This window comes from Podarcis melisellensis, assembly GCF_964234715.1.
Source record: "Podarcis melisellensis genome assembly, chromosome: 14".
NCBI classification, from domain to species: Eukaryota; Metazoa; Chordata; class Lepidosauria; order Squamata; family Lacertidae; genus Podarcis; species Podarcis melisellensis.
This window is the reverse complement of record NC_138546.1, coordinates 22,782,606-22,900,362: the sequence shown is the minus strand read 5'-3', so window position 1 is coordinate 22,900,362 and position 117,757 is coordinate 22,782,606. Positions and strand designations below refer to the sequence as shown.

The window sequence follows — 117,757 nt, the reverse complement described above, 5'->3', positions numbered from 1 at the left end:
ACCTGCTCCAGTCAAGGACTCGCACACCTCCTTCCCGAGCTAATGAGCCCCACCTGGGCAGTGGGTCCTTCCTGCCTAAGCCTCCCTGAGCACACCTCCCACTGCTCCATACACCTCAAAGCCCACCTTGGTAATGGGAGACGGGCCTCTGGCTCCGATGACGAGTCCTGCTCTTCTGGTCCCTGCACTCTGACCCCCATTCCTGCGCCACCCTCTGCCACTCCATGTGTGCTTTCCACAACCCCAACCTCTCCTTTTCCATCCGTGGCTTGCCCCAGTGGGTCCCAGTCCTCCTCCCCATTGTCCTACCAGTTCATGACACCTTGAGGCCAAGGTGGCTGACCCGGAGAAGATGGGAGGTTGGTGGTAGGCAAGGCCTTCAGGGACACAACAGCAGCACTCCACCTTTAGAGTAACAGCTCCACCACCACAGCAGAAAAGGTGGATCTCAAGAAAGGAGGGTGTCACTCCAAGGAAGAGGGAAATTATCCATTAGAAGGGACTCTTTCCATAGGCAACCAACACTGGGCGACTTCATTAACCCACAAATACAATGGCCATATTTGTGTTCCAGTCACAACTAAGAGGGAACATTTCTAAAAACCCTAAATGAGTGTGCCTTAGAATCACTACCAGCATATTTGCCCTTCACACTAAGGTCCCAGGATTGCAACAACTAAAACACAATGTTAAAAACCGTTTAAAACACCCTAGAATCACATAAATTAGGTGGGCCTTAAAAACACATCTCAGATGTCAAAGGCCAGGGTAAAGCTTTCACCAAAAGCTGCATCACTTACTTTTGTAGGGAGATTCCTAAACTTTCGGACTGCCACAGATGTCTTCAGCTGAGCCATGACGCACAAGCTTCTGAGTGCAGTGGAACGACCAAGATCCTCTGCCGATCTTAATAACACCTGAAGGTCTGTAGGGAAGGAGGCAATCTTTCAAAACAGCTGCTCATGGAACCAGAAAGGCAGCAACCCTGGACTTGCTTTTAAGTGGTGCCTAGGTGCAAGATGTAAGTGTTGTTGAACTCACTGAGAACAGTCAGCACAGTACTATCCAGTTCAGCATATATGTAACTAGGCAATGGCCAAGAAAATACAACACAGTCACATTTTACTTCAAAGGAGAAAACTTGCAAAAAATGAGGGGACTGGTAAAAAGGAACTTTCAAGACAAAGTCAAAAGGGTTAAGCCTCTCCAAATTATTGGGGGAGGGGTTATAAAACCAAGATATTAGAAACATGACTAGAATGCACACCGCAGACCAGGGAAGTTACCATGAAGGCCAAGAGAACACCAACGTGATTAACAACCGAAGTCAAAGAAGCTATTAGATGAGGTAAGAAAAGGCTTCCTTCAGAAAATGGAAGTCTTGTCCAAATAAGAACTAAAAGGAACACAAACTTCAGCAGAAAAAATGCAAACAGACAATAAGAGATACAGAAACAAAGAAATTGAGCACGTTGCTAAAAACACAAGGACCACCAACAAAAAATTATTTAAATACATTAGCAGCAGCAGACCAGCAAAGGAGGCATGTAGATTTTGAACCACAAGGGAGGGTGTGCTAAAAGAAGAAAGGGAAGCTGCAGAGAAGCTAAACGAATTCTTCACATTTGTCGTCATGGTGGAAGATGTAGAGCAGTCCCCCTGTGCTGGAACAAAGTTTCACTTGAGCTTCACAGGAGGAATGAATAGTGGTGACTAGTAAGGTGGAATTCTAGGCCTTACAAATCTGGTCTGAATAGCAACCCCTGAAGAGTTCTTAGAGAATTCTGATGTAAAATTGCTGATCTTCTACAAAAATATGCAACTCGTCCCCAAGATCAGTTTCCATACAAAGACTGTAAAGTGGCCAGTGTATCACCAATTATTAAAAAAAAAATAGCTTAACATTTCTTACAGGGGAAGTGGTGGAGAGCATTATTAAAGACAGAATTACAAAGCATACAGAAAAACAAGCCTTGCTGAAGCAGAACCAGCATGGCTTCTGCAAGAGTAAGCCCTGTTTCACTAACATCTTAAGAGTCCTTTGAGAGTGTCAGGAAGCATATAGATAGAGGTGATCCAACATTTAATCACACTGGAAGGAGAACGTTACAAATGGTGCAAGATGTCAACTGGAAATCTGGTTGTCAAAGAAACACTTTATTTCATTAAGTGTGTTGTAAGACGTTTGCCAAACAAGATGGATACAAAGGAAAGTGACATCCAGTCATCTTTACGTGACCCCCCCCCCTTTTAAAATCCCAGTCAAGGAAGGCTTGACCTTCTGTACCATTTGCTATTTCCAAGGAAGACTAGCTACAAATCAAACCCTCACATCATTGCTGGCCCTTGGGTTTAGTCCTGTGAAAGCCCGCCTGCAGTCCTGAAGGGAGCGCCAGCGACCACAGGAGGATGGCAGCAAAAGTCAGCAGAACATCCCACAGGGCAAACTCCCATGCTTCTTCTACTGCAGCACCGCCGCAACTCAAGTGGCGCCCAGGTCAGACTTCCTCAACCTGGCATCTTCCAGGTGTCGCTGGACTGTAACATCAGCCCGACCGCAGTGGCCATGCCAACTGTACTCCCAGTCACATCTAGAGGGCACCTGGATAGGGAAGGCTGGTCTTCCTCTAAGCAATGACCAGAAAGCCTTGGAGATGTTTTGGACTACAACTCACAGCACACTTTGGCTGGGGGGGCTAGAGGGAGTTGCAATCCAAAACAACTGGAGGGCGCCAGTTTGGCAAAGGCCGACACAGCCCACGGCCTCAATGGCAATAAAAGCTCGTCCCAGCAAAGGAAAGGAAGAGGTTAAATTTCTTCCAGCAAGGGACAATTTAAAAAGGAAAAGCCAGGGATCTCCTTTTTCAAGGCCAACGTGCTCCTCTTCCCTCCCCAACTATGCAGCGAATAGATTTGAGCGAAACCAGCCCAAAGTGTCTCTTGACTCTGGGCATGGCCAAATTGTTTGTGCACAAGCTCAGTGTTTGGCATCTTGACCTGCTGCAAAGAACAGCTGTTCAGGAAAGACCACTCGCCAGCAGCAAAATCCACACCGCCATTATCCTCTGGGAAAAGAAAAACGAAGTCACTAACCCCCCAGGCCTCCTCACCATGAGCTGGAGGCAAAAACGCATGCACACTGGGGCCTGGGACTCATCCAGCCAGGAACATTCATGGCGTTGCTGGGGAGTTCATGTCAGGCTACTGAGACACCTTTTCTTTCATCCCTTCAACGAGCGTCTTGTGTGTCTTAGATCTGCCTCCATTCACTCATAGCAACGCATCCTCAAAATGTTAATTTAAAAAACGCACGACAGCAATGGCAATCCAAAACACCTCCACGTTCCTCTCTGGAGAATGGCAGCCTGACAGGACTGTGGACCAGCAGCTTTCAAAGGGAGCATGAGCCACCAGAGCGGCAGTGGTGTGTCCTGGATCGGGGAAACCCGTCTCCAAGTGTCGCCAACGTGGAATCTCCTCTCCGCAGCAGCTGGATGGGTGGGGGAAACAAGAAGGCTTTGCCCACCGGACAAGTTGATGCAGGACACATTCCGACGCTACACAAACTCCGTGAAGTCGTCCACCGAGGAGATGAGGCGCTTCCTCTGTCCCGTTTCGTAGGTGGGAGCCGGGTCCTGAGGAAGGTGGGCAGACGCTTTGGCTGGGGCGGGAGGGTGCATGCTGGGGAAACCAGAAGCCTGGTACTGAGTCTCTTCTCTGATCTGAAAGAAGGGAAAGTAGAGAACGTATTTCAAGTCCTTCAAAAAAACCCAACCCTTTTATTTCCAGTGCTTTCAGAAGTCTTTACAGGGCCTAAGACCATCGTACATACGGGACTGCCTCTCCTGGTATGCCCCACGGAGGACCTTAAGGTCCATAAATAGCAACACCCTAGAGGTCCCAGGCACTAAGGAAGTTAGATTAGCCTCAACCAGAGCCAGGGCTTTTTCAACACTGGCTCCGGCCTGGTGGAACGCTCTGTCTCACGAGACCAGGGCCCTGCAGGATCTGATTTCTTTCCGCAGGGCTGTAAGACAGAGTTGTTCCGCCTGGCCTTTGGCTTGGAGTCAATTTGATTCCCCCCCCCTTTCTTTTTTCCTTTTTCCTCCTGTGATGAGGCTGCATTTTAATGTTTTAATGTTGTATTTTAATCTTGTTTTTAAGTTGTATTCATTCAACTTGTTTTTATTATTGGTTGTTAGCCGCCCTGAGCCCGGCCTTGGCTGGGGAGGGTGGGGTATAAATAAAATTTATTATTATTATTATTATTATTATTATTATTATTATTATTATTATTATTGGGATGCGGGTGGCGCTGTGGGTAAAACCTCAGTGCCTAGGACTTGCCGATCGTATGGTCGGCGGTTCGAATCCCCGCGGCGGGGTGAGCTCCCGTTGTTTGGTCCCAGTCCTGCCCACCTAGCAGTTTGAAAGCACTCTTAAGTGCAAGTAGATAAATAGGTACCGCTTTATAGCGGGAAGGTAAATGGTGTTTCCGTGTGCTGCGCTGGTGCTGGCTCGCCAGAGCAGCTTTGTCACGCTGGCCACGTGACCCAGAAGTGTCTTCAGATGGCGCCTGCTCACGGCCTCTAGAGTGAGATGAGCACGCAACCCTAGAGTCGGACACGACTGGCCCGTACGGGCAGGGGTACCTTTACCTTTACCTATTATTATTATTACAAAGAGACCAGCTGGTATTTTCCAAACAACTCCTAGGAAAGCTCAGTTGACAGAGCATGAGAGTCTTAATCTCAGGGTCAGGGGTTTGAGCCCCACGTTGGGCAAAAAGTTTCCTGCATTGCAGGGGGTTAGACTAGATGACCCCTGGGTCCCTTCCAACTCTACAATTCTGTTATTATTGCCCCTGTATTGGGGATGGGGTGTGTGTGTGTTAAAGTTAGAGGGGAAAGAGTCACATGCCACAAGAAAAAGAAACTCGAGGGAAAACACCAAGAGAGAGCAAAGGCAGTGTTACCCTGTGCCGGAGCCTCTTGATGTGCCGCAGGCGGGCAATCCACTTAGACGGGTACGTGTCTGTGGGGTTGGAGCGGCTGTGATGGACCTGAGAAGCCATCTAAGGGAAACAGTGGGAAGCAAAGAGGAGGGTCAACTCAGGCAGGCTGGTTTAAGACGCCATCCAAGTGCAGCAGTCAGTTGTCAACTTGGCGCCCCCTCCAAGCCACTTTGGAAAGTGGCTCCCATCAGCCAGCAAGGCTGGAGAGACAGGACCTTTGCCAACCAGATTCCCTCCAGGCCTTTTGGACTCTCATCAGCCCCGGCTTCCTGCGACTGTGCTGGCTCTGGTCAAGGGGATCTGTAGCCCAAAGCAGCTGGAGGGCAGCAGGATGCCAAAGGCTGAGTTGCCAAGTTCAAATGAAAGATGATCTGTTACCAGCTCCCACAAGAGCACTCACGTTGGCGTGCAGAGCCATCTGGCGGGCGACAAAAGCCAAGTTTTTATCGGAAACGATCTTCATCACACTGGTGTCGATAAGCCCTTCCATATCTACAGACCAGAGAGAGAAAGAGAGGGAGACTGCAGCATCCTCAGTCCATAACTGTACAAATTGTATGAATATCATTTGTTTGTGTAGCCGAAGCCATTGCAGGAAACAAAATACATAAAACAGAATAAAATACACCACACAGTTGAAATAATTATTAAAACCAGGCATTCTGTCAGGTAAGAGATTGCGTCATCATTTCCACAAACTTGTCTCTTTACACCTTTCTCTCCCTACACCTCTGAAAAAGTGGCTTTTAGATGTCCAGGCATAAAAGCCAAAAAATTAAAATTAACATTAAGAATTTTATTTCTGAAATTGTACATCCTGTTTCCTCCCCTGCGCATCCAAGACATAAGCTAAAATCCTTCCCGAGGCTCTGAGATTGCCAGGCCAGTGGAAATCTCTGGAGGTAACACCCTTCACGAACTCTGGTGGTAAAAAGAAGAGAGGGGCCTGGGCCTACCTTTCCTGCACTGCAGAGTGAGCAGGTTACAGTTGTAATCCAGAGGCTTGATGATGACGTGCACAAAGTTGAATTGGCCCTGGAGAGGGAAGAACATTAGGGTGTATGGCGGGGAGAGAGCCAGCGAGGTCCAGGGGCAATGCCCAGGCCTAAGACGTCTCTTACAGGCATGGGAACTCTCTCTTCCCTTGCAGCCACCTTAGTAAGGGTGGGACAAAGCAAGCCTGTCTTGAGTTCCATCAGGCTGAAAGGTTTGGGCCTTAACAGCTTTCATTCCCCTAATCAGCCCAAGTCAGTTTACTGTGAAAAACTCATTACAGAATACACTTTGCTATTCCTGGAGGAAAACCCTACAGCCTGCAGGCAGAGTTTAGTTTCCAGGTTGAGGGATACTGAGGTTCTCAGATGTTCCCAGGTAAGACTGAGATGTGTAGCGACTGGCAGTTGGGAACGGAAAGGAAGGAGTTTACAAAGTAGGAAGAGTCTGGCCGTCTCGTCTGGTGCCAAACAATGGAGCAGTTTCCTCAGACACAAGCCAAGCTCGAGGCTCATGGACGTGAGGGCAAAGGGAAATGCTTGGGGCACACCTGGATCCTCTCAGTTTGGGAACAGGAGACATGGCATATACCACAGAGCTGTGATTCTTGCAGGAAAACCTTGCTCCTATCCCCCACATGATCTCCGGGCGGAAAAATCCATCCCAGAACCAAACTGGCCATCTGTTAGGCCCAAGCCACTCAGCAGAGGCACATTTCCTTACCTTGATGGTTCCCAGCTTGAAGTCTTCCCCTGAATTGTTGTAAATGATGGACACAAAGTCGTTCCCCAGATGACGTTTCTTGTCGCAGCGGTACTTGTCCAGGTCTTTGGTGGGCATCAAAGTCGCAATGTGGAAAATGGCTAAGGAGGGAGGGAGGAAGGAAGGCTACATGCAGTTCAGAGTCTCAAGCCACATGAGGAGGAAACGTTTCATATGCTAGAACAGCCTTCCCCGACCTGGTGACCTCCAGATGTTTTGGATGAGAACTCCCACCAGACCCAGCCAGGGCAGAAGGGAGCACAGCTGTCCTGATGGGAGCTGTAATCCCAAAACACCCAGTTGAAGGTCTGTTTAGTGTATGAGCAGCAATGCTGAAAGTTTTTTTTTTTTAAAAAAAGGGGGGAAGCCTCAATGGGGCTTACACAGGAGACCTGGGGGGGGGGGGGAGTGTTGCCCCCTGGGGCAAACACATCAACTGCCCTCTCTGCTGCCCTTAAAGGCACCCTCAGGCCCGCTATTCTTCATAGTGGGAGGCATTCAACTTACACACTGCACAAACTAGGTTTCAAATTGCATTGGGCCAATTCTGAGAGAGCCCTCCGCAAAGTGGGAAGCGCTATCCCTGAAAGAATAAGGGCACAAAGGCTACCCAGCCTCAACACACAGACACTCCCTCATTCAGGCCTACCTTGCATGATGTCATCGTGCCAGCAGTAGGTAAACAGCCCGTCCTCCCCGCACACATCCAAGCCACCAAGGTAAATCTTGTCTGGCTGGCAGTCTTTTAGCTCAATGAGCGTTCCCAAGCCGGTCAGGAACTCTGTGTACCTGTAGGAGCCGTGCTCGTTGGAAAGGATGGCGAGCTCGTTATTGCTCTGGGGTGGAGACAAAACCACGAGAGCAGCTGTGTGGACAACAGGCTCAAGGGCTCCACATTACTTTACCTAGAGAAAAACCTGGGGCCTTTTTAGGATGTGGAAGGGCCGTAGCTCAGTGGTAGAGCATCTGCTTTGCATGCAGGAGGCTGGCCCAGGTTGAATCCCCCAATGGCAACTCTAGTTAGGGCTGGGAAACACCCCGACAAAGGCAATGCTGAGCTAGGCAGACCAAGGGTCTGACTCCATGTAAGGAAGCTTCTTTTGTCCCTCTACAAAATGGATCCTCGACACAAGAGCTACCCACGCTGGAAGAGTGGCAGGCGAAAGTGATTGACTACATGGGATTGGCAGAAATGACCGGCAGAATCCGCGACCAAGAGAAAGAGACTGTGGAGGAGGACTGGAAGAAATTTAAAGCATATCTTAAGAATTGCTACAAATTTGAGGAGTGTTAAAGTGTTAAGGGAGAGGAAGATGTATAATTACAGCTATACTTATCTTCTTTTTTCTTTTTTGATTTAAAGTGAAATTGAAATGAGAATAAGTTAAATTTTGATTGATTAAAAGGGTTGCTGAAAAACTGGAAAACTAGGATGCAAAAAGGGGAAGGTATGGGGAAGTCTGAGAAAAGAGGCTTATGAAAATGAGGTTAAGAAAGCAAAATTTATGTTTTGTTTGTGTCTATTGTTGTGTGTTTTGTTTGGTGTGGTTTTGATGTAAAAATTGGAAAATTAATAAAAATTATTATTAAAAAAAAAATACAAAATGGATCCTCTGCGAGGCCATTTTACCATGTGGTTCTGGCGGTTCTCTCACTGCAAGAAGTGAGGTTACAGGGAACCAGGCAGAGGGCCTTCTTGGTAGTGGCGCCCTGTGGAACGCCCTCCTATCAGATGTCAAGGAAATAAACAACTATCCGACTTTTAGAAGACATATTTACAGTATTTTTAATCCATCCTTCAGCAAATAGCCTCAGGGCAAAAGATACTAACATGATTAAAGCAGAATACAATAAAACAAAAAATCACATATGCATAAGAATGATTAAAATAACCAACGCCAAATAATTTAATGAAGTGGGCAAGGGGAACATTTCAAACCAAGGGGCTTATAATAATGCTCACCTCCCTCCCAAAGATTTGGGCAAAGTGATGCATCTTCACCTCCTAACAATCTCAGTGCCTGATGCACCTTAGAGGGGAGGCCATTCCAGAGATGAGGGGGCCGCCACCGAGGAGACCCTTTTGCACCCAGGGTCCCCCAAACTTCGCAGGCAGCAGAAGGGAACAGTTTCCTGAAGGGAACAGCTTATCCCTGAGCACCTTCTGCCCAAAAAATTCCAGGAAGCTGATGCACACGGCCCTTACCTGCCCTTCCCCCACATATAGTACTGCAATCTTGTGGGTATCGTAGGGGGGGATCTGATCCAGCAGCTGAACTGATCTCTCAAACGTCTAAGAATAAAAAAAAATGAGGAAAGCTTTAGAACGGCAAGCATGGTCAAAGCCACTTTGGCATCTTTTATGAAAAGGGAGGAGGGGCTGGCCAGGTATGGGGGTTAGCAAAGGGGTTAGAGGGTACATGGGGCTGGCAAACAGAGCAAGCAGGGGCAGCAGCCCCTACTATTTATAATATTTTAAATGACATGCTCAAACCTACCTCATTCGGCAACAGGAGGGGCTTGTTGGATTCATCACCAAAGAAAGGAGAGTGATACAACTGCAGGAACACAAAGCTAAGGAGAAAACATTAAAATAGATTTAATTCCATTATCTCTAAAGGTTTTGGTCAATCTTAGCATGTAGAACTCTCCACCTCTACAAACAGCAATAGCCAAGTATACAGGTGAGCCCCTCCAAAAGCAACTGGACAAATTCAGACACGATGTGGTGGGATCAGGTGAAAAGGCCCATCAATGCCAGCCTTCTGCTTCAGACACTAGCCAGCCAAACGCTCCCAGGACACTGAGAAGCAGGTTGCTTAATACCTTGCAGTCACTCTCCTCTCTCTGTCCCCGGCTCAGCTTTGACCCGGGAATGGAGTTGTGGCTGGTGGTGTTGGGCACAAGGAAGCTGCTAGTCTCTGCAGCGCTCTTGTGCACTGGAGCCAGGCTCTGAAGAGGGAACCCATCATGGGGATGCCAGGTCACGCCCCCTTAGAAAAACATGCCTGGGGTCATGGCCCCTTAAGCCCCACCTCCCCAACACACTACGCCCCTGAGGGTAGGGGGCACTATGTGTCCAAGGAGGGTGGAAGCCCAAAAATGTTTGAGACCCACTGATCTGGACACCGAACCTGTCTTTGATGTGGTCAGAAAGAAAAATGAAAGAACACTCCCTTGTCGGATGCAGCCTCTTCACATGCACAATTCACTCACCTTGGGTTGATTCCTGGCACTTTCTCCGCATTGGAAGCTGTTGCGCGGCCCTTGAAGGGGTCCCTCTCAATCCTCTTGCCCCTCCTTGAGGGTGCTGAATCAGAGATCGTGTACCCTCGGGGGCGGTGGCCCGTTGGGGAGCGCGGAGAAGATACAGGGGCACTGCATCCCACCCTGGGTGCCCCAAGGGGGTGGTCATCTTCCCCTCTGCCCAGCCAGCTCCCGGCTGCCTCTCCTTCCAAGTGTCCTGACTGAGACTTGGACTTCCCGTCACTGCTCAGCTTCCCCGGCGGATCTTCGCTGCCGGTGTCCTTGAGGACTTCCTGGAGGGTCTGAAGCTCCGGAGAGGAACTGGACTTGCTGAGGGGCTGGGAAGGCTGGAAAGAGAGTGCCTCAAACTCACGGCTGTCTTCCAAGTTCCGGGCTCTTTCGATGGGGATGCCCATGGGGGCCAAATCATCTGGTTTCAGAATTTTCTCTTCTTGACTGGATGTCGACGAGGACTACAAAGCCAGGGGTGGAGGAAGGGGAGAAGGAAGGAGAAGAGGTGGTCACTGAAAGATAACTTGAGAGAAGATGACCCTTGACAGCAACCCATCTGGCCAAGCAGGCACTGGGAAGCTAGACCTTTTCTGCAGGATTCAAGTTACAAGAAAGGAGATTCCAGCTAAACATCAGGAAGTGTTCTGACAGCAAGAGCTGTTTGAAATTGGAATGGTCTCCCTCAAGAGGTTGTGGACTCTCCTTCTTTGGAGGTTTTCAAGCAGAGGTTGGATGGCCACCTGCCATGGATGCTTCGGCTGAGATTCCTGCATGTCATGGGGTTGGACCAGATGACCCCATGAAGTATGTGGAGAAGAATGCACCCTGGGTAGGGGAGAGAGGGGATGACCACCCTCAACCCTGTTTCCATTTCCCAAGCAGCCCAGTAAAAAAAGGAAGACGGAGGGAGGTTTGGCAACTGAAGGCCACCAGCTGCCAAGCTCTAATACAGAAATACCTTGGGCCCTCCAGGTATTGCTGAACTACAACTCCCATCATCCTTGGACACTGGCTGATGGGGCTGATGGGAGTTTAGCAACACAGAAGGGCCCAAGGTTCCCCATACCTGCTCGAATCACAGGATTGCAACCAACATGCTGTTCTGCTCATGGAAGGGCTGTGGGCTCAGTGGCAGAGCAACTGCATTGCCTGCAGGTTCAAGCGTCAGTGGCATTTCTAGGGAGAGCTGCAAGGACCTAGTCTGAAACCTTGAAGAGCTGCTGCCAGTCAGTGTAGACAATACCAAGCTAGATGGACCAATGGTCTGACTCGGTATAAGGCATCTTCCTATGTTACTGTGCAAAAGCCTTCCCCTCTGGAGCATTGGGGGCGAGGGAATGGGAGAGAGGAGAAGAGGAAGTCCTGCTGTGCAAACGGAATTCCACTTGTACAACAATGGATACAACCCCAAAGTCTCTCAGCTATAAGCTGCTGCTGATAATGATCATGAAGAGAAGCATCAAAATTTCCCTGAAAGCTCGACTGCAGCCTTAGCCAAAGCCTCTTCATGCTTTGGGCTACAGCCCATCAGTCCAAGCCAGCCCATACATGTGTTTTAAAGTTCTGTCAACATGTGTGTGTATATTCTTTTATGTAAACCACATAGATTTTTCTGTGAATTTGGTCCAATAAACAAGGAAATGAACACCGCTTGGAGGAGACCTTGTTGGGTCAAGAATGTTGCATATGAATCTGAAACTCTTAAGCTCAGGGTCCTCAGTTCAAGCCCCACATTAGGCAAAAAGGTTTTTGCATTGTAGCGGGTTGGACTAGATGACCACCAGGATCCCTTCCAACTCTGTGATTCAGGGAAACTACACTCCTCTTTGACAATAACAGCTAAACCTACACCCCATGCATGTGTGCACACTCACTCACAAAAGGCATACTTATCTGAAGAAAGTTCAAGAATGTCTCATTATGTTCTCCTTGACAGGTTTAACTCAAGATCAAGCAAGGGAGCTTACTGACCCGACTATACGTCCCGGGGCATTTGACCACCTTCTCCTCGCTTAGGCCTTGCTCCGGACACACAGCTTCAAAGTCTTCAATCTCTTGAGATTCCAGGCGAGACTCTGCATCTTTTAAATCCGTCTCCGGTGGGCTTCCTTCTTCCAGAACCACGGCAGATTCTGACAAGAAATAAATAGAGGCCAATTGCACATGCAGAGGTTGTTTCCCCCCGCACACACACCCAAAAAACAAACTTAAAAAATACATAGTTTTCGGCACACAAATGAAATTAACAAAACCAGCAAGGAAAGACAAGACCACCACTGCAGCAGCTTGGGGGGGGATATTGATTGCAGCTTGCAAGATAAAAAAAAGTTATTTCAAAGCAGAAATACAAGAGTTAGCTGTAAACACACACAAACACACACACCCCTCAAACAAACGTGCTGATCTGCTAAACTGTCCAAGCCAGAAGACCCCTGCCCAGTTTCCTCTAATGCTTCAGAGTGAAATGGCTGCCGTTTTTTAACCAATGTTTTTAAGATTCGTTCAAAGCGAGGTTCATTCAAAGTGAGAGGCTCCTGCCTGATTCTGTGGACATTTTAACAGCATCTCTTCAAACACAGCAATCAATGGTGACCTGCAGCAATGCCACATCAGAATTTTACTTGAGTGGTTGTTGTTTTTTTAAGCGAGGGTTGGATAATGTTCTGTACATTGAACGAAAACAGCATTGATTAGCTTTGTGCTTCTTCTGTTCACCGTAGAACCAAAAGGATCTCTAGACTGCAGCTTTTGCTAACCTGGTACCCTCCAGATGTACTGGTTAGAATGTTGAGTGACTGGAGACATCAAGGTTCGAATCCCCACTCAGCCATGAAGCTCCCTGGGTGACCTTGGGCCAGTCATCATCTCTTAGCCTAACCTACCTCACAGGGTTGTTGTGAGAATGAAATGGGGTAGAGGAGAACCATGTACACCACTTTGAGATCCTTGGAAGATAAAGATAATATATAAATGTAACTGTTGTTGCTGCTGCTGCTGCTTCAGGCTACAGCTCCCATCAGCCCCAGTGAGCTTGGCTATCCTGGCTGGGGCTGTTAGGCGTTAATAATCCCAAAACATCTGAGGAGCACAAGACTGGCAAAGGCTAAAGTCTAGATTGCAGCCTTCGCGTGAGTGGGCAACAGAAAGACAGACCCCCTGAAAGATTTCTTAACCTCCTTGCCTTAATTCAGATAGAATTTTGACTGATAGATTTATTATCTGTGGCTGGGTTGCAGGGTCAACACACAAAAGAGTTAGGAGGTGGAAATGGAAGACTCAAAACTGAACAAAAGGCAGGGGTAGAGAAACATTGGCAGTTTCAGTTTTTCCTGTTTCTAAGCTGCACCCGAATTGCAACTTTACTTCTTTCTGTGTTCTATAGCAGAGATAGCCAATGTGGTCCACTCCAGATGTTAGAATGCAACAAATAAAATAAAATAATAATAATAATAATAATAATAATAATAATAATAATAATAATAATAATATTTCCTGCCCTTCACCAGCAGGTCCCGGCGTGGGTCACAACAATTTAAAATCTGAAACAGTTAAAACAGAACACAACCACAGGAATAGGATGGGCCCTGTAAACAAACATTTCAGGTGCCAAAGGCCAGGATAAAGGTATAATAACCCCCAGCTGTTGGTGACGTTGGCTGAGGCTGGTAGGAGTTGGACGTCCAACACCATTTGGTGGGCAACCACATTGGGCAGCCCTGCCCTACAGTTTGGTGGCCTGCCTATAAAGAGCTTCCCCACCCACCCCAAAACCAAGGCATTATGGAGCTTTCATGGACCAACCGAGGCCAGGTCTGGCTTGGACTTGTTTATGCCCACTGGAATTTCCATCCCTGGAGTGCAATGAGATCAGGGACAGACATAAAACATGGAAGGAGTGGATGGAAGCACGAGGAAAGGCAGCCTCTATGAATCACAGTGCTTGTTTCTTTTTATGTCAATACTTGCTCCCCCTCCCTCCTCCTTCTTGCTTTTCTTTTTATTATTATTATTATTTTTTAAAAACCTCCTTTAAAGATATGCAAGTATACCTGCCCAGGAAATGCTCCTGTGCAACTTTTCTTGAGAACTGGTCAGGTACATGGAAGAGAAAGAGGCCACTGTGAAGGGAAAACCAAGGGAGGAATGACATCAAAAAGGAAGGAGAGGAAGAGAGAGAGGAAGAGACTCTATGGAGAAAATAAATAAATAAAATTAAAGCACCGAGTTTTAACACATAATCAGAAAGTGAGTCAGCTTCAACAAAATACATGGGAGAAAATAACATGGTAGGGAAGTGTGAGAGCACTTAGAAGAGGTGTAGCCAAGGCTGAGCCTTTGGGGGCTGAGGACCCCTGCAACATAGCTTGGGATGATGGGGATGATTTTAATTTATTACCCGGCCATTTTAGACCAGAATACTCATCAGCCATGGTGGCTGGGAATGATGGGAGTTATAGTCCCAAACATCTGGTGGGCACCATATTGCCAAAGGCTGTGTTACAGGGAGAGTTTCCTCCTCCTACCCCTGCCCCAAACGAGGGTGGAGCCATCCAACATGGTGCAATGCAGCAGATGGTCCTCCTTCGCAATTCTCAATGAAAAGAGCAAGAACTTCAAAAGGGCTTGCAGAGAACTTGACAGTGGACTTTGCCCTGCATTGTTATTTTTATTCATACAAATATTTATATACCGCTAATTCATAAAACAAAAACCAGAGCAACGTACAGCAAATGTACATAAAACCGTGTGTTTGTTAAAATAAGAAATCAGCTAACTATTGTGGAAAGATGTATTCTTAACTGCCCAAATAAGGCCTGGCAAAATGGGGAAGTTTTCAGCAGGTGTTTAAAGGCTGGAACAGTCTCCACAGGCACAATACTGGGCCAATGGCACGAAAGGTTCAGTTCCTTGTCAAATGAGCTTCACCAGCTTGGGAAATGGCCAGTGATGCTCCTGCAATGATCTCAGTGATTGAGCTGGGGTGGAAGGGATCAGGAGGTCCCTGAGGATCCCTGGAACCAAGTTGTCCTGGGCTTCTTAATTCAGTCAATGAGAGAAGGGAGGGAGAAACATCCAGATACCCACACTGAATACTGGACAATGGAATGGTTAAGAAGAGGCGGCTTATGCAAGTAGGTATGGTTCAGGAAGTCAGGAAAAGGAGATATGAGATTAGTCACTTATCCCCCAAACCCTCCCTTTACCTACATTAAACACAACCCAAAGAGGTGGGGAAACTGAGCACTTCCATCACTACAGCAGTTCAGCCTTAAAGCACCAGGAAAAAGAAAAGCTCCCAGCTCCCAGGTTCTTGCATCTTAAAATTTCCTGGCAAATGAGCATCTGAACACTACTACTTTTTTTTTTTTACACCGCACTTTAGATGCTGTCAATTACACTTGAATTTAAACTGGTCTGTGACCGAAATAATAAATTCACCTGAATTTAGAGTTGTCTCCAACTAAGTCCTACTCAGAGTAGACCCCCTGAAATGAATTTACCAACAGGAGTCATGGCCATTGATTTCAATGTTTAATACCAGGAGGCATGCATGTTCTCTGTTCTTGAGATCTGTCCTGCACAGGTGTAAAATTTGGGAGAGAAGTTTTCCCCAACCTGATGCCTTCCAGGTTGGCCAAGAGTGTGTGGTACAGTGCACAATATTTAGAATCTGGGCATTAACTATATTTCCATCTAAAAACAGAAACAAACCCACCAGCAGCCTCATTTACTGTCATCGGGGCTATTCAGATTAGCTAGAAAGTGAGTGGGTAGCAACAGGTTAAATCTCAGAAACGGGGGGGGGGGGCTGGAAGGTGAGTAGGCGGGACACTGTTCGTGTGGGCGGGGCTGCAGCAGAGCTGTGCGCAATGCTGCAATTCCAAAGGAGAATGGAAAAGATGCAGGATATGTAGCTGACTGCAGGATAAAAAGAAACAAGATTCTAGTCCCTGTGGTTGTGTAAATATGTGCTTGTGGGGGCAATGGCTGAAGTCAGAGCAACTGCAGGAAACATTCCCAGTTTTATCAGGGCTCTTGCACAGATCTGTGCCTTTCTCCCCATGATGAGCAGAAACAAAATTATGCACAAAAAAAGATCACAGAAAAAATTATGCAAAAAGAAAAAGAAAACCATGCATACTCATTTGCATAATTTAGCCAGGTTACAGAATCTGAGCTACTTTGACAGAGAACATTGGTGTTTGAAATAAACACAGACCTGAGCAGTAAGGGAATTCTCCAACCCCCCTTTTTGCTGCAGACCATTGTTTCAGAACAAGGGAGCTTTAACAGAGAAGTCCTCCACCCAGTCTGCCCTGACAACTTCTGGAAGGAGACCTAGACTCATGAGTGAAACATGCATTGATCAAAACACTCTTTGGCTAAGGCTGCCTCAGCAGAAGCACAGATTCTGCTGTGTTTAGTGAAATGAGCAGTGTGCTTCTTTCTATGACTGAATTATACACACATAAGTAAAATGGATTATTCAGAGTTGTATCCAACTGTTAATTCAGAACAGACCCATTGAAATTTACAAATCTTTAGTCTAGGTTTGCCATATTTCAAGAAGTAAAAATCCAGACACAAAAGGCTTTTTTAGGGAAAGTTGCTGAGCTTTTTTTGGGGGGTGGGGATCCAGGAAAATCCAGATGTATGGCAAGCCGACTTTAGTCATGCCGATGAATTTCAATAGGTCTAATCCACATAGGGATAACATTGGATACAACCCTAAGTATTTATGTTCCTGTTCTGCATTTCTTCAGCAAGACCACATTCACAGCATGCATTAAAAGAAATGTAATACCACTTTTTTAAAAGTCATTCCCTCAAAGAATCCTCTGGCTTCCGTCACGGTGTTCCTTTGTGCCAGAAGCGGTTTAGTCATGCTGGCCACAAGACTCGGAAAGCTGTGGACAAACACCGTCTCCCATGGCCTGAAAGCGAGATGACTGCCGCACCCCATAATTGCCTTTGACTGGACTTAACCATCCAGGGGGTCCTTTACCTTAGTCCCGAACCTGGAACAATCCAACTGTTTTGGACTACACTTCCCATCAGCCCCTGCTAGCCCCACACATGGCCTGCTGTAACAGTGGCTGGGCTTCAGGCTAGATTAAAGACTTCCTTTTAGGAAGGTGAATTGCGTGCACCTCCTGTTCTCCTAAAGCAGAGTAGCTCTGCCATGAAGCACTTTGGCTGGGAATGACTAGCTATCATCTCATCCTCGCACCCTCTCTCCTGGGCCAGCCACTGAGCTGCCTCACCTGTGTTTGAGCGCTGCAGAAAGTACGGCTTGGCAGTCCCCGTTGGCAAGGTGGAGGAAGGGACCGAGAGGGACTTGTACAGGGTGGGGTCGCGGTGCTCCTTGAAGCGCTCGGCCGCCATGAGAGCATTGGAGAGCTCCTGCAGGGGCATGCTGTTGATATCCGAGGAAAACGGGCTCAGGGAGTTCTCCAGGCTCATCAGCCAGCTCGTGTTACCTGGAGTGGTGGGAAGATGAAGATGCAGAACAAAGCAGAACATGCCACTGAGAAGCCATCCTTTGCACAGCTTTGCCTGGAGATGGGGGAATCTTCTCCATAAAAAATAAAGTAAAATCCCATCCCCGTTAAATGACCCCAGTCTTGTTTCCCTCTTTCGTAAATGTCCCGCAGGGGATTCAGGGTCTCATTCCAGGTTGAACACATCTCAAACATCCAGCACTGGCCTCCTAGGTGAATGGAGAGCTCTGCCTAGAAGACACTGGGGCTCTGCACCGGATTCAAATACAGTGGTACCTCGGGTTAAGTACTTAATTCGTTCCGGAGGTCCGTTCTTAATCTGAAACTGTTCTTAACCTGAAGCACCACTTTAGCTAATGGGGCCGCCTGCTGCTGCTGCACCGCCGGAGCACGATTTCTGTTCTCATCCTGAAGCTAAGTTCTTAACCTGAAGTACTATTTCTGGGTTAGTGGAGTCTGTAACCTGAAGCGTATGTAACCTGAAATGTATGTAACATGAGGTACCACTGTAATGCCTAGACCCAAACTGGGCTGACCCAGGCTTTGCCCCAATGAGGCCAAGAGAGCTCCGGATCGCCTGGGGGTGAGGGGAGGCAGGCAGCATCTGCCGGATCTGCTTCACCCAGCCTGCAGGAAAGGTGCTGGTGATTCCAGCAGGATTGACCTTTCCACTGATCAACACGTTCCCTTCCCAACAGCATGTTGAAAACCTTAATTAAATGCTAGGGCTGACTGCCCCCACCCCAAATCAATTCAGGCCCCTGGTCCAGGTTGGTCCTAGACTGTCCAGAGTCAGATGAGGGCTGATTCAGAGTCCCAGACTGGATTGAGGGTGCCATGCACAGCCCTAAAAGAATCACATAAAAACACAAGAAGCTGCCTTTTGCCAGGTCAGCCTGTGGGCCCCTCCTGCTCTGTGCTGTGGCTTTTCTGTCACTTGCTTCTGATCAGGGAATCTGGGGATGAAACCTGGAGCCGTTTGCATGCTTGGCACGTACTCTACCACTGAACGTCAGCCCCAGCCCCTCGTGCCACACTTCCCTGCAGCTACATATAGAGCAGGGGGGAAACAGATAGCAATGGGCAAGTTGCTTTTCACAGGACTTTGTGCACCATAACTGAGCTTCATGTTGGGGAATACCTGGTAACTTTTCACAGAATGCTGGAGGTCCCCTACACCAGAGCCACGAGGGATGATAAGAAGTGCTCTCTCCAAGTGCTAATTGCTTTTTAGCATTACAACAAAACACTTTGCACCAGGCTGATGGAACATCATTGCTTGTCCATGTGACAACATAAACAAGGGGCTGCAACTAGGACACATTCCTGAAAAACTCCTATAATAACACACAGTGTTACATCATTCCTATGATTCTAGGATAAGGCACTGATTAAGCCGCGGGTGGTGCTGTGGGTTAAACCACAGAGCCTAGGACTTGCTAATCAGAAGGTCGCGGTTTGAATCCCCGTGATGGAGTGAGCTCCCGTTGCTCAGTCCCTGCTCCTGCCAACCTAGCAGTTCGAAAGCACGTCAAAGTGCAAGTAGATAAATAGGTACTGCTCCGGCGGGAAGGTAAACTGTGTTTCCGTGCGCTGCTCTGGTTTGCCAGAAGCGGCTTAGTCATGCTGGCCACATGACCCGGAAACTGTACACCGGCTCCCTTGGGAAATGAAGCAAGATGAGCGCCACCACCCCAGAGTCGGTCACGACTGGACCTAATGGCCATGGGTCCCTTTACCTAAGCCCTTTATACTCAGCAACATGGAAACATGTGCACCAACACATGCCATTTTACATATTTGTGAAGGCATACATTTCACCTGGCCTACCTGTCGGTCTCCGCACCAGTATCTCTGCCCAGCCTTGTGTTAGCAGGGGGACGTACGAAGCCAAGTTGGCCTTTTCCTTCTGTAGAGGCCCAGGAACAGCCTTTTCCGCTCGAGCAGCAGTAGGAGCAGGAGAGCTCTGAAATCCTTGGGGCATCGGGGTGGCTGGGAAATGGGAAGTGGAGGTGTCTAATGCCCCAACCCGCAAGGCATGGCCACCTGGATGGCAAAAGGGCATTCAGAAGAAGCAGAGAGGTTAGGAGGATTTTGCAGAGGGGCTGCATATTGGTTCAAAGATGATATAAAAAACATAGGCAGCTATTGAGAAGAAACAGAGTTGAACTGTGTGTGCTTAGGAATATAAGAAGTGCCTGCTGGATGAGGCCAGTGGCCCATCTAGTGCAGCCTCCTGTACTCACAGTGCCCAAACAAAAGCCTACAAGGGAGATATGAACACAAGAGTGCCCTCCCCTCCTGGGGCTTCCAGTGACTGTTAATCCCACTCTAGGACTGTATTGATGTAGTATTGATCTAGCAGTGCAAAGATCCTCTGCCTGGGGGATCCTCTCATATCCAAAGCTATTATTATCAGGGCAAGCAATCACCAGTGTGAATCAGAAGGCAGAGACAGACCCTAAAGTAGTTCAGGTGATGTATTTTATTGGGAGGGAGGAATCTTCTGCACACCTGTGAATTCTCCTTAACACATACAGGCAGCTGTATGGAGATTGTGGTGGGCTCCACTGAGGTCAGAATGCGTCTCCTGCTGGTAGAGGCTAAACTAAGAGGCACCTCTCCCAAACCAGTTTCTATTGACTAAGCGCTGAGAACCTAAGAAGAGCCGGCTGAGTCACGCCCACGGCCTAGCATCGCGTTCTCACAGTGGCCAACCAGATTCCCGTGGGAAACCTGCAAGCAGGATTCAAGCACAAGAAAAAGACATCAAGCCCCTGGTCCATTAGGCCCCGAGTAACCAGGCCAAGCCTGGGCCACTGTCTAACAAACAAGGAGAAAAGGAATTCACAGAGAAGCCCCAGAAACTGGAAACAAGTAGGTAAGACTAAGAAGTTGCTTATAAGGACAGAACTCCAGTTATTCTAGGAGGGAGAACTGCTGGACTGAACAGTCACAATAAGCCAAGCTTTGCTAACCGGGTGCCCTTCAGATGTTTGGGACTACAACTCCCATCAGCCCCTCCCCCAGTCAGCACCATTTTAGAATGCAACTCCTACCACCATTTTAGAAAACAACTCCTACCAGCTCCAGCCTGCAAGTGCTAGATAATCAGCTGAAGGCTATGGATGCATTTACCAGGGATCAGCAGGTCAATATTCCATGGCACCTTTTTCTATATTGCTGCACACCGCTCTGGCATACAGTGTGTGAATTGGGGGCATATGCATATCCTTCAGAGCACCATCAATTTAGCTTCTACAATCAGGAAGCCAACCAGCTGCCACTGAAATACTGGCGCATTATCCCTCTAGGAATCACAAGTGAGGAAAATGTATCTGCTGCTTGCTGGCTTCCCACTGGTGCATTTGGCTGGCCACTGTGAGAACAGGTTGCTGGGATAGATGGGCCCCTTTGGACCTGATTCAACAGGCTGCTCCTCTTATGTTCTCAAACCCCATTTGTCTCAGAAGTATCTACTCTGCAGTAGCTAGGCCTGATCCTGAACAAACAATATAAGCAAGCCTTATGGCTCTAAACACCTGAATCTTCCATACAGAGAAATCAGGGGAGGCTCCTTACCGGACATCGACCTAACACGGTTGCGGGTTCGAACCACTTGCGGGCCAGCCTGGGACTCAAGCTTGGCTGGAGCTTCTTTGGTCTGCCTCACTTGCAAGGTGTGGTCTGAGCTAGGAATCCAAAGCAGGAATGTCGTCAGTCCACAAAGGAATTAATTTGTCTCCGCTGGTAGATCTTGTGGGGAGGGGCCATGGTTCAGTGGCAGAACACCTGCTCTGCAAGCAGAAGGCCCAGTAGGCGTACCACCATCTCCAGTTAAGGGGGCCAGGAGACTGGGAAAGGCCAAGACCCTCCAGCGCTGCTATCAACTGGGGTAGATGGGGAAGGGCCACAGCACAAAGGGATGAGCACCTGCCTTCCATGCAGAAGGTCCCAAGCTCCAGCCCCTGTATCTCCAGGTAGGGCTGAGAATGCCTCCTGCCTGAAACCCTGGAGAGCCCCTGCCAATCAGTGTAGACAGTACTGAGCTAGATGGACCAATGGTCTGACTTAGTAAAAGGCAGCTTACTCTCTTCCTGTGTAAAACAGCAAGGGAGCATCCTCTTGTGGCAGAAGGCGGAGAAGGGTGAGCAAGTGGCCTCCCAGCCCCAGACAGATTTTGAGGCCAGGTTCTTTGCGCAAAAGGGCCCTTTCCTCCCATTTCTACATCCACCCCTAGTCAATATTAAAAACTCTGTGACAGCACCCCACAATAGTTATTTGTCCCTTCTTCCCTACCCTCAACCCCTGGAGTTTTAAGAGTGCCCAGCGTCATTTCCCCAGTCTCCTTTGCTTATTATTATTATTTTTAAAAGGGGGGGTGAAAGGTGCATCAGGACTTACCTTGCCTCTGTGCTGTTCTGTGTCTCTGACAAGTCAAGGCCCAGGAGAGACCTGGTTCCCGTCCCGACGCTTGTTGTGATTGTCACCAGCTTGTTGCCCACCAGCCACGTCTTGGTCCTCCCTCCAGCGAGGAGAAACTCTCCCACCGGAGACCTGGAAGCATCGGGAAGACATGGGCAATGAATTAAAGCAGCTGCTACAACTCCCATCATCCCCAGCCAATATAGCCATACTCCCATCAGCTCCAGCATCATATGGCGGTGCTGGCTGGGGCTCCTGGGAGCTGTAGTCCAACAAAACATCTGACGGGCATCAGGCTGAAATGAAGGAACTGAAGAGCCGCCTTGATGAATCTGGCCAAAGGTCCATCAGGTAAAAGCATTCTCTGCCCACAAAACAGGACATTCCCCACCACCAGAGAGACATTCCTTCTGATCATGGGGACTCCACATAGCTATCATGGCAAATAAGACAAATTCACTGGTTCCCACATCCAGTCCTTTTAAGGCCATCTAAGCCAGGGTTAGCCAACTTGGTGCCCTCTAGATGGAATACAAATCCCATCAGTCCTGACCACTGGCCACACTGGCTGGGGCCTATTGGGAGATAGCCCAAAGCAGCACCAGGATGCGGAAAGGTGACGAAGATCCAGTTCATACTTCATTATAAGGGGCATAATATTTCACAATAAGGAAAGGGCGTATCACATTTTGAGAAGCAAATAATGAGCCAAAGCAGTTGGCATATAAAACCAACAATAGCCATCCCTGAAAGAGGGCTGGGGACTCAGGCTTCGAGTAAGAACTGAAACCTTTTGGGCACAGCTGTGAAGTTTGAGAAGACGTATCGAGCCATCATGTCGAGACAGGTCTCCGTCAGCTCCAAGTGGAGATTTTTCAGGCTGTCGTCCGCTTGAGCCATAGAGTTCTCGTCAGCAGATCCCAGGCTGGAACTGGTGATGGAGGTCTGCAGCCGGCTGGAAAAAGGTGGGTTGGATGTTTGCCAAAGCACAATGGACAAGGAAAACCAGTTGTCTCACAATCTCTACAGCATGCAGCAAGCTGGGAAGCAGGGGGGTGGGACACACATATACAAGCTTAGCAGTTTTTTATGGATATCAAACTTTGGAATGTGGCTCCACGAAGGAGTGACCTGAAATATGGGATCATGAGAGCCTATGTGTCTTCTTAAAATCTAGGAGGGAAAGTAACTAAAGAGGGGCTATTTCATCTGCTTGGAGTAGGCTTGCCTGACCCCTCAATTGCTGGGGGGGGGGGTTTGTAGCTGTATGGTGTCTGTGGCAACAGGACCTACTAGCAGGTCACATCAGGCTAGGTAGTCACAGACTTGCATTCCATTTCGAAGCAGCCCTCCAAGAGACACAGTTGCTGACTATGGGGGCTTAAGAGCTCATTAAGGCTGTGATTCTAATCCTGCAAATTTTGGACTAAGCCCTGCTTCATTCAGTAGGACTTACTTCTGAGTAGACATGGTTAGGACTGTGCCAGGTCATTACTGTTATAAACTGGCATTCCTTTTTATACTTTCTATGAATCTAAGCATGGGATTGCAGGAGGACTAAAGAAATCAGAAGCCCCCAAAGTGAAGGGTAACCTGAAAAACAAGGAGCCCCTTGTGGCACCTCAAAGACTAAAAAATACAGTGGTGCCCCGCAAGACGAACGCCTCGCAAGACGAAAAACCCGCTAGACGAAAGGGTTTTCCGTTTTGGAGGCGCTTCGCAAAACGAATTCCCCTATGGGGTTGCTTCGCAAGACGAAAAAAATCTTGCATCCCCCCGCGGGGTTTTTTCCGCCTTTTTTGCCCTTTTCTTAAGCCGCTAAGCCGCTTATCAGCTGTTCCGCTGATAAGCCGCTTAACAGCTGATCGCTGGAAGCCGCTTGACAGCTGTAGCGCTAATCCGCTAAGCTGTCAATGGGCTTGCTTCGCAAGACGAAAAAAACCGCTATACGAAGAGCCTCACGGAACAGATTAATTTCGTCTTGTGAGGCACCACTGTATATGATGGCAAAAGACTTCATGGACTCAAGGTCACGTCATTAAGACACGGCATTCTGTGGCTTGAGTCCATGAAAGCTATTATAGCATAATAAATTTGTCCATCTTTAAAAGGTGTCACAAGACACTTTTGTCATTTTTGCTACAGGAGACAAAACCAAGGGCTATCCCTCTAAAATTTTAAGCAACACATTGTGTTGTACAAAATAACGGGACAGCACAGAACAGATCTGACCACCAGCTTATCAAAACTTTATACCAAGTGGTCTCTTGTGCCACATGGTAAAGTTACCTTCTATTCCATCCCACGGCTAAATAGTCTTGTGACAGCTGCCCTATAAAATGCAGCACTTTTAATTAATTTTTTTTAATTCAAGAAGTTGCCTTTGGAACAACCACCATTTGGGGGGAAAGGTCAAGCCCAGCCAAAACCAGCTGTCCCCTCTCACATCTTTATCAATGGGAGTCTCACAACTAAACCAACATTTGCAGCAGCGTTAAATTGTGTGTCCTTTTCAACCTTAAAACAGGCAAACAGAAGAAAGCACTTGCAGAGCAAACCTTGTTGGGTAGGGCTCAGTTCTAAGGAAATCATGCAAGAACCCCAGCATGCAAATCCCCTCTGTTCCATCTGCCACCCTCCCCATCATAGCAAATAATGTGGCCGCGAGCCCAGGTGGCTCTCCAAGAATCACTACCTGTGGGCTGCATGATCAGAGACACTGATGCTGCGGGACCGGAAGGCATCGACACCAGAGGGTTCTTTCAGCTCTTTCACGGGAGGAGAATTATTCAAGCTTTGCCTGGCATTTTTGGCTATCTTAAAGCTACTAGGGGTGAAGAACAGGCAGCGGCACCACCACCAAGACCCCATGTAAAGGAGGTGTGATTTTGCACAGGAGGAAAATCAGTGGAAGGATGGAGGTTGGAAGGCCACAAAAGTCCCGGAAGGTGATGTAAAAATAAAAACAAAAAAAACAGGATGCCAAAAAAAGGAGGGAGGGGGGAATTAAACACAATAAGCAAAACTCAAAAAGCATAAACAAACATTTCAAAAATGAAAAAAGACAACAGAAAGACAGCCAACATCTCCCCCATTCTACCCCAGATTGATAAATGTTACAAAATAAAAGTGGCAATTGGAATACTATGGAGCCCTGAGCAAAAATAATAAAAGTGCGCCTGTACAGTGGGTAGGGAATGTGCAATATTCCCTACCCACCCAATATTAGAGGCACAGTTCACAAAACCCAAACCCAATTAAATGACAAGACAGAAGACTATGGAATCATCAGCCCCAACATCAAAGTCTAAAGCAGATTCCTGGGGTGAGGGCAGCATAAAGCGCAAGTGGCAACAGCTTCTGTTATTTTTCCTTCTGTGGAGTGTCTCCAGCAAAACAAAATGTACCTATAGAGTGAGCAAGTTCCCTCAGGGCAATGCCTGGCTACATTTATGCTGCTGCATCTCACTGCAAAATTATCACTAAGGTTTGAGGGTGAAACCGCTGCCTGAATGACTCAAAAAAATAGATAATATAGGGAGGGTGTATCTCCTGCTCAAAGAACACCCAGGGCATATGTTTGCGTACCCAGAAAATGGAAAGGAGCTCCAAGAGGTTCCTGGTTTTACAGAGCAGCACACACACCTGGGGTTTCTTGTGGGTTTTCTGACCAGGAAGCAAATCACACACAAACCATTTGCATCCAACCAAAGGTGCCTTTTAGGGTTGACTGACACTCCTGCTACTTTTTAACTACAACTCGTGGCTACTGCCACTCTGAGAATAATGGCAGTGGGTGTTTTGAAAGCACCTCTTGCAGAACAACTTTTCTACTCAACAGTATCCCAACTTAGTAAAATCAAAAATGCCGAGGCAAGGAAGTGGCGATGGGAGCCACAACTCAAAAGGAAAATGATGGACACAAAAAGGCTGGCTAGAGAAGTGGAGAGTCTTGTTTGTAACTCCGAGGTCAAGAATTTCATCAGCCGTGCTTTAATTTGCAGGCACAAAACAATTCCCAGGGCAGAAGTGAAATGAAAGGTAGGCCATGCGCCTTTGGAACTTCATGGGCCTAGTTGGAAAACTCTCTGCCTAAGAAGCTTGAGGGTATCATTGTTGAGGTGGTGAAGGGGGCAGACACGTTTCATGGGCAGGCAGAGATCTGAACGTGGGTCACCCAGACTCAAAAGGCACTTCGAGCACCACATTGTTTTCCATGTGGCCCCTCCAGACTTCCTTTTTATTGTGCCTTCATGATGGTTTGTGCTCACAATGGTATCAGGGCTGTTGTGCACAATCCCACTTACATAGAACTTTGCATCTGTGGAAGGTTTTGGGGGACATCCTGCTCTGAAACGCTGCAGAACAACTACCGGTAATAAACGGGAAGGACGTTTGGACGGACCCAGCACTAATGCAGTAATGTTGTATCCATGACATGAAGACCAAAAAGACACCACCAGTCTGGACTAATGATGCAGTCAGGTCAGGAGACTGCAATGGCAATTGCTATGGAATACACCAGTACCACTAGCAAGTTCTGAACACAAGAACATCAGAAAAGCCCTGCTGAATTGGCCCAAAGGTGGCCCTTCTAGTCCAGCAACCAGTTCTCACAGCAGCCAGCTAGATGCTCCAACGAGAAGCCAATAAGCAGGACATGACTGCAGTTGGTTGTGATTCCCAACCAGTGACATTCAGGGTCAAACCAACTCTGAATCCCTAACCCAAAGACTGCTGCATGGACAATGAATGCAGGGCTAGGATTGCTTTTCCCAGATGCAAAGTCAGCCAAAGCAGAAACGCTACCCGCAGTTTTTTCAAAAGCCCACTGAAAGCAGCTTCGATGCTTTCAATTGACCATAGTTCTCTCTGAGCAAATCATAATGCTTTTGCAGAGTTTTTCCTCTCTCTTCAGATTGGGGGTGAAGAAGCTTCTAGTCTGGTGCTGAAAAGCTTACAAAATGTTCCAGTGTAACCACCAGCTAAATAGGGTGCAACCTGATCATTACAGCAGGGGTAGGGAATGCCCAGCTACTGTTGAACGACAAGACCCATCATCCCTGACACTTGGCTATGCTGGCAGAGGGTGATGGGAGTTGGAGTCCAATGACAGTCGGAGGGCTAGAGGTCTTCCAGCCCTGCGTTGCAGGATGAGAGGAGGCAAAATACTTCAAACTGGACAGAGCAGTGAGTCGAGGTGGGAAAGCTTTCAGCTGCAAGGGCATGGTCCATCATCAGAACAAAACCAGGTAGCTTCATTGGCATAAAACCTGACCCATCAGAAAAGTTGTAGCAGCCCCCAGAAGGCAACAAATTGGTGTTTTTAACAAAGAGCACTTCAAAGTGCTGTAAAAAGAAGTGGACCTTCGGGGAACAACCTACCTCTTCGGTCTCTCATTCAAGCTGGTGCTACGAGCCCGGAAGCTGTCTTTCTCTGGTGTGTCATCAAAGGAGAGGAGGACATTTGATCGCAAACCCTGTCATAAAGAGAATACGAAGAAGAGTTGAAAGTTGCTATTATTATTATATTTACATTCATATCCTGCCTTTTCCCCAGAGAAGGACTCAAGACAGCTTACACAAAAAATACAAAATACAGTGGTACCTCGGGTTACCAACACTTCGGGTTACCAACACTTCGGGTTACAAACTCTGCTAACCCAAAAGTAGTTGCTCCGGGTTGCAAATTTTGCCACAGGATGAGAATGGAAATCGCTCACCAGCGGTGCACCAGCAGCGGGAGGCCCTATGAGCGAAAGTGCGCCTCAGGTTAAGAATGGTTTAGGGTTAAGAACGGACCTCCAGAACGAATTAAGTTCGTAACCCGAGGTACCACTGTACAAAAAGCTAAAAACATATAAAAGAAAAACCGTTTAAAAAAATTCAACTGTAATGGAGTTAAAACAATATAAAATACAAATCTATTAGAATACAGGTAATAAAAGCAATGAAAACAGCACAATTAAAAACAGTTTCCTTAAAAACCAGCCAGTTCTTGAATGCCTGTCAGAATTCGACAGTCTTCCCCTGCCAGCGGAAGGACAAGGAGAAAGCCAGTCTGGCTTCTCTAGGAAGAGAGTTCCAAAATCCAGGAGCAACTACCAAGAAGGCCCTCTCCCTTTCCCCCACCAAACTGGGCCTGTGAGGATGGCAGGACTGAGATCTTTGAGTCCAGGAATGGAGAAGCTGTGGTCCTCTGGATGTTGCTGGACTCCAACTCCCATCATCCCTGATCACTGGTCATGCTGGGGCTGCTGGGGGATGGGAGTCCAGCAACATCCAGAAGGCAGCAGGTTCCCTTTCCCTGGCTCAGTCTCTGTCCCCAAGCAAATTCCTTCAAGCTTTAATCCTTGTTTGCCTTCTGCTAAGATGTTTGGTTGGAGCTATACAATGACCCAGTTCACACATAATGCTAAACCAAACTGTGCGAAAGCACAAGCTCAAGAGTTCCTGGAGAAGGAGGAGGAAACTGCACTCCCCTGCTTCCAGGTCCTCCTGCTAATATACTGCTATGAGTCAAGCCATGGTTTGGCTGAGTACACCACCCAAACCTGAACCTGTAGTTTGCTTCCCCCAGACAAACCACAAACTGTAAAGCTCAAGAACAAAATTTAGTGTGGATCAGCCCACTGGGAATCTACGCCACATTGAAAAACCACCCCAAAAACATAGTCCCGTGGTGGAACAGGGCAAGAAGTTTCCCCCTCTGTTTTGTGGACTGCTCTGGAGGTGGAGCTCACCACAGAGCAGCAGTGTCCATCATGGTCCCATCCTGTTCCCTGACTCCTGTCTGGCATGTCAGCTCTTCCCCTGTGCTTCTCAGGCACAGCAACCAGCTTACCTTGGTAATAAAGGGGACAAAGTCTTTCCGAAAGGGAAGGCGGCACTTGATAAACCACATGGCTATGACATGATGCGCCAGGCATACAATGTACTGGTTAAACCTGGAAGGCATTCAAGGGGAATGATAATGTTATGGCAAGATGCAATGCTTAAATGCTTAAAATAGTATATACGTGAATTACTGTGCAAAACGCCATCAGCATCAAACTGTGATATTACTTATACTAGTTGGAAAAAAGGTTAAGGGGAATGTTTCTATTTAACAACAGGCTTTGTAAAGAGAAAGGCTGACAAACACACGCCATTTGTTGTGCAGACTGGAGAAACAGAGAGGACAACAGTTACGACAGATGACAGCCTTGGTTATGGCTTATAGCAGCCTTTCCCAACCTGGTGGCCTCCAGTTGTTTTGGGACTACAACTCCCATCAGCCTCAGCCAGCACATCCCACCAAACACCCCCCACCAAAACAACCACCACAACCCACCCACAACTTACTTGGAGGGGTTTGTGTAGGGCAAGGAGATGGCAAAGACGCTGGCGTACTGTTCAGCTGCAAAATTCCTGTAGAGGGCAGGCAGACGGGCCAATGCTGGGATTGGGAAAAGAGAAAACAGTAAAAGAGTCTGGCCACAGATGGGATGGCTAGCAGAAACCCACTTCACACAGGGAGCCACCTTGTTTACAGGGGGGCTGGTTTGGCATACCCAAACTGTTCCGTCACAGGTACAGGTTTCTCCAGTGTGAATCACAGAGGTCACCACCATGTGCTTATGATCTGGCTGCCTCTCTGGAGCATGGGTGGAAACACCATCCTAGGGGCCAAATGCGGCCCTCCCTACACAGCCCTTGTGACTCTCCCTGGAGCTTAGCTGTGCTGCTCTGCATCCCTCTTCAGATGCTTTGGCCTGGCTGGAATATGTCATTGGACTGTAATAAAGCCTCTTGCCCAGATGGAGGAGCAGTAGCTAGAGCATAACCTGCTGGAATATGTCATTGGACTGTAATAAAGCCTCTTGCCCAGATGGAGGAGCAGTAGCTAGAGCATAACCTGCTGCACAAAAGATCAGTCGCACCTGTTGCTCTGCCTACACACCCCAGACATCTGGACCCCAGGAGGTTGCAGAGGAAAGAATGTGGCCATTGGGCTAAAAGAGCCCCTCGCCCCTGCTCCAGATCCAAAGAACACAATTAGCTCCACGTGCCACAGGGGGCTTCTGACTTGGCTTCCCCAAATCACCCACCATCCCTCTCACACTACATAGAAAGACATATACAGGATTTGGAAGGCTTTCTAAATCAGTTTTATGCTGTGGCACACCTGGGGGGTGGGGTGGGAAGCTGCTGCTGTTCAAAAAGTCCCAGAATGAAACTTTGCGAATAAGAAGCTAAGAAGAGCCTTCTGGATCAGGCCAGTGGTTCATCTAGTCCAGCATCCTGTTCTCATAGTGGCCAACCAGATGCCTGTGAGAAACCCGCAAACAGGACCTGAGCACAAGAGCCCTCTCCCCTCCTGTGGCTTCCAGCAACAGGTATTCAGAAGTATTGCTCCCTCTGACAGTGGAGGCTGAGCAGACCTGTTATGGCTAGTAGCCATGGATAGCCTTCTCATCCTCCACAGACTTGTCCAATCATCTTTTACAGCCATCCAATCTACCTACAGATTTTCAAAAATTGCACAGAGGGAAAGCAAAGGTCCCTTCCTCTCCTGAGCTGTAATCCACACGCTGAAAAGCGAGAATGGAATATGCATACACTTACTTGAAAGGAATTCTAGGAGAGGGATGGCCATGTTGGCCGTAGCTGAAATATGTGTCAGCTTGACTATCAGGACAGGCAGGGCCTTGATGATGATATCTGGCATCTCAACGCTGCAGATGGAGAGAGCCACGACACACTGGTTGGCGCAGCGAGAGATCAAGCCATGCTCCAGGCAATACACCAACTCCCGCTGGTGAAGGCAAAGACACAAACAGAACATTACCAAGCACTCAGTTCAGATGCGTTTACAGGCACTTCGGTGCAGGGCTCTCTGGGTGTCCCTTTTAATTTAACAAAATTCACACATGACTATATGAACAAAATTCATAGCTTGATTGTAATAAAATCTCCAAGTGGTTTGTCCCCGCCCCACCCCCCAAAAAACCAACACCTACATTAAAATGATTGTAAAAGCCAGTTAAAAGATATATAAGCAGTAAACTAAAAAGAGATTATCACACTCGTTAACATTCTACATTGCTTGGATAGGTCTGCCTAAGCAAATATGTTTCAAGCAATAAGCAAGGACCACAGTGAAGGCACCTGCCTGGTGTCAACAGACAGGGAGTTCCAGAGTGCAGACACTGCCACACCAAAAGATTGATGACTTACAGGTCTTTTGTTTCTTGTTTAATAGCTAAATGCAAGTCAAGGAAAGCCAAGCTCAAGTTAAGCCATATTTATTTATTTGGCAGCAGTGTCATTCTCCTGGCTCACCCACTGAACACGTCCCACTCAGTTCCTGTGCATGCAATAATACCTGCTTGCTTTTGTCCAGGTGATTATGGTAAAAGATCAAAGTAGTCAGCACTGGAACCACAGCCAAATGCAAATCGTTACGGGAGAAAGTTTCCGGGGTGCCCCGCAGGCGCTCGGTCATCTTTTTGTCTGTAAGCTGGCGGCACACACAAAAAGTCACTGCTACAGAATCCAAAGGGAGGCACCCACAGGTTACCCACTCCTGTTCATTGTTGCAACCCACCCGAGGGCCTTACAGTGAGTGGTAGGCAAGATATTCAGCAAACGACAACAGGCTTCTCCACTGGAGAGCTCTCCCATGACACTAACACATGCCACAATTGTAGGGCAACCATCAAAAGCTCCCTAATGCGGACCTTTGTTGCCCCAATTGGATGCTCAGATGGTGTCATAAAAAGGCACATTCTCACCATAGAGCAGAGGGCAGAAGACAGCTGGTCAATGTTGCAAGGGGATGTTAAGTAAAGCACTTTGTACTGCAGAGACTCCGGTAACTTGTTCAGAACCAGCTTCAGCACCTTCCAGTCTGTCTCCTACAAACAAAAAAAAGGAAAGAGACACTCAGGGGAGCAGGGCAGTTCAAGGGTGGCATGGAAAGAACTGCAGCCCGGCTGCAAATCACATTCTTTGGGCAGATAGAATGCCAGGCTCCATCTCCAGGAAGCAGAGCTGCAACCATGCGGCTACATTAAGCAGCCTTTGCCAGAGCGGTGCTCCCAATATCTTGACCTAAAACTCCCATCAGCCCCAGCCAGCCCAGACACATGACCTTGGGGTTGACTCGAGCATGGGCATGCTGGCTGGGGCTGATGGGAGTTGTAGGCCTAAACACTGGGAGGGAACCTGGCTGGTATAAAGTCAGCATTCATATACCCATTCCTGATTGGCAACCAGACCCTTCCAGCAGGACCTATATTTTCAGTTCTCACTAAAAATGACTAGGTTTTATATGCAATGCTCCATATGCATTTCAGCATGATGTGCAATGTCTTTCGTAAGGTGCTACTCTCAAAATAAAATAGCATGCCAGTGATGGGCAGGGCCAAAGAAGGCAGAGCCATGGATGGGTTATGGAGAGTCCCAAGGGCCAGAAAAAGAGCTGGAGAGCCACATCCAGTTCTCCATCCCTGATCTGCAGCTTGGGATCCAATTACCAGGTTTTGATTCATCACTCACTTGCTTCAAGCACTGGAGGAGGACTCCAAAGAAAACGGAGTAAGGTAAGTGGCCCATACGAATGCCCGTGCTCTGGGGAGGCACGCTGGGGCTTCCCGAGGGAGGGGAGTGGGTGCCGGCAGGTTTCTTCTCTGGTTCCCTGAGACATAAGAAGGAGAAAAAATCAGCCTGCTGCCAGACCGTAGCATCTTGAAGTACAACCTTACAAGAATCCATGTTCTAAGTGGCTTTATTTATCTTTAAAATGTTTACATTCTACTTGTCCGTGCAAAGTGGATTAACAATGATAAAAACTCATTACAACACACACACACACACCATTACTACCAAAACCCTTTAAAAGAATGGAAACCCATTCAAATCTTCCAATCACATAATCTACTATCCTTAATCCAGTAAACGGGAGAAAGCTTACTCATGCGAAGGCCAACTGAAACAAATAGGTCTTTAAAGGCCTTTCAAAACCCCTGAAGTGTCACTGCCCAGTACAGACCTACTGGGATTTCCAAAGGCACAAGGACCACCACTGCAGAGCTAGAGGCTGGGCCCACCAATTGAATTGAGATTTCAATTTCTGGGCAGCATGGTACAAGGGAGCCTCAGGTTAGAACATAGCAGAACTATTTTTGGGAAACAGTGGCTACAATCAGACAAAACCTACAAAAAATCGCAGAGGCAGTAGGGGCTGAATTTCATGAGCCCTTCTTTGGTAGCCAGGCCCAGTCGGTGGAGAGAGTCAGCTCGAAGTGAGAGCAAGAAGTCAAATACCTAAAAATAAGCAAGAGAAAAATTAGCCTAGCATTCCCCCACATGCTCCAAGGCAGGTTCAGAGATCTTCTCAATCCAATCCAAGCAGTCCTGCAATGTTTCTAAAAGATGGTTGCACTTCAAGCAGCAGGGAGTTCCACGAGAGCAGAAGAGCAACGGAGACATCAGCTCTGCAAGCCAAGGTAGTGAACTGGTAGTGCACGGGGCCTAACCACGGGGCCAAGCAAGCCATTTGCCACGACTCACCAGACGCAATTTACCACCAGCAGGAGTGGTGAAATCCGTAGCGGCAGTGAGACTTGCAAGGCTCTGTATGATATGCCGCTCCTCCCCTTTGCCCCTGCCAGCATGTCAGAGCATTCAAGAAAGAGGAAGGAGCACTTTGGACTGAACCATCCTCTCTGCCAAACCCAGCACAGCAATGGTAGGAAAAAATCAACTGAGCAGAATGTGCAGGGTATAGGAATTGCGTATTCCTCCCTTCCTGGGAGGAACTGCCCATCTCTGGGTGTCCTCCTCCATCAGACAGGAAAAAAATGTATTTATTGATAGGACATAAAGGAGAGAGTGTTATCCAAGACCTTTACAGGTAGGGGCTGCGGGGTATGATTATGTGACAGTTGGGGCAAAGCACACTCTGTTAAACACTGAGCATGGAATTAAGTTCTCAGAATAATTGAAAAAGGGAGGGGGGAGGAATTCAGCCCTTGCTTGAAAACCGCGTGGGTATTGCCTGCTCAAATCTTAGAAGCCAAAGGGAGGGAGGAAGTACAGTTGGTGAAGTGGGCTGGGGGAGATCTCTGTGCCCTGCATCACACCCATTGCTGCATCTCAGGACTTAACAAAATCAGAACAAACTTCTGGAAAGTTAGCAGCAATATCCCCTTGCCAGCACCATTTGGAGCCAGTTCTCTCCTCCTTGTCATCTTCTCTGCAAGTCCTGCAAGTTTGGAAGTGGGGCTGAGAGGCGCACACATTCCTCACCTGCAGCCGGATGCTGCTGGCGACTGGGAGGCTGTATCTGTGTTTATAGTGGAGCTGAATGTGGAGGATCAACATCTCATAGACGCGGGTGGCGTGGCTGGGGGGGAAACTGTAGAGTTTTGTCTGAAAGGAGGAAAGCAAGAATGTTGTCAAGAGGAAAGCCAGAATTTATTTATTTCTAAACTAAAAAGCCCAAGAGGAAACCACCCCGGGGCTCAACAACCTGGTCACTTACCTGGAAAATGACCAGAAGGCCCAGGACTGCTGTCTTCACATCTTCTAAAGAAGCAGAGTAAGACAGCAAGTCTCTTTCCTCTAGTTCAGTGGGAGGCAGCAGGGAATGGGAAGCAACCTTTTCAGGGAGAGAGAGCACACACAAGCTTTGCAGAGGGCCAAGGCCCACAATTACATAAGAATTGCAAAAAAAAGTGCTAGGATGGCAAGAATAAATACCCCTGGCAACAGCAGAGCTACATAAAGTATACAAAGCAACAACACCCACATTCATCCCATACATTTAAAGCACTACAATGCCACTTTCATGGCTTCCTGCAAAGGATCCTGGGAACTGTAGTTTGTTAATGGTGCTGAGAGCTGTTAGCAGACCTCTCTTCCTCTCCCGGAGCAACAATCCTCAAGTGGTTTAGCAATCAATCCATATTCACTGGGAACGATTGGGAATTGCAGCTCGTGGGGGTCTATGAGTAACTCTCAGCACTCTTAACAAACTACAGCTCCCAGAATTCTTTGGGGGAAGTCAGGACTGTTGGGAGAAGTCAGGAAGTCAGCATCATAGAGCTTTAAATGTTGTGAATGAGGCCTGAATCTCTCTAGAAGAAGCAAAATGGTATCTTTGCCTGGAACAACAGGCTGTTTTGGAGGTTTTCCATGCTTGTGAACCCAAAAGGAGTTTCATATGTGAGTTTTTAGATCTGATAATTTTATAGCTGTTATGTCTCATCCACGAAAATGGAGAGATTCCATTTTCATCAGACTTCACATGAATATGCTAACATGTGCTGCAGCATAGCCAAGCTTGGTTAGGTGGCTAGCTATGTCCATAACACCCAGTGACATGCCATCTGGTTCTTCATTTTCAGAGATTTCAGTGGAGTTGCTACTTCAGGAAATCTTAATACTTTAATATTTGTAGGTTTCATAACCAAGCCATTGTCCTGATGACTACGGAACACAGAAGAAACAAATAATTTGTTGACTGAAGGTTTCTACCCTGATCCAAAACAGAGCACCTGATGATGCCTATGCAAAATTAAACGGCAAAGCTCTTTAGATCATTACCCGAAATTGACACAGGGCCATCCCCCCTGCAAAAACACACTCAGCTTTGCAAAACCAAACAGGATATTCAAACCAGCAAAGCTCCTCAAGTTCATAGTGCAAACCCCTCCCCAAAGCAAAATTTCTTCCCTTGTTTTTGACACTTCCTGAGAGCAGGCACAGCTCCTGCTGCCAAAGCCCAGAGCTGAGCTGACAGCTGCCTCACCTTCTCTATGATATCCAACAAGCTGTTGAAGTGGTGGGAGGTGCAGCCTTCTGCCAGGTCCACCAGCAGCTGGGTGGCCAGTTTGCGGACTTGGTGGTCTTTGTCTTCTTGGATGTGGGCCAGCTGGGAGAGGACCACCAGGTTAATCAACTCCTCCTGCAACAGGACAAGACTTTTGTGAGCTGGCTAAGACAGAGTGGTCTAATGAGGCTGGTAAAAGAAAGAGGTAGAACATTGCTTTTGACAGCTGTGCTAATACTGTATCAGTAATTTTTCACTGTAGGTTTTTACTGTTTCTATAAACGTATGGTGAATACATTTTATGAAAAACCAGGACAGAAATATTTTAGATGCACTAGAATGAAGATAAAATTGAGAAGGTGCAAGCCAGGAAGCTGGGGGAAGGTCCAGACAGCTCTTTAATTGAGGGTGTCATAAAGTCAAATGAAGGAATGAATTTTATTTAATCCAAAACACAGTTCAACAACATGTAAGAAATAAGGAAATGAAAATATAAGGGAATGAAACATACAAAAAAATGTAAAAATTTAGGTCCTTGTATTCATGATCCATGGAAAGTATAATAATTATTGGTATTGGAGGGTAGTAACGTGTCATTTTTAAGGTTGGTTTTAGTTATTAGGATGTTGTCCTAGTGTGAGGAGGTATGATATTCTCATTTGAAGCTGAAGAGCTACCAAGAATTTTAAATAGTGGCATATTTCACCCGATGAATTTGAACATAGTTGTCATCATGTGCATACATAATATATATTTTTGTGGTTTAAAACTCATTTTTTTGTCGTCTGCTGCCATTTTTTCCCCTATCTTGATAGAAGTTCAAGGAAGTGACCTCCTGCCAGACTTAAACATGTGTCTGACATCACCCAAAGAACATTTCTCAGAGTGAAAATGAAAACTCACCTCATAAATCTGCCTATTGACGCTCAAGACGAAAGAGAGAACATGCAGAACTTTGATGCGAATAGCACTCCGTGTCTCATTCCTGAGGAGGAAAAAGGGACAATGGTATTTTCAAAAAGGAGGAGGAGCCCAAATCATCTGGGTTGTGACCAACATCCAGAGGATGGAAAGTCAGAGATATGAGGAGAGGAGCCACAGGTAAGAGCTGCAGGGTCCCTACCTGAAGAACCTCTCCATCAGCCCCTGCAGCTTCTGGATCCAGCTGTCCTTTGCGGGGTGGATGGACTGAGCTCGGTAGGTGATCAGGTTCAGAACAGAAGATTCCTTTTAAGCAAAAGGAAAGGCAGGCCAGTACTTAAAAAAAATCCAAGTTCAACAAAGTAATATTGTAAACTGAGAATTACTCATATATAAAGGGTGATCTGTAAACACTGTTTATTGAATGGTAGCGGAAGTCCCATGCTCAGTGGCAGAGCATCTGCCTTGCATGAAGGAGGTCCTTGGAGGTCCAAGGAGGGCTGAGAATTGCCCTTGTCTAAAACCAGAGTGGCCCTGCTCACCTGCCCCCCAAAAATCCCCCCGAAGGGCAAACCAGTTCTGGATCCACCCCTCCCCATCCCTTGCATAAGATAAGATTTTAGTTCCCTGTGCCCCTCCGCTGAGTGCTCTTTAAGGAAGTCCTAAGGAAACAACAGGAAATTTCTCAAACATTGCCATGCCTTACAGGTCTCTGACTTGCACATTTCTCCACAAGCTCAAAGTAATGTTTCTTAGAGCCATGGAAGTCATTCTGGTCACATAGCTCCTCCACCGTGGTCAGCAAGTCATGGACAATGGATTTCAGCTCCGGGCTCTCCAAGGTCTGAAAGGAAGAAAACACAACTTGATTAGCCTTTGAGAATCTCAGTGCAGTCACTTGCAGGCTAAATCAAGACAAAATAACTTTTATCACACTACATGTGCATCAATTAGGTTACCAATGCTGGAATATCTGTGTTATCAATGACTGTTTCTTGCCAATGGTTCCCTGTCCCACTACAAGTATTAATACAATCATCTCAGCCATGTCACCAATTGGCAACAATAAAAAGGGTGCCTATGTAACATGGATTTAAGCTCTAATTATCACATTCCATTATAATTCAACTTCCACCTTACAATTTTCTTCCCCATATATCTGCCAACTAAGATTTCACTTCATATACGTGATGAAGTGGGCTGAGTCCACAAAAGCTTAAAGTAAAGGTAAAGGTACCCCTGCCCGTACGGGCCAGTCTTGCCAGACTCTGGGGTTGTGCGCCCATCTCACTCAAGAGGCCAGGGGCCAGCGCTGTCCGAAGACACTTCCGGGTCACGTGGCCAGCGTGACATCCCTGCTCTGGCGAGCCAGAGCTGCACACGGAAACGCCGTTTACCTTCCCGCTAGAAAGCGGTCCCTATTTATCTATTTGCACCCGAGGGTCCTTTCGAGCTGCTAGGTTGGCAGGCGCTGGGACCGAACAACGGGAGCGCATCCCGCCGCGGGGATTCGAACCGCCGACCTTTCGATCGGCAAGCCCTAGGTGCTGAGGCTTTAACCCACAGCGCCACCCGCGTCCCGCTCAAAAGCTTACTCCACAAAAGCTTACTCCATTTTAAAAACTGTGATGTCTTTAAGGTGCCACGAGACTCTGAATGTTTTAACTCGGAAGGAAGTGTCAGAGTCTCCTATGCCTCTATCCTTTATTGATGCTTGGAAAGACACAGAACAGGCAGGTGCAGGCTAGAAATTAAAGAAAGTGAAACCCTTCTCTAATCCTACTCCAATAACTCTGCCATTTTGCACCCCTCCCCCCAGAACACATCCAAAATAGCCTCTTTAAATTCTATTCCATGGTGTTAGAACAACGGACATTGATTCTGCGAGACCTTATGGCTGCAGAGCCTGCTATTGAAAGGCTGGAAAAATAAGCACTCAACCTAGTCAGATGAGCGGCATATAAATATCATTATCATCATCATCACCATCATCTGCTATTCAGCAGTCTGAAGATCTTACTGCCCTTTCTGTGCTTGAAAGTATAGCTTATCATCTTTGCTCTCATTTGGATTCCATTTGAACATAGGGACTTTCTATATTAATATGCTTAAGTCAGAATATTTGTATTCATAATGCCAGCTGGCGGTGGTTCTCTTTTTCTGTCACGTTTGCAAAAACAGTATTAAAAATAAAACAAAAGGGGCTTCCCATTTACCTGCAGCTGCTCGAGTAGCCGCTCGATGATATTCAGGAGGATGTCCCAAGTGACTGCCTGGAGGTCCTTCCCATATTTTTTGATCAGCCTTGTGATGGAAAGGACTATTTCATAAGACACAATGGTATTCGGACTCGTCATGGCCTGGAAGGGGGAGAGAAAGCCCCAAGTAAGGAACTGACATACCGGGACCACCTGAGTGACAGAGTGCACATTTGCTGGTTCCACTGGGTTAGGACACTTCAAGAAGGAAGCGCCCAGAAAAGTATGTTAGGTGCCATACAACGGGAGTGGTCAGAAGGGAGATCAAGGTTTCCTGGAAGACCTCCCAAGTGATTCATAGAGCAGAAACTGTTTCCAACTCCCAACAATTATAACAGCAGCGACAACAAAAAGTATTTCCCCCCCTTCTAGTCTGCTGAAATCGGGAAAGTTTGGGTTCCCAGGCTGTGCTCAGAGCACAGTCCCACACTTTGCAATTCTATGCCTGCCTTCCTAAACCATGATTTTGCACCTGGTTTTAGGTGATGCTTATAGTGAAAAGATAGATTCCACTAGCCTGAAGGCTATGCAACCCTGCCATCCAAAACTAATAATGTGTGTGGGAAAACTGCCAGAGAGACTTCAGGTGCACAAGGAAGATCAGAAAGTGCAGGCTGCTACTCAGGAGTAGAGAAAGGAACTTCTGACCCCTGGCAAACTCACTATAAAGACAATTTGCAGCCAAAAACAAAAAGGCTGTAGGTGGTGCAACTGAACCACGGTGAACGGAAGTGTGGTCACAGATGAAACAGCAGGCTGTGACTGCAGGTATCTTTGGCTTTTTCCAACACCCCCCCCCCCCCCGTCCTTGCTGCTTGTGAAGCTTTGTTACAGCAAGAGAAACAGCAATCTTTTCAACCGTTATGGAGAGGGGCTTCAGCTCAATTGCCCACAGGTTCCCTCTGAATTCGCGTTCCCCAAAATTTGTTTATTGCAGTTTATCCTTTCTCTGAGGAGCATTGTACAGGGATCCTCTCACAACAACCCTATGAGGTAGGTTAGTCTAAGCCAGGGTAGGCAACCTAAGGCCCATGGGCCACAAGCATCCCACAGGGGTTGTTTAACTGGCCCATGAGCTGTCCCCGAACCAAGCCACCCGCTCAGCGAGTCCCCGCGCGCTGTGCTAAACTGGCACAGCACGGAATGGGGACTCACTTCCACAGCACCGGAAATCGCGTCTGCACAGATGCAGACACTGGAAATCACGAGCGCACACACTTATGCACGCACACAATCTGGCCCACAGAGAGATCTCCGCTGGAGTGAACCGGTAAACCTTGCCGGCCCCTGGTCTAAGAGGCAGTAATAAGCCCAAGATCACCCAGCAAACTTCACACCTGAGCCAGGATTTTAATCTAAGCCTCCACCATCTATCACCCGCATGACCCTGGTTCGAAGGGCTCAGAATTACCTTCAGAAAGGAGGGCAGTACTGAAGTTGGCGAATTCCTGAGTGACTGCAGCCTGTGCGCTCCCCACAAAGCCATGCCCACGAAAAACACAGCCCCTCTCAGCAGTGCGGCATCTACCATGTAGGTCCTGCAAACATGGGAATTTTGACCACGATTAGTGGGTCTCAGACTTGGGCTTCAGGATCTTCCTTAAATCAGTACCAGTGAGAAAGGGGGAGGGAGGGGCCAGAGCCATCTTTCATTTTTTTTGCTCCTATCAGCACAAGTCCACTCCTCCCAACCTCCTTGCGGTGCACACCTGGCCCTATGGGGTCAGTGTCATCTGGATTTCTAAAACTTCCGACAGTGATGACGATATACAGGCAACTCCCCATTTACGAGCATTCAAGTCACACATGGCCGTGCGTCGCTGCAAACCTGCAAGTGGCATGAAATGAAGCAAAAACGGCCCTAAAAGAGAGAAGAAACAGCAAAAAGGGTGCAAAAACAGTGTCTAGCAATCCCACGAGCCTTTGCAAGTGCAAACTCAGGAGGCCTATGGAGAGTTTGAGCAAGGAGGTTTGAAGGGAGTGATTGTGGCGTTTGCAGACTTTTTCAATTGTGTTCCAAATATACACAATTTCACTTAAACGTGTGGTGCCTCAGATCATAACCCCTGTGTAAATGGGGAGTTGCCGGTAGTAGGTCTTGGGGGGGGGGGATATCAAGAGCTCATGCTCTTCTCTCTGTCTGGATAGCTGCTAAGACAGCCCTATCCAAGCCTTCCTCAGTGAACCGCCACTGAGCATTGGTCTCACAAAGCAGTCCATGCAAAGGTTGCAAGTCCAGCTGCCTGCCCTAGGATGTCAAGAGTGGGGTTAACCCCTGTACCCCTACAATCTTTTGGGCAGCGTTAAAGCAGTTCTCTTGTACCAGCGTGGCACCCAACTTTGCGCTTGCTCCCGGCCCCAGGGAAAGCAGAGGTTTCAGCAGGTGGCACAGAAGTACCTGTCCTCCATGATCCGGCACATGTTGTAAATGGCACTGTGCCCCAAGTGAGTTCCTAACAGATTGCGCATGAGCTGAAGGACAAACAGAAGCATGTTGTTAAACGAAAGCAAATCCCTCGAAATTCTGCACACGCACATACATGCATGAACACACACACACAAACGGACAAAAAGAAAAAAGAAATGCACAAAATTTATGCACTGAAAAATTATAGAAAGTGCAAAGTCTGGTACAAAACCCTGCAGTAGCAATAAGGAACCTATACAAGATTTGCACAATTCTAGTTGCAAGATAATGAATCATCAAGTTTAACAGTTTGGAAAAGATAATGCAAGAATGATCTTGGTGCAAAATGCCACCTTTGGTTTTTCAGCACAGTGAATGCATGCAGAAGCCTTGGGGGTAGCTGGACCTCCTGGGGTGGACTAGATATCCCTTGGTGTACCTTCCAACTATGCAATTCGGTGATCCTATGTTTCTATAACTCAACAGTAGGCAGAAGTTTCTGATGCTAAGAACCGTTGATACAGTGGAGCAGACTACCTGAGAAGGTGGTGGACTCTCCTTCACTGGAGGTTTTTAAGAAAGGTCTGATACCATCTGCCAAGCATTCTTTAGCTGGGATTTCTGCATAACGGGGGGTTGGGCTAGATGACCCCTGGGGGTACCTTCCAGTTCTACAGTTCTATGAATCTATTTAGCCTAAATAGTTAAATAGCTTCCTACATCCAGCCTTTTCTCCCCCAGGACCACCGAACTGCCTTCTACCCAGAGAACTGGCAATATAACAGACCTTCCAGCAAGGCTCACAGAGTTCCTTCACGTTGATCGTCCGGCACAAGGTGATTATGAAGACTGGGAGGGTTTCCGAAGGCAAGCAGTTGTAGCATACCACAGCGTCAAGGACCTGCAGGGAAACCTGGGAAGGGGGAAAAGGAATGTGATTGCCTTGGAACACTATCATTAATCTTATTTATTTCAGGTACTTTTAAAACACTTAATTTTCAGGATTTCCATACGAAATACATGAAGTGCTTTTAAAAAAAGAAATACAAAGAAGAAGAACGATTATAATTCATTTTTTAAATACACTTATATATCACATTTTTTTCTCTGATGAGCTTTAAGTAGTGTACATGGTCCTCCTAAAGGTAAAAGTAAAGGGACCCCTGACCATTAAGTCCAGTCACGAACGACTCTGGGGTTGTGGCGCTCATCTCCCTTTACTGGCCGACAGACAGCTACCAGGTCATGTGGCCAGCATGACTAAGCCATTTCTGGCGAACCAGAGCAGCACATGGAAACACTGTTTACCTTCCCGCCAGAGCGGTACCTATTTATCTACTTGCACTGGTATGCTTTTGAACTGCTAGGTTGGCAGAAGCTGGGACAGAGCAACAGGAGCTCATTCTGTAGCACAGGTTCAAACTGCCAATCTTCCAATTAGCAAGCCCAAAACGCTCAGTGGTTTAGACCACAGTGTCACCCGCGTCTCTAATCTCCACAACAACAGGCTAGGCTGTGGTAGGTGAGAGGCAGTGACTGAGCTCAAGGTCAGTCAGTGAGCTTCCTGGCAGAACGGGGATTTGAACCCTGGTCTCTCAGGTCCTAGTCCAACACCCTAACCACTTTATCACGCTGGCTCTCAAACAGACAGAAACAAACAAACAAACAAACAAACAAACCGAGAACTACCTTTACATGCCTGCTGAACCAGGAAAATCTTAGTCATGCATCTGAATTCAACAGCAAGGGGACCTCTCTAATTTCAGTAGGAAGAGAGTTCCACATCCGAGATTTTACAGTCCAGCTTCAACTCTGTCCCAAACCACAACCCCACTGCTATTAATGAAGAGAAGGGGAATACTGTTTCCACTTGAGACAACAAACGACAAATTAACAGAAAAAGTTGGTTCCAAGGAGGGATTGTTGAGAGAGAAAGGTTTGACATCCCAGAGGACTCTGGAGGGAATTCCAGTCATGGGAACCGGAAGGGAGAATGGGTAAAAGTGTTTTAAGAAAGCACCACCAACACCACAAATATCGCTCTCCTATTTATAATGGCACTTTGTCCTAACACCCATAGTATTACACATAACTACTGACCTCAATGTCAACTGCGGAAGATGTCTGAATGCACAAGAGACAAATCATGCTGTAGGAAAGAAAAACATAAAAATAAAAATCTAGCCCTCCAGGGCAAAATTTCTAAATCTACAAACTCAACCCTACCAGGAAGCCCACCCCATCCCAGAGATACAAGAGCTGGTTGCCCTGACCGAATTCTCCTTTATCATCATGCACTTATGATTAGACACATAGGAAGCTGCCTTCTACCTAGTCAGACCATTGGTCCATCTAGCTCAGTACCATCAGCACTGATTGGCAGCAGCAATCCAAGGTTTCAGGCAGGGGTCTTTCCCAGCCCTACCTAGAGATGAAAATATGGAGTCCACATGGAGGTCAGACTGCCAATTTAACCCTCAAACGGGGTTTCTTAGAACCAACAGAAGGTTTAAAGATTAGCCTTACTTGACCATGTCAGCGATATATTCATCCAAGTAGCAGCTATTGAACTTGACTAGGTTGACCAGCACCAGCAGGAACTCTGAATCCAAACCAATATCCATCCACTGAAGGACAAATTCAGCTGAAGGAGAAGAAAAGAGGAATGCAGCCTGGAAACAAAATCACTACAAATTAACTTGTTTTCAACTTGCTGTAACACCTCCTGTTTTCTGAACCCCAGAAGGTGTTTCACAGCCGTGACAGGTGTACCTCTCGTGCTTCTGCCTGACCCATCCAGATATTCACCAGACATGTCTTATTGCAGGGATATCAGAACCGCATTGCTGGACCAGGTCAAAGGTCCTTCTGGGTTAGCATTCTGCTTCCACTAATGAGCAGCCAAGTACTCCTGGGAAGTCCTCAAGCACGAAGGAAATACCACCAGCCCACCCACAGAGGAGACATATGCTGCTGTATTTATTTCATTGACCTTTAAACCTGCCTCTGTGTCAAACTATGTGTGTATGATTCAGATCTGGGATTCATTATTGGGGGGTTAACTTACAGGAACAAAGGAAGCTGCCTTATACCAAGTCGAGCCATTGGTTCCTTTTATTCAGTCTTGTCCTTCTAGCTCAGTCTTGCTGACACTGACTGGCAGCAGCTCTCCAGGGTTGCAGACAGGGGACACTCCTAGCCCTACGTAGAAGTTCAGTTCAGTGACTGAACCGGGAACCTTCTACATGCAAAGCATATTAACTAATAATATTTTTTGTATAGAACAAGTAAACTGAATGTTCCATTATTATGAAGCTAAGACACATTGCAGGTTTTGGTCACTCTCCTCTCTGAGCAAGAATTTGCCACGATTAAATTAGTGGCTAAAAAGGGGACATACCCAAATTTTCTTCCAAATACGTTACGCATTTTCCGTTATCCGTAAGAGCCTTGAACACTTCAAGCCGTTCGTGCATGTCTTCATTAGAAGGATAATCTTTAATCACTTTGAAAAAGTGAGCTCGGAGGATACCAAGCCCCTCGCCCTAAAAGATGAGAGGAGTGGCTTCTTGACAAATTGTGGCTACTGGAATTTGGAAATCATGTTTTCTGCTAGTCCATAGTCCCATTCACAGTGTCTAGTTTCTGCATGCCTCAGGTGCACTCTGTGTCTTACCTGCCCTTGAATAATTGCCTTCAGGAGGTGGAGCACAGCATGCCTGGCTTCAGCTGGTCGGTCGGGCTGCAGCATATCATCAACCACTTTCCAGATGGCTTCCACTGCATGCTGAGGGCACAGAAAACTCCAGGTTACCCCCCACATTCACACCTCACTGTCCATTGTGGGGAAGGGGCATTTTGGTGTAACTTCCTTATACATTCATCAGTTTTCTGCCCATGTACTCACATCTTCAAACTTTCTAGTTTTTGCTACCTCACAGATTTGACCGATTGCTCTTATCCGATTGTTCAAGCCAGATTCTATGCTCAGTTCCTGAAAGGAAAAGAAGGCAGCTTTAAACCATCACAGGTTGCTTGCAGCCCAATTAGCCTCACAGCTAAAATGCTGTTCTGAGCCCCACAAGCAAGGGCAGGGTAAAAATGTGATTAATATCTAAACTAATTTGTTTTTGATTTAAGATGTATATGAGCTTTCTCTATGGCAACATTGAACTCAAATAAAACAATTCCTCTGCTTTTGTGATCTCTTCTTGTGTGGGGTCATGGCCAATGATCAGCATATTGTCACCATACGAAGAGACTGCCAGAACTCTCAGCAGCAAGCAAACAGATGGCACTAATCGTAATTCACAGGTAGATAAATGCAGTGTCATCAAAAAGTGGAAATGGAAGAGTTTTGTCTGTCAGCGACCAGCCATCAGGTCCTCTTTCAAGTGAGGAGGCTGAAGATTCTTGAACCAGAAGGGGAAGGGCACAGAGGGCCAACCCCAGGAGCACTGCTACTGGATAAGCCAGTAGAACCAGCATCCCTCCAGACTGAGGATACGGCACTGCTATCCTCTGACATGAAGGACTCCATTGCAGATGACCCAATAAGGGCAGAGGCAGTAAGAGGCTATTGGAAAAGGCTGGAGTGCTTTAGATAAAATATCACTTTCTAGCATGGGTGAAGCTAACACTTTGGATGTAGCCTCCACCTTGGGCTCAGCCTCCATTTGAGCTTTTTGTTAGCATTGCCTCAACTGGTCAAGCACCCAGCCTCTGTACTCGTGTATCCTTGGGCTTACCACACCATAGAATAGGACACTGCCTCTCTCCCTCCTGTGTTTAACCTGCTTAGGTAGCCTTTGCCCTCTTTTAATTTCCAGATGCTGATGTATATCAGGCATCCAGTATATTCGTGTGTTACCTTGAGTATTTCTGCTGTGATAACAAATTCCGTTTGCTTTCCTTCCGATGACTTGGAATTAGATTTGGAATTCCCAAGTCCTAAGAGATTCTTGAACTTCTCCTTTAGGCCAGGATCTTTGCTTTGTGGCTTTGCCATTGTTAACTAAGAAAGAATCAAGGAACCTGTGCAAGTAGAAGACAGAGGATGGCACCATCAGCAGAACATAGTCAACAGCCCCACATTTCTTCATATAGTTAGTGCAACACAGATGCTCCATAGATACACAGTGTGCTCCACACAAGCAGAGGTTCCCCCTTCCACTCCTTAAAGAAAGTGCCATGTGTGAATCCAATAGAATGCATAAGCAGCTCCAAGGGCTCAATGGGTGGAGTAGTTCCACATGCTCATCAAAGCACCTGCCAAGCACTGGATCGGAGCCTCATATGACACAGACTGCAAAGCCAGAGTACATTATCCATTTATATTATGAGCATATCATATCTGGAGTGGTAGAGCATTTGCTTTGCACACAGAAATTCCCAGGTTCAATCCTTGGCTTTTCTAGGTAGAGCTGGTAATGTCCCCTCCCAGAAATCCTGCAAAGCCATTGCCAGTCAGTATTCACAGCTAGATGGACCAAGGGCCTGACTCAGTATAAGGCAACTTCCTATGTACCCCCAAAGAGTGAGTGTGGCACAGCAGTTAAAAGTGTTGTACTTTGGAGCCTCTGGTTCAATTCTATCCTCAAGCACTGAAACTCACTGGGTGACTTTCAACCAGTCATTCTGTCTCTCAGCCTAACCTACCTCACAAGGGCAGGGGGTGTATGCTGCCTTAGGCTCTTTGGAGGAAAGACAATATATAAATTTAATAAGACATGGTAAAGCAGGTATAGTCACTATAAATAAATCAAATGCCCCTGTCACAATAAATCTGTTAGTCTTTGGGGGCAGGATGGAGGCTATGCAAACCAACGTCATAGAATCACAGAACTGTAAAGCTAGAAGGGGCCCAAAGGGTCATCTAGCTCAACCCCCAGCAATGCAGGAATCACAGCTAAATAATCAGATGGTCATCCAACTTCTGTGTAAAAACCTCCAGTGAAGGAGAGTCCACCACCTCCCAAGATCATCTGTTCCGTTGTCAAACAACTCTCTCTTCTTTTAATAGATGGGGTGTTAGGAGAGGGACAGTACCTCTGGTGGAGGACACAACATGCTTTTTCTGAGGTAGTTTGTCCACCTTTGGTCCCCAACCTGCACTCAGCTCTCACCTGTGGCTCCTAGAAGCTGTCAGCATGCAACAGTGGCCACACCCCGGGAATGGCTTTGACTGGCCAGTTAAAGCAGGTGAGGGTAGCCCATGGGTCTCAAACCCTCAATGAGTTAGGGACTTTCCCTGCATGCAAAGACAGGCTCCGGTGGATTGAGACAAGACCAACTGTGGGCCCAACGGTCAAGAATGTGGTTTCTTCACATGCTGTAGTGACAGAAGTGAGGGGCAGATGGGGCTCATCAACCTGGGAAGGTAGCCCAATTAGGAGAAAGAAAACTCTGATTCTAAACCTCCACTGCCTTGTGGTATAACTTTGGGAGAAGAAAAAGCTAAGGAGTAAACCCTACATAAAACCAGAGTGGAGTCCCTAAGACAGTTAGAGGGCACCTTGTACACCTCCTCCCGGCAACTCCTTGCAGCCAAGCTAGTGCCAAACATATTGCTCAGCTTTCCTTTGGACCACATCAGCAAGAAAGAGAGGGTCTTGCCATCTGGGCAGCCCAGGACTTCCATACACACTGCCCAGACTTGGTCACTGCCCAGGGGAGGTCACTTCAGTGCTGCTAATGCAGCGGTTTGACTTCACCTCTGGAGGTGCACTCCGTTGTCTCTCAAGACAGATGACAACTACTACTACTATTACAGATGTTATTAAAACAGCTCTTATTTCATTTATTGTAGTTATCTTGAGTATTTTTCCACTATGTTACTCCCAACATAAAAGTGCTTTACAATTCTTGTCCTCACCACAACCCCCTGAGGCAGGTTATACAGCTGCATCCACTTCACCAGAACACCTTGGCTGTTCCAAATATCTCAGTGCCACTATAAGACTCTTAACAGAAGACTAGAAGAAGGGCCACCATTCTGAAAGTTGTTCCCATGCACAACAAATTCTGCAGAACTCAGTGTCACAATGGGATAATGCACTGCTTGCTAGCAGCACACGTTCCCCTCTCTAAAACTGGCCTGCAAGTGAAGAGATTGCAAAACACATGCATAGCCATTTGCTCCTAGCATGGAGGTAAGACAAACCCAGGACATCACTTGCAATCTTGGTGACACCACCACCACCTCTGTCTTTGCAGAAGCTAATTCATTATTTGTCTCCATAAAAAAACACCCTCATGCCACAGCTGCTGTTACACGTTTAACACCATTTCTGTTATGCCTTTTCCAATCAATGCAGCTGTACATAGGTCTAAGCCGCACCCCAAAACCTTTATCGTCATAACAACCCGATGAGGTAGTTTAGGCTGTCCCCACAGACAACAAACTTTGCAACCATCCAGGCATTACATGTTTACATATTTATTGACATCCTAGCTTTCCCCCAAGGAGCAAAAGGCAGGACGTGCACACAGTCTCTATTCCTCCCTCCCCCTCAAAAAAATTATACCCTCACAACCACCCTGTGAGGTAGGCCAGGTGAGGAGAAAGTCAGTGAGGGGAGGGCAAGAAGCTTGCTGCTCCCTCCTTCCCAACCCCCAGTTCGCTCCAGAGCCCCCAGCACCTTGTTATCCCCATGGCACCCCTTGCTCCCAGTGAGGCTACTCACCTCCTATGCTCCTAGCCCCCCACATAAACACACACACTCGAAACCCACCCCCCGTCCCACTCGCCGCCGCCGCCGCCGCCTCCTCCTCCTCAGCCCATAGACCCCGCCCCCTTCCACCGGAAACGCGGGTCCACTTCCGGCTTGGTGTGAGAGACAGAGACGGTGAATGCGCCGGCCGTCGCCGCGGGGCATTGTGGGGCTTGTAGTTCCGGGCTGCAGGCGGAGGCATGTGCGCGAGTCGCGGGGTCTGCACCCGGCTGCAACTGAGCAAAAGGAGAGGTCAGGCTCGGCAAGGCGGTGAGGGAGGCTTCTTGGCTCTGGGGGCAAGAGCCAGGGGGCTTGGGCTGAACCCCCTATATTGAGTCAGAGGATTGGTCTACCTAGCCTAGTTTTGCCTTCAGGAATTGTCAGCAATGGCTCTAGTCTAGGGCTTCAAACCAGGAGTTTTCACCCCGACCCCCGTCCTATCTGCAGATGCCGCTGGGGATTGATGCTGCGACCTTGTGCATGCAAAGCACAAGTGTCTCTCTTTTCCAGGGACGTCCCTGATTTAGAGAAGCCGCCCCGGTTTCTGATTTGATCCTGGAATGTACCACTTTTCCTTAGGATGGGAGAAATGTTGGAGGATATGGAGTTATCCGACCCCCGAGCCGTCTGAAGGCAATCCTGTATAGGGAAGGGGTTTTTTTAATGTTTAATGTTTTATTGTGTTTTCATATATGTTGGGAGCTGCCCAGAGTGGCTAGGGCAACCCAGTAAGATGTGTGGGGTATAAATAGTAAAATTATCGTTATGAAATTGGACGTCTCTATTTTCATCGGAGAGATGTTGGAGGATATGAAAGCAGGTGCTCTGCCACTGAGCTGCATCCATTTGTGGTTCCAGATAAGGGGTTTTTCTTCCAGCCACACTTGCAGGTGCCATTGAGGATTGAATTTAGGGCCTTTTGTGCTCAAAGCAGATGCTCTACCAAAAGTGGGAAGGCTTTGTGCATGCAGTTGGTATAGCATGAGACACTTAATCTCTGGGTCGAGGGTTTGAGCCACTGTGAGCTATTGGGAAAAGATGCAATCCATCAGAACCAGCACCTTGAACTTAGCCTGGTAGCTAATTAGTATCCAATACCAATTTAAAGTTCACTGCAGTTCAGTATTCTCTCCCTCTCTTTTTTTGCAGGGGGGGAAGGGGGTGTTCCTACCCTTAGTGAAACCTTCTGCGCAAAGATCCACCGAAAGCAGAAGACAGTCAGTGTTGCCTATGACTCTCCCGGAGGAAATGGTCTGGGCAAGACAAACGAAGCAGAGGGCAAGAAGCAGAAGTGGGAACCAAAAAACTGGGAGCAGCACCTGAGCAACATCCGGGAAATGAGGAAGGAGAGAGATGCCCCTGTGGACCAGATGGGTGCTGGGAAATGCTTTGACAGTGATGCTCCTCCAGAGGTGAGGAGAGAGCTCAAAACTGAGCTGAACTGCACATATTTAGGAGCTGGAAGGATCATGGCAGGTTGCCTTGTCTGCCTTCCTGCCCTCATAGAGCAGGACTGGGCAACAGGTAGAGGTTGAGATCTGTTTGTAGAACAGATCTGGTTTTAACAATGATAACATGGGTTTCCCCACCTGAAGCTAGGAAATCTAACCACTCACTGGCCCTGCTCTGCACCCTCCTTGAGTGTTTTTGCCTGGCTGAGATGTGCCCTTGAACCCTGATAATGTTTCCATCCATTTACCTGGATGGAAGACAGCAGAGAAATCTGTGTGTGTAGAAACCTCTGGCTTTTACGTAGCTGGGATGTAAAGGCTGTAGCCACATCCATTGCTCCAACTACTTTTGCTTTTGGCCCTGCCCATTACTAGCATATGTTGCCTATCAAGATATATGGCCCCTAGGTGGTTCTAGCAAAAAAGCAAAGTAGATCTGACGAAAGATGATAACCTGTGATGATCACCTTCCATCTCCATACCATACTGTAGGTTAGGCGCTACCAGGTCCTCTTGTCACTCATGCTCTCCAGCCAAACCAAAGATCAGGTGACTTCGGCTGCCATGATGCGCCTGAGGGAACATGGCCTCACTGTGGACAACATCTTGGAGACTGATGACGTGACTCTAGGCCAGCTCATCTACCCTGTGGGGTTTTGGAAGGTGAGCCATTTGAGAGAATAGGAAAGAGGAAGAGCATTAAGCCAATATTTTTCTTGCCCTAATCTTAGTAATCAGCGCTGGGCATTTTGAGGAAATGAAGCTGGTTATATTTGTGTTGGGGTTAGTTGCGGTAAGGTTCTTAGAAACTGTTGGGAGAACAGCTTTAAAGACTTTAGAAAATGTGAACGTCTGAAGATCATAGCCCAACATCCTGTTCTCACAGTGACCAACCAGATGCCCCAATGGGAAGCCTGCAAGCAGGCCCTGAATGCAACAGCTCTGCCCACTTCCAATTCCCAGCAGCTTGTGTTCAGAAGCTTTCTGCCTCTGACAGTGGAGGTAGAGCATAGCCATTGGTGTGGTGTGGAGTGGTGCATGCTCTAGTTACCTCCCGCTTGGACTACTGCAATGCACTGGGGCTACCTTTGAAGGTGACCTGGAAACTGCAATTAATCCAGAATGTGGCAGCTAGACTGGTGACTGGGAGTGGCTGCCGGGACCACATAACACCGGTCCTGAGAGATCTGCATTGGCTCCCAGTACATTTCCGAGCACAATTCAAAGTGTTGGTGCTGACCTTTAAAGCCCTAAACGGCCTCGGTCCTGTATACCTGAAGGAGCGTCTCCATCCCCATCGTTCAGCCTGGACACTGAGATCCAGCACCGAGGGCCTTCTGGCAGTTCCCTCATTGCGAGAAGTAAGGTTACAGGGAACCAGACAGAGGGCCTTCTCGGTAGTGGCACCCGCCCTGTGGAACACCCTCCTTTCAGATGTGAAGGAAATAAGCAGCTATTTTATCTTTAAAAGACATCTGAAGGCAGCCCTGTTTAGGGAAGTTTTTAATATTTAATGCTGAGTTGTTTTTAACACTTGATTGGAAGCCGCCCAGAATGGCTGGGGAAACTCAGCCATATGGGCGGGGTATAAATAATTTGTTGTTGTTGTTGTTGATTGTGGCCATTGATAGCCTTATCCTCCTCTATGAATTTGTCTAATCCTCTTTTGAAGCCATGCAAATTGATGGCTCTCCCTGCCTCCTGTAAGAGTGGATTCCACAGTTTAACTGTAATTGGTTCTTTCATACCACCAAACCCATTAAGATTCTCGTGGGATATCTGAAAAATGTTGTACGTTCAGAGCATCTTACTCTAGCTGGAGACTTCTTAAGAGGAACAAAATTGATATTAGTCCCTAAGTGGTACCCTCCCAAAATGCTGAAAGAACATGAGTGGTTTAATACAATATGTTATGTCACTTTGATGTCTAAACTTAGAGAAATAGTAAGATTAAGGGAGGGGAGACAGAAATCAGAACAGTTTGCAAGTTTATGTATCCCACCCGCCTTTACAAATCATATGGAGCAAAGATTTAATTTAGGACTGTTTAATGCTTTCTTGACTGTAGCATGAAATGGTATAACTTTTCTATTACAATAAGCCCACAACGTACATGGGGATTACATTCCAGGGATCGCACCTAAAGCCAAAATTGTGTGTACTCAAAACTCACTGGGTTTAATGGAGGTGGGATTGCCAAAGTCATTTTTCACAGAACCCCTACCACTTTCCACTTCTTTTTAAAATAAAAAAATTGCCATGCATGTGAAGCTGAATGCACACAAGTTAAATGTGCGCAAGTTGTGGGCTTCCTGTATTTCAGTATTAAGTAATCAATGGCACAAAAGGAAAATCTATTGGATGGGAGGAGGAAATAATCAAACAGGTTCAAGATCATAAGTACAAGTGGTCCTAATGACCAGCTGGGTTGTGGAAGCTGTTTAAGGAGAGGAGGCACCAAATGTTGTGGGTCTGGTTCAGACCAGAGAGGCCTCCTTACCAAGGGGCTTAATAATCCTTTCTACCTTGTGGTTCTGAAAGCACATCCGTGCTAGATTCCATTGTCATTGTGGTCCCTGCTTTCATCCGGGCCCCTCAATCCTCACAGTCAGCCCCCTTATTCCCTCCATTGCCTGAGGTCAGCTGGCTAAACCTCCAGCACACATCCCCCATTTTTCACTGAATACAGCGGAAAGTGAGCTACATCAAGCAGACCACAGCAATTCTGAAGCAGGACTATGCTGGAGACATACCAAGGACACTGGCGGAGCTGGTGAAACTCCCAGGGGTTGGACCCAAGATGGCTCATTTGGTGATGGACATTGCCTGGCAAGACGTCTCTGGAATCGGTACTGTTTCCATTTTTCTCTTAGCAGTCCCAATTCATTTGCTCTAGGAATCGGAGCTTCTAGAAGGATCTGGGATGGGGACTCTTGGGCCTAGGGGCCAAAGGTGGCCCTTTGGACCTATCTATCTGGCCCTTGGAACATTCCCCAGGCCACACACCCTCACCAGTCTTGCTTCACACACCCCTTGAGCATTTTTGCCTGGGGAGAGGGCTTTTGTGTGCGGGTCCTGCTTGCAGGTTTCCCTTTGGTGCATGTGGGTAGCCGCTGTGAAAACAAGATGCTAGACTATATGGGTTCTTCTTATGTACATAGTTTGTCTAAGGCCACCTGAAGCAGGGGTGAAATGGGTCCTTTGTGGCTCACACACTTACAGAGCAATCATAACCATGTCTACTCAGCAGCCCCATTGAATTCAGTGTTAGAATCTATGCCGCACCTGTGCTTTTCAAATGAATATCTGTCACTTCAAAACAGTTCCTGTGAGGAGGCTTCTTCACTTTTGCCTACCTTGAATTTTGGGACTGTGATGCAATCCTGCTATAGGCAGGAGGTGGCGCTGTGGCTCCATGGCCCATGCTTGCACCAACCCACCTTTTTTATTTTAACAGTACTTCCAATTAACATTTTAGGTTGCTGGTTACAGGAAACCTGGGAGGGCTGATTCTTGATGAATGGGACTTCAGGAACCAGTTGATTAAAAACTGAGGGTGGGGAGAATATCATTCGGGGTTCTCTGCTGGAATTCCTTCCCGATTAATCAAGGGGCCTGTGTGTTTTGCCCAGAGATGGCGGCAGTGCTGGGTGACAGACAGTGCCCAGTAATTTCATGGGTGGGGAATCAGCCATTGTTATATTTGAGGCCTTGAGGCAACCTGATAACCTGCATGGCACCTGGGAGCCTCTTCTGAATGCCTCTTCCCACCTTCTGACTTAAGACTCTTACAAAATGCAGACTCAAAAGGGGCATTATTTCCCCCCCCCCTCCCCCCCACACTTTTGCTTACCAGCTAGCCAGACTATTTGCGTTGGCCTAATAAAGGCCTTGCCCTAATAAGGATGTTGAAATTTCCATTTCTGGTTCCAAAAGTGGCTTCCTTCCACCTGCCACTTCACAGCAGCAGGCCCTGATCTTCACAGGCATGCTGTGGACCACCTGAATGAAGTTCACGGACCACTGTGGTCCTCAGACCAGTGCTTGGGAACCCCCTGGTTTACAGTACACCGGCAAGGCACAATTTAGAAAGCAGTATTTTCCGCAATCCAAAACATTAGCATATTCAAATGAATTGAACACACTTGGATTTTCAAAATAAAAACATTGTGCTGTATCCCTTAGAACATAAGAAGAACCTGCTGAATCAGACCCCTGGCCCATTTAGCCCAGCATCCTATTCTTACAGTGGCTAACCAAATGCCTGTGGGAAACCAGCGAGCAGGATTTGAGCACAAAAGCCCTCTCCCCTCCTGTAGTTCTCAGCAGCTGGTATTCAGAAGCACTGCTGCCTCTAAATTTGAAAGCAGAGCATAGCCATTGGTGGCCATCACTGCCTCCACAGTTTAACTATGTACTATGTGAAGCAGTATGTTCTTGCATCTGCTACTGACAGCCCAGTGACTATCTGGAACCTGTGGCCCTCCAGTTTCCTGACTCCCACTCCCATCAGCCCCCCGGCCAGCTGGGCCAGCAGCCAGTGGTGCTGGAACTTGGAAGTCCAGCAACATCTGTAGGGCCACGGGTCCCCCAGCCCTCCTCTGGTCGAAAGCTCCGCTCAAAGACAAAACCATCCTTTACTTCAAGTAGGGGTCAAATATCCTCTAACTATTCTGGGAACTGAATATGGGATCTCCTCTCCCCTGACTCTACTCACCATTTTCCATAGGTGTGGACACACACGTGCACCGGATTTCCAACAGGTTGAAGTGGGCAAAGAAGGAAACCAAACTTCCTGAGGAGACTCGGCTGGCTCTGGAAGAGTGGCTCCCCAGGTGAGGCAGTCAGGGTCAATTCTGTGTTCTCTCAGTTTCTTTTTTTTAATTCAGTGACCTGGGCCACACATGATGCCAAGCCATGGTTTGTTTAGCCTAAGCCAGGGGTCTGCAACCCGCGGCTCCGGAGCCGCATGTGGCTCTTTTACACCTTTGCCGCAGCTCCAGGGCGGATACTAGCGAGGGGAGGAGGCGCATTGTGCGCCCCGACACTCCCCACTGTGGCAGGCACTGTACTGGCTGTGACGTCGCATGGGGGCGGTGCGTGACTAACGCACGCACCGTCCCGACGTCACCTTCCCACCCGCCCGCCCACTACATTGTAAGGGGCATGTACGCTGGTCACTGCATTGAAAGGGGGCATGTACGCTGGTCACTGTTTTGAAGGAGAGTGAAGAACACACACACGAAAAAAGGTAATTTGTTAATTTAACGTTTATTTCTATGAGGAGGAGTAATTCTGAGGGGTCAAACAAAGAAATAATTTAAAAAAGTGACAAAAAAGTTATTTTAATAATGACGAGTTTTGCGGCTCCCAGTTTTTTTTTCTTCGGAAACGGGTCCAAGTGGCTCTTTTTGTCTTAAAGGTTGCAGACCCCTGGCCTAAGCAAAATGTGAAGCCATGGTTTGTTTTTGGCTTACGAGCTGTGGCTTGTTTTAACAATAGTTTGGCTTTATGATCAATATGCTATCTTCATTGTCTCCCATTCCATTTCGGAGCCCAATTCAAAGTGGTGTCCTCCATATTCAGAGCCCTAAACAGCCTCAGAAGAGGACGTCTGAAGGCTTCCCTTCTCCCATACAAAATGTACCACAGGGTTAGGCCTTCAGCTAAGCTCCAGGGGCAGCTAACCAACAACCCTTCAAATCTTTCTGAACTACAGCTCCTGTAGCCTCAGGGTGAAGGGTGGGTGATTAATCAAATTAATAATAATGATAAATGAACATTTCCCTTCCTTCTCCTCCTAGAGATCTCTGGAGTGAGATAAACTGGCTTCTTGTTGGGTTTGGGCAGCAAGTCTGCTTACCTGTAAATCCACGCTGCAGTGAATGCCTCAACAGGGACATCTGTCCGGCTTCGAGGAAGCGCTGAGAGATGCAGCACTTACTGGAACAGGCCACCATACTGGGGGACTAGGACTTGGGGGCCCACCAATGGACTGATGATGCTGTAGCTGACTTGCCAGTGGCTTGAGCAAGAGGGATTTTCACCCTGAAATCTGGTGGCACTACAGCAATGACTTGGTTCCTGTCTCCAAGCCATGCACAGGTGAGAGGGGTCCAAATAGCATTGTTCCTCATAAAAGGACCACAGAGTTGACTTAAGTGTGGTGTCCCAGGCTGCCCTGAAAGGACTCCTCTTAACCCAAGTATGAAGCCACACAGAGAGTATTGGGCCAGATTCCAGACTAAGTTAGCTGGACTCGAGTCCCACTGAAATCAGTTGCACATGTACATCTTGACATAACTCAGTTCAGCTAGCTCAGGCACCATCAGCACCATACATTTAAAGCAGTGGCATGCTACTTTAAACAGTCATGGTCCCCCTGCCAGCCCCCTTCCCCAAGAATCCTGGGAGCTGTAGTTTGTTCAGGGTGCTCAGTTGTTAGGAGACCCCCTTTCCCCCTCACAGGGCTACAGTTCCCAGAGTTCCTGGGGAAGAGGGGTTGAAAGTACTTTGGGAATTGAAGCTGAAAGGGAATAATGGGTCTCCCAGCACCCTTAACAAACTACAGCTCCCATGGTTCTTTGGGCAAAGCCATGAGTATTTAAAATGATGAGAGTCTACTTCAAAAGTATAGTCTAGCCCCCAATATCTTTTAAATGAAGATTTTGCTGGATTCCTGTGGCTAGAAAGAGGAGACGGGGGAACACAGGCTGAAAATGGGTGAAACTTTCTTTAGGGTGAAAATGAAGACAAGCAGAAAGTTCAGTTTGTGTCCTGTCAATGGAAGATCCACATGTTTTGATATGTCTGGAGATCTCTTTGTCATAAGCTATATATGTCTGACCAGAATTTCTAAGGTTCAGCTCACATGACATCCTCCAGCCTTTGTTTTGAAAGGGCAAGGCTCCCACTTTGAGAGCCTCTGCCTGAAGGGCAACCAGCCCTCAGGGTGTGTTGTATTTCCTTGTCTTTATGCCTCTCCCTGCCTCCACACACACTGTGAAGGAGGCCGGTCATATTTTCTTCCCAGACCAGACCTTCCTAAGAAGTGTTTGTGGATTCTGTCAGCTGCCTTTGCCCTTGAAGAATTTCCAATTTAAATGCTAATAAGCTAGTTACCAGGCAAAAGGAGTTATCCAGCTCCACTGGATGATGTCATTCAGGCCTGTCCCAGCGTCATGGAGGAATTAGCCTGTTGCCAAGGTAGGGAGAGTTGGAAGTTTAAAAACAGATGAGACAGAAAAAATGCTTCCCACCCCAATTGTATCTGATAGGCTCCAGGGCTTGGAGATTTTAGATCAGCTTTCCTCCCAATCTATCACCCTCCTGATGTTTTGAACTACAACTCCCATCAACCCCAGACAGCGCAACCATAAAATACAGTCCAAAACATCTGGAAGACACCAGGTTGGGTAAGAGTTCTCCTATGTGAGAACGAAGCCTTTGAGATGTCCCAAGCAAAAGGGGCATTTGGAATACAGTGTAAGCCTTGAGCTTTGCTTAGCCTGTCACATAAGCCAAATGCTGAGAACTGCATCTACCTAAAGAGTAATTCTTATTTTTATATAATAAACAGTTTTGTTTTTAATAAGAATTTTGTCTAACAGTCTCTGTTTGGTGCTCAGGTTTCCCAGAAGAGGGGGCTTAATCCAGAGTAGGGAACTTGGGCCCAGGATCTGAAAGCAGCCCTCCAGGCCTTTCCTTCTGTCCCCTGGGATTCTCCCTTTGACATACCCCCTCATTGGCCCTGCTTCAAACCTTCCTTGAGGGGCTGGAATATGTTTTCCTGATAATTTAAATGCACCTAGAAGTGAGGCAATCTGGCACAGCCAGGAAACAGACACAAAAGCTGGATGGGAGGAAGAGAGGGATACCATAAGGAAATAATAATTTGGACACCAACATCATAAAACTCGCTGTACATGGGAAACCAGTTTTATTATTGACATTTTAGTATACATTTTTTTACACAATGCAGTTAACAGCTCTTCTTATAACTTTTTAGTGAATGTCTAGGTTAGATGTGCAGAAACTGAGTTAAGTGCTGCAGAGCATATAGGATGGCAGAGAAAAGAGAGCCAGGCGTGCTTTTAAATCGTCATGAGTCAATCCACGTACTAGAGACTGGGATGTTTGTTTTCTTGGAAGGGGTAGGGGGAAAGATACCTCTATAGGTACAGATTTGTATAGGAGATTTCAACTGTACCACAACCCTCAAATTTGTGCTTCTGTCACACCTCTCCTATCCTTAAAGAATGACTTTAGAAATCCTTGTTCAAACCAGTCCTGCATTCATTCATTCATTTCCTTACTATTATATTTCACCTTTCTTTGATCATGGAGCCCAAGGTGTTATCCAGGCGTTTTTCAAAAGGCCTCCTATCCTGTTTCATCTTCCACTGACCAGATGTAAACCTGTTCTTTCCATGCATCAGAGGGGTGGAGAACCTGTGGTCTTCCAGATGTTGCTGGACTCTAACTCCCATCAGCCCAAGGCTGGTAGGAACTGCAGCAGCAGCAGGAGCACCCCACACACACCTCTGGTGCATCAGCACCTTTGCTAATAATGAATTGGGGGCAACTCTTTTGAGGGTAAAAAATTTAGCCTAATTTGAAAAACAAGCGCCCTCCAATCATTTAAGGAATCAAAGTAGCCCCCCCAAAAAAGCCTTTAGAAATCTCACACCGACCGTTCTCAAAATCAAGTTTCAAGCAACCTTATCAGCAGGTATTAGCATATACCTGAATTACTACCAGTCTCACTCAATAAGTGTTTTCTTTGTTAAAAAAATTAAAAAATACTCAGCAGAGCATTCTTCAGAAAGCCACATTTTCATTCACAAACATTTCATTATCCTCCTAGAATCAGTGGTCCCGAGTCATCAAGAGAGATTTATAGCAGGATTACTCAACCTGGGGCCCTCCAGTTGTTGGTGGACTACAAATCCCATCAGTATCAGCCAGCATGGCCAAAGGTCAGGGGTGATGGGATGTGTATTCCAAACATCTGGGCACCAGGCTGGGGAAGGAAGATCTACATGCACTCTTATTTGCAATTGCCTCATAATGCACACCCTTCCTGTGGCATCAGCAGGAAGCCCCCTTTCAGTACTAATGGGCATCTATGGGACTAACTGAGCATAACTGGGGCTGGACTGGGAGTCAGCAAGTACGGCTGTTCTCCAATAATAAATGGTTTGGGAATGCGGTAAAATCCCACGTCTGCAGACTGAGTTGTGCAAATTAGTCATATTTACATATATTTATTTTTACATAGCTTCACAGTCTTCAATGGTGCAGGTTTTTAAAAACAAATTGGAATGTTTTGGTCAAGCTTGGCAAAGAATGAGTCTCAAAGGGGGAAAGAATTCCTGACATTCCCCCAGATTCCATGTGGGCTAGAAACCCTATTTTTAAAATAAAAATCATCCTCATAATCATCATCATCATAAAGTGAAGAGCACAATTTGTAGCCAAACCCTTCTTGCCTGCTGATCTTATAGTCACTGAACATCCATGGAATCTATTTGAAATATGGGGGAGGTGTTGTTTGCAAGAAGGCCGCTTTCTAGTTCTCATGCCTACTGAGATAAAATTCAAAAGTGGTGGGTGATGCCTGGTGCTACCTCAGAAGACAGAGGGGGTCGGCCTCTGAGGGGACAGAGGTGAGGACTACAATGGTGTCCCTATGATAACCAGGCAGACTATGCAAAATCAGTCAAAATGTGGCATTCAATTAGATTAACTCAGGTGCAGAATCAGGGCACGTTTCTTAGGCATCCAGACCAGCTGCCCAACTTGGTGCTCTGGGGCTGCTAGGAATTGTAGTCTAAAATAGCTGGAGACCATCAGATTGGTAAAAGCTGGTGTGGCCAAAGGGTATCCGACATGGTGCTCTCCAGACGCAACTCCCATAAGCCCCAGCCAAAACAACCAATGGTGAGAGATGATGGGAGATGGAGTCCAGCGACACCTAGAGAACACTGCTTTGGCTACTCCTGGGGCACACGATGAGTACAGGGCTGTCCATCATGGACCCTGATACTCCACCTTGCATTTCTCTCAAAGCCCCCTGTAATGAAACTGTATACAAGGTTATTCCTGAAAACCAATCACATAACAAGAGAATGGTACCATTTACCAAGCCAGCTTTGCTACACGGCAGCCATTTCCCCAAAGGACAGGAGAATAATCTAAGGCACCTTATTCAGCTTAGTTATTTGCAAAACATACACAAAGCCCCCAGAGTGTACTTATATCAAAGGGCACTTGGTCATCTTGCAGGGTATTGTATAATCATTGGACTGCAAGAGTTGGAAGGGGCCCAAAGGACCATCTACTTCAACCCCCTGCAATGCAGGAATCACAGCTGAAGAATCCCTGAAGACAAAATGTCCCCCGTAACTTCTTGAATACTTATATAGATTGTACATTTGTGCAATCTATAAAAGGGTGGCAATTGCTTAGTCATACATATCTCTTTTTATGAAAGAGACACTGCACCCCATCCAGCTTGCTTTTTAATACTTGTTGTGGAAGTGGTTGTAAAGAAGAAAAGGGAGTGAAAGGTTGTGATGTCTCACTAAAGAAGGCTGGAAGAAAAAACTCTTCCTACCTGCCTCCCCTTACCAGATTAACAGTGTTATAAAATCATTAGCTATCTTCCTTTTTTTTTTAACTCCTCCCTCACTTAGCAGAATCAGGAGAAGAGTTTGGACAACAATTTCTGAGTTGCTGCTGCAATGTGATCACTCTCAAGCAGCCTTTGCCAACTGTGTGCCCTCCAGATGCTCAAACTACAACTCCCATCAGCCTAAACCATGGGTGTGCCTGCTGAGGCTGATGGGAGCTGTGATTCAAAACAGCTAGAGGGCACCAGTTTAGCAAAGGGATCTCCTCAAGAACAGAAGAGCCTAGTGTAGGGGTTCCACAGGAGTGTGTGCTTTACTTTTATGTGGCCCACACAGTTGACATACATCACTCATTGAGAAAGGTCAAATTCAGTTAGTAAGTAGGAGCAATACCCCAGAATTATCCACTTTCACTCAGGCCTGGATTCAAGACATTTCAGTGCCTACCACAGGAAAAAAAATACACCAAACAGTATACTCCCTCCCATGAATTAACACAGGGAGAGGTGAGAACTTCCCTGGAAACTTCCCAGTGACCTGGGCCCCTTGGGTCAATCCATCTCCCAACTCTTGTCCTCTTATAACAACATCAAGATCTATCTAGGGCAGGCATGTCCAAAATCCTTTTCGGGGGCCTAATCCGGCCTTCCAGTCAGTTTAATCCAGTTTATTTCTTAGGGTAAAATCCTAAAAAACCTCAACAACTTCAATCCTAAAAAACCTCAACAACTTCAATTCTAAAAAAAGGTTAACAACTTTGATCGGCCCTCACAGCCCTTCACTTCATAAAATCTGGCCCTCTTTGAAAAAAGTTTGGACACCACTGATCTAGGGAATCACAGAATCATATAACTGTACAGTTGGAAGGGACCCCTAGAGTCATATGGTCCAACCCCTTGCAGTGCAAGAATCACAGCTAAAGAATCCCTCCAAGATGGCAATCCAACCTCTACCATGTCTCCTTGCCTTTAATAACAATTCTTCTTTCTATTTGGAGGGTGGGGGAAGTAACGTAGAGGGCCTAACGCTGGTAATGAGCAGGTCAGATGGTCAGTAGATGCGGATGTCTTGCCGTCTCAAAAAAGAGACACATTCTGTGCTTCTGAGCCATTCCTTCAGAAAGAACATTGCAGAAGCTAAAACACATTCAGAGCTTGTTAAATTCAGCTTTACGCGTCATGGTTAAAGCATGAGGTTTGACTTTGGCTGTAGGGAGGGGATGCCTCAGGCCCAGTGACCAAATGCGGCTCTTCAGGCCTCTCCATCTGGCCCTCAGGATGCTTCCTAGGCCACTCCCCCTTCTCAAACCAAGGCCTGCTTGGTGCTTACATTAAGTCCTTTTCCCTGCCTAAGAAATGTTCTTGGACTGTAATGAAACCTTTTGGATTCCATGGTTGGAGAAGGGTGAGGGTTGGTGTAGAACCTCAGACCATTGCAGGTGGGGGGGGGGGAGCCCTGTGAGATCCACCACCTTTGCTTCTGGTTTCTCCTGCCACTGGTATGCAGCCCCCAGAAGATCGCCCACAAGGGAATGTGGCCCTCGGCCTGAAAAAAGGCTGTGGGGACCACTCTCTCCATCATCTCCCACTGCCTGTGGAAAGGGTTAGTAGTCATATGTTAAAGGGGAGACCATCCACTACAGCCTTTCCTTAGAACAGCTGATACGTGCAGATACCTTACTGCTGCTAAGGAAGGTTAATGGTGCAGCCACTGAAACATTAGCAATGTTGAAATGGGGTGCATGTTTTCAAAAGGCCTGGAAGTGGAAATAGTTGTGCGGTTGGAGGTTAAATGAACTTGACCAAAAAGGGGGGTGCTTCTGCTTAAATCTTGAGATGCCTGTCCGTTTGCCAACAGGACACCGTCTCCCAGAGGAACCGCTCCCAGGAATGTTAGTATTTCACGGATACAATTGTCTTCCTGTGCTTCTCCCGAGTCTCGCTAAAAAGTGTTATTTCCAGCTTCTGGCTACAGCCAATTCAGATCAGTGTTCCTTATAAATGTCAGGATTTAGAAAGGGGGGGGGCGCTTGCTCCCCCCCCCCTTCTACCCTACCCTGGCCCCAGGGGGTTGGCAAGGGACGGCATGCATTTCTGCACCTGAGTGCACCAAATAATTGTGATCTTTTGCCATGATTGGTACGGAAGGGACTTTTCAAAAAGCACGGTCGTTCTGAAAAGTGGTGAAGGGGCTTTTCGAAAAGCGCAGTTGTTCTGAAAAGTGGTAACAAGGCAAAAACAATTTGCAAAGAAAAGGGGGCTTGCTGTGCCTGAGGCTTAAAGGGTCAGGGCGTTTGAAGCACTAACTACGAACAGATGGAGGGGCGGGAAAAAATTCCCTCCTTTAAAAAATAAAAAGTCCAAGTTGAAAGCCACAGAGAAAACTCGCACAATCACGAAATGGTCAGGCAACCACATTTATGAGGATGCCAACATGGAAACCCAGCAGTCTCTGCCAACCTGGTGCCCCCTCCTGCCCGAAACCAAGGGCTGCTGCAAGGAGTGGGCATTATCTAGAACATCTGGAGGGCACCAGGTTGGCAACACCTGCTGCTAACCCATCACAGTGCAGACCGCAGCATCCAGTTAAGTGGAAAGGCTCTGGTTAACAAGTTCTGGTTGGGACATTATAAAAAAAAAATATTGACATCGCTACAAGAAGAGGCAGAAGAAGCTCAAACAATTAATGATATAAAAATGATCCTATAAATAATACAGTCTAAATATTGCAGGTTAAGCGATTCAAAAAGGAAAGGAAAATTGCCGCTTGCTTTTCCTGCTTGTTACTGTGGCAGTTTCACAGTTGCCTGTTTTGTGTGTTTGAGCCCTGCAGTTTCAATCTCACTCTCTCTGACCACTTTTGTACAATAAAAGAGGCTGGGGGCAGGGGGGAAGGAGGGAATGTGCTTTGTACAAAGCAACACAAACCTATGGTAAAAAGCAGAGCCTGGCATGCCATGGAGCGGTGCCCGTTGGAGGCACAGCGCGGCCGTCGCCATCCCCGTGCTCATTTGCAAATGTCTCCAGGCCAGGGTGGGGGGAGCCGCAACAGGAGTCGAGAGGAGCTCCCCGGCCGGCTCAGAAGTTGCTGAAGATCTCCCGCTTCTTGTTCCAGTCCATCTGGGGGGCCCTTTTGTTCACCCGCTTGGCCCGCACTTTCTCTTTGGCCTCCGCTGCCGTGGGACTCAGGTTCAAGCCGCTCTCCTCAAACGGATCCTTCTTCCCAGGCTCTCCCACCTAGCGGGATTTTTTTTAAAAAAGAAAGAGAAAAGAATGGGATTCAAAAGAAGGGAAAGGACTGGTGGGATAGAGGGGTATGGTGGGGGCTGCATTTATTGCAGGGGGGCAGGTTTCCCCCCCACTTCAACCTGTCATCCCTTTTCAAACTCATTTTGCAGGGTTTGGAGAGGCTACCTTGCAGGTAGAGCTGACAGGAGGCAGCAAAAAAATTAAAGAGTCATTGCAGGATGCAGACTGGGTCTCTTGGGGCCTTTGACAGGGCAAAACTCAGCCTCTGCTCTTAGGAGAGGAAGCAGCAACTGAGAAGAACTATAACTCAGGGGCAGAGTATTTGCTTTGCATGCAGAAGGTCCCAGGTGGCATCTCCAGGCAGGGTTAGGAAAGACCCTTGGTCTGAAACCCTAGAGAGCCATAGCCAATCAATGCAGACAATACTGAGCGAGATGGACCAATGGATGTAGCTGAGTGGCAGGACATCTGCTCTGCATGTAGAAGAGCTCGGGTTCAATCCCTGGTCTTTTTTCCAGGCAGGGTTGGGAGACCCCACAAGTCTGTGTGAACTAGATAGACCAATGGCCTGACTCAATATAAGGCAGCTTCCTATGTCCCTAATTCTGATGCCAAAGAGCTGCGCTTACTCTTCATAGCACCCAAGTTTTTGGAACATCAGCAAGTACTAACCCATCTGGCCCCATGTTAACCCACCACAGACCCAAGTCTGCAGCCCAAACGTCATCCTGCATCACCAGCAGAGCACAGGAGGGATGGGCCTCCAGCTTAATGGAAGGCCATGTGCTTTGTATCCAGAGAAGGTCTCATGTGCTATGCCTGGCCTGAGAAAGGGAAGTCACCTGCTTTACAGCGGCGATTAAACAAACCAGCAGTCAGCAACTGGACACCTCCGGGCAGGATCCGGCCTCCAACCGCCAACCCAGAGAGCAAGGGGATGTGGATGAGCAGCGTCAGAAAGCAATGGGATGTGGTACCCAAATCCGCTTGGGAGCGGTGGGTGGTCACTGTCTCCAGTGTTTAAAATTTCCTGGGCAACAGACACATTTTGCTCCTGGTGCGGGTCCAATTGTGACTACATGGAGATTTCTGGGCGACTGACATCTCCATCGAGCCAGCTGACTCATGCACAGCAAAAGATACATGCTCCTGAACTGCCGAGCGAATCATGGACCCCTTGCTGAGCATCTTAGTTCTCCATCATCACATCAAGGAAAGGAAGTGCAGCACCAAGTGGAGATATATCCGACTGTGCTGCAGCCTTTCCACAGGCCATGCAAATGGATCTCACAGACCACAGTTTAAAAACTTCTGCCTTAGCCCCTAGTTGATTCCATTTCCACTGTTTATGTTTCTCCTTCTTGTCTCCTGGGACAAGTGAACTGTTGTAAGAGCAAGCTACAGTCAGGCAATGTAGTTGAGATAATAAAATAATAGAATTGTAGTGCTGGAAGGAACACCAAAGGTCATCAAGTCCAACCCCCTGGCGAATTGACATAACCTAAGCTTAAGGTGCCATTTGGCGCCTAGCTTACATGTCTTGAGTTTCTAACACTGGCCCCACTCCCCTATCAGAGTGGACCTCTGGGACAATTAAGTGCCACTTAGGGTTCTCCTTCTATGTCTATTCAAAACCACAAGCCCATGGCAGGATCGGGACCCAAGGCGATAAAACCAAGAAAGGCCCTCGGCGGAACCAAGCCGATGAAGCCTGTAAGAAAACAGGACATCAGCCAGCACTGGCAAAAGCTGGATGAAACTAGTGAATAATTCCTCTCCCTCACCACCAACCCGGCATGGAAAGAATGCAGAGTTTTTGGACTCCAGTGAACAGTGAGGCCAGTTGCTCCTCCGAAGGAACAGGGATCGGATCCCCCGTAATTCAAGCCTCTCTGTGGTCTTCACAAAACTCTCCTCTAATCAAGGCCTGCATATTTCTCTCTTAAAGAAACAGGGCTGCAGTGGTGGCACAGCATGAGGAAATAAATAAGCTGCATTGCATTCAAGTATTTCCCTTCGCATTTGAATGCAATTAAGCTGTTGTTTTTTTAAAAAAAAAAAAGTATAGGGGTTTGGGAGCAGGAATCTGCTGGCTTTATTTATTTATTTTTTGCCAGAAATAGTTCATATTCCCTCTACATCAACATATTCCTAGTGGCTTCTATTGTTCTCTTCCTTCTTTCATCCTGAGGGGTCCCCGGAAGGAGAAATAAGAGAAGACAGTTTGACTCTGGCCACCTCTGTGGTGGAACATGGCAGATGTTTAACAGCTGACAAAAAAACCACAAAAAACTTGCTTGTTTAGAAGGAGGGAGCAGGAAAGCTAAATTTTGGAGTGGAAAGCCTTACATGGCAGCAGCAGCAGCAGCGTCAACAACAACTACATTTCCTATCCACGTTGTTACAATTACTACTAATTTTTTATGACATGCCCATTGCCATACGGTCCCAGGGCAGGTTGTAACAATATAAAAAGAAGGACTTAAGAAGAACTCTACTGGATCAGGCTAATAGCCACTGTGGCTAGTAGTCATTGATAGCCTTCTCCCCCACAAATTTGTCCAATCCACTTTTGAAGCAAGGTTGGTGGCCATTGCTGCCTCTTGAGAGAGTTCCATAGCTTTACTATGCGCTGCATGAAGAAGGAGTTTTATCTATGAGAAAGGAAGAACAGCTTTTCTCTATCCACTTTCTCCATGCCACACATAATTTTTATAAAACTCCATCACGTCATCCCTTGCTCGCCTTTTCTCTAGACTTAACAGTTCCCCAAAACAATATTAGAATCAGTTAAAATGATCTGCAGTCACAAAAACAGGGTGGGCCCCAAAAAATATACATCTCAGGTGTCAAGAGGCCAGGGACAAGAAGCTGCACTATGAAGGTTGCAGGTGCACTTCTGTGGGGAGGGAATTCCACAATTTTGGGGCTGCCACGGGGAATGCCCTCCCCCAGGCCACTACCACGCCAAACATCTAAGGGTGGCAGAACTACCAAGAGGGGCACCACTCACTGATCCTAAAACCACATGAAGAGTGACAAGCTTGGAAAAGTTGTGCAGGAAGCAAGAGGTAGTAGGTGCAGAAATGGCCCTGGGATTTACAAGAGGTGGAAGGCCAGAAAGCAGGAAATAATAATAATAATAATAATAATAATAATTATTATTATTATTATTATTATTATTATTATTATTATTATTTTATTTATACCCTGCCCATCTGGCTGAGTTTCGCCAGCCATTCTGGGTGGCTTCCAATCAAGTGTTAAAAACAATACAGCATTAAATATTAAAAACTTCCCTAAACAGGACTGCCTTCAGATGGAAAAAGTCCCAGTCCAGATGAGCAGAAGACAAAAGCCTGTTCCATATTAGAAGCAGGAGAAAAGAGAAGATGGGTGGATGCCGCAGAGACACTGAGAAGGAGGGAGAGGCAGAACTTGGCAGAGGCAGGAGGAGGAAGAAGAAGGGGCAGATTCCAGAGGGGGACCCCTGGAAGGATGCAGGTCCAGGGGATTTCCTTGGCAATGCAAGAAAGAATATATACGAGGTTTCCTGTGCAGTGTTTGGGCAGGTCAAGAAATGGGATCACTTTGTTTACCTCAGACTCCTTCTCAGGACTTTGGCAATCGCTGTGGGACGAGGACATGGATCCCCCATTCAGCTGTCGGGAATGGAAAGAGGGTGTGTGTTTATTACAAGAAAAGTGGAATTGGAGGGGTTAAGAACACGATTTGGACAGCTGTAGGACAGTGCCTTGAGGTTTTGTGCCAGCATGGTGAGTGTGGTGGTGCCATTTGGGAAAACATGGGTCATAAAGAAGAACAGGAAGGTGGGTCAACCCATACAATCTCCATTGCAATCTTTCCCCTGGATGGCTCACAATAAAATTTCCAGGCAGAGAACAAGTCACGGAAGTTTTTAAGAAAAGGCAGCATATTGTGTTGGGTCAGTTTGATAAGGATTTCTCATTATAGGCTGCGGCCCTTCGATCTCATGTGATCCATCTCATTTCCTAGCACTGCAGGAAGACAGATCTAAATAAGTTGGGCCAAAGGTTGCTGAAACCACAGAAACCGGAGGAGAGTGAAGGAAGATGGCCAGGGATCTCATTGATCAGAAATGGACATGTCCTATGTGTCACATCTTAAATTTGTGACTCAAGGTGAATACCTGGAAGAAAACTAGAATTCCCCAGCCTTGTGTCATGCAGGTGTGTTGGACTACAACTCCCATCAGCCCCAGCCACAATGGGCTAGGGACACGGGCACCATGCTAGCTGGGGCTGATGGGAGTTGTGGTCCAACACACCTGCACGACATCAGGCTGAAGAAAGCTGCACTCAGCTCTGCTGTACCTTCTGAACAGGTAACAGGGTAGGGGTGGAAGTTGATTCAGTCTACATTTCAAGGCAAACCAAACTGGAATTCAAAACACAGTCATCTTTCAAAATCTGCAGTCCTCCCAATTTTGCTGTGCAGTTCTCCAGGCAGGGAATGTGTACAAAAATGAATATGCTAGAGTCAGGTATGCATCAAAATGCTTCTTATTCCAGGAAATTGTTTTGCAAAAGGATGTGCATATTGGGCAAAACTGCATACAATAATGTGTATATCGGGGGGGGGTGCACTAAAATGTGGATATTTTCATGAGGACTTTGGGGGGGGGGGAATGCCCAATGATATGGAGAACTGAATTTAAGAATGGAAAAATAAGAAACCAAGAGAGACAGAAACAGACAGATTCACCCATCCGTACCCATCGCTCACCTGCGTTTGTGCTGACCCATTGGTCATGGGCTGAGGAAGTCCACCTGAAGGCAAAGGAGAAAGAACCCCAGTTGAATACAGTCATGGAAACTCAACAAACGTCCTGATAACATGCCAAAAAACAAAAGAACCACAGAACTATCCCTGTGTCAAACATTACTGTCTTTTGGTTTCAGAAATTCAAAGTTCTACTAACACAGACACCTAATAATAATAATAATAATAATAATAATAATAATAATAATAATAATAATTTATTTATACCCCGCCCATCTGGCTGGGCTTCCCCAGCCACTCTGGGCGGCTTCCAACAGAACATTAAAATACAATAATCTATTAAACATACAAAAGAAAAAAGAGGCTCCCTATGAAGCCCCACCAAACATTTGAAGGTGAGAGGGTTGTTCCTATGTCCTTCTGAGGGCCAAACTAGCTGTGACTTCGATTGCATGAATGCTGCATTTCGGAGCTCCCGCCTATTGACATCAGGCGGGCGCCTTTACTGTATTCTTTCTGGCACCTGCTTAAAACATTTTTGTTTAGGCACAGTGCTTTGCAGGCACCATGGCTCAGCTGACTGCCAGGTCTTGCAAAACCCTGTGCCTTTGCAAGTGCCAGGGACCATGGCAACACTTGTCAAGGCAACTCCACTTTTAGCAGAGAGTTGCATTTTTGCCACATGACATCAGGTATAGAGGCACCCGTAAGATGGAGGTTCCCCACCACTGCTCTAGTGGGCTCAGGGGGGCATCCTTATAAAGTCCCTTTAATTTCCCCCACAAAATTAAGTGAAGGAAGGCAACTTCATAATCTTTCTGCAGAAAATGGAGCATTTTCATAATGTATTGACAGGAAAATATAAAACTATGCACACACTTAAGAACGTTGTAGATCATTAAAGTAGATACGTTAACTCTGTTTAGACAGATAGTATTGCATTTGCTATGCCTATTAACCTTTTTATGCATATGCATTGCTAACATTTATTTTCTTTTCTTATTGTTATTATGTTTTCACTGACTTGTATCTTGACCGATAATAATAATAAAACATCCTATCAGGTATTCTTTTAGATATATTTCAGGAATATCTTCAGGCATAAGTGTTATTTTATCAGGTCAGATCTTTGGAACTGGCACATTTACAGGTGCTGCATAATATCCAATCAACATCTGGAAGAAACCTTTTAGTGCGGCAGCTTCTATACTTTGGAACTCCCTGCTTATTGATTATCAGGCAGGCACCTTCACTGTACTCTTTTCAGTGCCCACTAAAAACATTTTTGTTTAGACAAGCCTACCCATATAGTGTATTGTTATTTTAAATTTTTGAAAGTCTTAAATTGTTGTTAATATTCTCATTGATAATGCTACTGTTTTATCTCCCTTGTAAAACACTTTGAACGTTAGCAGATATTTATCTCTCTATATGTATATGTATATATATATATAGAGGGAGAGAAATATAGATAAATACTGCATGCAGGCCCTGCTTGAGAATAGGATGCTGGACTAAATGGGCCACTGGCCAGATTCAGCAAGGCTGCTTTTATGCTCTTGGATAAATTAGGACCAAAGTCACCACATGAGCTCTGATGATGAGTAGGAATCCGAAACCAAGTCCACTGTGGTCCAACACTCTACATGCTGTGTGGGCTCTTCCTGTCCCAGATTTAGCCCATAAAGTTATTCTACAACATCAGGAGCAAATGGAGGAACCAGACCATCTGTAAGAGTCAACATGCAGCAACGATTTCATAAACAGAAGCATCCCTACTGATATCCTGTGGATGTGGGCTCTAAAGGCCTCGTCACTCCTGCAAGACTTCCCCCTCTTTCTCTCCTTTGCCTGTAACTCGGCAGCAGCTGGTCTGGCCCTCCTCCTCCTCCTCAGCTATCGCTTGAAAACAGGCCTCAGCACTCCAAGAGACAACCCGAAACCCTTCATACTTTCTGGGACTGGGTGACCATGCTAGCTGCATCTCCTCAAGAGGAGAACAGGGGCTTTATTATCCACCATGCCAAGAAAGAAAAAGAGTTTCTATCTGACCCTATCTCTTATTTTGCTCCTGCTCTCAGCATCTGACACCATTTCTCTACATCCACCGCCCGCCCCCCTCCAGTTCTGAATTGTTCCAAGTCGTTCTTTTGGATTCCTCTCTCCACTGAAGGCCAGGAAAAGACAATCCAGCACTGGAGGCAGAACTCAGCTTAGTTAGATAAGAAACAGCTGTGTTAAAAACACACAGAGCTCTCCATTCAACCCAGCCAAGGAAGGATTGGGGGTTGCAAGGAGAGCAGGGATATGGATGCTTGGTGGAACCCAGTGGTCTCCCCCCCCTCCAACTCTGGCTAAGCAACAGCCTACAAAACCCCAAAACTGCAAGGCCAGTAGTTTTTTATAAAACGACTGTTTTGCAAAATGTTGCTCTCTACTTGGATCCAGCCCAGTGGCTGGTGCTTCATTTGTGAAAGTGTCTGGAGCTGAAACCTGGCAGAGCTCTTCTCCCCTTCATCCCCAATACATGGAACCTGGTTGCAGTTTCTGTGATGAAGGGGGAAACTCTGCACATGCCCAGAGCAACTCTCTTCCTTGGCAAGGTTGGAGGAATGTTCAGAGTGACTGCAGAAACTTCAAGCAGAGAAAGATGATTTCAAAATGTTTTGTTGTCAACGGGTACTGCAGACAAGGAACATGCTTTGACACTAACTAAAGAGCAGGCTTTCCAAACTGGGCGCCTTCCAGATGTTTCATACTACACCTCCCATCAGGCTCAGCCATCACAACTGCTGTGGAGCATCAAGCTAGGGGGAGACTGCAGGTTTAAATCCCCACTCAGCCATCTTGCTCACATCTTGCTTGGGCCAGTCATTCCTTGCAGGGTTGTTGTGAAGATGAAATTGTGGCGGAGAAGAGAACCTATGTATCCCACATCCGCACTATACATTTAAAGCAGTTAACCTGCCACTTTACACAGTCATGGCTTCCCCGGAAGAATTCTGGAAACTACAGATTGTTTTGTATCTCACCGCATTATACTTCCAGTTGTGTGGTGAGATTGGTTACAGTACAAAATCATATGAGCAAAAAAAATTATATAATGTGTGGTGGGTGTCAGCTTTTCCCCTGCTACTGGGTACATAATAAAGGGGTACCAGTCTACTGAAAAGTGTCATTTGTTTTCATTCCCTTTGCTGTATTTTTTATTGGTTAGGTTCTCTGGTAATGCTAGCTCTGGGAGGGGAGCAGAGGTCTCCTAACAAATTTCAGCACCCCTAACAAACTACAGTTCCTGGGGGGGGGGAGGAGCTGTGGCTGTTTAAATAATAAATAATAACAATAAATTTTATTTATATCCCGCCCTCCCCAGCCGAAGCCGGGCTCAGGGCTGCTAACAACAATAAAATAATACACCATTCTAAAATCAGTCTAAAAATCACCATTCATTATAAAATTAATTCAAATCAAATTGATGGCAACCATTGGGCTAGAGTTCTGGCCAAAGGAGGGAGTCAGTCTGTGCCCTGGCCAAAGGCCTGGTGGAACAGCACTGTCCTGTAGGCCCTGCGGAAAGATGTCAAGTCCCGCAGGGCCCTAGTCTCTTGTGACAGAGCGTTCCACCAGATTGGAGCCACAGCCGAAAAAGCCCTGGCTCTAGTTGAGGCCAGCCTAACCTCTCTGTGGCCTGGGACCTTCAAGATGTTTTTGTTTGAAGACCGTAAGTTCCTCTGTGGGATATACCAGGAGAGGCGGTCCCGTAGGTACGAGGGTCCAAGGCCAAGTAAAGTAGTATTATTAAAGTAGTATTATTGTGCTTTAAACGTATAGTGCAGATGGGGCCTATACAGGGACATCTATCTCCCTTGCAAAATCCCTGCCCCCTCTGCGAAAGCTGGTTCTAGGAGAAATGCTTTACCTCCGATGTGCTCCTCTGTAGGGGTGATGCCCAGTTTCTTGAAATACTCGTCTGTTTCGGGGTCCACAACTAGCAGTGTGGCTTCATGCTCCTTGGACTTGATATGTGACACCACCTCGGAATGCTTCAGGCCCTCGACGTTGATCCCGTTGACCTGAGGGAGAGAAAACCAGAGAGGTAGGGGGAGAGAATGAATGGCTGGATTACCACAATGCATTTCACATGGGGCTGCCTTGGGAGACAGTTTGGAGATCTTTGGGGTATCTGGTTGGCCCCTGTGTGAGCAGGATGCTGGGCTGTATGGCCTGATCCCTTGGCCTGATCCAGCTGGCCTCTTCTTTTGTTTTAATCTAGCATTAGATTTTGTAACAAACTGCTCCCCCTCCAATAGATAGATATAAAGGTTTTGTCCCTTTTAGAACAAAGGAACCAACAGCAGCCAGAGGGGAATGGTTCTGCTATGATCTGCTATTTTAAACCAGGACAAAGGGGAAATTCACTCCACACAGCGGGCTCTCACGGCTTTGACAAACAATCACTGCCCTTTTGTTGCTAGCCTAGGATAATGGAGCAAAGGGGATCATTTTGTTCATGCCCGGGCGCCAATTATCACCTGACAATGGAAGGCAATTAATCAGTTCATCATGTGGTGTGCTGCTGCTTTCTGCTTTGACTGTTTTCTTTTTATTATTATTTTGGGGATTTGGAGGGGAAATGTCAGCAAACTAGTTACATGGGCAAGGTAGTGATGTGCTTAGCCAAGTGCTTATCCTGGAGCAAAAACAGTGGTGAGGCTGCTCCAGAATATGCTCCCCATCTGGATTACACCTCCCCCCCCCAAATACCCCTGACCTGGCTGCTCTTAGCCCCGCAAAGGTGCTGAGCTCACCTATCAAACCAAAGCTGTGGTTAAGTTGTTGCTTGGTTTTTTAAAGTAATTTCTCTATTGCTCCATCACCAGCATTTCGGCGTGTGGGGACAGTCCATAAAAATAAACCATACAGAGAATAAAACAATTAAAAGTTAATCATAAAACCAACCGCTATTTTAAAATATCTGCTGAAACAAGCCAGTTTTTGTCATGCACCTGAAGTTCAGCAAGGACAGGGCCTGTCTAACCTCAGGTGGGAGGGAGTTCCACAGGCTTGGTCCCACTACAGTGAATGCTTCTGGTAGTTACAAATGATGCACCTGAGCTATGGGTGACCACCAACAGAGACTCCCTGAAAGATCTCAGTGAATGGGCAAGGATCTAAGGGACCAGGCGAGCCTGAAGATGCCCTGGACCACAGTTGCTAAATTCACTGCATATGACCTTTGGCCAGTCACTGTCTGTCAGCCTAGCTTACCTCACAAGGTTGTTGTGAGGATAAAATGGAGTGAGGCGAGGGAAGCACCATGTAAACCACCTTCAGCTCCTCAAAAGAAAAGGCAAGATTTAAATGTAGTAAGTAAGTAAGTACAGTGGTATCTCAGGTTAAGTACTTAATACGTTCCGGAGGTCCGTACTTAACCTGAAACTGTTCTTAACCTGAAGCACCACTTTAGCTAATGGGGCCTCCTGCTGCTGCGGCGCCACCGGAGCATGATTTCTGTTCTCATCCTGAAGCAAAGTTCTTAACCCGAGGTACTATTTCTAGGTTAGCAGAGTCTGTAACCTGAAGCGTATGTAACCTGAGGTACCACTGTATGTAAAAAAATAAGCTTGGAGTCCCCCAGCGAAGCAGACAGCACTCTGGTGCGGGAATACAAAACCCTCAGCTCTTCTGAGGGCCTCCATTTCCTAGCAACCACCCAAATGGCTTCTCTTGCCAGAGGCAGGCCCTGACCGCTCTTCCACTACAGACTCAGCTGCCTGCCTCAAGTAGCCAACAGGAAGGTGAAGCTGGAGGGGAGCCAGAAGCCAAGGAGAGCTCTTCAAAGCCTCCCAAGGGCTTCTGGCTGGGACACTGTCTCCATTCGAACACTTGTTGTTGCCACCTGCAGCCTGCACCTTTGCAGGCAGGGCCCTGGCAGTTGCTTCAAAGCTGGAGACAGGTGCAAAGAGAAAGAAGATGAGGCAAGAAAAACGTGAAGCAGAGGCTGAACAGTTCCTCCCCGCACCTCACAAGAACGGGCACCGCAGCCCAAACTGAGGAGCTGCTGAGCATCAAACATTTATGGGAGCCCCTAAGAGCTGGGATCAGGTTTCCAAATTCCACAGGTTCACCTCCTCCCCTCTTTTTGCACTTCAGGAAACGTGCCAGGGGGTTGCTAAATTAATAATCAGCCACCTATCGGTGACATATTGAGTGCTGGAAGCAAAATCTGTCTTCATGAACACACCTGCCTCCTAGGTGGCCTCTCCTACCTCCCTCTCATGTGCACGCACACACATGTACTGTTGCACTGTAGGCATTAAAGATTCAGGGGAGAGAAAGTGAGAGAGTTCTGTCGCTGCAGAACAGGTGTGTTCCTGCAGAGAGGGCAAGAAGAGGCAACCGCAGAGATGAGCAATTGTGTTCTCTCTCTCTCTCTCTCTCTCTCTCTCTCTCTCTCTCTCTCTCTCTCTCTCTGAAACATGGGTGTTCAGGGTTTCCAAAGTATTTTTTTTCTGGAATTTAACCCTGCCTGAGCATCTCAGATGTTGGAATCAGCTGCTCAGTGACGAGAGGATGCTACTCTGCACATGCTCAAAAGCACGTTTTCTTTCATGGAGAAACACTGCAGGAAGGCACCTTGCAACAAACTGACTGGAAACAGACAGAATTCAAACACCAACATTCAGGTCTTTGACAGTGTCATAGTGTGGGCTCTGCATAAAAAGGTGAATGAACAATTCCAGGGCAATGGGCTACTGTGGAAGTGTTCAGGTGGAGCCTGACTGAGCAGAAGAGCTTCTGCTCCTAGGTCCTCCTCCCTTCAAGCTGTCATCCGTTACCTCAACGAGTTTGTCCTGCGGTCGGAGTCCTGCCTTGGATGCTGGTGAATCCGGGTCTACTGACCGAATGAACTGCCCGGGCCTGGCTTTCTCACTGTGGAGGTTGAACCCGTAGCCAGTGGGGCCTTTCTTGAGATGGCAAAGTCGCGGGCAGAGGTCCTTGGGTTGCCCGTTCAGATCCTGGATTTGGGAAGGAAAAGAGGCCATTGTTGTGTGGGATTGTTTCTTACTCTTTCTTTATAGAAATAAAAAGTGTCACACAATAAGAAAAAATGCACTAAGGAAACAGCCCTGAACAGGAGACACCCACCCATCTCCACAAGGCCAAACAGGGGCAGATTAAAAATAGACTCAATTAGAGGAAGTGCATTTGTTAAAAACCAATTGTCCAATCCCTCCTGACAGAATAAATTTAATACGCTTGCTAAGTGACAAAAGGATAAAATTAGACCCACCCGTTCAGGGCCCTCTCCCACTTCAAAGCACGCCTGACCAACCAGATCTTAAATGAAACACCCTACATAGGATTATCTGAGAGGCTAAATGCTGCCAAAAAACGGGGTGAGCTGCATATCATTAGCTAAATGTGTGGACATTGAAGAAACAACATGTGTTCCTATCCCTTATGACTGTGGAGACTCTCCGTCCTTCTGCCTTCAATTAAGAACAGAAGTAGAGCCCTGCTGGATCAAGCCAATGGCCTGTCCAATCCAGCATCCTGTTCTCCAACAGGAGAACCAACAAGACACCCCAGTGGGAAACCCACACACAGGATTTCAGCACAAAAGCACTCTGTTCAACGGTGGTCTCCAGCAAGTAGCATTCCTTTCATTCTTCAACACTTTTCCTTGCTGAAAGTGAACTTGTTTTCCTGTAAAATAGTCTCTGGTTTACAGCAGCAGCTCCCAAGGAGCTCTTAAAAATTGCTACAGGTCAATAGGCAGACCACTTAATGTCATTCAATTGACTGTTGTCACAATTGCAACACACTATTCTAGATGCTACATGGTTTTGGCATCACAATTTTAATTCCCACAATTCAAACTGCATTGCAATCCATTTCTGATTGCTTTCAAGTCACTTCCTTCCACCTGCCATTTCCAGTCTGTCCCATCATAGCTGTGGGTCCTGATCTTCACAGGCATGCTGTGGACCACCTGAATTAAACTTATGGACCACTGGTGATCCTCAGAGCACAGTTTGGAAACCCCCCTGGTTTACAGCACACCGGCAAGGCACAATTTAGAATGTAGCATTTTTCACAATCCAAAACATTAGTATATTTGAATGGATCAGATACCCTTGATTTTCAAAATCAAAACATTAACACAGTGTCCCTCAGAACATAAGAAGAACCTGCTGGATCAGGGCTATGGGCCATCTAGCCCAGCATCCTGGCCAACTAGTTGCCTTTGGGAAACTTGCAAGAAGCACCTGAGCACAAGAACACTTTCCCCTCCTGTGGTTTCCAACAACCGGTTTTCAGAAGTACTGACTGTGGAGGCAAGAACAAAGCCATCATGGGCAATAGCTACTGATAGCCTTTTCCTCTAGTCTAGTCCTCTTCTAAAGCCTTTCATGTTGGTGGCCATCATTGCCTCCTGTGGGAGTGAGTTCCACAGTTTAACTATTCACTGCATGAAGAAGTACTTTCCAACATTCAGCTTCATTAGATGTCCACAAGTTCTAGTGCCTTGAGAGACTTCTATCCTGTCATCTCTTTCTTGCCTTTTCTGTAAACTAAGAAGTCCCAAACACTGCAAGCTTTCTTCACAGGGCAGTCACTCCATTGCCTTGATCCACTAATAGCTTTACTCAGAGCAGACCCATTGTTAACTTGGGAAACATGGTTAACTTAGGTTCATTATTTTCAATGGGTCTAAGAAGAACTTAGCTGGAGACAACCCCTATGCAAAGAAATTCAAGTGCTTGGTGAGTCCTAGAAATCTGTGGCTTTTCACACATCAGTGTTTTTTCTCTTCCAAATGGTTGTGGGTTTCCTGTGAGCGAACCACAGGTACCACAAGAGCACCACAGGGCCACAAACAAGTGAGGTGACATATCTGGAGAGAGGCAGTTGTGGCTGGGGGGGGGGGACCGTTTCCATGTCAACACAAAGTCTTTACTATTTGAGCAGTGTTGGGCTGAGTTCAGCACTGGGGCAATTGCATCTTGAGGACCCCTGCCTTAGCATTTCACCCATTTAAAAAGGTGCAAGGTTATATCAGCTATTTTTTTTCCTTTCTTTTACAGGAAATAGTGCCACAAGGTGGAATAAGCACAAGGCCAGCGGCAGACAGTGGAAGCTCAAGCGGGTTATTTGGGACCCAAACAAGGCACCCAGCAGAGTCACCAGAGCAGAGGCTTTCATGTTGTCAGCACAGGCTATCTTTCCCCAACCTCTTACCTTCAGAATTTTGGTCTGTAAGCCAATGACTTACAAACCATGGTTTGTTGTTAGAAAACAAACCATTGTTGCACCACTGGGAAGGGTTTGCACCTAAAACTAAATCATGGTTTTCACAAACATGTGTATTCTAGGAAAAATTCTAACTAAACCACTGGTGAATTTTCACACCCACTTAAAAAATAATAATTTGCAACCTGATGTGTAAACGTGGAGAACTGAAGATTGGGGGGGGGGGGGAGAAAATGGGAGAAAAACCGAAACTGAAAGATTTGCCCATCGCTTGTGTGAGTAACATGTCCTAAGATGAGGGCAGATCAAATGCTGGGATCCCCTTTCCTCCTCCTTTTGCCCTGCCAGGCATGCCAGCAAATTAGCAGGCTGATGACCTTCTGCAAATTATGTTCTCTTTGGTACCTTAATCACATTTGAGATGCCTCTCCAGATTTACAAAGACAAAACGCCTGAAAATGAAAGCCTGCCAAGTTTCTTGGCACAGACGCCCTTGTCCCCCGAAATGAGAGCTGAGTGATGACACACAGGCGATAATTCCATTTGCGAGATAGCAAGAGAGGGCCTGCACCCGCCCCCAATCTGCACCAGGTGGCCTGCAGAGAACAGCAGCGCAGACACAGCAAGAGAGGCTGTGTGGAGCAATGGGAAGAGTCTCTTGATTCTGGCCAGGATTCAGATCTTCTGCTTAGCTGCTAATGACATTGGCTCACTGGTAGAGCATTTGCTTTGCACCCAGAAGGTCCCAGGTTCAGTCCCTGACACTTTCAGGTGACCCTGGGAGAGATCCCCTGTGCCAGACACTGCAGAGCTGCTGCCAGTCAGTGCAGTCACTACTGAGTTAGAATGGCCAACAGTTTGACTTGATAAAAGACAGCTTCCTGTTATTTTAGGGGGGAAACTGTAGCTCAGCAATATACCACTGCAACTGATATTATTATTATTACTCACCCATCACCAGCAGATACCAGGGCAGATTACAACAATTAAAATTCAGGATTTAAAATAGTTATATTGCATTTTGAGGAATAGGATGGGACCTAAAAACGCACATCTCAGGTGTTAAAGGCCAGGGTAAAGAGGCATGTCTCCAACATTTGTCAAAATCCATATAGTGAAGAAGCTGGGTATGCGTCTGTGGGGAGACAATTCCAAAATTCAGGGACTGCTATAAAAAAGGCCTTCTCCTGGGCTGCCACCATGCACTTGGGCACCTTTCCATGCACTGCTCTGGTTCACTTAGTCATGCTGGCCACATGACCCAGAAGCTGTCTGCGGACAAACGCCGGGCTCCCTCAGCCTATATAGAGCGAGATGAGCGCCGCAACCCCAAAATCGTCCATGACTGGAACTAACGGTCAGGGGTACCTTTAGCTTTAAGATACCATAACCAAATTTTGCATGATGGTTCCTGAGACGAATGTTTCCTGTCTATCTTTGCATACAACTAGATGCCATTCGAAGTAAGATTGCGGACCGTACTTTTCAAAACTGATTTTGTTTCTTAGAATTCCTGAGCAACACCAGGTACGAGGCTGCTAGCGATAAATAAAGTGTACTCTCTTTTCCCTCCTCCTCTCCAGCACATTTGCCAGAGAAAAGAGTTACCACCTGATGACAACTCCCCAAGGTTTGGCTGCAAATTATCTCTGAAGAAAAAAATGGTGTGTAAACAATCCAATTACAAAGAATAGTTTCCAAATGACTGTCTGTACAGGAGGAGAAAGGAGCAGATTTTCTATTTACCTGCCTTTTTCTTTACAAAGAAGGGTCCCTCGATAGATGCTAATGCAAATAACATTTTTCAAAATACTCCTCAGAGGCTTGAATGTTGTAGAGCTGGAGTGGTAACTTGAGGTTACTAATGGGCTACAGCCCCCATTAGCCAGCATGGCCAGTGGTCAAGGATGATGGGAACTGTACATCAGCAACATCAGAGGGTCCATGGGTTAGCGCCCCCAACCGATTTAGGGCTCCCAGGTTCCTTAAATGGTTCCCATCCTTTATTAAGACAGATGAGTAGAAGGGTGAATTTTTGCCCATGAAGCTTCTCCCTCTATGGTGCTACAATGAGGAGAAAAGCTGTCCAGCTATTAAGAGCAGCAGGAGAGGCCCTGCTCAGAATTCTTTCCTGCCACAAGCTAGAAGTGAGAGTTGTTCAGTTATGGGAACTTCCTTCTATGGGGCTCCCTGCCTTGGACCCAGCTAGCAAAAGGAGAGAGAGAAATGAGCCCTGAAAATGGTGTCAGATGTGTAAAAACTACAATAAAGATACCAAACATCCAACCAGCTCAACAAAGAAATAGGTGGTTTCAATTCAAAAGGGCATTGGGTTTTGCCTTGGAACTAACCTGCAGGAATTCAAGAGGCAATTTAATGTTTTTTTCCCTACTAAGTGGAAGCCCACAAGGAAGCTTTTACTACAAGTTACAAAAGCAGTCTGTATTATTTATTGTTATTATTTACCAGTGCTATTTTTCAAGAAAAATAGAATACCTCCCTTATTCTCTTATAAAAGCAATGACGCCCACCTGAGAGGTGCCGGAACTGAGTTCCGGCTGAAAAAAAGCCCTGATTATTATTATTTTGATTTGTTTTTAAATGTATCTGAATCTGATCATTAAAGTAAGACTTTACTGTTTCTATCCCTTGGAGGAAAGTCTCCACATTCTTGCCTTCCTCTCCAATTTCTTCATCACCCCTCTCCTTGCTGATATTTCCAGGAACACTTCTCCCATTATGAACCGACCCACACCCTGTGATCATCATCTGAGGCCCTTCCTCCTATGCTCCCTCCACAAGAGGCCCAGAGGGTAGCAACAGAACAAGTTGGACTTCCTCAACCTTGGCCCTCCAGATGTTTTGAGACTACAATTCCCATCATCCCTGACCACTGGTCCTGCTAGCTAGGGATCATGGGAGTTGTAGGCCAAAAACATCTGGAGGGCTGAGGTTGAGGAAGCCTGGAATAAGTCCTTTTCAGTAATGGCTCCCTGTTCATGGAATACTCTCCCCAGGAAGGCTTGCCTGGAACCTTCTTTGTCTAGTTTCAGGTGCCATCCCATAACATTGGATGACCATCTGTTGGGGATTCTTTAGTTGTGATTCTTGCATTGCAGGGGGCTGCAGTCCAACAACCTCTGGAGGGCCACAGTCTCCCCATATCCATGTTAGAGAGAAAGCAAAAATTTGTGGGCAGAGGTGGCTGGGAATCTGGGACCATGGATACTTGTCTTTTCTTTGGAAATCAACAACAGATAGCCTCTTATCAGGGGAGAGGCAAATCAGGGCTTACCACACAGATATTCCGGGTAAATGTTTGTGTATCCTCTTAATCAACAGTTAAATTGCCTTGAAGGTTATTTTGCTGGGGTGGCAGGGTAACAATAAATAAACCCAATGTAATCTAATCTAAAGCAGATTCCAGCATTGTATTCCACGGTCTGGCTGTTTGTCTTCCACAGTAAAGCAGGATGTCATGTTATTTATTTCTAGCAAGAGAGATTAATGCTGGATTGCGTTCAATTCCTCCCCCCACCCCCTTTATTTGCTCTGCGCTCCATCATGTGATTTCTCACGTAAATACTCACCATTAGTGAGAAATATGCTAGGTATGAAGTCAGATGAGCCCAAGTGAAGGGCCTTTTTAAAATAACTTATTCTTATTTTTTCCCAAGAGGCAGAACAAATGCAGGGATAGCTGAAATATTTGGAAAATGAATACAGTATGAACATAAGGAGCTGCCTCATACTGAGTCAGACCATTAGTCCATCTTGTTCAGGGTCGCCTGCACTGACCGGCAGCTGCTCCCCAGGGTTACAAATAGGGAGCCTGCTCTCAGCCCTCCCTGGAAGTGCCAGTGATCAAATCAAAGACTTTTCACACACAAAGTTCTTGCACAGTCTTTCCTACAATAGTTGCCTTATCAAATCACTGGTCCATCTAGCCTGCAAAGGCCTACTCTGGTAGGCAGGGGCTCTCAGGCAAAGAACACTCCTTCCCATTGACTGGCACCCTGCTCCTTTGAGCTGTACATTCCAGACACTGAATATGGAAACTTCAGATTGCAAAAGGAATATATATATGCCATGGCATGCAGAAGGTCCCAGGTTCAATCCTTGATGCCATTTCCAGGTACAGCTAGAAAAGATCCCTTCCTGGAACCCTGGAGAACCACTGCTGCCAGTCAGTTTAGACAATACTGAACTAGGTGATCCAATGGTGATCATTTCATTTATTTATTTATAAAATATATTTATATACTGCCATATAATTTAAAAAGAACAAAAAAAAGGTTTACAACACTATCCGTATGTAATTAAAAAACATGTAAAAAAATTAAAATCAACGGCCATCAACTTAATGTTATGGAAACATGTTTAAGACCCAGGTCACTAGTCAAAATGGTGGCAAGCCCAGTTAGCAGAACTTGTGGTGTTAAGATTTGACATGGAAGACCAGGGTTCAAATTCCCCCCTCAGCCATGAAGCTCACTGAGCAACCTTGAGCCTGTCACTGCTTCTCAGCAAAACCTACTTCATACGGTTGTTACAAGGCTAACATGGGAAGGTGGAAAACTATGTATACAGTCGTACCTTGGAAGTCAAATCGACTTCCAAAATGTTCAAAAAACAAATTGTGGCTTCTGATTGGCTGCAGGAAGCTCCTTCAGCCAATCAGAAGCCCCGGAAGCCCCGTCAGACATTTAGATTCCAAAAGAACGTTTGCAAACCGGAACAATCACTTCCGGGTTTGCGGTGTTCAGGAGCCAAAACGTCCAACTTCCAGTGAGTTCAGGATCCAAGGTACAACTGTACCACCTTGAACTCCTTGGATAAATACAATCAAACAAACAAACAAACAAACAAACAAACAAACCACAAACTGTCAATTACCACCACCACCATCAATCTCTTTCTCTCTCTAGGAAACACAATGTTTTGGATAAAGGAGCACAGCACTGTATCACAAAGTCAGGCCAATGTAACATGTACAATTCTCTGTCCCTCCATAGCAACCACATTACTAGGTCAGCGGATATTATCTGGTCCGATTGAGTTTGTCTTTAACGGTTCATATCATCCTGTGCAACACACACACAGCTGTCTCATCTTTCCTGACCAATGTAACAAACTCAGGATATTTCCCAGGGCCTGCAAGCCAGCAAGTTCATGAGTATCTGCAAATATTTCCAGCCTGCCTTAGAGAATTCTTCAAAAACTGCAGAAAACAGGAAATGATTTAACTGGTTGAATAATATTGGAACTCTGAGCTTTCTCGACCCCAAAGGACACATTTTAACAAGAACAGGGGGGTGGGGGGCTTTGAACCTGGGCTGGAGGGGAGAGAGAATAATCCTATTTGAATTATTATTATTATTTTAAAAAAACTGAAATGACACGGTTCAAAGATCCATTACTGAAAGGGCCTTGTTGGGATTTTATTAGAGTTTTAACTGGAGCTGATATGAAATTTTCTTAGCTTTGAATTACCGGCCTTGGCAACCACCCCCAATCATCTCTGTGTTTATCAAAATACAAACTGTATTCTGACGTTTAAAAAACAAAAGCAAATCTTGGCTACATTCCCTTGGCCCCTTACCTTCCAGGGAAAATAAGGATTTTCTCATATCTGTTCCTGGGAACGAACAATTCATAGTTAGCCTTTGCAGATTTTGGAGATACTTTGAAAAAACACACAACCATGCCCCCTCAGAAATCCAGAGAGATGGGTAGAGTTGGACAAATCTTAAGTTCGGCTCACTACACTTCCACATCAGAAAAAAAGTTCTAATGGAAATTCAGCAGAATTTCAGTGTGCATTCTCCTTAATATGCCAATCCTGCGCAATGTAATTTTTCAATGCATTTTTTTTAAAAAAATCCCCCCTAATATATGCAATTTATGCACACTTCCCTTAAGATATGCATTTTCATATACTTTTTTTTTGGGGGGGGGGAGAATGCCTCTTGCTTTTAATGTTTGATGGACTATTGTATTTTAATATTCTGTTGGAAGCCACCCAGAGTGGCTGGGGAAACCCAGCCAGATGGGCAGTGTATTATTATTATTATTATTATTATTATTATTATTATTATTATTTTCCAGATGGAGAAGGATGTTAAGAGTGTGCATAGAAACTAGGCTAGTGTAACCAGGTAATTTTTTTGCCCCACCCACTTTGGCCTCTGGCTCCGCCCACCGCACACATGTGGCCCCATACAATTCCCAAAAAGGGAATGTGGCCCTCTGGCTAAAGCAGGTTACCTGACCCTGAAATGCAATAAGGAAGGGCATGCTCCTCCAACAGCACAGCAGATAAATCTCAGTTTGGGCCCAGTGGTTAATCCTAATCAGAGCAGACCCACTGAAATTGATGGACTTATCGTTTCATTAATTTCCATAGGTCTACTTTGAATAGAACATAGTTGGCTACAAGCCCTCAATTAACAGTTTCCTGGGCTACCACCCAAGCTCATGTGTAAATTACGTCTGAGTAGTGGCAATGGTGCCTGAATTTCTAGCCTTGTCGACAGGTTCATCGTGGTTATTTGGACTCTTGTGGCAGAATGCTTTTCATTTCTCATTATGGAAAAGAAAAACATCCTCAGCATATTTTGCTCTAGACTCAGCACCATAAACATTGGCACTGGCCTTGATTAACGAGGCGACGTCTGGACAATTAATTAGTCAGGTGTCAGCCCTTTAGAGCAAGAAAAATCCATTCTCGGGAGCGCCAGATACAGATCCAGAGAGATTTTAAAGGGGAGATGGGGAAAGTCCTACAATTTATGATTGTTTTCTAGCTCTCAGGGATGGGAATGAACATTACAAAGCAGCAAAGGGGTGTCTGCAATTTATAAGAGCACAGGAAACACTGCGCTTTAGGGATAAAAATTAAGATATCCAAACACTTTACCTCAGAAACTCCAAAATCTGCAAGTACAAAAGCATCCGGCACATCAATAAAATGTAATGTTGACTTGCTTGCTTTGAAAAAGCTTGGGGGGTAATTAAATTTCCCAGCAAGAAAAAATGAGTAAATAATTTAATAAGAGCTGGAAGGACCCTGGCACAGGCATGTCAACAACAAGTGCCTAATGATATCCTGAGATGAGTTAAGGATAGTCTCAGGAGAACCAAGCGTGTGTTTTTATTCCTTGCAAAAAAGTCACTTCTCAGCCTAACCTACCTCACAGGGTTGTTGGGGCTGATAGGAATGTTGTAAGAAATAGTTGTAAGAAATAGTAGTCCAAAACATCTTCAAGGCACCAGACTGGGAGAGGCTGTCCTAAAAAGCTTTTGCTGAACTCTGGCATTTCAGAGCAGACTGTTTTAAAATGCTCTAGCGAAGCCCTAAAAAACACACACAGAGAGAGATGCCAGCCAAGGACTTGTCTCATGTTCCCTTCCTGCCATTTCTTCTGAAATATCTTCAGCTCCCTTGCTAGTCATCCCAGTTGGCAAGGCCACCTTCACAGTGTACATTAAAAGCACTATGGTACCACTTCAAACTGCCATAGCTTCTTCACCCAATGAATTCTGGGAGCTGTAGTTTGTTAAGGATGCTAAAGGGTTTTAGGAGTCCTGCATTCCCGTTGCGGAGCTACAATTCCCAGAGTGGTTCAGCAGTCAGTATCTCTTCATAAGGAACTCTGGGAACTGCAGCTCTGGGAGAGGAATAGCGGCTTCCTAATACTGTTCAGCACCCTTCACAGAGTACAGCTCCCAGGAATCTTTGGGTGGAAGCCATGACAGTTCAAAGAAGCATCACAGGTAAATGTATGGTGCGAATGTGGCCTTGGAGCAGTTTGCATGGGACCTCCAGAGGTCTGCCATCCAGCTTACTGACTGGGGCCATGTCCAGGGAACTTCTCGCAATGCTTCAGTATCAAGGTATCTGGAGACGGTTTGAGGCAACAGTATGGAGGGCTTGCCATCCACGTCCCTTATGACAATGACACACCACACAGCGATTGACATTATGAAGAGCAGAAAAGGCCGCTCCTAACTGACATCTAAGTTGGACATTTTAATATACAGAGCCTTTCGGTGTGTGGAAATTAGATACGAACAATAACTTTTTGTACGAGGAAGCGGTTCACATTACGTGTAACCCAAGACCTCAGTGTAACGGGAGGAGCGGCAGCAAAGTAATATTTTAAACGCTCACACAGAATGGACGCCTCCAAACGAAGCAAGAGGAAGGATCCTAAGCTGTGAGAAACTGGCTACAAGCTCTGTCATTCCCAAAGACTGCAAACACCAGTGGGAGCCTCTAGACTCCCTGCCAATGACCTGGCACCAGCTGCTTTATTCTGAATTTATTTCATTTATTTATCACATTTATATCCCACTTCCTCCCCTCCATTTAATCCGCACAACAACCCTGTGAAGTAGGTTAGGCTGAGAGGCAGCGACTGGTCTAAGGTAACCCAGTGAGCTTCATAATGGTCCTAGAACCTCCAGATTCCTACTCTGACACACCACTTCATTCCCACATTTGCTTTTCATACAGCTATTTGTTTTATGTATAAAAAGCAGACTATCATAGCGTATTTAGTAATATAGTAATATTTATAGTACGGGACACAGGTGGTGCTGTGGGTTAAACCACAGAGATTAGGGCTTGCCAGTCAGAAGGTCTGCAGTTCAAATCCCCACGACGGGGTGAGCTCCCGTTGCTTGGTCCCTGCTCCTGCCAACCTAGCAGTTCGAAAGCACGACAAAGTGCAAGTAGATAAATAGGTACCACTCCGGCGGGAAGGTAAACGGTTTCTGTGCGCTGCTCTGGTTCGCCAGAAGCGGCTTAGTCATGCTGACCACATGACCCGGAAGCTGTACACCGGCTCTCTCGACCAATAAAGCGAGATGAGCGCCGCAACCCCTGAGTCGTCGGTGACTGGACTTAACGGTCGGGGTTCCCTTTAACTTTAATATTTATAGTATAGTAAATATTTTAATATATAATTTTTAAAAATCCTGCTAGGGTAGGGCTGAAAGACGGTTCAAGTGCCTGCCAGAAGCACCTCCCTCTTGTGAACTTTAACATTAAGAACACTTATTTTTAGAGGCTTTAAAACAGCGGCAAAGAGAGCCAAGCCTTTCCTCTCCCCCACAAACAGCTTGTCACAAAAAATGTTGTTGCGGCCCCTGCTCCTCTCACTAAGCCAAAGTTGGGTCCCTGCCACCAAGCAGAGCGGGCATAATTGTCTCCATTCATACAGCACGCCAGCGATCTGATGTTTGTTAAGAGTGGAGCCAGCTTCCCCTCTCGGTGCCAGAGTGAGTCATCGGGGGATCCGAGGGGAAAGGTTTCGCAACGAGGCGGGCCTGAGTGGAAGGAGCCTGCAAGGGCTTCCCGCCCCAGAGATTCCCCAACTTAAAAGGCGGCCCCACACAATGGTCCTGGGTTTGTCCTTGGGAACACGTGCAAGACCCAAAAATGACGCCACAAAGCTCCCTAGGGAAGCCTTTGCCAACCTGGTGCCCTCCAAATAGATTGGACTACCTGGGAAGATGGTGGACTATCCTTCATCGGAGGTTTCTCAACAGAAGATGGATGGTCGTCTTGTCAGGAATGCCATTATTATTATTATTATTATTATTATTATTATTATTACTGCAATTACTGCATTGCATGGGGTTGGACTAGATGACCCTGGGGGTCCCTTCCAACTCTACGATTCTATGATTCTGTTGACTCCCGTCAACCCCAACCAGCACATCCGTTTTACTGGAAAGCACTAGGTTGGCTAAAGCAGCCTGCAATCCATGCTGTTCTGTTTTAAGCTGGAATAGGAATACCAACTCTACTTCTGGATTTCAAGAATCCAAGTAATAATCTTCAACCAATTGGGCAGTTCCTCTCTTCCCCAGCCTAATTTTCTTTTTTTGAGCGGGGGGGGGGGGGGTGTTTGTCAATGGGCCATTGTATGCATTGAAAGGTTTAAATGCCCCTTTCCCCTCAATGCAATCACGATCCCATCCTGCAGTTGGGTGGGGTGGAGAAAAGAAACAGATATAAAGGGAAATGTTAAATGGAAGGGAAAAGGGAAATGTTAAAATGGAAGGGGTAGAAATCATTTCTGGAGAGAGGCAGAATCACAGAGAAGAAAATAGCTAGACCAATCTGTACTGACCATAGCCAGCCAAATAACCTACCCCGACAGCTGTGCGATGGGTCACCTACGTCAGGAGGAATTGCACAGCTGTTCCATTATGTGTGTCTTTTCTTTTTTTAAAAAAGAAGTAAATCTGTATTAAAATACACACACCAGCTGGAGGCTGGTTTTATCTGTCATCTTTTAATTTAAATTTAAACTTAAACTTAAAGGGAAATCATCTGCAAACACTGTAAAAACCCACCTGGAATCATGAGGCAACCTTCTTCCTCCTCTCAGGCCAGCCAAAGACAGATGAGTATCTTGGCAAATCCATGGGAGGTGATGAAGCCCTTTCCTCTACTCCGGTTTTAAAGTGTTACTAATTGCCTGTAAACTGACACTAAACAGAACCCCCTAGCCTGGACATGATCTCTGTAATTCCCAACATACACCCCTCTATCCACCAGGGGAATCTTGAGATTCCCCAGGCAGAAGGGAGGCTTGAGAGAAGGTCATTGCCCTGAAATTTTTGGAATGCTATCAGCACTCCAAAATCATCCAGATTTCTTAAACCTATTTTGAAGGTATGCAGCCTGGTAGGACTCCAACTCCAGCTGTGAGCTCAGAATAATGTGTGCAAACTGAGGTCGTAAAAGCAGTTCTGAGCATTTATCCAGTCCGTTTCAAGGGCTTCAGATATATCATCTTCTAAATTAGACCAGTATTTATCATCCCCTGAATTGCAAACAAGGCTCAAGCTTGAGAGAAGAGCAGCTTGCCAGGAGGTAACAGCTCAGAGTTAAAATCTGAATTGGAGATTTCCTGCCTCACAGCTCATGTTTTCAGTCATCTTTGCTACACCATCTGCATGCAAAGTATATATATTTGTGCTCGTTGCAATGGTTTGTGTAATTAGCTACATGCAAAGGATAAGCTACACGATAGCTTTATTTGTATGCACATTTGTATATGAGGTGCCTTAAAATAAAATAAAAACCCATCATTAAGGGCAAAACTGGGAATGTAAGATGCTGCTTTATACAGTCAGACCCTTGGTCCATCTAGCTCAGTACTGTCTATACTGACTGGCAGCAGCTCTCCAGGGTTTCAGACAAGAGTCTTTTCCCAGCCCTACCTGGATGCATCAGGGATTGAACCTGGGACCTTCTACATCCAAAGCAGATGCTCTAACCACCGAGCCAAGGCCCTTCACCCAAACTACATGTGGTGAAACATGTGTAATTATGCTCTGACCCATTTTTGGGTGGGCACAAGGGGGGATGAAATGAGAAGAGGGTGAGGAGAAAGGTGCCTTAACCCTGTCCCCTTCGGCTCACTTTTCCCCTCAGAATTGCCCCCCCCCAATTGCTCTTCTCTCTGCCAGAAGAAGACAGCCGGCCCTCCCCACTCCTGGACTCCATATTTTCCCCTCAAGGAGAAAAGCAGCTTGGAGAGGAAAATTTGGAAGAGGAAAATAACCAAGCGCCTTTTGGGTCTTATTTTCTGCACATCTGCCCTTGATTTGGAGGATTTCTTTGTGGTATTTTTCAAGGGGGATAAATGTGCATTTGTGACAGAACAGGCTGTGGTCTGCACCATGAGAGGGAAGCAAACCAGTCCCCCACGTCTTGTTAACATCACCACTTCCGCCAATGGGTATCATCTCCCTATCACCACCACTACTAGTTTTTCCCACTTTTGGACTTTAACTGGCCCAACTCCCTATACTGGGTAGAATGGCATGACACTTAGGCATGGGGTGAAAAGGGAGGCATCAACCCAATTATCCAAAACTATGCTTTACTTAAAGTTTTAGTAAGGCAGCAAGTTAGATAGCAGTATTTTTCCCCAAAAGAAAACAAGCTTTATAGTTTGAGGTGTTAGCTGTAAGAGTACATAAAAGAAACACAGGAAAAAATAAACACATTCAGCTAGACCTATTATTGATCCGCAACCCTCAATCCAGTTTTTAGGTCCCTTTTAGGTCTTCCTTGGGCTTTTTTCAGCTGCAGTACTCAACTATACTATTTCCAATGTTCCAGCTCAAAGTATTTCAGCCCATTTAAGCTCTTGAACTCTTCAACTGTTAATTCTTCAATTACTTTATTTTCCACATTGATTTATACACATTATTTTCACCTCATCCCAACCTCTCAGCCAATCAGAGGGGGAGAAGACACCTGGTTAAATTTCTATTTCTCAGGCTAAACGTTGGACCTTCCTGTGTACTTTTGACCTTCCTGTGCAGAACTTTTTGCTGTGCACTTTTGACCTTCCTCTCCTGTGCAGGTATAAAAGCCGTAGTCTGATCCCAACCTTTGACAGAGCAAGTTGCTCACTTGGAGCTTTCTGTGATGCAGCAACCTCTGAGGAACCTTCAGCCTTGCTGCTTTCCTTGTAGGTTCTGGCATCAGACCAGAATACAACAGCCTTATTCTTTCACAACATCCCATGCCTTCTAAACATGCATCTGACTCCACTCTACACGTAGAGGCTTCTTAGCTGATCTATAGATGATGTTCCTGCAGTTAGCGCCCATGGTCAAATATCAGTACAGGTGCAAAAGGTGAACCTGTGCCCCACCTTCCTCAGCCCTTGGGTTGAGGACCACCTGTTGGCACAAATCCTGGCACTGAAAGACCACCCAAACTGCCTCCACCAGATTAACCACTGCAAGACCGCTGCAGGCCAAGAACAGGTATACTGCAGGACACCTATGCACAGAGAGGTCAATACTCAAGGTGACCGAAGCAGGTTAGCCAAACTGCAGCTAATCAGGCCCATAAAGAGCAAACGCAACATCCTTGCAGAAAACGTCACCCTTTTGGCTGACAAGAATGCCAGGCCAAAGACAGCTTGCTGTTTCACTGAAGGACAAAGCAGTACCATCTGAAGAAGAAAAAAACACTGTTCCAGCCACTCTGCAGCTTTGGTTGTGACAATAAGTTTATCCTCCCATCACACCATACTCCTATAAAAATTAAGTGGTAAAAAACTCAATTGTAAAGTAAGCAGGAAGGATTTCAGCTTTGATATCCGTGATCTGGTAAGATTTGGTGATCTTATGTTCTCATGACCACACAGAAATGCCACCTAGTAGGTCAGCCTTTCCCAGCTTACTGGTGCCTTGAACTCCCATCAGCCCTAACCAGCACAGTATAATGTTGGGGCTGATGGGAGTTGTAGTTCAAAACACCTGGCAAGCGTAAGGTTGTGCCTGAGGCAGCAAAAAACACCATCAGCTGCTGACAACAGTCTGAAACAGCCTCCCATAACCTGGTTTCCTCCAGATATTTTGGACTAGAGCTCCCATCGACTGGCTGGGTTTGATGGGGAATTGTAGTCCAAAATATCTGGAGGCCATCAGGTTTGGGAAGTCTGGTCTAGCCCCAAGATCAGAATGGAAAGTTGACTATTCCTGGCCCACTGTGGGCTAGCCAGGTGTAAACATGCACCCATCCCTCAGTACAGTTGTTCCCCTTTAATTAAGTGGAGGGATGTGATCAGGATTCTTGCAGGCTTTCCCCAAGCAGAGCAGGGTGGGAAAGGAGCCAGTGTCCGAAAAACCTTATCAGCAAGGAACACAGTTCCTCTTCACGGTTTATCTCGGAGCCCAAACTGTACAGCAAGTTCTGAAGCAGCTGCCCCGAGAGCGCGCCAACATTCCCTGCATTGCTCCGTTCTCCGCTTATCTCCTGGAGCAAGAACAGCCTGACAAAGAGGGTACAAAGTATTTTGGAACAGCCAGTGGGCAAGTGGGAGGGGAGGAGGAGGAGGAGGGCTGTGGGTGCAGAAGCCAAATGATCACCAACCTCACCCACAAGCAAGGCCCCAACGCAAGATCAAGGGCATGGAGCGAAGGGAATGGTGTGAGGAACGGTTGCAGCATTTGGGGCTTTTCAGTTCAGAGAAAAGGCGAGTGAGAGGCGACATGACAAGTTTATGAAATTATGCATGGCATGGAGAAAGCGGACTGAGAAAAGTTTTTCCAACTCTTTCCTAACAGAAGAAATCGTGGTCATCCAATGAAGCTGAATGTTGGAAGACTCGGGACAGATTAAAAAAAGTCAATCTCTATGCAGCACAGAGTTAAACTCTGGAACTCTCTCCCACAGGAGATTGTGATGGCCACAGACTTAAAAAGGTAAAGGTAAAGGGACCCCTGACCATTAGATCCAGTCATGACCGACTCTGGGGTTGCGGCGCTCATCTCGCTTTATTGGCCGAGGGAGCTGGCGTACAGCTTCCAGGTCAAGTGGCCAGCATGACTAAGCCGCTTCTGGCGAACCAGAGCAGCACACGGAAAGGTGCCGAAATGCATGGTGGCAGGCCAGGAGAGGGCCTTTTTTGTAGCAGTCCTTGAATTTTGGAATTCTCTCGTCACAGACGCATACCCAGCTTCTTCACTATATGGATTTTGACAAATGTTGAAGACATGGCTCTTTACCCTGGCCTTTGACACCTGAGATGTGCGTTTTTAGGTCCCATCCTCTTCCTTAAAATGCAATATAACTATTTTTAATCCTGACTTTTAATTGTTGTAATCTGCCCTGGTATCTGCTGATGGGGTGAGGAGTAGTAGTAGTAGTAGTAATAATAATAATAATAATAAAAAAAAAAATAATAATAATAGCAACTGCAGTGGTATATTGCTGAGCTATGGTTTTCCCCCTAAAATAACAGGAAGCTACCTTTTATCAAGTCAAAGTGTTGGCCATTCTAGCTCAGTAGTGACTGCACTGACTGGCAGTAGCTCTGCAGGGTCTGGCACAGGGGATCTCTCCCAGGGTTACCTGAAAGTGTCGGGGATTGAACCTGGGACCTTCTGTATGCAAAGCAAATGCGCTACCAGTGAGCCGTTGTCATTAGCAGCTAAGATCTGAATCCTGGCCAGAATCAAGAGACTCTTCCCATTGCTCCACACAGCCTCTCTTGCTGTGTCTGCGCTGCTGTTCACTGCAGGCCACCTGGTGCAGATTGGGGGCGGGTGCAGGCCCTCTCTTGCTATCTTGCAAATGGAATTATCGCCTGTGTGTCATCACTCAGCTCTCATTTCGGGGGACAAGGAAACGCCGTTTACCTTCCCGCCGGAGTGGTACCTATTTATCTACTTGCACTTTGACGTGCTTTCGAACTGCTAGGTTGGCAGGAGCAGGGACTGAGCAACGGGAGCTCACCCCATCACAGGGATTCAAACCTCCGACCTTCTGATCAGCAAATCCTAGGGTCTGTGGTTTAACCCACAGTGCCACCTGCTTAGATGGCTTTAAAAAAGGATTGGACAAATTCACCGAAGGGAAAGCTACGAATGGCTCCTGACCATGATGGCTATGCTCTGCCTCCACGTTCGGAGACAGAAATGCGTCTCAATTTCCAGTTGCCGGAAACCACAGGAGTGGAGAGAACAGGTTGCTGGACGATATGGGCCACTGGTCTGATCTAGCAGGCTGTTGTTATGAGGTATCGATGCCCTGGCCTACAGATCTAGAGAACAATAGGTTTCGTAGATCTATGAGGTGGGCCATTACGTTCTTGGTAATTTAAAATAGCAGGCAGCCACCACAGATGAGACCTGAGCTTGGGTCGCTTTCAAAGGCAGCTCCATCACGTGCTGCTGAAAAGCATCCAGGGGCCTAGTGGGCGGGCAGTCAGTGAATGGTGATGGGTTGGGCCAGTGAGGTTTCTTTTTCTTTTTTACTTGATTACATTTATACAGTGGTACCTTGGGTTACATACGCTTCAGGTTACATACGCTTCAGGTTACAGACTCCGCTAACCCAGAAATAGTACCTCGGGTTAAGAACTTTGCTTCAGGATGAGAACAGAAATTGTGCAGCAGCAGCGCAGCAGCAGCAGGAGGCCCCATTAGCTAAAGTGGTGCTTCAGGTTAAGAACAGTTTCAGGTTAAGAACGGACCTCCGGAACGAATTAAGTACTTAACCCGAGGTACCACTGTATCCTGCCTTTCCTCCAAGGTGCTCAAAGTCAGGTATATAGTTCTTCCTCGCCCCATTTTATCCATACAAGAACACTGTGAGCTGAGTAAGGCTGAGAGGCAGTAAGTGGCCCAAGGTCACCCAGTGAGTTTCAGGGCTGTGTGGATTCGAACCTTGGTCTCCCAGGGCATAGTCCCAACATTCTAACCCCTGCACCATACTGGCACTCTGGTGTCCCCCTTCCAAGCTCCAGGGTTCCTTAGTCAGTGCCTGACCTGGTCAACCACTGGCACCAGGCCTGAAACCACGGTTGGGTGTTACATTTGAACTAAGCTCATGTCGAAGTCCAAACCAAACTAAGAACAGCTGGCAAAGGAACATCTTGTTGCCAGTAAATGGGCATGCCTGCCTCCCAAATCTCATCCTCTTAGCGCTACTGAGCTCAGGCTTTTGAATAAATATTATCATTAATAATAACAGCAGCAGCATTTGCTATTTAGCAAGGCCAGCAGATGACCTTGATTTCCGTTCCTGCAGGAGCTGCCTGTGTGTAAAGTTACAACACACTTTTTTTTTTTGTTCCCGCAAACATCCTCTTAGCAAATGTGGACATTAACAAAATCACAATTTTCGCTCTCTGTCCAGCCCTTTACGTTGTAATGCCCTTATGCAATTTAAAGGTGGGAAAACTGTGCAGTGAAAAGTGATAATCCTAAATTCAATTCTCACATTAAAGAGCCTAATGAAAATTTGTCAGCAGATTTCTCCTAATATAAATATGCTTACATACAGTTTTCCATAAGATACATGTTTTTGCAAAGTGACTTTCCCTACTAGTATGCATTTTTAATGTTATTTTCAGTAATATATGCATTCTATGCACATTTACCCCAGTATAAGCATTTTATGCATGTATTCTTAACGATTCCGCAACCCTCCTATAGGTAACAAATACAAGCACGTAGCTGCCCTATCCCACCCAGTTTGGCTTCGAATGGGTCCCCCCCAAATTGCCCCAGAATCCTATTCTCCCCTCCTAGAACATGTGCAGAAGTTCCTCAGCAGATCAGCTGAAAATTCTGCATAAACATAGTAAGATCCTTGGCTTTATTTTAGAAACCAAATGGACTTTGTTCTTTTCTGTACATTCCTTTTAAAATGAACACGTACAAGGCAAAGGGGAAATAATTTATATACAATAATAATTTATGGGGGGGAGAGCGAGCAAAAAAGGGCCATGAATCTTTCTTTACTATCTTACCAGAACATAATAATTTGCCCTGCTGAATCAGGCCAATAGCCCATCTGGTCCAATACCCTGCACCCCACAATAGCCAACCACATACACCAAAAGGAAACCCACAAGCAAGACCTGACCACACAAGCCCTCTCTCTCCCTGTGGTTTCCAGCAGACCCATCATGAGTTGTTGTTGTTGTTGTTTTCTGCCCTTCCCATCTGGTTTCCCCAGTCACTGACAGCCTTATTCCCCTCCATGAATTTGTTTGATCCCATTTAAAAGGCATCCAAGTTGTCGGCCATCACTGCCTCCTGTACAAGTGAGTTCCACAGTCTAACTGTGTGCTCCGTGAAGTAGTAGTTTCTTCTGACTGTCTTGAAGCTTCCAACATTCAACTTCACTGGGTGTCTGCAAGTTCTAGTGTTTTTTGGGGGAGAGACAGAAACTTTCCTCCATCCATTTTCTCCCCATCACACATTAAGGTCATAAACTTAACTATTAGGAAGAACATCTCAAAGACAAATGTTATTAGAGCTTCAGCTTCTGTGCATTTGTCACTGGGTCCAAGAAACTGACACAGCCACCTCTCTACCCTTCGGAAAACTGTCCAGGGACAGATGTTCCAGTTAATTAAATCAAAAGAAGCTTGCAAGAATTCAGCCGTCCATTCCCACCCAGCTTATCAAAATGCAGCAGCTTCCAGAAACACACGTGGCTGAGCCCCTGATAAAAACCGTCTTACGACTGTTCACGTACGCCTCTAACAACACACGTCACTTTGAGCACTGCATATCCTATGCCAGCCTTCGCCCAACACTGTGAAACCGCAGAGATGTTTTAGGATACAACTCCCAGCCAGCACATCTTCACCTTTCCACATTCTTCAATTTACAGGTACAAAACACGAATTATCAGCTGCGTCAGATAACCCCGAAGAGAGCAGCGCCATCTCCGGAGAGGCGGTGTGTGTGTGGTGTGATGGGCAGGGTCTATCAGCTCCGTTTTCAGCTTAGCAGCCAAATATAATCCATTCCCGCCCTTTGCTGGGAAGAATGTTGCGATGGAATCTAATCTATCTTGATCCAAGACAAAGAAAAGAGGACAGAGTGACCAGGAACCGTTTTCTCTCCATACACTCTGAAAGCAGCCATTATGGTCTAAGATTTCGCCTCTTGGCAAACGTCTCTCTAACAAAGGTGTGAGAGAGGGCAAAAAATAGCTGCTTTGTTTTAAAACGAATTTTTTTTTAGTTAAAAATCTGCTCAACTTCTCCGGTTTTACACAATAAACTGGGTTATGCAGGGCCAAGTATACAAGCAGCACATAAACAACAAAGGAGCTTGTGGCACCTTTAAAGACCAACACATTTATTACAGCAAACTTTAAAAGGACCCCAAGGCCTCTGGTTTTGCTTATCCTGCAAGAGACCAGCACAATCTACCTTTCTGGAAAAAGAGGCGCCAAGGGGATGAAAGAACAAAGCGCCACATTATCAGCTGGTACCAAAGTGATTCATCAGGGAGTTTATCTGAAGATCGCCAAGACTCACAGTAAACTGGAAGGAAACTTAGCAAGGAAGGAAGACATGCAGTGTTGAAACCGACCCAAAATTGATCCACATCTTCCATGGCAGTTGGGTGGCCGTAAACACCAGGGATAGGTGTTTTCTCCCTGATGGGCACAGACAGCCAGAACTGATTGTGAAAGGCATGAAAGAACCACTTGTAGAAAGCAGTGGCACTTCTTACCATAACATCAGTTTGGATGGTGCGACACAGAGAAGCTGTGAGGGGATATAGGAGCTGTGATGGGATGGGGGTTTGGGTGAGCTGTAAGGAGATGGGCTGGGGCTTGGCAAGGCAAGGCAAGTCAGGGGTTTGGAAAGCCATGCAAACAGGGGCAGCAGCCCTTCCTATATTCAATATTCACAAAAAAAGCCACCAACCCTTTTATACCCTGGCTGCATAAGAAGGCCTGGAGAGGAGACAGAAAGGACCTTTGCTTTTGGCTGGAGCTGATCAAGTATGTTTGCTCCAGCTTGGAAGGCGTTCCTGACCTGCTTCTTCATTTGTGTCACGGCTGTGTCAACAGGAGAACTGTTAGCAACATGGCACAGGCCCAACACGTTCCAATCTTGCTGCAAACAGAGAACAGCCTTCTCTGGTGCTCTCCAGGTGTTGCGGGCCTGCAGCACCCATCAGCCCCACTGCTGAATCCCCCACACTTCCTGTACACATTTCCTCCATTTTTATTGTCCTGTCCTCCTGCCTTTAAGGACTGGCAAGGCCAGATGAAGAAATGTCGCTGCCTGAGGCAGACAAGATGGTGCCCACAAAGGCACACACCATACTTCATGTAGCACAACAAGCTGCCTTGTTGATGGGGCAGCATCTTAAAGGTAAAAAGGATGAAGGGCAAGCTCTTAATTCCCCCCCTCCCCTGCTTTGCTCTCCAGTCTTTCACTGGTATTTCCCACCCATCCCAAATCTGCTACATGAAGTGGGTGCCCAATGGCTGGACCAGCCCTGATGAAGAAGAGTCCTGCTGGATCAGGCCAATGAGTCAATGGGATAGATGCCTCAATAGGAAGCCCACAAGCAGGATCTGAGTACAAGAGTGACTCTCTGCCACTGTGGTTTCTAGCAACTGGTATTCAGAAGCCTTGCTGCCTCCAACTGTGGAGCCATCATGGCTATCCTCTGTAAATCCTGAATTCCAACATTCTGCTTTGCTGGATGTCCACAAATTCTAGTGTTATGAGAGAGGGGAAAAGACTTTTCTCTATCCACTTTCTCTATGCCATGCATAATTTTGGAAACATGTATTGTGTCACCTCTTGCCCAACCTTTCTCTAAACTAAGAAGTCACAAACACTGCAACCTTCCCTTGCTGCGGAAACCCTAGTATCACTAGAGGCCCTTGTAAAGGAACCATATTCCTTATTTATTTCAATGTTTTGCCCTGCCCTTCTTCCTGAAAAAGCTCAGTGTGGCAAACACACCAATTATAATAAAAACATAGTCAAAGGCATTCTAAAAACATTCTCTCAGCTGGTGATTATGGGGTTACCAAGAATACTATCCTCTAGCCATCAAATGACTTGAGGAAACAGGAAGGTCTTTAAATTCCTCCTAAAAGTCCATCATCTCCCTAAGGAGATATATGCTAGAGCAGACATATTTTACTAGCCTTCCCCAACCTGGTGCCCTCCAGATGTTTGGGACCATGGAGCTGCCTGAGGATGATGGGAGCTGAAGCCCAAAACAGGCTTCAGATTGGGGAAGGCTCAACATAAAACAGCACCACATTGAATCCTACAACCTCATCTTCACCCCACTTCAAGCACCTTAACCTCTCCTAAGGCAGCATCCAAAAACATAATCCAAAAGTCAAAGAAGATATGTGTCTATAATTATTTGCTAAACCTGTCGGTCCCACATTTCAAAACGTTTTTGTTCCACTAGAGACCTGCCTCAAATCTGAAGCTAAAGATTTCACAAGCTGAGTTCAAATCAGTTATGTGTAACTCGACCTCTTTGATCCCACTGCCTGGGCTCACAGTCTCCTGGGCACCAAAACTGTCTTGCCTGTTCAAATCAAGCTACTCACTCGCAAATCATAAGGATTGCTATCTATTTGCTCATTCAAAGCATTTAACACCCTGCTCTTCAGCCAGAAAAAGCTCTCAGGGGGACTTACAGATCAACAGAGCACAACACAGTCCTAGCCCTCAGGTTTAACAACCTATAAAGACATGACACAAAAGGAAAAATGAATGAGGAGGGGAAAGGAAAGGAACTCAGGTACCAAGTTCTTGTTGTTAAGATTCATACAATAAACAGCTTTGAAGCTCACTTTTTTTTTTAATGGAATGCTTATAGTTAAATGGGGGGGGGGGTGAAACAGGCCTCAGAGGCCTCTGAGAAATATCCAGGTGACCCAACCTTTTTGGAAATGGCTAAGTTATTGACCGTACAGGGTGGGGCCTCAGCCTTCCAGGGCGTACCTGGAATGTGCTGGCTTTTTGCCACTCGCCATGGCAGGTAGGCCGATGGCAGCTCAGTTGATACCGCTATCTCCAGAGCAAAATGGTTCTCCTCAGAGAGCTGTTGGCTTCCATTTCTTGACTACGGGTGCTTTCTTGGAGAGATTCTGCAGTCATGTTATGTACGTTCCACTTCTTACTACTATTAAAGCTATAAATGTAATTTTCATCAAAGACAGCTGGAAAAAACCACCTCTTGGTTTTGCCTGAGAGGGTTTCCACACCAACAACCAAAGCTGCTGGCCTTGAAATGTTACCTAGGCCAGGAACAGCACTTTAGATGGCTTACTGTCAACACAAGAGGAAATTTTGAGCTGACATAACAGTGCTGTTAATTAAAGCTAAGCGGCTAATCGAGATCTTTAGCAGGAATGTAAATAGTGCCCTGAAAGATCAGAACAGAGATCTATCCAAGCCTTCCCTAATCTAGGAACATGAGAACAGCCTGCTGGTTCAGGCCGATGGCCCATCTAGTCCAGCATCCTGCTCTCACAGTGGCCAACTAGATGCCCCAGTGGGAAACCCGCAAACAGGATTCAAGCACAAGAGAAACTCTGCCCCACTCTTGTGCTTCAACCTCACACCCTCCAGATATTTTAGACTACAGCTGCCATTAGCCTCAGCATCCTACAGCTGTGCTGAGCGAGGCTGCAGTCCCAAACATCTGGGGAGCACCAGGTTGGCAAAGCCTGCCCTGCCATGTCTCCATTTTAATTGTCTTTCCCCCCACTACACTCCCCCCAAAAGCCCTTGCTTATAGGAACAGCGCTCCAATCCACTGACTATTCTGTCTGCAAGACCCTGACAGATTCTGCTCTCCATCACTGCAGGCTTTTCCAGAGTGGCAGATCTGTCTCCATTATGACGCACTTGGCTTCTGAAGGTGCTTTTAATCAGAGTCTATCAAGAAGGCTTCATAGCTATTAACCTGGCATGATAATCCTGATATATTGCTCTGAATTACGGCTGAAGCATTTGGGAACCTGTCCACAGATCCCAGCCTTTGTTCAGAACAGTCAGCCAGGGAGGTTGTTTTTTTGCCAGAGGTTTTTTTAAAAAAGGCAAGTTATCTTGACCACTGTGTCTGTAAAAGGCTAAAAGGCAGCTCCCTGGCATGTTGAAAAAGGGGTTTGCATGGCTACCCTAGTGGTATGAAAGAAGGGGATAATTTCTCAGGGGTTCCAATGTAGCAGTGTGTTCCTTGGTTAGATAATTTATGTTGCCACCCTTTGCAAAAGAGCAATTTGCAAACAGGCAAATAGATTTTTTTTTAATCATACAATAACACAATCCATAAAATAATCCTTAAAAGCTGGATAAATGTTACGATTTATCTATATATACTGCTTTGGGGGCCCAAAACTCCCACTCTAAAGCAGTTAACAGGATTCTAATTACAACCAACCAATCAAAAGAATATGAAGTAGCAAAATCTTCCACCAATCACACTGAATATGCGTTTGTGAGCTGGGTTCATACTCTAACCACAGATGCAGCTCCCTGCCATTCCACTTCACTCTTGGGAGCCAGGTGAACCCACACGCATGTACCTGCCAGCTGCTCCAATCTCTCACCAAGGAGCAAGTTCACCACAACCCAGGGGAGCCTCCTTGCCCTCATCACACCCCCTTGGGGCCACCCACCACTGGCACACTAGCGCAGACCCAGCATCAATGGCAGCTGCCAAAGTGCCCTTGCAGTTTCCTCTGCAAAACTGCAAGAGAGTGGCTTTTTCTGAATCCTGAGAAGATTGCCCAGCCACCTTGGGTGATCCCTAAGCAGAGGGAAATCTGTCATTTTTAGCTTCTCATTTTTCCAGTCTTAAATTCAGTTCGCCACATCTGTTTGCGTTGTTAAAAACCCTCCTTAGAATTCATCAGCATTTTAGTGCAAATTCCTCCCAATATAGACATTTTGTATGCAATTTTGCCCAAAGTACACTTGTTTACAAAGCAATTTTCCCCTTTTGCATGTTATTTTTTACCAATATATGCATTTTTATGGACACTTTACCTTAGCACATGCATTTTTGTACCCATAACAACTGCACTGCAAAAGTCAGGAAAGCACATATTTCCAAGGAGGCTGTGTTCTTGCATTGTTTTGCAAAGTGTGAATTCAGCAGGTTCGCTTTTAATTGTCAGTTGGGTCGACTTTCTCCCCCCTCCCTAGTGATCTCCCATCCCTAGAGATCATCACAGACATGTTAAAGGAACTCTTTCCCCACCACCCATCATCACCAAATCGCTTGGGCCATTGGCATAAACACAGCTCTACTTCCAGGAAACATTCCCTGAAAGAGAACAGAGCTGTGAGCAACTTGGTTCCGAAAAAGCAAAAGGAGGCCCTAAAGGACACTGAAGATGGGGTGGAGGAGATCGTGCAACAAGTCTGTTGATGTTCTTTCCCCTGCAAAAAGGTATCCAGGGACAACAGCAGCCATGAGCTTTTAACAGAATCATTGCATCTAATCTCTAAGAAGAGAGGAACTGGGACCTGAGGCTTCTAGTTTGTGGACTTTATAAGTTGATGGTTATTTGGTGGTAAGGGGAAGGAGATAAAGTCCTGCTCAGAGGCACCGCCTCCATTACTAGTTCACATGCCTCTGAAAAGCCTAGGCCCTGGCTCAAAATAATTCCTCTCCCCAACCCCTCTCTGCACCAAGTTGAACATCTTGCTTTCCTGGGGACCAAACACACTGGCCTATCTCAAATTCGAGAGAAGTGCTTGTTTTCTAAAAACAAAAGGTGAGGGGGCTGAAGCCGGACATCATCCTCCCTGACCTGAAAGCCCTCCCCTCCAGCCTCAGATGTGTGAGGTTCTGCTTGAGAGTTTCCCACTGGCTTCTGGTTGGCCACTGGGAGACCAGGATGTTGGGCAAGTTAGGTCCCCTCTGGCCTGATTTATCAGGCTATTCGTATAACCACTCTAACACCATCATGAGTACAAATCATCACAAATGCACACTGAGAAGTCTGAGAAACCCGCATCAATTTTTCCAAGTGCACAACTTTGCAATCTCAATTCTCTCTCTCTTTTGCCACCCATGGCATTGCAGGGGGCATTGCATTGTTGATGACCCTCGGGTCCCTTCCATGGTTCTGAGTTGTCAGCACATGACTGCTCAATTTGCCTCTAACTCTTCCAGCTCCTCCGGGAGCTTCTAAAACACCTCCTGCTCCCTTCAAACCCGTGGGAAAATCAGCTCTGGTCTATTGGGGCCTTTGGGTTTTTCCCCAGAGCTCCTTTATCAGAAATCCCAATGAAGAGCTGCTCAGAGGTCTTAAATGACCCGCTAATCCCGCATTCGCCAACCCGTTAATGGAATTAAAAGGCCCTTCAGAGAACTTTAAAGCCACCACTTAAATCTGTGGCTTGCCTGAATGCAGCTCTGTTTGTCAGGCAAACGCTTAAACAGTCAGATGTAAAAGATTAAGCTGGGGATCTGCAGAATAAGGAGTACACGAGAGCTCACGCAGTCGCCTGGGTCCTGCCAACATATTCCTAATTAGTTTACAGCTATTTAATATTCTTACAAGCCAGTGAATGAGTTTGAAAGTTTCTGGCTTATTAATTAATTCCCCGAATAAATGAAGTTTACATTTTTTTTAAAAAAAACACAACACTCTTTCTTATCTGGCTAGAGAGAGATTGAGAATTTGAGACCGCCCAATCCTTTCCAGACCCATTCACCAGGCAGGAACCCAGGGAAGAAAAAAGAGGCAGCTGCTCCTCATTTATTCCCCACAACAACCCTGCGAGGTAATGACGGGCCTAAGGGCACCCAGGGAGCTTCATAGCCAAGTGGGATTCGGACCCTTGTCTCCTGGGTCCTAGAATAATATTCTAACCACTGTACTGCCCTGGGTCTCACTATCTCATTTGAGTTAGATCAGGGATAAGGGAGTGCCCCTTTGGATAATGAGGTTTTTGTTCCTTATTGCACGCTCAAAATCACTTGATATGTCTCTGTTTTGCATGTGTTCGTTCATAAGTCTCCTACTTCCTGTTTCCCCATCAATCTACAAATTGATATTTTTCAACCCGCGTGAAGCACTGTCTCTGAAGCACTTTTGTATTTCGCAAACTATGCATCTTTGTACCCATTTTATCTGCGTAAAACATGCACTGAGGCAGGTTTTGAGCCAAAACCTCTTATCACCATATGCAATGCCAGCGTGGTGTAGTGGTCAGAACATCGGACTAAGGCCTGGGAGGCCAGGGTTCAAATCCCCCACTCTGTCATGAAGCTCACTGGGTGATCTCAGTCACTCACTCTAAGCCTAACCTCCCTCACAGGGTTGTCGTGAGGGTGAGATGGGGAGGAAAAGAGCCATGTACTCCTCAGAGGAAGGGTGGGATATAAATGCAGCAAATACACAATAAAACAAAAATCCTGGGCAATGGAAGAAGAGGGTCAAGATGTTGGGGTACTACTTCCATCTCTTTAGAGCCAGCATGAGGACTAACAAGATGATTTTAGAGTACAGTGGTACCTCAGGTTAAGTAGTTAATTCGTTCCAGAGGTCTGTACTTAACCTGAAACTGTTCTTAACCTGAAGCACCACTTTAGCTAATGGGGCCTCCTGCTGCCGCAGCGCTGCCAGAATCCGATTTCTGTTCTCATCCTGAAGCAAAGTTCTTAACCTGAAGCACTATTTCTGGGTTAGCGGAGTCTGTAACCTGAAGCGTATGTAACCCAAGGTACCACTGTATTGTTCTTTTGCACCCAGCGGCCTGATCCTGGCCATGGAAACATCACACTGCTAAGTCTTGGTGCACAATTCCTCAGCAGCAACCACCCTTTCTGCTGGGAATCTGAAGCTCCTTTAGTCCAGAGACCCACGGCGCTCGCTTGTGTCCCTGGGAACAAACGTGGGGCCCAGCCTAGCCCATCCTGATGCTAATCTTGCTCCCACCTCCCAACCGTTTCCACTTGCTTTGTGTTTCACTAAAAATACAGCTGCAGAGGAAATTTCTGTTGCGGGGTGGATACCTTCCTTCTTGGGAGGGGCTTCCTGCCAACACCCCGACTCAAAAACAACCAGGCGGTTCAAGTTCCTGACCAGAACTCTAATGGGAGGTGGGAGAAGGAGAGGAGGATGCTCTGAGGTCATGCGTATGGCACCGAGCGCACACTTTGATCCCATGCCTGCCCCAGACCCTCCCTCGGTTGCGGGCTTGCGCATTCTGCAAGAACGCTGGCAGATCCACACCGCAGATTTCAAGCACGTTCAGCGCGCATCTAAAGCACTTCCTCCCAAGGCATAATGGGAACTGTAGTTTAAGGGTGCTGGGAACTGTAGCACGGTGAAGGGGAAACAACAGAGGAAAATGATAGTGATAATAAGAATGGCGGTGACAGGCAGAGAGAAGGAAAAGCCAAGGGGGTCAAGGTGCCAAGAGGAGCATCAACATGTTTTATAACAGGGGTGGGGAACCCATGGCCCTCCAAGCTTCTTATCTGGCCCTCAGAACTCTCCCGAAGCCACGCCCCTGCTCCATCCCCTCCTGGAGGATTATTGCCTGCCTGGGACATGTCCTTGAATTCTGATGATGTCTCCTGCTTGCCTGGAGGATGGATAGTGCAGTGGATGTAGAAACTAGCCCACTGTGCAAAGGTAATATTGACACTCATTCCCCTGCCCGCTTTTGCCTCTAGCCCTCCCCACTACAGGCATGTGGCCCCTGGAAGGTTGCCCACAGGAAAATGCGGCCCTCGGGCTGAGAAAACTACCCCCGCTGCTGTTCTAGAGGGTAACCAAGAACAAGTCACCCCAAATCATTGAAGTGTAGAGTTGGAAGTGGCCCTGAGTATCATCTAATGCAACCGCCTACAATGCAAGAATATGCAGCTGTCCCATACAAGAATCGAACCTGCAACCTTGGCATTATCAGCACCAAGCTCTAACCAACTGAGCTACTTGCCTGGGGTGATAACATGTCTCATTGGTTCTAGCAACAGTTAAAACCGGACTGTGTCAGCAACGTGGCAGGCTCTCAAGCGGCCATGAATCTTCCTTGTCCTCTCAGAAAAGCGCGCCGTTGAGGCCTAAAACATGCCACTGTGCAATCTTCCCTCGCAATCGGAGCTTGTCTGAGAAAAAGCATAAAACGAACCTTTCCTGGGCTGGATATGAATGTTTTGAGTTTTTAAAAGCCAGCCCTGTATAGAATCTGGAAAACGTTTGAGGAGGGTCTGCAGTTCTGTGGCAGAGGACCCTAAATCACAGCCTCACCAGTTAAGTCTGCCTGAGAGCAGCCAGGCCGGTGCGGTGCACCAAAGGCTACAATCCTGCAAGACTTCAAAAATGGATTTTTATTTTATTTTATTTTTTAAAAAAGAGCAGGTCTATAGTCTTCAGTATAAACGTGAAAGCACAGGTACATTTATGTACTGAACTCTGAGAAGCTACCTGAGGGGGACATATGGATGAACAAAAGTTACAGCAGACAGAAAATGCTAGTCACTGCCCCTCACCCCAATAATGCAGAATAAGAGGAGGGTGGGAGAAAAATGTAAATATGCTTATCTGCCTCATTTCGGCAGATTGCAGAACTGAGATTTCCGTGGGGCATATAATTTAATTTATTTCCATATATATATATGGAAATATATATATGGTGATACCTTGGTTTACAAACTTAATCTGTTCCGGAAGTCCGTTCTTAAAGCAAAGCGTTCTTAAACCAAGGCGTGCTTTCCCACAGTAGCGGGGGACTCAATTTACAAATGGAACACACTCAACAGGATGCGGAACATGTTCTGCTTCCAAGGCAAAGTTCACAAACCAAAACTCCTACTTCTGGGATTGCAGTGTTCTTAATCCAAGTTGTTCATGAACTAAGCTGTTCTTAAACCAAGGTACCACTGTAGTGGGGTACACACTGCCATGAGTTCAACTTTACTCAGGATAGGGGCTGATGCTTCCCTCCCCCTTAGCGATCCATTCGCAACATGCGAGAGCGCGATTTCCACCCACTCCCCTGGAAAACATCACAAGTGGGCTAATTAGTGCTGGGAAGGCTGCAGATCCTGCCCCAGGGTCTCTCTAATAAGGTGTTTCGCAGCAGCTGTAATTTAAGCTTTATAAACCTGACCTGATGGTGACCCTCTCTGTTCACTGTTGCTTTTTCTCTTTTTCAAAAGCCTGCGCAGAGCAAGAGCGGAAGTGCATTTGTAAAGGAGTCAAGGGAACATGACGGCATTCTCAGGAGCTGAGCAACATGCGCTTGCCTGAGGTTATCAGGGCTCCCTGCCTGGGGCTCATTACAATGCAAAGACACCTATAAAATCAGTAGGGTTCTCGACCGGTTTAAGACGTACCTGGTGCAAGATTCTCTGCCCTTGCCTGGGAGCAAGCCCCATTAAAAATATTTATTCATGTGCTCATTTCAAATAATAATAATAATCTGCCCAACACCCAAAGGTCCCAGGGTGGAAATGCACACATTTCAGAATCAAATTTAACTATAAAATGAAAAGTAGCATTTAAAAAAAAAGCTGGATTCAAAATACAAATTAAAACACAGCAGCAACCAAAACCCAAATATACCTCTCTCTTACACACAAACCGAATGGCCTGTGCAAAGGGCAGGCATATATGGATAAGATTATTCTGTAAATTTAACTGTATTTCAAAGAAGAGCTCACAAATCACTAGTCCACATTGAGGCTGTTTTTTTTAAACAAGGCTGCCTGTCTAAACACCACTATGAAAAACCATTTCCAATACAGGATGAGAGAGGAAATTTCTCATTTAGGGGTAGTTTCTCAGCTAGGGGTAGCAATTCTGACTTTTTAAATTATTGTTGTCATTTATTTCTCCAATTTAATTACATTTGCGTAGAACCAAGGTGAGTCATGTCTGATGCAGAAGAAGTTTTGCAAGTCTGGGTAGGAGGAGGGGGAACAATACTTCAAACAAATGTTGGGACTTCAGTTATCCATGCAGTTCCTTCTGCCCACACCCAAACAGATACCCTTTACTCTATCGAGAGCCAATCCAAAACTGTCTGCAAACTTTTGCAAACCTGCGTAGCTTCCCTTCAATTATTCAGGACACAGAATCTGGGTTTCGTGGTCGCAGTATTCCCGTTTTGCCTGCCTGTTTTGCTACAAACCACCAAATGGGCACACCATCTATCTCACATGCCATGAGGTCGGAATTAATGGAGTTAATATCTTAGCCCCCTTTTCAGCGTAGAGAATCTGCTGATGGCATGACCCCAGGCGCCTGTAAATAGAGCCCTAACGACACATCTTGACCTCATTTGCCACAGAGTAACTAAGGACCACTTCATTCCCCTAACCCTTCCCCTTCCGCTAATGCCAGATTATCCCTCCCACCACCACACCCCTCCCTGGTGCAGGAAAGCCCAACTAAAAACCTCCCTCTGCTGTGTATTCATCACAGTCCCGACACTCACTCCCAATGTCCAGGCAAAATGCTGCTGGGTGCCCCTACCCACCCACCCGGCCAGCCTTTATGTATTCCTTCAAAGCAAGTCCATCTGTCACCCCTAGCCCAAGAGAAACACAATCAGGCGTTTTCAGTGGCTGGGCAAGGAATGGTGGAATCTGACCATTTCAGCCTCTTTCAGCAGCTCATTTCTCCTACCTTAACATCTACACATTTCCATATAAGTTTGGCTAGTCCTCATGAAAATCCGTCATGCATTTCAGTGCTGATCTCTCCCGATACCCACACCGTTGTATGCAATTTTGCCCAAAGTACACATTTTTTTTTTGCAATACAATTTCCCCAATACAAGCATTTTCTTCACCAAGAGGGGCATTTCTATGCACACAATTATACACATTCTGTTACGCATAACTTGGCCGGAAAACTGCTTTGCAAAATCCAGAATTTCAAAGGCCGTCTGCTCTCTGTTTCACATGTTGTTTCAGAAATCGCAAATGAGGTAGCTTCCTCTTTAAATGCAAACTCCGTCAGGGATGTGCAGCATGCCTTCAAAGTGTGTTCTCATACCACTCTATAACATTCATGGGAACTGTTGTTTGCAACGGGTGCTGGGAACTGCAGCTCTGTGACGCCAGCACGCTTGACAAACTACAGCTTCCATGATACTTTGAGGGGAGCCATGACTTAAAGTGCTGCAAGTGTGCTTTAAGCGGAGAAATATAAATCACGCTTGCACATGGCCGCCACCATCCTGGAAAGTCCAGAGCGACCCAGAAACTTCAGGCTGCCCGGAGTCACACCCACACAACCCTCCGAATGCGCCCGAAATTGGCCTTACCTTCTTCCCACTCTCTGAGCTCAAGCTGTGCTTGTGCCTCTTGAGGTTTTGATTGCTCAGCTCCAGCTGGGGCTTCCAGGCCTCGCCGTTGTTGTCGCTTGCAGTCGGCTTGACCGGCGACACCTCGGGGTTTGCCACGATGCCTGTGCGGGCCATCTCCTCGGTGCAGGTGAGCTGCAGGCTCCGCAGGTACTCGTCGGTCTCTTTGTCCACCACCAGCAAGCGAGTCTCTGCTTCCACGGCCTTAATGCGCTGCACCACCTGGCAAAGGATGGGCAGGAAAGGAAGAAAACAAATATGAGCAGGGACTCCCAGGGGCGGAAACCAAGCAATTACAGCTACAGAATTTCAGCCAAGTGCAAACCGTATGCCTGGTGCGTTGCGTTTATTTATTTGCTGCATTTATATCCCAGCTTTTTTCTCCAAGGAGCTCAAGGTGGTATTTGTGGTTCTCCACCGAATCCTCACAACAACCCTGTGAGGTAGGTTGGGCTAATATAACCTATTAACCAGGCTTCCTCAACCTTGGCCCTCCAGATGTTTTTGGCCTATAACTCCCGTGATCCCTAGCTAGCAAGACCAGTGGTCAGGGATGATGGGAATTGTACTCTCAAAACATCTGGAGGGCCGAGGTTGAGGAAGCCTGCTATTAACCAATGGTTTCCTTTAACCAATGGATCGAAGGCACGGCAGCACTCACAACATATGAACGGATTGCTCATAGATGCATGGTTTGTTTGGCTAAATATGCTGATAAAGAAACCTTTTATAAAACTTTTTATAAAAGTATGGAAATGGTCTATTGAATATTTACAGATAAACTGTAAGCAGATAAAAACACTGGCAGGATTGTTGTAACAACCTGCAGTTACATAAGAGTATATATTTAAAGAAGATAGCATATCTTTCCATGTATAAGACTAGGTTTCCCCCCCTAAAAAATAATGTCAAAAATTAGGGGGCATCTAATACATGTTCGGTCCCAGCGCCTGCCAACCTAGCAGTTCGAAAGCACCCTCGGGTGCAAGTAGATAAATAGGGACCGCTTTCTAGCGGGAAGGTAAACGGCGTTTCCGTGTGCAGCTCTGGCTCGCCAGAGCAGCGATGTCACGCTGGCCACGTGACCCGGAAGTGTCTCCGGACAGCGCTGGCCCCTGGCCTCTTGAGTGAGATGGGCGCACAACCCCAGAGTCTGGCAAGACTGGCCCGTACGGGCAGGGGTACCTTTACCTTTAATACATGGATAGTGCCGAGGGTGGACTGTGTATTTTTGAGTACCCAAAAGTAGGGGGCATCTTATACATGGGGACGTCCTATAGACGGAAAAATACAGTAAATAAATGAGTAAGTTAAGTTAATTTGGATATGCAGAAGGTATTAAAAATAAATTTAAAGACCAGCAGAAAGAGGGGGAAGGAAGTCAAGTTTTAAAATGTCAAAATGGCTGGAAAATCAGTGAAATGTATATATATGAAAAGTATAATTTCTTTAAAAATGGATAAATATACTGATATTTGGAACAGGTTTATACAGAACGTAATATATTAATAATCATATATGTATTATGCATAAATAATAAAATATCTGTTACCATATATTGTATTATGTTTCTTCTCTTTCTCCCCCCCCCCCTTTATTTTGTACAACTGAAAAGCTTTAAAATATTAATTAATTTTAAAAGGAAAAGGAAGAAAGGCTAGGAGGTTGTGACCAGCCAAAAGTCACCCAGCGAGCCCCATGGCCAAATGGGGATTTGAACCTTGGTCACTCCCAGGTCCTAGTCTGACACTCTAACCACTACACCACACTGGCACCATAGTGGAGAACTTTCAGCTAACATAATGCCCAGAAAAGTATGGTTGCAAGACCTACGGTACCTAAGATTAATCCCCTAAATATTTAGTTGATCCACTAGAAAGAACCAAACTGGTGGACAAGGCAAGTTAAAGGTATGTCTACTGGTTCTTTGAGGTTACTTTGGTTCTGGTGTGTCACTGTTAACACCTTCAAGACAAGACAAGCAGCTGTAGCATCTCTAGCTTTCATGGGCTGAGGATGATGTCAGCAGATGTGACCTTATCCAAATTCTGTGCTTGCCCAGCGCAGTTAGGTAAGTTTCCCTCCCCCCCAAGCTATCAAAAACAGTGCGCCACAGACCCATAACTCAAGCTGTAACGCTTTACTGTATATCTGTCCTTGACTCAATTTTACTTTGCAACTTTTCCAACCAACTCTCAGGATCCTCTACGCAAGGATTTGGCAGGAAACTTCAGAGTGTATTCAACTGAGGCTGGGGGAGGGGGGACAACTTTAGCAAAATCCACAGGCAGTCCCAGGTAATATTTTGGAAGAGCATTCTGTAATCTGAGAGGTGCATACCTTCATCTGAGGATACCTGCCTTCAGGTACCTTCCTTTTGAGCTTCCTGGAGACATCTGTTTGGCTACAATGGGATGATGCTACACTGGACAGGCCTAACGTCTGGTCCAGCTGACGTTCTTAATTAGGCTAACTGGAACGTCCACATTCAGAGGAGGTCTACCTGAGTATGCCAGATGCTGAGGCAAACGACCACAGAAGCAGGCTGCTGCCTGCATTCTCTGCTTATGTGTTTCCTGAGACCTCCTTGCCAGCCTCTGTAGGAAGCAGGATGCTGGGCTAAGTGGGGACTTGCTTGACCTAGCGGGCCTCACAATATCAGAGATGGCCTTATACTAAGGAAAGATTGAGCAGCATGTTTCAACACTGTTAAAGGCAGTAAATTGGACTACCTTTGGTACAGGGGGAACCTGTTAGCCAGGTGGCTCAGGAATTTGAAGAAACCAAAAAACAAACAAACAGTGCAGTTAAATCAGTGATTGTTGTTAAACCACAGATCAATCATTTTTATTGTTTATGTAGAGAATTATGCAGAAATTATGGTTTGAATATTCTGGTTGTTTGCCATAATAAACATTGATTGATTGATTGATTGATTGATATCAGTACAGTTTTGAAAAGATCAGTCCTCCATCTGGATGCAAAATGGCATCCAATGGTACCCAAAAATAGCTAAAACCCTGCTCCTTGATCTCAGGGGACAACATACAAAATCTGCTCACTGTATCTTAAGAATGTTTCCAAATGCATAAAAGAACAGATGGACAAACAGCTTTCCAAAATTCATAGCAGATGGCACAGAGTTAAAATCTATAAAAGTTAAGCAAATATTAGAGAGAACAGCCTTCCCCTACTGGTGCCCTCCATGACTGCATGAAACTGGGGGTGATGTGAGTTGCTGTAGCCCAAAACATCTGGGGGGCACTAGGCTGGGGAAGGCAGAGACAGATGCTGTTTAGGATTACCTCTTGCAAGCATGTACCTGCCCACGTGCTAAGAGATCATCCCAGGAGGCCCTTTAGGCAATTAGTAACCAGAGAGAGGGGGTCCATTTCCCCTCTGCTGCTCTGCTCATTGAATGCTTTTCCCAGCTGTGCAAAAACATGACAGGCAGACCAGCAGCGACTGCCATGGGCCCTGCCTGCATGGTCAAGAGGTGCGATGGCAGCCCATGCCAGCCATTTGCTCCTGCATTTGCCCACATGCAGCTTCTCAGAGAGGACACTGTCCAGCCACCAAGGTACCAAATGACAAACGATGCTGAGGACCTAAGTGCCTCTTCATTCATCTACCCTGAACACAAGGTTAGGCAGCCAGTCTCTGTGGATGACAGAATGCCCACGGTGTGAAATTTACAGAGTGCAGCCCATCTTAAAATGAACTAACTAAACTGAGCCAGGGAGCTGGAAAATCCTTCCTGCCTGCAATCTCCAGAGGCAATGAGCCAGGCACTGCCAATCATACGCTTGCTGGAAGAGCAACGATGCGAGTGCCAGGCAGGCCTTCTGCTCCCTTTCAGAGCCACTTTGCATCAGCCACCTGGTGACACATACCATTTATGGCCCCAGAGAAGTAGGGGGTAGGAATTACCTATTCGCCTCTTCTTCCAGTTTGCAAAAGTTCTGTTGCTTGTTTGCCTAGGGACACCTCTTGCAGACTGCAGCCGACCCAGGCGAGCAGTTACTTGCAAGGCTGCATTCATCTACCAATATGAAAATTTCCACAGAGGCATTCATGCTTTATGCTTTGTGCAACTAATTCACCTGAGCTAGAGAAGAACGTTGCCAATCCAGCTCGACTCCTACATGCACAAACGAAAGGAAACCCCCGTGGTTTGAAAACAAAACAAAACAAATCCTAAAACCTGATTTCCGACGCAGATTCCAGCCTGCTCATTCCTTCCCATTAAGACGGCCTCCGAGCTCAACCGCAGAGCAAGTAAACGTTTCAACTGTGCAGCAATTGCAATGAAGGATCAGAAGGAACGCAGAGCTATTCAAGGAGCTTTGCAAAAACACAAGCAATGCACATAGCAGACCAAGGGAAGTGAACAGAGGCCGGGACCACAGAATAAGGCAGTGGCAGAGGTGGGTTAAAGACAAAGGCCTCCCCACTCCTGGAAGCAACTGGGCTTTGGCAGGAGTAAGTTCCTCAGCAAGGCAAGGGAAGCTGGTCATTTTTGTGACACAACAGAGCAGCTGATCACCTCTCAAATCCTCTTTGGGGCTTGATTTGATTGCTTGTTTCTTTGTATACCACCCTATACCCGTAGATCTCAGGGCATTTCACAACATAAGATCATAATATAGAAAGGAGAAAATACATAACAATAGCAAAAAAAAAAAAAGACAACCCAATAACTTCCTCTTCCACAACACATTTTAAAAGGGCATAAGTACAAGTTCTAATTATTTTGGCATCCACACTCAGAGCAAGGCACAGCTACTCTCTCCAGCGCAAACAGAAAGACTCTCCTACAAACATTCCCATTCACCCCATCACTGCCACTGTCACCTCTGATCTCTGCCTGTCCACTGACTTCTCACTTCTACAGCTTCAGACGTGGTTGCCTGACCATATAGCCTTGCCTGATGCTGTTGCTGTCTAATAGCAACAGGGAGCGAAATGTACATGGTAAGCCACACCACAATAATTTCATAGAAATCACTTAGAAGGTGCCTGCACATTTTACTCCATAACTTTCTTTCTAGGAGGGCTGGAGACTTACTTTTTTAAATAGATAAGAAAGGAAAGAAAGCTCAGAATCTGGGGCACCTGCCTAGAGGCACCCATAGGTACCATGGCGCATGTGGGTGCTAGGTTGGCAACCCCTACTGTATAACATGGCGGCTCATCTGCTGGGGGCCACCTGTGCTGAAGTGATCTATCCTGTTTGCATTTTTGTGATGACCTATGTTTTCCAAGAAAGAAGTCTGACTGACTGAATGCAGGTATTTCATAAAGTGCCAAGTTACAGCTTCTTGAATCCTGAACCAAGTGGATCTAGATAATCCCAAGAGTTGGTGCCCAAGTCAGCTGAATGTTAATCCAATGCTAACTGTCGGAAGATTCAGGACAGATTCAAAAAAGTACTTCTCTGCACAGTTAGCATTGTTAAACTGTAGAATTTGCTACCAGAAGATACAATGGCGGCTATAAACTTGGATGGCTTTGAAAAAGGACTGGACAAATTCATAGCTGGCTCTTCTCAGGTTCTTCTGTCAGAAACTAATTTCACTTGAGAGCCAGGCTTGGCAAGGAAGGTGAGGACACAGCCAACACCCCACTGTCCTGCTGCAACATCTCATTTCCACAGACGCTGCTCATCTACATCCAATTTATGCTCTCCCCGGCTTGGTAACCGAGAGGCAAAATGGCACCGAACAGGGAGTAGGGCAGATTTTGCCCAGAGACCGCGGCTGCCAACCCCAAAACTAACATTTTGAGATTCTCTCTCTACTCACTCACGCTGTGCTAAGCGTCACCAACCTGGTGCCTTGCAGATGTTGCTGGACTACAGCAGATGAAGTCAGACAACATCTGGAATCCACCAAGCTGGTGCCGGCTGCTCTCTACACCATTCACAATTCATCACACTACTTAGCTGCCTTTCTGCCTAAGCCAAAAAAAGTCCTACAGGATAAAATCTCTGTTTATAAGAGCAAATACTTAGCCTAAAAACCTCAGTTGCTATCACTGCTCTTTTTCTATACTCTCCCTAGCTTCACGATATGCATTCCAAGAAGGAGTGACCATGACTGCATGTGAAATTTTCATTTATTTCCTGTTTCTCTTTATTTTATCTTCCTTTGTTTTTTTTGTTTTTGCTTCTGTTCCTTTTTAGATTAGATTTCAAAAGCATTTCTTTTATTCTTGAATATTATAAAAAGATACTTTGTACTGGGTATGAACTTTTGCATATCTTTGGACAAGCATCAATAAAAATTGTTATTGGAACGAAATTGCCTGCCCAGCTTAATTCTTTTGGATCACCACAAGGATCCAGAGCTCAAGCCCCAGGTATTCACTAGAGCACCAATCTCAAGAGACACAGAGTGGTGCTGGGGGGGGGGGCGTATATTTGTCAAAAGGGACTCCACAGTGGCACCCAGCTTGGCAGATCCAAAACATCCATCCAGCGAGCAAGTCGTGGGGACCAAGTAGGTAGAGAGGGTGTCAGGCCCCCCATACGAAGGGTCGCTTAAAGCCTCTTCTGAGTAGGGTTGGGAAAGCCTCCCTGCCAAAAAACTTGAAGAGCCACTGCCAGTAAGTGTAGGCAATACTGAGCTAAAGGTGTGACTCACTATAAAGCAGCTTCCTACATTCTCAGATCTTTGGGGAAGGGCTGCAGCTCAGTGCTGTCCACAGTGACTGCCAGAGGCTCTCCAGGGTTGCAGACAGGGACATGCCCAACCTAACCTGGAAATACTATTGTTGAGGATCGTACCCCAGGACCTTCTGCATGCAAAGCAGGTGCTCTGCCACTGAGCTATCCAACTTGATCAACAGTCTGACTTGACATGAGCTTCCTGCGTTCCAACATTACATTTCGATGCATGCACCTAAGGCTTTGGGCTTGCACGCCTGAAACATTTGCAGCCACAAGAACCTTACAGGCTTCCAGGGACCTGTATCTGCTGCAGCACCTTCACAAGTACACACAACTAAGAAGGCCTTAGGAGGTCCACAACCATGTCCGCTTTGCATGCATAAGGTTCCAGGTTCAATCTCCAGCATCTGCAGGTAGGGCTGGGAGAGAACCCTCCTTGAAAGCCTGGAGAGCTGCTGCCAAGCATTACAGGCGACACTAAGTTAGACGGTCCCAATGGACTGACTCAGTACACGGCAGCTTCCTAACTGAAAACCCTGAGACCCAGGGCAGGAAAGGGGCTCTGAAGGTGGGTCCCTCCTTCACACATATCTACCGGCAAGAGCAAGCAAGCTGGTTTGGAAGCCCTTATCAGGCAGTCCCAGAGCAGCAGGAGGACGGGAACAGTCCTTTTGGCTCCTATCTTGGTGGCCTGCCTTCACCTCTGCTCCCCAAAAGGGCATTTCCCCTCAATCTGGCACTCCAAGCCCACCCCAGCCGTTTCCAGAAGTTGGATCAGGTTGGATCAGGCTAAGAGTCCCTAGCCCACAGCTTCGGACACCTCTAAGGTCTCCGGAGCAGAACACCAAGGTGACAGCCAGCTCCCTAGGGGGCCATCGTCATTTAGAGGTAGACTGCGCGGCCTCAGGAGGTTCCATCTGGCCACCACGTCAAACGGTTGCCAGCGTCGATCGATTCCGTTGATTGACGCCCTGCTTTTAATTAATTGATGCCCTGCTTTTAACTAATTGACACCTCTTCTCCCAAACGCTGTTGTTAAACTAAAACAGATGCCAGTTTAGGAGTCAGACGTGCCTTGCCAGGTCGTGGCAAGGAAGGTCCACCCAAGCCTCCTTGGGGAAGCCCCACCTGAGCCCTCTGGTGTCGCAGGTGCTCAGCAACGGTAGACTGCGCCTGAGCCTGGAGGCTCACCGTCAGCCCTACCAGCACCGGCAGACTGCGGCTGAGCCTTGGCGGCTTCCCGTCGACCCCCACCCCACCCCGAAAGCCCACCGTCTCCCCGGACCTGGTGGTGCGTCTCCTTCTCGACGTTGAGCCCGTTGACTTCGACGACGCGGTCGCCGGCGCGCAGCCCCGCCGCCTCGGCCGGCGAGTCGGGCTCCACTTTGCGGATGAACTGGCCGCTCTTGCCCTTCTCGCCGTGCAGGTGGAAGCCGTAGCCGTTGTCGCCCTTCAGCATGTGGCAGAGGCGCGGCTGCAGAGGTGGCGGCGGCGGCGGCTGGCGAGCGCGGCTCCCGGGGGGGCCTCCCGCCCCGGCTGCGGCCGCCGACGCCGCGCCGGCCGCCTCGGCGTCCTGCTCCTTGGCCATGGCCGGCCGGCCAGCCCGCAGCCTGTGCAGCAGCAACCGCGGCAGCAGCGCCCGAGCCGCCTCCTCCTGCGCCCCAGGCGCTTCCGACGGTCGGAGAGCGGCGAGGGGGCGGCCCTTAGGGGGGCGTCACCGCCGCTGGGCCGCCCCGAGGGACCACCCCGACCCTCCCGCCTGCGCCCGCGACGACGATCAAGAGCCCGGCCCTGGAAGCTGCGGCGGCGCACCGATGGGCCAGCTCGCGAGCGGACGGCGCCCCCCTGAGCGCTCGCAGGCCGAAGGCGCAGCTGCGCCCTCCCGCCTCCTCCAGGCTGCAACCCGGAACCTTCCAGAGATGGGGAGGGAGGGGGTCCCCCCTTCTTCCTCCTCCTGCAGTAACCTCTCTCTTCCCCCCGAGGGCAGCCTGGGCGAAAGACCCCCAGATGCCGGCGGGGTCAGGAGAAGCGG

At 46.7% G+C, this 117,757-nt stretch overlaps 3 protein-coding genes across 11 annotated transcripts; 1 reads left to right on the top strand and 2 right to left on the bottom strand.

Moving 5' to 3' along the window:
* Window positions 1–2,136: 2,136 nt before the first annotated feature.
* Window positions 2,137–49,147, bottom strand: TSC2 (TSC complex subunit 2). Of its 7 annotated transcripts, none has more exons than XM_081887367.1 (42): window positions 49,045–49,147; window positions 46,230–46,393; window positions 45,267–45,353; window positions 45,036–45,146; window positions 44,760–44,904; window positions 43,886–44,003; window positions 43,460–43,508; window positions 42,147–42,272; window positions 41,351–41,424; window positions 40,364–40,490; window positions 38,911–39,054; window positions 37,401–37,538; window positions 36,897–37,000; window positions 36,677–36,758; window positions 35,753–35,908; window positions 34,484–34,600; window positions 34,249–34,371; window positions 33,158–33,264; window positions 32,497–32,635; window positions 31,731–31,853; window positions 31,322–31,456; window positions 30,562–30,751; window positions 29,299–29,392; window positions 28,799–28,901; window positions 27,340–27,434; window positions 24,650–24,781; window positions 22,745–22,909; window positions 21,934–22,086; window positions 21,112–21,221; window positions 19,360–19,575; window positions 17,293–17,508; window positions 14,077–14,145; window positions 11,999–12,159; window positions 9,986–10,488; window positions 9,268–9,343; window positions 8,976–9,062; window positions 7,419–7,605; window positions 6,731–6,870; window positions 5,971–6,049; window positions 5,415–5,506; window positions 4,976–5,074; window positions 2,137–3,722 (listed from the first exon to the last, which is right to left on the bottom strand). In XM_081887367.1, the coding sequence occupies exons 2-42, from the start codon at window positions 46,365–46,367 to the stop codon at window positions 3,558–3,560; spliced, it is 5,475 nt and encodes a 1,824-aa protein (XP_081743493.1). In that variant the 5' UTR covers window positions 46,368–46,393; window positions 49,045–49,147; the 3' UTR covers window positions 2,137–3,557. The 7 variants fall into 7 exon arrangements, with proteins under 7 accessions (XP_081743493.1, XP_081743494.1, XP_081743495.1 ...); XM_081887368.1 differs by having other exon boundaries at window positions 24,650–24,778; XM_081887369.1 differs by lacking the exon at window positions 14,077–14,145.
* Window positions 49,148–49,219: 72 nt separating this feature from the next.
* NTHL1 (nth like DNA glycosylase 1) lies at window positions 49,220–61,602 on the top strand. 2 transcript variants are annotated; one of them, XM_081887464.1, is made up of 6 exons: window positions 49,220–49,323; window positions 50,221–50,483; window positions 51,015–51,185; window positions 53,212–53,371; window positions 55,252–55,357; window positions 56,327–61,602. In XM_081887464.1, the coding sequence occupies exons 1-6, from the start codon at window positions 49,272–49,274 to the stop codon at window positions 56,448–56,450; spliced, it is 876 nt and encodes a 291-aa protein (XP_081743590.1). In that variant the 5' UTR covers window positions 49,220–49,271; the 3' UTR covers window positions 56,451–61,602. The 2 variants fall into 2 exon arrangements, with proteins under 2 accessions (XP_081743590.1, XP_081743591.1); XM_081887465.1 differs by lacking the exon at window positions 51,015–51,185.
* Window positions 58,439–117,451, bottom strand: NHERF2 (NHERF family PDZ scaffold protein 2). 2 transcript variants are annotated; one of them, XM_081887450.1, is made up of 7 exons: window positions 117,011–117,447; window positions 109,017–109,277; window positions 76,008–76,187; window positions 73,088–73,241; window positions 69,172–69,215; window positions 68,004–68,066; window positions 58,439–64,392 (listed from the first exon to the last, which is right to left on the bottom strand). In XM_081887450.1, exons 1-7 carry the CDS (start codon window positions 117,311–117,313, stop codon window positions 64,234–64,236), a joined length of 1,164 nt encoding a protein of 387 aa, XP_081743576.1. In that variant the 5' UTR covers window positions 117,314–117,447; the 3' UTR covers window positions 58,439–64,233. The 2 variants fall into 2 exon arrangements, with proteins under 2 accessions (XP_081743576.1, XP_081743577.1); XM_081887451.1 differs by lacking the exon at window positions 68,004–68,066 and having other exon boundaries at window positions 117,011–117,451.
* Between the last annotated feature and the right edge of the window lie 306 nt (window positions 117,452–117,757).

What these genes read in the sequence shown, in the direction of transcription:
- NHERF2 (XM_081887450.1), bottom strand. Translation starts at nt 117,313, where the DNA reads ATGGCCAAGGAGCAGGACGCCGAGGCGGCCGGCGCGGCGTCGGCGGCC. An exon ending in AGAAGGAGACGCACCACCAG is followed by an intron (nt 109,278 to 117,010) that starts GTCCGGGGAGAC and finishes ATCCTTTGCCAG; the next exon opens with GTGGTGCAGCGCATTAAGGC. An exon ending in TACAGAGGAGCACATCGGAG is followed by an intron (nt 69,216 to 73,087) that starts GTAAAGCATTTC and finishes CTTTGCCTTCAG; the next exon opens with GTGGACTTCCTCAGCCCATG.
- NTHL1 (XM_081887464.1), top strand. Translation starts at nt 49,272, where the DNA reads ATGTGCGCGAGTCGCGGGGTCTGCACCCGGCTGCAACTGAGCAAAAGG. An exon ending in GCAAGACGTCTCTGGAATCG is followed by an intron (nt 53,372 to 55,251) that starts GTACTGTTTCCA and finishes CATTTTCCATAG; the next exon opens with GTGTGGACACACACGTGCAC. An exon ending in CTGGAAGAGTGGCTCCCCAG is followed by an intron (nt 55,358 to 56,326) that starts GTGAGGCAGTCA and finishes TTCTCCTCCTAG; the next exon opens with AGATCTCTGGAGTGAGATAA.
- TSC2 (XM_081887367.1), bottom strand. Translation starts at nt 46,367, where the DNA reads ATGGCAAAGCCACAAAGCAAAGATCCTGGCCTAAAGGAGAAGTTCAAG. An exon ending in CTGATGGAGAGGTTCTTCAG is followed by an intron (nt 36,759 to 36,896) that starts GTAGGGACCCTG and finishes TTTCCTCCTCAG; the next exon opens with GAATGAGACACGGAGTGCTA. An exon ending in GCCTTCTGGTCATTTTCCAG is followed by an intron (nt 34,372 to 34,483) that starts GTAAGTGACCAG and finishes TCCTCCTTTCAG; the next exon opens with ACAAAACTCTACAGTTTCCC.